General features: G+C 37.4%; 7 protein-coding genes and 2 long non-coding RNA genes across 26 annotated transcripts in view; 3 read left to right on the top strand and 6 right to left on the bottom strand.

Annotated features, from left to right (window-relative positions):
* Positions 1 to 2,854: 2,854 nt before the first annotated feature.
* Positions 2,855 to 27,078, bottom strand: LOC148847115 (5'-AMP-activated protein kinase-like protein). Of its 12 annotated transcripts, none has more exons than XM_088948672.1 (13): positions 26,717 to 27,078; positions 26,516 to 26,635; positions 18,867 to 19,012; positions 18,571 to 18,780; positions 16,484 to 16,676; positions 8,262 to 8,334; positions 8,109 to 8,159; positions 7,961 to 8,014; positions 6,238 to 6,357; positions 5,968 to 6,086; positions 4,325 to 4,376; positions 3,320 to 3,468; positions 2,855 to 3,146 (listed from the first exon to the last, which is right to left on the bottom strand). In XM_088948672.1, the coding sequence occupies exons 1-12, from the start codon at positions 26,899 to 26,901 to the stop codon at positions 3,370 to 3,372; spliced, it is 1,422 nt and encodes a 473-aa protein (XP_088804798.1). In that variant the 5' UTR covers positions 26,902 to 27,078; the 3' UTR covers positions 2,855 to 3,146; positions 3,320 to 3,369. The 12 variants fall into 12 exon arrangements, with proteins under 12 accessions (XP_088804798.1, XP_088804799.1, XP_088804800.1 ...); XM_088948673.1 differs by having other exon boundaries at positions 7,961 to 8,008; XM_088948674.1 differs by having other exon boundaries at positions 16,484 to 16,652.
* Positions 27,079 to 36,154: 9,076 nt separating this feature from the next.
* LOC148847114 (uncharacterized) lies at positions 36,155 to 38,074 on the bottom strand. The gene is made up of 3 exons (XM_088951896.1): positions 37,857 to 38,074; positions 37,610 to 37,739; positions 36,155 to 37,203 (listed from the first exon to the last, which is right to left on the bottom strand). Exons 1-3 carry the CDS (start codon positions 37,990 to 37,992, stop codon positions 36,435 to 36,437), a joined length of 1,035 nt encoding a protein of 344 aa, XP_088808022.1. The 5' UTR covers positions 37,993 to 38,074; the 3' UTR covers positions 36,155 to 36,434.
* Positions 38,075 to 51,137: 13,063 nt separating this feature from the next.
* Positions 51,138 to 64,202, bottom strand: SVR1 (pseudouridine synthase family protein). 5 transcript variants are annotated; one of them, XR_016101035.1, is made up of 12 exons: positions 63,558 to 64,198; positions 63,279 to 63,358; positions 62,932 to 63,032; positions 62,725 to 62,797; positions 62,445 to 62,538; positions 62,266 to 62,314; positions 61,903 to 62,053; positions 57,627 to 57,683; positions 54,753 to 54,808; positions 53,308 to 53,418; positions 53,174 to 53,223; positions 51,138 to 51,355 (listed from the first exon to the last, which is right to left on the bottom strand). XR_016101035.1 is itself a non-coding variant. In XM_088951185.1 (10 exons), exons 1-10 carry the CDS (start codon positions 64,075 to 64,077, stop codon positions 53,358 to 53,360), a joined length of 1,242 nt encoding a protein of 413 aa, XP_088807311.1. In that variant the 5' UTR covers positions 64,078 to 64,202; the 3' UTR covers positions 53,063 to 53,357. The 5 variants fall into 5 exon arrangements, 1 of the variants encoding a protein (XP_088807311.1); XR_016101034.1 differs by lacking the exon at positions 51,138 to 51,355 and adding an exon at positions 52,630 to 52,855 and having other exon boundaries at positions 63,558 to 64,199; XR_016101033.1 differs by lacking the exon at positions 51,138 to 51,355 and adding an exon at positions 52,630 to 52,855 and having other exon boundaries at positions 53,174 to 53,418; positions 63,558 to 64,199.
* Positions 64,203 to 64,774: 572 nt separating this feature from the next.
* LOC148847112 (D-tagatose-1,6-bisphosphate aldolase subunit) lies at positions 64,775 to 69,683 on the bottom strand. The gene is made up of 5 exons (XM_088951210.1): positions 69,378 to 69,683; positions 66,954 to 67,054; positions 66,369 to 66,482; positions 66,183 to 66,284; positions 64,775 to 65,133 (listed from the first exon to the last, which is right to left on the bottom strand). Exons 1-5 carry the CDS (start codon positions 69,619 to 69,621, stop codon positions 64,963 to 64,965), a joined length of 732 nt encoding a protein of 243 aa, XP_088807336.1. The 5' UTR covers positions 69,622 to 69,683; the 3' UTR covers positions 64,775 to 64,962.
* Positions 69,684 to 74,860: 5,177 nt separating this feature from the next.
* On the bottom strand, positions 74,861 to 98,635 carry LOC148847111 (lactoylglutathione lyase family protein / glyoxalase I family protein). Of its 2 annotated transcripts, none has more exons than XM_088948671.1 (9): positions 98,407 to 98,635; positions 98,024 to 98,143; positions 97,838 to 97,899; positions 96,143 to 96,203; positions 95,980 to 96,059; positions 95,780 to 95,850; positions 81,054 to 81,143; positions 76,167 to 76,288; positions 74,861 to 75,124 (listed from the first exon to the last, which is right to left on the bottom strand). In XM_088948671.1, exons 2-8 carry the CDS (start codon positions 98,114 to 98,116, stop codon positions 76,188 to 76,190), a joined length of 558 nt encoding a protein of 185 aa, XP_088804797.1. In that variant the 5' UTR covers positions 98,117 to 98,143; positions 98,407 to 98,635; the 3' UTR covers positions 74,861 to 75,124; positions 76,167 to 76,187. The 2 variants fall into 2 exon arrangements, with proteins under 2 accessions (XP_088804797.1, XP_088804796.1); XM_088948670.1 differs by having other exon boundaries at positions 98,236 to 98,445.
* Positions 98,636 to 108,569: 9,934 nt separating this feature from the next.
* Positions 108,570 to 128,358, top strand: LOC148847109 (AMP-dependent synthetase and ligase family protein). 2 transcript variants are annotated; one of them, XM_088950364.1, is made up of 6 exons: positions 108,570 to 109,901; positions 115,099 to 115,288; positions 116,226 to 116,371; positions 126,700 to 126,767; positions 126,889 to 126,991; positions 128,041 to 128,358. In XM_088950364.1, the coding sequence occupies exons 1-6, from the start codon at positions 108,891 to 108,893 to the stop codon at positions 128,152 to 128,154; spliced, it is 1,632 nt and encodes a 543-aa protein (XP_088806490.1). In that variant the 5' UTR covers positions 108,570 to 108,890; the 3' UTR covers positions 128,155 to 128,358. The 2 variants fall into 2 exon arrangements, with proteins under 2 accessions (XP_088806490.1, XP_088806492.1); XM_088950366.1 differs by having other exon boundaries at positions 108,617 to 109,901; positions 126,863 to 126,991.
* LOC148847110 (uncharacterized) lies at positions 112,602 to 114,827 on the top strand. The gene is made up of 3 exons (XR_016100228.1): positions 112,602 to 112,691; positions 112,792 to 112,842; positions 112,917 to 114,827. It is a non-coding gene; the product is annotated as an uncharacterized LOC148847110 (long non-coding RNA).
* A 3,647-nt stretch (positions 128,359 to 132,005) lies between the features above and the next one.
* LOC148847108 (uncharacterized) lies at positions 132,006 to 134,217 on the bottom strand. Its single transcript, XR_016101413.1, has 2 exons — positions 133,894 to 134,217; positions 132,006 to 132,267 (listed from the first exon to the last, which is right to left on the bottom strand). It is a non-coding gene; the product is annotated as an uncharacterized LOC148847108 (long non-coding RNA).
* A 7,816-nt stretch (positions 134,218 to 142,033) lies between these two features.
* The window catches only part of LOC148847107 (ABC transporter B family member 1-like), a 6,027-nt gene continuing 3,881 nt past the window's right edge, over positions 142,034 to 144,179 (top strand). Inside the window, exons 1-6 of the mRNA XM_088949320.1 lie at positions 142,034 to 142,712; positions 142,826 to 142,880; positions 143,007 to 143,182; positions 143,266 to 143,466; positions 143,625 to 143,884; positions 143,966 to 144,179. The exon at positions 143,966 to 144,179 is cut by the window's right edge and continues 103 nt beyond it. Coding sequence (XP_088805446.1) covers positions 142,272 to 142,712; positions 142,826 to 142,880; positions 143,007 to 143,182; positions 143,266 to 143,466; positions 143,625 to 143,884; positions 143,966 to 144,179 — 1,347 coding nt within the window. The 5' untranslated portion in view covers positions 142,034 to 142,271. The remainder of the gene's footprint in view (positions 142,713 to 142,825; positions 142,881 to 143,006; positions 143,183 to 143,265; positions 143,467 to 143,624; positions 143,885 to 143,965) is intronic.

Below are 144,179 nucleotides of genomic sequence, written 5' to 3'. Positions count from 1 at the left end.
TATTGCCTGGAATTTGTAATAGCTTGGAAGCTGCTTTACACTGTGTACAAAATCAAATCAATGGTTGTGCATTTTGGTTGGTCCATCATCATCTGGTAAAATTTCAATTGTTAGGTTACTTCCAGCTAACTGGAAATGTGCTTAATGAATTATATCTTTCATCTGCAACTGATATTTCTGAATTGCTTGGGTGTTTTGAGCAACACAACGCTTTTCGCAATTTTCGTTGTGTTATTGAACAAATCGAGCAGTACATTGGTGAATACTACAATGTTTATTTTGGAATCATCAAAGGAGGCATTTATAATTGAGCATGAAGATTTAATATCCAAGTGGCTAGATTTATCGTCCAGCTTCCAGAATAAATGTGTATCTTTCTTCAAGTTCCACTTCTGCGTATGCAGATGTTTCTAATGGTTCCTCATTTTTCTGGTTTCGTCGATCCACATCATTGAACAACTGGAGCTGGATTTGGAAAAATATCAGGTACCCTTATATTGGACACACAAGGACCTGAGTAAGACGATGAAGAATATCCTAAACCTGCAAGAGTGTTGCAATAAGCAACCATTTCTACTCAAAAGGAACTTATATTTTCTCTCTCTCTCTCCCAATAACTCTTTTAATAATATTTGTTCATTAATTATGCCATTAACTCTCTCCTTCCATAACTCATGTCACTACTTCTCTCTCATCTCAGTTACTCTATTAAATTGCATAAAATACGTTAACTTTATTTATATATCCATTTCAATTTCACTATATTTTTATATATATTAGATATATTTGCATGGAACTATAATTATTATTAAAGATCAATTATATTGAAATTGGGATATTCCATGATATATAATTGCACTAAATAATCTACTTCCATTTAAAATTATAATCCATTTATATTCCATTTGAAAAAAATAAAAATTAATTAACCATAATAAAAATATTACTGTAAGTTACTTAAATAAAATAAAAATAATTAATTTTATTGATTAAAATATTTTTACTAATATAATAAAAATAATTTAATTAATAAAAGGAATAAGATAAATTAAAAACTAAGATGGAATTATCAAACAATTATTAGTTTTATAATTAAATCCAATTTAGAACCAACTTAAGTTCTACTGAAAAATAAAAATTTATATAGTTAATTAAATTTCCTAAGGAATTTAAATTTAACAAAAAACTTAATATACTTAAATAAATTCAATTTTACTAATTTAAAGAAATAATTTTAAATATAGTTTGGTTATTTTAAAATCAATTTAAATTCAATTAAAAATAAGGAAAAAAAAACTCATTGGGTTTTCTAAAAAACTTATGAAACTCCCCACTTTTTTGACCTCAAAAAAACCCTTCACTATTGTTTTGAAGAAAAGGTGCAAATACCTTCCTTTTGTCAGCATTCCAAATAAAAAAAAATTTGAGGTAATGCATGAATTTTACTTCACATCAGCCGTTTTACCTTTGTCCAAGAAGAGTAAGGAAAATTATTCCTTGAAAGTTATCTAGTAAAATAAACTAGTGGAAGGTAAAGTTGAAACTCTAATTATGTATGATAATGCACTAACAAGGATAATAGTATTTTGATAACTTCAATGCCTTAGTTGCCGAAAAGCCAAGGGAAATGAGGTATTTGCACTTTTTTCTCAAAACTATAGGGGAGGCTTTTGTTAGGGTCAAAACACAAAGGTGGTTTATAAAATTATTATAAGAGGATATTTTTTTTTATAATTTTACCTAATGATAGTATAAAAATAATAACATACCAATAAAATTAGCATTAAGATATAAAAAAATACAAAATTATCTAGAGAATAGGAAATTGTCACTCTCATTAAAGAGGAACTTATAATGTGATTGAATAAACCAAGCAGAACCCCCAAAAATAATACTTTAATTGAACTTAGATGGATACTATTTAATTAAAAATGTCATAGAGCTTCATCTTCAACTTTTCTTATAAATAAAGTCCATGTGTCATATTATTTTCTGTAGCCGTAACTGCAATTTTCTCTCCCAAAGAGAAAAAGGGGGGAAATGAAAAAAGTGAGGAGAGAGAGAAGGAAATATATTTCTAATAAACAGTAAAGTTTTTGGAGGAGATTTTCGGTACACGTATTCCATAGTAGTAAAATAATGGGACAACCATTGGTCCGTCCGTTATCTGACCCATTGGTGCTCCTATTTCATGCCAATTGCCAAGTTCGCTGCATTGGATGTAACCCATTGGTGCTCTTATTTCATGCCAACTGCCAAGTTCGCTTTATTGGATGACGAATGATCCTAATAGTAGCTAAAAGTTTTATGCTAAACTCTGCACAATACATCAGAACTGTGTATTGGGAACATCTACCAGTGACAAGTATGGGAGATGTTCCCATAGATGTGCAATATAGGACTGATGTGATCACCCATAGCTAAAAATTTGAGGACTGATGAGGGTTGGGTTAGGATTATTGGGCCTGCGTTGAAGCCAATAATAATAACAAAGCAGAAGAGGAGGTGATTAATCAGAGTTCCAAATGGAATCTGGAATGGAGGCCAGGACGACAACTAGCTTAGTGCAAAAAACTATGAAGCCTCCATCTTTGACACTATTATTATTGCAATTAGCAAGGCATGTTGGATATGTGACGGACCATTCAGAACCAAATGGTGCAATCTCGTTTCGAGTTTCTTTTTACAAATGTTCAGGAAAGGATCAAAGGACTAGGCGACTAGCCTTCTAAATAATCTTATTAAAAATTGGCATTGCTATATAGTCGGGGCTAGTAGTTGGTGCACATGAACGAAGAGGGAGATTCGTGCTTAAACGGGAGGCCGGGAGAGGCGCGGGGGAAATAAGAGAAAATTGGAAGAAACGCAAAGCCTAACTGGACATTTTATAATTTATTGCATAGTGAGGTGAGCTCTGAGCTGCCCAAAAAAATAAAAAAAAAAACTTTATTATTATTATTATTATTATTTTCTACACAGAGACACAGAGTAGACTCTAATTCTTCATACATACATCGTGTGATCCTGCATTGCTCATGATGCTTTCCGGTAAAAACCCTGTATGGAGATTCCTTGTTCTTGCATTGCAAGCTTGACCTTTGTTTGTCATCAGACAGTGGAATTTCGATATTCATCTTTCTTTAAGCCTGTTTTGCAGAAAATAATGAAAATGATACGGAAGAGAGATGAGAACAAAAGATTAAGAACAGATGGTGCAGTGCAGATTTATCTAGCAAAAGGATTATAATAGTAAATTCCCCATTGGATTAAAAGTCTGTGCATATTACACACAATTAGCAGTTTTAGCAACAGGAATTACCTCTTCTGCTGCTAGAAAAATCCAGCCAAGTGTACTCTGCCATATCCATTTCACCTGTCAACTCTGAGGATGTTATTTTGTATGTGTCCTCTAGTAACCGATTCTCTCTTGGGGTCAATCCTCCAATGCCCATCAACGATAAATTTTATCTGCTAGTGACTAAAATTCAGTGGTCATGCATAGAGGGGCTTAACCCTGGTCTATATGCACATTTTTCATTAAAAAAAAAAATGAAACCTCCCATCGGGTCTACCCATTACTCGCCTTTTTCGCAGTTTGGGGTCAAGTTATTCCACCCTTCAGATAGCATGCCCGTCAGTTTTTATGACTAAAAGTATTAACTTGACATTCTAAACTTATTACAAGTCTATTCTACGCTTTACTAGCACCCTTTTTTTATCAGCAACAGGAAAATAACTAGCACCTTCTTGTATGTTTTATATATACAAGGCAAAACTGATGCTTTATTTTATTGTTAAGGACATTTTGGTAAAATTACTATTCTGTTTTAACTCTTTCCTCCAACAAGCCCCTTGATGACGAGTGGTAACAAGTATTTTGACAGAAACCCTAAGAAAGGTATACAACTGTACATAATTACCCTAAAAATTTTGCCACAACAGTAATATGCTGATATTACTGCTGAAGGTGGGATTTGATCCCAAGTCTCCGCTACAACCAGCCGGAGCCTTACCAGCAAGCTAAGGCACCTTCAGCGACTTTTTTGAATTTTGAGGTGGCAGAAATACACCTTAATAATAAGACAGGAAGTGGTTCATCAAATATGAAGTGGTACAAATAACTATGCCAAGATGTAAGTATTATAAAACTCTCCTCAATAAAGAAAAAGAAAAAAAGATAATTACAAAATAAACAGAAAAGAAAACTATAGACAGCAAATTTCCTACAACTCGTTTACTCAAAGTATGTGATTTAGTAATTATTTTCACTCAGATATGAATTTAATCAATTACCAAAGCATATCGGCTATGTAAATGTTCATACCTCATAAAGCCCAGGATAAATCCATAACACAGTTGACCATAGTCTGGTATTCCTGAAAGTGTTGTGTTATCAGAGGGAATCCACAATTTTTGAATAGTGGAAAAAGGGAAAAAAAAAAGCTGTTGAAACTATTTTCTTTTTGAGGCAAGGAGCAAAGGACTTAGGAGGAACAATCAGTTCATTTCATTCAAGGCATGAAAAGAGGTTTTAGGAGGAACATCATCATCTAAGCCTTGTCCCAAGTCCCAACTATATGGGTTGGCTACAGGAATCCGGTTTCTCCATTCCTTTCTGTTTAGTGTCATACCCATTTGTAAATTATAAGCACTTAGAAGTATTTATTCTTTGCAGCATTTATTCTCCATTCCTGTTTCTCCATTCAGCTTGTATTCTTCATACGTCATGGGAAGAGATAAGTGAAGGATGATGCTCAACTCAATTCAACAAAGCATCCCAACTTTCAAACCATATGGTAACAATTACATTAATCTGTTTTACCATTATGGGTGAAGTATGACGTAAGGCTTTGTTTTATGAGCAAGGATGATATAAGGCATGTAACTGCAGCTTTTCTCCTAGTGTTCTATGGAAGTGTAGCTGAGAGATGAAAAGCATTGGCCCGATGATGATAAGTCTTCATAGGTAAATTTTGACTTCAGAAACCTAAAACGAAATTTCTGGACCCAAATACCATCCCATTACCAGGGAGACTCCTGATGTTAACCAGAAGGCTTATTGCCTCAACTATTTGCTGCAATTAGAGAGCAAAAAATCCCAATGACATGGTGACTCTACAAGGGCTAAACTACTAAAGTTTTGTAGGAGTCAGGGGAAACCCTAAGCTACACATGTTATGGTGGAAGGGGACCCAATTGTAGCGGAGAGCTACTTCAAAGACAATACACTTTATTGGAGATCTAAATGCATAATGAAGGAGATCAAATCTTCAACTGGATTCAAAGACCAGCCAACAATATGGCTGATGCATGGCAAGATCGGGGGAGTACAAATCAATGATTTTATGGATTGCCTCCTAGGGGGAGATAATTGTAATACAAATGGGGTTTGGTAGCAAGGGCTAGCCTATCCAAAAAGAAAATCTTAAAAAAACAAAAAGAAAAATCACAGGATTTGAGATAAAAGATCTTTTGATGCCTAGAAGTGCAGATGAAAACAATTGTTTTTTAACAAACCCATTTGCAGAAGGTTTGGAAGGCACCAAAGTCTATTAAATTTTGGTTGCAGGGGTTACAGTTTCAATTTTCTGTGACTGTCACAAGTTCCTTTTTGTGTACTACTGTAGGGCTTCATCTCTCAAGACCATTATAAACATTAAGCTCTATAATAGGCTTTTCTGATAAAGGATGCAAAACAGCTAATACCCAATATCAAGGGCTGGACAATTGGACCTCAAACCAACCCAGCAATGAAAATGGTTTCAAGGACAAGTTATTTTTGATATCAAGACATGCCTCAACAATGATTGATTTTCTTTGAGTCACCACTGAAACAGGCTTTAGCACAAGGTATGAGAGGTCTAATTTTCTAACTGATAGAAAAAAACTAAGCATGATAGTTCAATTACAGATATTACAGAGGAAATTTTGGTCAAGAACAAAGATAAAAGATTAACTTTTGAATACCTTGATCCTGTGGGGTTTCTGGTAAGAGGATGTGGTTCCATTTTAATTTGATGATGCCACCCGTTGAAGCTACCTGCTACCTCAACATTTTCCCCACTCACCAAATACTCAATTTGAACCTAGTGCAAGTCAAAGAAGAACTTAAATCTCACGAAATGCTTTGCATGTGCAGGCACACATGTTTATAATTCTGTGCATATGCATATACATCTATGTGTGTGTGTGTGTGTCAGTGTGCATATACAGAGAAGAGAAGAGGAGAGTAGGTACCTCCTTCAGTCCAGACAGGCTTTCTTCAGCAGCTTGTAATTCTGCATCTTTTTCAGAAATAAGTTTTTGAGCTTTGTTGATCTCCGATTCTGCCTCGGTTTGCAAAATGGACAAAGCATGCTGAAATCCAGGAATGAGAAAGAAATCAAAGGCAAATGGCAAGTTGTTTTCTATGCGCTACACACACCATACATCAGCCTCCACTTCTCCTACATCATCTCAGTCCAATATGTGGTGATTTTTCTTCTCTAAAACTTGCATCCCTACCTTTAGTTCAACCTTCTTCCCCTAGAATCTACAACTTTTGGATTTTCTTGACAATGACAACAATGACAAAATCAAGAAAGAATAAATCTGAAGCTTCCAATTGAACTAATTTTGTAAATAAGACCACCAAGCCAACTTCTTATCATTTTTGCCACTAAAAAATAATTTAAATCAAAATGTATATTCATTTGAAATTATAGAATCACTTGCTAAAGAAATTATTTTTACAACCATTCCTAATGATGCTTTATTTGGAAAATCTCTTTTGGTTCAATTTAATAAAATTTATTTAGATGCTTGTCAATATTTCCAAATCATCCAAGTGAAAAATAAGAACAAATACAGGAAAATAATGAAAAAAAAAACAAAAAAAAAACTTTATTTTCCTTTATCCAAAGGGATAATGAAATCGGGATAAGTTGTATGAAAAGAATATCATGTATCACCAAACATTTTGGTCTACATACACTGATGTAACTGATTTCTTTAGTAATGATTAAATTTGCAATCCAGCATGCTCATGGAAACAAGTTACGGTTGCTATCAAATGCTGTCAAAATCTTACAATTCATGATTTGAGTCATGAATCCCAAGGGTTTCGACTTGAATCTTATGTCTGAATCCTTTTCTGCAAAAAATCTAATGATTTTTGTTTGAATCTTAAAATTTAGCTCATAAATCTTATGATTTATATGATTTATGCGATTGGCTATGATTCAAATAAAGTCAATTAAGAATTAGTTCTCTACTTTGTCATTCCTTTTTTGCTTATACTTAGTTTTGTCATGGGAGACTTGTTTTAAATCCCTTATTAGAAAATGATTTATTTACATTATTTAGAACCAAACATTAAGTTTATTTTCCATAATATGTGGCTTCTGTTTTACAAGAGATAAATTCGTATATATACTTAGGTACATATATTGTAGATACAGATCAGAAAAAGGGTAAAATCAATTTCCTATATATATTTAGCTTTTTAGTATATCTATATTTAATTTTGACTAGTTTGTAAAGAAATAGAAATAATATTATTTGCGATACAATTTACAATTCGATTGATTCGAATTCAACTTTCTCTATGATTTACGATACGATTACAATTTAAAAAAAAAACACTGCCAATTAAAGAGTGGAAGGATAAATGATTCTACATCCTCATTAAGAACTACAAATACTTTTTGAAAATATCCATATATCTAAATTTCGAGAAAGAGAATTTAAACAAGAAACGATATGCCTCATGAGTGCATTGTGCATGGTGAACCCTCCTTTGCTGTTGACACAACACCTTACACAATCCCTTGATGGATACTAAATGCACGCTGATGTTGATATGGGAAAACAAAGGCAGCATATATTGGAGAGAGTAGGTTAGCATGTTTTAAAGTGTGGATTTATGGAGACAAAAGTAATCCTATAATAAAACGTTCCGCAATAACAATAGCTCAGATACCTTTTCCTTCTCAATTTGCTCTCTCAATTGAGATAATTCCAACTCCTTCTGGTGCTAAGAACATAAAATTATAAAACCAGAAGTTTAGCATGTTTAGTACAAATGGCATGTCTGCACATAGGGTCAGTAATACTTGAATATTTCATACCAGTAATACTTTTAGACGGTTGATTTCAACTTGGTTCTCCATTTCACTGGCCTATAGTTCAGAATAACACAATGTTTAGATGCATGAATGTCAAAGTTAACAGCCATCAGCAACATGCTTGCTATTCTATCTATTTATAGTAATAGTTATAACCTCAAAGTCCTCAGCATCCATATCCTCATTAAAAGCAGCAACTTGTACTCCTTGAGCTTGTGAAAAGTCATTCCTACAACCAAAATCATGTATTCTTAGGTAAAATGATAAATCCAACCCAATATGCATAATTCAATAACACAACACATGTCAAGAAGCAAACTAAAACATATATGGAGTACAAAACAAATGAGACGATAAAAAGGAGAAAAAGAAAAAGAAGTGTAAATTTTTTTTTTGAGGGGCTACACAACTGGGGGAGGGGGGGGGGGGGTAGCTCATCCCCCATATACTTAACCCCCCAACTCTGGTGGCAGCACGGTTTGATCTCGAGTCTCCACTACCTTGATTATGAACAATTTAATATGTGGATGTATCATGCATAGCATTTAATACTAGTATTTTATGTTCGAGAAAAGCAGAAAATGACAAACCAATTGTTTCTTCATAGTAACATTTTTGTTGTGGTTGATGAGCCCAAAAAAAAAAAAAGAATAAAGAGAAAAAATTATGTAAATATGCTTTGGTTTGTTTTTGTAGTAGGATCCCAAATAGTTGTCTTGGGTAGCTTGGGTGCACCACTAATGGTTTTGGCCCCTTGGGTGTTTTTATAACTAAAGTTATCTTTTTGGGGGAGTTGTTTGAAATTATTTTTGTTCTTAAGGGACTGTTTGTGAAAGGTGAACATTCTAGGGGTGGCACGGCCCGATTTACACCTCTATCACTATTATACAGGCTGCATGGGAAATAAGGTATTTACGTCATTAGGACTTCAAGCCAAAAAGAAATAAAGAGCTATCGCAATGTTTTCTCTGGCTTTATCCTTTTGATTCTAAGATTGAATATTGAGCCATTTTATGGCTCTTATCTTTATAGTAAAAAAAAAAAAAATCATTGAGGAAAAATGGGAGGCATAGAAAAGTTTGCAGATGACCTAATGATCTTTTGTGAATAAGGTTTTAGCAAAAAGGTAGCAAACCTAAAGGAGCTAATCAAAGGATTTGAAAGTATTTCTAATTTGAGAATAAATTTGGAAAAGAGCTGCATAGCGGGTATAAATTTGGAGGTAGGGAAGGTCGAAGCTATTGCGGAGTGTCTTGAGTGTTCCACCTCTGCTTGGCCTATGTCATACTTAGGGCTTCCTTTAGGGGCAAATCCTAGGGAGAGTAGATTTTGGACCCCAGTGATAGAAAAGTTTGAGAAGAGATTAGCCTCATGGAAGAGGAATTATGTCTCTTTAGGAGGGAGAATTACCCTAACAAGAGCTACCTTAGCTAACTTACCTACCTATTTTTTGCTTGTTTTTAGGATACCAGTTAGGGAAGCTAGGAAACTGGAGAAGTTGATGAGAGATTTCTTATGGGAGCCGGGACAAGAAAAAAAGGATCGCTTGGTTAATTGGGAAACTGTGTGCAGAAGTAAAGAAGAGGGGGGTTTGGGACTTGGGAGGGTAAATAGAAAAAATCAAGCTCTGTTAGGGAAATGGTGGTGGGAAGCATTCATGGGAGGTCAGAGAATGGATAGGATGCTGGTGTATCAAGGCAAGCTAACCTAGCAACACCTTGGAAGGCCATTCACAACACCCTTCCTCAATTCCTCAATTTTATCAGGTATGAAGTTTGTTCTGGCAACACTGTTCATTTTTGGGAGGATATTTGAGTAGGAGACACACCTTTAAAGGATCTGTTCCCTTCGCTATTTTTTGTTTCTTTGTACAAAAAAGAGGTGGTCTCAAAATTTGTCTCACCTTTGGGAACACCCTTAGATCCTACTTGGGATTTTGGGTTTCGTAGAGGACTTAGGGATGATGAAATTGAATCTCTTTCTATCTTGCTTGGTTGTCTTAATCAGGTTTGTTTGGATCCCTCCAAGCCAGATAAGAGGGTATGGACTCCTAGACCTAATGGAACCTTCACTTGTGCTTCTTTCTTCAAGTCCATCTCTCAACTTTCTACTCACCAACCCTTTTTGTCAAAAGAAATTTGGTGCAGGCCAGTTCCCCAAAAAATTATGGCGTTTTGTTAGGAAGCATTCCATCGGAAAGTGAACACTCTAGATAACCTACAAAAGAGAAGACCTTTCCTTTGTATTTCTCCTAATTGGTGTATCCTCTGTAGAGCTCACAGTGAGGATTGTTACCACCTATTAATATCTTGTCCCTTTTCTACAGACCTTTGGGCTTGGCTACTTTCGTTGTTTGGGAGTAGTTGGAGTCTACCAGCAGAAGTTCACATGCTCTTCAACCATTCTACCTTTTATTGGCCTACAAAAATAGGGAGAATTATGTGGAGATGTGCTCGTGCTGCCTTGGTTTGGACTCTTTGGGAAGAAAGGAATGTTAGAATTTTTCAAGAAAAAGGAAAGGAGCAGTCAGGAATTGAAAGACTGTGTGCTAAATAGGGCAATACCTTGGCCGAAGACCTTGGAAATCTTTCATCAATTCTCCTTTAATGACCTTTGGAGAAATTGGTCAGCAGTAGCGAGGTGTTCATCCCTAAAGGACAAATCAATTACAAGCTGGTCTCCTCCATCCGAAGGCTCACTGAAGTTGAATTTTGATGGAAGTAGCATGGGTAATCCAGGATTATCCGGAATGGGGGTGCTTTGAGAAATGAGAAGGGGGAGATTTTGTTGCTCTACTCAGGTCCCTTGGGAATTCGAGACTCCATTAGGGCAAAACTTTTAGTTGCTGTACAAAGGGTGCAATTTGCAAACCAGCTGGGGGTACAACACCTAACAATCGAGGGGGATCCCAAAGTGGTGGTGGGTTGGTTGAAAAATCCCGAAGAGGCTATGTGGCGTTACAAGAATGAAATGAAGAAATTTAGTTGGTTAACAAGGAATATGTTGGTCACTGTTCAGTGGGTGGGGAGATCAGCAAATACTTTGTCAGATGTGTTAGTTAAGCAAGGGGTAAATAGGGAAGAATTGTTTTGGGCTCAGTTGTGATTCTTGCTTTTCTTTCCTAGTTTATTTGTAATATTCAAGAAGGGGCTACAGCTCGCGCCTCTCCTTGGGATGTTGTATGAACTCACTCTAAATCTGCTTCTGAATTAATAAATTTATTATCATTCATCAAAAAAAAAAAATGGGAGCAATAGTATGGCTCTTGGTTGACTTGCAATATCTAGGGTTTTATTGAGAAAGAAAACAAGAGAAGAGAAAAAAGAAAGGGAGTTATGAATGCAATATCATTCACTCTCTCAAACTTGAGATTTTATACTTTTGGGAGAAATTGTGGGTGCCCAAATACAAAAGAGCAAAAATGACAAAAATACCCTTGCCTCCAAACAATCTCAACACTCCACCTCAAGTTGAGCATATATGTCAATTGTGCCCAACTTGTCTAGGCTCTTGGAAAACTTTGGATGACAAAGGCCTTTAGTGAGATAATCAACGAGTTGGTCTTCCAACCTTAAAAAGGGAAGACAAATATCTACACTAGCTATCATTTCTTTGACAAAATGTCTATCCGCTTTGATATGTTTTTGTACAGTCATGTTGCACAGGATTGTGGTTAATGTTTATGGCTACTTGATTGTCGCAATAGAGTCTCATTAGAATATCAGCTTGGATGCCCATCTCGGTCAATAAGGTCTTCAACCAGAGTAGTTTTGGCACTCCATGGTCTATTGCCCTGTATTCTACCTCAGCACTAAATTGAGTGACAACTGATTATTTCTTACTTCTCCATGAAACCACATTTCCTCCAACCAAGGCATAGTAACTGGACGTAAATCTTCTATCATCAACAGACCTTGCCCAATCTGCATTTCCACAGGCCTCAACCTTTAGATGGCCTTCAAATAGGTTAGAATTCTATTAACAAATTGCAAGTGGAAGGTTCTAAGCTCATGCAAATATTGGCTGACCACCCTAATTACATACAATATATCATGTCTAGTCAAACAAAGAGAATGCGACCAACCACTCTCTAAACTCTCTAAAAGACCCCTCTATCTGGAAGAACATCTCCTTCAGTAGTACTCAACTTGTGATTGGGACCAATTGGGGTTTCTATAGGCTTGCATCCCAATTTCCCAACTTCATGAAGCAAATCAAGAACATAACTTTCTTTGAGAGAGGAAGATTCCCTTCTTGGATCTTGCAACTTCAATTCTAAGAAGGTACTTGAGATCACCGAGATCCTTAATCTCAAACTCCAAAGCAAAAAGGACTTTAACTGAGAGATACTTGAGATCCCATCCCTAGTTACAATAATGTCATCAACATATACTATCAACATAGTCAACTGACCATCAAACTTCCTTACGAACAAGGTATGATCAACATGAGACTAAGAGTCCAATATTCAAAACAACATTTCTAAATCTGTCAAACCAGGCTCTCTAGGGGATTACATGGAGTATGATTACATGAGCTCTAGTGAATAGTGCCCCATTCTTCAACAAACACACTAAGGTGGTTTTCAAAGTATTCCTTTGCATTGTCAAATCTAATTATCTTAATTCTTCTCTCAAACTAGGTTTTTCACCGTATTCATGAAATTTTGAACAATCATAGGAACTTCATCACGATGTTTCATCAAGTAGAGCCATGTATATCGAGTGTAGTGATCAATGAAGAGAATGAAGTATCTATACCCACCCATGCAAGGAATGGTATATGGGCTCTAAACATTAGTATGAATCAAATGGAAAGAAACATTACTTTTTCTATTACTCGCAAAATATGTAGCTCTACATTGTTTGGATAAATGACAAACTTCACATTGAGGATTCAAGTTGGACATTGAACTGAACAAATTTGGAAACAGAAGTTTTACAAACTTAAAGGACATATGACCAAGACGAGAATGCCATAGCTGCAAAAGACTCAATTTCTCATTAGAATAAGACTCATCCTGGCTTAACAATCCATATTCTAAAGCTTCATCAAAAAGGTAGACTCCATCGACTTCACGACCACTTCCAATCATCTTCCCCGTGCTCAAATCTTGAAAAACACAATGGGTAGGAAAAAAAGGTTGCAAAACAATTATGGTACTTGGTAAGAGAACTGGCAAATAATAAGTTTTGATGCAACTTAGGAACATGAAGAATAAATCCAAGGGAAAGGTTAGGGATAAGTTTGACTTATCCTTGACCCGAGATAGGGACTTGAGATCCATCTGCAACAATAACCTTGCCCTTCCCAGGGGTTAACTTATATGAAGTAAAATGTGAAGGCATACCAGTCATATGGGCACCAGCCCTATAGTCAACAATCAATGGGCTAGAGGAGGTGGAACAAGCAAGTGCAGTACTTGTGTTAGCATATGCACATGATGGATTACTAGAACCAGATGAGGAGGATGCCCCATTCCTTACCAAGTGTAATAGAAGACTCCAAAGTTTATCCATCACGTCAAAGGAGTCATGAGAGGGAATTGTCACATCAGAAGATTGACCCTTGTTACCAATTGTGACCAAACGAGCATTGTCTTTCTTTCCAATTTTAAACTTATCCGGTTTCAAGTGAGGATTGAGTTTCCAACATCTTTCCTTAGTATGTCTTGGCTTCTTACAATATCTATACATGACATCATCGAAGTGTTCAACCACTGATGGTTGTATCATGGCTACTCTTCTATTTTCTTTCCCTTGCACAAGAGAGTAAGCAGTAGCTAGAGAGACAATACCTACACTCAGAATATGTTACCTAGTGAAATCAAACTCTAGATTCAAGCCAACCAAAAAGTCCAAGACCCTATTTTCCTCAATGTACTTCCTATATTGCTCAACATCTATATGATCCTTCCACTCAAAAGTTTTCAAATGGTCCATTTCTTCCCAAAGAGATTGTAGAGAGGAAAAATACATTGCTACTGGTCTCTCCCCCTGACACATATACTACAAGCTTCCCTCCTAAGCAATATAATTTAAGAGTATTGTTAACCTGTGAGTAAATGGCGACAACCCTATCCTGTGAGGTTGCATTGAACAGACCAACCAAGACATTAATAGTGAGTTATCTTGTTCCCACTTTACAAGTTGAGGGTCTTCAATTTTTGTCTTCATATCCTTGCATGTAACAAATTCCAACTTACCTCTCCTTGTTATCATACAGCTAGAAACATCAATGTTTCTAGGAAACACACTGAAACCCATTTGTACATCCTTTGGTGATTCCATACCTCACAACTTTTTTAACAACTAAGGAACACCTGAACACCCAACCAGAATACAAACAAACCCAAAAGAAAGGGTCAAACTTGGTTGAAGGCTAGAAAAGGGACCAAAAAGTTGGCTAGCAATAAAATAGAGGGAGAAGAAAACTCCCAAAAATTTTTTTAGGGTTCAAAAAATACAAGATCACTTCTAGAGGTGTAAATCGGGTCGTGCTGCCTGCGGCCCAGCACGGTGGTCCACAGGCCTGCCAGGCCCGACACGATCATGTGGGCCATGTTGGGCCTGGGGTTTTAGGTCCATGGACCGGACCGGGCCGGCCGGCACAACACAACTGAGCGGGCTAGGCCGCCTGTGGCCCGCGGGCCGGCACAGCCCAATCTACATCCTGGCCCGTGACACATCTTGGCACGACCCATATATATTATTTATATATTTTATATAATATTATATAAATTATAATTATATAATAATATATAGTATACAATATATTAAAAAAATAAATAGTTTTTTTTTATTTTATTATACTAATTTATTTAATTATTGTATATTGTATACACAAAATTCATATAAAATTAAAATTTCAAGTTTTTTGTCAATTTTTTTAAATAAATAGCTTTGGCCCGATGCACAACCTAACTTGGCCCACGGCAAGCACGTGCTGGTAGGGCCTGGGCCGTGGGCCATGTCGGCCCGACCCCAAAATTTTTCACCGAGGAGGGCAGAATGGCCAACACTTTGTGCGGGGGCCGCCTACAGGCCGTGCCGTGCCAGCCCGACACGGCCCACTTTACACCTCTAATCACTTCCCATCATTCCCAAAATATAAAACGAACTAGAAGAACCAAGTTTTGCATTATATAAACCCATCAAACAAGAGAAGCAAGCCTCTAAATCAAAATTGAAATTTTTGTGATTTTCCACTTGAAAAATCCACAATAAATCATAGACACATCAAACAACAATGAGAGATATACCAAAAATCATCTAAAACCAGGGTGAACCAAACCATATAATTTTTAGAGATTGTTGCCGCCACTTGTACAGACTGGTGACATCATCCGACGGTGGTCTGTCGACATCTTACCTTCCAAGCAAAAACTAGTAGAGAAAGACTCTCCCAAGACCTTTCAGTGGCTCTGATACCAACTTGCAATATCTAGGGTTTTATTAAGAAAGAAAACAAGAAAAAGAAGAGAAGAGAAGAGAGAAAGGGAGTTACGAATGGAGAAAAGAATTATTGTTCGCTCTCTCAAACTTGAGATTTTATATTTTTAGAGAAATTACAAGTAAGCCCTCATATGGGTGTCCAAATACAAAAGAGCAGAAATGACAAAAATACCCTTGCCCCAAACAATCTCAACAGGTTGTACAAGAGTGATACTTGTCCATGAAGTAATCATCTTTGGAAAGTCAATACAGTCATACTTCATCTTGCTTGACAAAAAAAAATAAGTATGAGAAAATAAGAAGAATTGAGTGGAGCCAAGCATAAGTGAACCAAGTTTGTACTTTGTAGGATCAGCATCATAAGAGCAGGATGGTGAATACACAAGCAAGAAAAACAAGAACTACTTAAGAAGGAATGGAATCAAAATTATCCTTGAAATTTGATATATAGCCAAAAATAAATTTTATTTCCATGAATTTCTGCTACTTTTCTTTACAATTATAACCAAGATGACAATAGCTAATGTCTCAATCTAAAGACTTCTAAAAATCCCAAAACCATCAGCTACATATAGAAAGGCTTTGATAACACATAAAAACTAAGATACATTTATTTTTCCCAATACAATTTTCAAACAAATCCTTGAAGAAATAATCACTATAAATTTAATAAAACGAAAAGAAACCTTAAAAACTAAGACAAATTTAATTTAAAGGCTTAGAGAACCAAAACCATACCATATTTTGGCCATAATAGGAATGTTTAAAGATCTCTAAAGTTTGTGATTCTAGAAGGTAAAGAATCAATAGAGCTCCAAAATAACTAATGCGAGTAAGAATCTAAGACAATGGTTTCAATCAAAGCAAGCGATTTACCAAGGGAAGAATCATGATTAGCTCATGGTTTTTCACCAAAATACCAACCTGTGGTAGTGGTTCTCTGTTGCAGGTAGAACAACATGTCTGGATGCCAAGGCACTTCCATTTAATAATGAAGTGACACGAGTTCTAGTAGTGTTGTATTTTGAACTTTCCCCACTAGGTTCCCTTGATTCAGCTTCTATGTTATTTTCCAGGTTATTGAATCTTCTTCCTTCATTGATATCAAGCTCATCAACTTCAAAAACAAGGAAAATAATACATCCCAACATAGTCAATTCAAAACATCCAAAAAAATAGAAAATAGATGTAATTTCCTAGATGTAAATAAATACCAAATAAAAACTAACTAGATAGAATTTCTTAAAATTTCTAAATCAAGCACTTCCTTCTAGAAAGGGTAAGTTGTTGTTTATGAATAATATAATAAATCAAATGTAGAGAAGCACAGACATTGGCAATAGCCAAGACTAAATTATGCCTATAACTATCAAACAATGTTTTAACAACATCAAAGCCAGGCTATCCATATTTTTTTAATAAATCCCAATGTAATAAAATGTTGTTTCTTTTTTGTTATAGTGTATAAACATATACGAGAAAATATCTAAAAGCATAATACCCATACAAATAAATATGAATTATATATGGACATATAATTGTATACTGAATATTTTCTTCTGGAAAAGGAAAATGTTGCTTATTATGACTAATATCTAAACTACTGTAAAAAGTGTGAATGGACCTTGAGTGTTTCTGGACTTTTCTGGTGAACAAAATCCCCATATTCGTTAATTTTCCCCCATTTACTGCGAGGGAAAAATCATAAAAAGACCTTTGGTTTAATCATGCATTTAATATGCATATTAATTATTAGTAATAATTAATATGAAAAAGTGCCATTAATGTTTCTTGTTGTTTGTGACCGAACTATCTCTATTTAGTATCTTGTCCTATTTTTTTGATAGATTATCTTGTCTTATTGTATAGCAAGGGAAAAAATTTAATTGTTTTATGTTACATTGAAGGAAGCTAACCTGTCTTTCTTAATGATCCCCAGTGGTTTAATTATAATTTTGACTCAAAAAGACTAAATTTTCAGTGGCCTTTAAAAATTCTATCTACAATTATTTAAGTGGTATTATACCACTGAAATTCAAGGTTAGAGGAAAATATTGCTAGGTCCACCCATTAAGTAGTTGAGAATGATTAGATATGAGCCTTCTGAATAGCTCAGATTTTGTCTTTTAGAAAAGCCACGGTACAAATGCACTTAGGTTAATCTATTTTTCAATGAAAAAATTGCCTTACCCGATGTTGGTCCCAGCCATCTGTGGCCTCGGGAGGGGTTGACTAGATACAGCCCTAACCTTTTTTGCATTTTTTTTTTGCACTAAGTGGCCGCTCTCAGACTTGAACCTGTTTTCTCACGCTTGGCAAATTACACCAAGTAATGGCCCCTTTAAACTAGAATTCATAGTATCTGAAGTTAGTTAAATATATGTTCTAAATTGATTGGTTCCTTCATAGAGGTACTTTTATAACTTAAAATTCTGAAAGTCATGGTGACACCTCTTTATCATGTCCATATGAATATTTACATTCTCTAAATTCTATAAATAAATAATGGTTAACAGACAGATTATTTTTTACTGTCATATGATTTTTTTTTCAGTAAGTAATAGAATTTTATTAATTAATAAAGATCAATAAGGAATTACACAGATATTGCTTCCCTCAAGGAGGCACGAGATGCTGCCACAAGATAACACAAACAGTTACAATTTAGCCCAAAAAAGCTGATTCCTATGCACCCCTTGCTTAGCTAGGCAATCTTCCATCCCATTGAAAGCTGACAGAGATGTTTATGGTTAGCAATTTAGATATCCTCAAGGATCCCCTAGAAGATCAGGCTTCTGTCTCTGATTCTATCAACCACCCAATTACTAATTTGGAGCCGGTTTCAATTAATAACTGAATCATGTATCATTGCATTTTTGCATCATATGCACTAATTTTACAAAGATTCTTTTTCCATCAGTAGCACATTACATAAAACCTGCATACGAAATGAAAGGGCAACAGTAACACATAATGAACTAAATTGAAATCATTGTCCACTACAAACCTACCTTCTATAATATCCAACTCCCCATTTTGGATGAACTTTGCCGCTTTTTCCTGTAATGATAAACTTGTTGAAGATCCTGCGGACATGCAACTTCCTACCCCAGAATTGAGAATTTGAATACCATTTGCGCTAGAAAATTCGTTTTCAATAATGGAACTATCATTTGGTAATGACACTTCTTCAGAAAACCCAATCACATTTTCATCTTGGCCTGTTAAATATGTAGGAAACTATAAGAGATGTCAAGTTCATTGTAAAATAAGACCAAATGTAAGCAATTCCAAGAAAAATGCAAACCTTTTGACTCATTTTTGTAACTGTCAGTTCCATCTTCATTTTCAGCTGAGCTTGCCTCTAGGTTGGTTTCTTCTTTTGTTGAGTTACTCAAAAGATCTGTAATTAGCTTATATCCTCTCCGTCTAACAATTTTTGCAAGGTCTTCCCTGTTTGAATTTTAGAAGAGAAGACCTGAATCAATCCTTGAAGAAGTTAATACAAAATAAATTATTATATGGTAAGTGGTTTATCCATCATGAAGAAGAGAGAAATCAATCCACAAATTTTGTTCATTTTTTGGTGGGTAATTTTTATTTTTTTTACAGTAAATCACTTAATTTAAAAATAAAACAAAAAAGAGACAAAAATACAAGGAAAAGAAGAAAATCAACACTCCCCACCCAAGCCCTTGGACCCACTTTATGAGTGTAGATTATATGCATCAAGGAGAACATGTTAATTCACAGTAGTTAATAAGGGCATTAATTCATCTGTTAGTGCACAGTAATTTGCAATGTTCAGAGAACCGGACCGGGCATGGAACCAGAGAAGGGAGAAGTTCATGGGCCAGAGGTTCAACTGGGGATCGAACCATGATGGCATGGCATATATATATAAATACATATTTATTACAGGTCATATAAAAATTATATAATATATTTTACAATTTTTAATATACTTAAATATGGTGTATGGGTGGTAAGTTAATTTTTAAAACAAATAATTAGGGTTCAAGTCTCTTGATTTACATTTTCTTTAAAATACATGCGTAATAAAGTAATATGTACAACAAAGAGTCATTAATTAAAACAAGGAAAGTCTAAAGGGCTATTAATTGAAGTAATTACACTTGGAAAATATTAAATAAGAAAATAGTTGTTTTCTGATTCAATTCAGTAGAAAAGTGAAGAGAGAAAGGTCGTGAATAGAAGAAAGAGAAGAGGAGAAGAGAAGAAGAAAGGGTTCGGCAGAATTAATTCTCTAGCCGCCCACTAAATTTTATTTATATTGTGATCTTTACAATGACTATATTTACCTTAATACCCTTACTTAAAAAAATAAAAGAAAACAAACAAGGCCCAACTGGCCCAACAACCATAACTGAAAAATAAATAGATTAACAGGTAACAGCAAATATAAAGTGTTGGGCTGGAACCCCACACACACTACTAGCCTATCAGCTATCTCTACAATTACCACAAGGGTGTAGCAATGGGTGAAGTCTTTGAAGCTATTTGAAGATGTTTCCACAACAGCTTTGCTGAAAAACTAGAAGGAAGTGGCCTGGTCAGCTCCCAACAAGAGTGTTCTTCATCCATTATGGACTGTTCCAGCTCCGGGTTCATAAAGCTAAATTCTGATGGCAGTAGTGAAGGAAACCCAAGCCCTTCAGGCATTGAAGGGGTGTTTAGGAATGAGGTGGGTGAGATTATTGCTATGTTCTCAGGTCCAATTGGGGAAGGAGACTCTCTCCGAGCTGAAGTCCTAGCTGTTTTGGAAGGTGTCAAAAAGGCTAAGGAGCTCAACTTAAGGAGGTTAGCCATTGAGGTAGACTCGATATTGGTAATAGACTGATTGCAAAAAGAGGAGAGCAGCATGTGGAGTTACCTAAATGAAAAAGGAATCTTCAAATGGTTGATCCGAGACACAACAGTGAGGTGCGCTAATTCCTTTGCAGATGCACTAGCCAAACAAGGGGTGGGAAGGAATCAATTGTGCTGGGCTTACATGTAATGTTTAATTTTCAGGGGAGTTAAGAGAGCTTATCTCCCCTGTCTTTGTACCATAACTCTTTTTTCATTATGAATTGATTTTGTTACTGATAAAAAAAAGTCATTAAATAAAACAAATTAAGAGTGGACTAATGGTAATTAAGCAATATGTGAAAATAAGAGGTCAAGGGTTCAAATATTGTCAAACACATTTTAAAATTTCAATTAGTTAAAGACCCGGGCAATTTCATGAAACTAGGACCGGTCAGCCAGTTTTCATCGATTTTTCAGCAAAAGTGGTTATTGGGGTAAGACCAAACCGGCCAAGGTCCCAAGTCATGGTTCAACTGGTCCAACCGGTCCAGTTCAGTTTTCTATATGCTTGTAATTTATGATTGTTCTTTTATACTTGATAAGAGTAAATTAGTGCACAGTTAAATAACAGATGGAAAACATGTCATAATTTTAAAAAGAAAATAATTCTAAATTTACAGGACCCATTATCAATCTCACAAAGTTTATTTAATTACCTCTTAATGCACAACTTGGGCCAATTGTGAAACCCACCCAACAGTTTCCATCAAATCAATCTCCTTCCAAAGGGATTTTAGCATTAAGAAATATACAGCTAAGGGCTTCTCCCAATATCTTAGATTATTCACATCATTCTTTAGTTTGTAGGCCCTAGCAACATTCAATTTCTAGGAATAGGCCTCTGTAACACTATCGCACACCTCCTTTGTAATATCCTACAGGTAGTGTTGACTGATATAAGGTTGCATGGATTTTTTTTTATCAATAACAGAATTTCATTAAAATGAAAATAGAGCAATTATAATATCCTTCCTTCCGCAGCCACTCCACTACCAGCTTGGAATCGCCTTCTATGATCATCTTTCTAAAAAATAAACCAAAAGAAAAGAAAAGAAGATGGAAGAAGAAAGAGTTCAGAAGAAGAAAAAGAGAAGAGAAGAAAAGGAGATTGGACCCCTCTTCAATCCCCTAATTACTTTTATTAATCTACTAATTGTAAAAACCAGTACAATGATAAGAGTGTCCTCAATAAGGCGGCTACTAAATAAACAAAAAAAAAAAAGAAAAAAGAAAACTAGTTCAATAAACTAAGGCCCACTAATTGAAAACATAGCATACTAATAACTGCACCCATAAAATAAAAGGACTAAGGCCCATTCAGCCCATCAACTCTACAGGAAACAAGACTCTCAAAGAAGAAAAAGACAAATGGCCCAAACAATGATGCCAAAGTAAAATCTAGGCTTTATTAAAAGGACTCTCAAATTCACTCACAAAACTTGCATTACTTGACTCCAAAGCAACAACGCATCCAAGATGTAGAGACCACCAACCACACATCCCTTACCAATCGTTCTCCCATAAATCAAATCCTAGAAAACACATAAATCAGGAAAAGAAAAGGTTAACTACAATTTAAGGGTTTGGTGATACAACTAATGGATAAAGGATTGGTAGGAAATTTGGGAACATAATAGACTGAATGCGGGTGAACCCCATTTTGTAAGGACACAGTACCTTGGCCAGCAATAGTAGTGTGAGAACCATCTGCTAGCTTTACTTTGTCTCTACCAGAAAGTAAATGGTATGCTGAAAACAAATTTAGCTTACCAGTCAAGTGGTTGGTTACCCAAAATCAATGACCAAGGGTTGGAGGATGAAGTAGACACATGGTATGCAGAGGCCTAGTTACCTAATGTGGACACATGTGAGGTAAAAGGAGTCATAGAGGTCTCTTCAAGATGACAGAGAGCCCTCCCATGAGTTCCCATCAGCGCCCCACAGCACATACCAACTGTGTATGAGAGATGTTCCCAATGCACGCTGAGATGTGCATGTGGATCACTGATGTGATCTCCCCTACCATACTCTTCCGATTAATCATGTAAGATATTCAATATTCCCTTCTTAGATCTAGAACCTATGGAGATATACTCTCCTGAGATGAACCACCAGAAACTGCATTAGCTGAATAAGAATTCTTCTCAGACTATTGTGGTTGCTTCTTCTGGAGGGATTAAAAGTTCTTCAGCTTGCCAACAAGGTCTCAACATGTCTCTTTGGTATGTTGGGGTCTACCACAATGAGAATATCTTAACTTATCTTTGTCAAATTCTTCAATCTTCAGCCCTACACCACCTTTTTTATTTCCATCACTTCCCTTGGTTAAGAGATCAATTTGTTGCTCCCCTTATATAGGAGCCATGGCTATCCTCCTACTCTGCTCGGACTAAACCAGAGAGTACACTTCTTCAAGTGATAGGAGCTCCTTACTCACTAAAATTTGAACATGAATGGGCTCATGATTAGGGTTAAGACCAGCCAAGAAGGCAAACACTCGATGTTGATTCACAAGTCTTTTATACTCTTTTGCATCTAAGTCATTCTTCTAGTCAACAGTTTGATAATAATCAAGCTCCTTCCACATCAAGGCAAGAAAAGAATAGTAGGATGATAGACTTTTCTTCCCCTATTTACAAGTGGACGACTCAACCTGAAGCTGATATATACGAGCATACTGTCTCTGGTCAGAAAAAGTATCCTTAGCTTGATCCCAAGTGTCCTTTGTTGTATCAGCCCACATAAAGTTCTTCCTCAATCTAGGGTGAACAGAGGTCACAAGCCAATACATAATCAAATAATTGTCTTGATCCCACTTATCACAGCTGAACCAGCCTCCTTGGGTTCAGGAACATCACCAGACAAATATCCTAGCTTTCCTCTTGATCCCACATATAATTTAATACTTTTCGACCACTCCAAATAATTCAGTCCATCAAGGACAGTAATAGCCACAGGGAAACCCCAACTTTCAGCACCTGGACTGACCAAATTCTGACTTCCAGTGACTTCTGATATGGCTGAATCATCAATAGAAACAAAGGTTTGTTTTGTCTGCTAACTGCACACTTCTATCATCTGGAAGACAAAAAAGGTGAAACCAGCAGTAGAAACAACTTCAAACACCACTAATCCAAAAAAGGAAAGAAAAAAAAAAAAAAACACCTCCAGCCAATTCTCACAGCTTATATACTTCCAAAAAAAATCAATTTTCAAGGGGAAAAATGGGCACCTCAAGCATCAAATACACCACTACACAGATTGCCTAGGTTGAAACTTGCTGTGAGATCCATAAAACAAGACACACCACACAGCAGAATGAATCTCAGACCACAAAACCAGCAAAAACTGAGAGCTACCTCTCAACAAACTCAAAGCCTCATCACAGGATAAGAGAGCACCCAAACAATCACCCTTTAAGTCCTACGATCAAAAAGAAAAAAACAAAGAATAGCAAAACACTCCTTTCCCGATCAGATCCTTTTCAGATTTGGAAAGTTTCAGTCTTTTCCAGAGAGAATAAAGAAGAAGAGGAAGAAAGACCCACTCCAGCCTCAAACTTCTGTCCAACCTGCTTTGATACCATCTAGAATGGACGAGAAAGTAGAGGAGAGAAATAACAGAGAAAAAAGAGGAGAATATTTGCCAAAAAGCATCAATGGTGGTGCCCTCACTGGCTTGTGTATTAAGGTGTTTAAAATAAGAGGGAATATTACAAGAGTACCCCTGATTACAACTTAACAGAGAAAAGACACTATTAACAGTCCTAACAACAGTGTCCATTGTAGATGACAATCATCTTGTCTCCCTGATGTGATTTTGTAAGGGACCAAAGCCTATCATTACCATCAACTATCCATCCAGTAACAACCTGAGAATATCTAAGGGAATGATGTGAGCATAACGGATTTTTTTATAGAAGGAGCAGGCCCCTGATAATTAGTCAGAGAGTAATGGTTTCTATCCTTATAAACACCAGTACTCTGTGTCTCTTCATCTGGTTTTACCAAAAAACACGATATGCTCAAACCACATTCAATATCCATATTATTACCCACAAAATATGCATCATTAACTCTTAATAAGTTAAGCCATCAAAGCCCAACTGAACCTGAAGGTGAAGTTTGGTCAGTTAGCAATCTAGGCCAAATACCATGACACATACACTGATAGTACAAAATCTATCTTTTCATCATTTTCTTCCTATGCAATGAATCCATATTGATTGTGGACGAGTTAGAATTTTAGTTTTCAAACAATAGTAATCATGTGTTGCCAATAATGTAATCAAGGAAGCTTGGTGATGTCTGTGCATTTTGGCTTCCCCAGGCTAGGCATACATGATTTCAGTATATTCAGATGCTAACACAATATTGTGTATCCATGTGGGGAGGGCTATGATTTCAGTATATTTTGTGTATCCATGCGAACACAATGCCAGATACTGCATGGATACTTCAAAATATACTCTGGCAATGAGACTTTTAAAATATGTATTATGTAAAGTGGTATTTTTAACAAATTATGCTATAAAAATATTTATAAAATAAAGGCCATTACCCAATGTTGGTCCCAGCTATCTGGGGTCTTGGGAGGGGAGAACTGGATATGGTCCTAACCTTCAACAATTTTTTTTTTTTTTTTTTTTTTTGCATAAAGTGGCCGCTCTCAGACTCAAACCCATGTTCTCATGCTTGGAAACCAGATACGATTGGGTATCTGGATGAGATATGTAAATATATCACTAGGCAATCTTCTTTGTCATTGGCATCAACTGACTGGTGCTGCACAATCAACTTGGATGTATCAACTGCCTTGGGAATACCTAGGTTGAAGTTGTCTAGAATTGCCTAGTCATTGCCTTAATTACTACAATACCAATACAATATTTGTTGCATGTGTTATCTAACCGAAAAGATATTGGTTCAAAAGTCCTATATCTTTTACTTTTATTTTATTTTTCATTTTCTCATATATGTAAAAAGATGATATTGATATCTAAATTATGAGGTAATATTCCCTGAACAAAGTTAACAGATTAGTAATATAACATTTTCATTACATTATCCTATCATCCTTGTTGTAGTTCCATATGATGTTATTTAAAAACAAAAAAAGGCAATTACCCAATGTTGGTCCCAGCTATCTGGGGTCTTGGGAAGGTTATATTGGGTAGGGTCCTAACCTTGTTTTTTTTTGGCACAAAATGGCTGCCCTCAGACTCAAGCATGCCAGCCCAAGATTTTATCATTACACCAAGTAATGGTCCCTCCATATGATGTTATTATATAGATAAAAATTGAGGTAAATGCATTTATTGTGTGAAATCATGGAAATATAGTTTTCTATTGAATAAAATTCTTTGCCATTAACCAAATACAATCCACTCTAAACCCATTGACAACATGATGAGATTCAGTTCCCTTTCAGAGTCTCTGTTGTAACAATTACCGGTGTAAAAACCTAGTATTTCCAATAAAAAAAAGGTGGAAGGATCACTTTAAGAATGTTATTTGTGTATGTTTTGTGCTTCAGAAGTTAGTAGAACCTTAAGATATGCTATAAAAAATGACAATAACCTTCATTTGCATGAAGGGCCGTAGCTTATCATTGTCAGGTGGTTCAAGATTTTTCATCGGTACCAATCATCTTGTGGATTGCTATTATGGTTCATCACTTATTTAAGGAAAACCATTTACTTCTTTCCATATATTCCCTCTCTGTAGATAGAAAACATTATTTATATTCAAATTTTTTAAGAAGAAAGAAATGGCAGATGGAATCCCATCCCAATAATTGCTATATTGACGCAACCATCACCACCACTGCAGTCATGCTATCGCAGCTTATTAGGTTACGCATTGTTTTAGCAGGATTCGATCAACATTGAACGCAAAAAACTTTGTTAAACATCGTTCAGATTAAAGCTTCTGAACATCCAAATTCGCAATAACTGCAGGTGCACATAATTACTCGTACAATTTCCGACATAAATCATCTCTACAACCAAGAAATGAAATTCCGGAAAAGAGAGGAAAACTTAAAAGAAAACCATAGAAGCAAATACAGAGTAATCAGGCAGACCTTCCATGCTGAGAAAGCTCCTTCAACGACGGCACATGGCCCTCCGGAAGTCCAGCAGCTGATACGAACTCCCGGAGTTCATTACAGAGATCCACGTTGCTCTTCACTTTCTTTCCAACCCTGCATTACCGAATAACTCGCATGCAGTAGAGAAATTAACAAAAAAGATAAACAATTAAAGAGAGAATCAATAAACAAAACCTGGGTTTCTTGCTGGAAGAAGCAGATATCGTTATCAGAACTCTGCGGGGTGGGTTGCAATGGGTTCCCCATCTGAGCTGCCGCTGACGCTGTTCTTGGCCTATCACGAAGGATGATCGATGAAATGTGCAGAGCTTATGCGAAGTGCATGGGAAGAAGCTTGAGAGATGACAAAGAAATGCCATTAGAGCAGTGAGAAAGATTTTGCAGCATTGAGAGCTGAAATTCTTGAAGATTCTTGGTTCGTAATTTGGGGATTCAGTGAATGAGTTTGTAGACAGAATGGTGGGAAATGCGGAACCGTGGATAGGCAGTTGGTCTTTTGTTCTGTGTGTTATTGGGTAGGCATGATTGATGCTGTCTGCTGCAGAGAGTGACATAGGACCTAAAAGTTCGCTTTCGAGGACTTACGGAGATGCGTAGTGGAATCTCAGCCACACATTTGGCGCAGATGGGTCCACTTCTTCTGCCATTTACCCTGCAGACTGCACCGGGCCACCAGTAAAAAATGCACCATCGACCATCGTCTGTGGGCTGTGGCAAATCACGCCGACTCCGGTTTTGGATCGACTCGGATAGACCGGGAGTGATCGGGGTATGGACCGCGAGTCCGGATTGACCGGAGAGTGGAGTGGAGGACAAAATCATCCACACCGGTTTGGGTAACCTGGAACGACTGGACGAGTGAACACACCAGGGTTCTTGACCCATAACCATCAGCTGGTTCCATCATTCCATGTGGGCCCTATATGTACGCAATACAGGCGAGATTGGGTTTCGAACTTTCGACGTTTCGTCCTTACAGATTTGGTCTTGAGACCACCCGGTTCGAAAGACCGCATCCGCATGGTTCAAATGTTGTTAATTCCATTTATGGACCAACAGATTGGGACCAAATGGATTGGAGACAAATCCATAGAGGCATAGACATGGGCTGGGGAAACCTATCTCGACTCTCGAGTGAATACACCATTGCTCCGTACACATGGGGCCACAATGCATACTATACTCCCATGTACTAGGTTTTATACTTTAGTTTGCATGATTTTGTCTTTAATTAATCCGTACTCATGTTATTCAATAAAAATAAAAGAGCATATTCTTAAAACTGTATTTTTGTTTTAAAAAACAAAAATAATTTGATTTTGTTTCAAAACATAATGTATATTTTTTAAACAATCAAAATTAGGGGTTGATACTAATCGAGTTTTTCATGAATTATTTTAAGGTTAACTTGTGAAAAGATCAATTTGTCTTAATTTAAACCAAGTTTCGAGTTAAATTCAAGCCCAAACAATATGTTCAATTGCTTCATGCTCAAGCCCATTGAAATTTGGCTCATGAAGGTAGTAAGCATAATAAGAAATAATTATTTATATGTGCATATTTGTTCGAGCTCAAGCCAATTCAAGCTCAAATATATGAGCTTTTGAGTTGACCTGAATTCAAGCTCATATTTCTAGTTTGAATTGAACTCAAACCTCATATTTTTCTATTGAGTCAAGCTTGAATAGACACAAATATTGGGTTCAGGGATGACTAAAATTCACCCCTAATCAAAATGATGGTGTTTTCTAGAACAAAAAACAAACTTTGTGGTATAAAATTTATGATGGGACGTATTAATTATAGGTTTGGAAGAAAAAAAAAATACATACATAATCAATAACATTTTTTTCGTTATTTTTGTTTTAAGAATCAATTTATCTTGAAAGGAGTTGGTGGTTTTGTTTTGATAAATCATAATCAAGAATACCCCCCCCCCCCCCAAATATATATATATATATATATATATATATATTCTGCTCCATTCAAAAGCTCATATGTTTGAGCAGCTCAACTCAAAATACGATGGTGAGCCAAACCTACTCAAGTTCATATTTGAACATAAACTCAGTACTTGTCCTACTTGTTTAATATTTAAAACCCACAAAAAACACAGCAAAATTGTCTGGTCACATCAAACTAAGAATAATAATTTGCTTATTTACCATTTAAAATCACAAAAATAAATAAATAAATTGTTCAACTAAAAAACTTGTAAGTTATGGTTCAAAACATGTATTTCAATTCAAATTCAATACAAAAATCACAAACTAGTTGAAGGTTTAAGTTCAATAGTTTGATACACTAATCAGCCAGTAGCTCATACCTCAATACACAAACTGCGAGTTTCATACTATTCGCGCCAATATATTAGATTTGAACTTGGGTTAAGTCTAGATTTAGACCGAGTTAAATCAACCTTGAATGCCTCCTTTTGGGTGGAATCAACTCAAGAATGTCAGGCCATATTTGATCATAGGTCCTGGAGCCTTGACTCTTTGTTCTAAGGGCCGTTTGGCAAGTATTTTTTAAAGATCTTTTGGAAGTTCTGACGATCAAAAGACGTAGTGAGTTTTTGCATTAAGATAGTTTGAAGACCATTTGGTTAAGACGTGTATTTTGGTGCAAAAAGAAATTGAAAAAATAAATCAAAACATTCTATTTAGAGTTTCTTGAAAATAACCTAAAACGAGCTTTACACATTTTTTCGACGCAATGTCTTTTGGCGGTTAGATCTCTTATGAACCAAATGGAAAAAGACCACAATGCGGTCTGCTAGATTTCTAAATAGCCGACAGACCATACGGAAAGATGCACCAAACGGGGCCCTAATTTCTAGACCTTTATTTCTGGATACACTTGGCCCAACGTCAAGCAGTCCAAGTTAAACTGTGTCAGGCCAAATCATCAACTGTTTGGATTAGATCCAGGGTCCATTTGGGAGAATTGGAGCTTTGACTGAGCTACTTCCATATATATTGATGATTGCTAGTTATTTATTTAGCAAAATCTTAATATGTGGTGACTTCCATATAAATAAATCAAAACATTCTATTTAGAGTTTCTTGAAAATAACCTAAAACGAGCTTTACACATTTTTTCGACGCAATGTCTTTTGGCGGTTAGATCTCTTATGAACCAAATGGAAAAAGACCACAATGCGGTCTTCTAGATTTCTAAATAGCCGACAGACCATACGGAAAGATGCACCAAACGGGGCCCTAATTTCTAGACCTTTATTTCTGGATACACTTGGCCCAACGTCAAGCAGTCCAGGTTAAACTGTGTCAGGCCAAATCATCAACTGTTTGGATTAGATCCAGGGTCCATTTGGGAGAATTGGAGCTTTGACTGAGCTACTTCCATATATATTGATGAATGCTAGTTATTTATTTAGCAAAATCTTAATATGTGGTGACTTCATTTTGAAATATATGAAATCTCCAATCTCTTGGGATTTCATTTTACCAAGTCTGTTGCATATATATTCAACAAACATGGGGTGGGGTTTGCCAAGGAGTAGGAGGCCAAGCTGCCCCAAGAAGAAGCAAAGCTAGCTAGGCCCAACTTGGCCATGGCTTCAGCTGAACCTTTCAACAAGTGGGTAGTTTTCAGGCTTAATTTCGAGGCCCATTTATTTCATAGTCCCAATCAATCCAAGTTCTCCATTTTTCTTTTTCGTTTTGCACGAAATGTTACTTGGATTTATTTCTTATGTCAATCTATGAAATTATGCTATATTTTACTCCATGGGCCTCTGGTTCAACTGTAACAATATGAAATCCCAGTACTCAAAACTTTAAAAGAAAGAATATTTATCAGTTCCTTCTTCTTGACAGCCTCTACTGCTTCTCGGTTCACCTGAACCCGATCCGAGCCATTAATATCCCTACCTATTTGCTTATGCTATACAGTAATTAAATTGAAAGAAAAAAATAAAATCTTTCAAGTGATTTTATAGAAAAGTAAGGTGGTTATTTTATTGCTTTTCTTGCCTAGGCAGATTTGCTTGGGGGAATTTGGATTCACGGGTCGAAAGTCAACCTTCGGATCCAAACCATTAGATACCATATGGGTAATGAATGAAGGGACTGGTGTATGCTACAGAATCCATGAATCATTATTTTAAAGAGGTATCCAATTGGCTAAAAACAAAGAAAACCAAGCATGGTTTTGTAATTTATATTGAGATTATTGATTTATATGGAATACAAGAGGTGGTGGACCTTGTTTTGTCGAGTTCCCACCGACTTTGGTGCCGACCAGGTCCAATGGTTTCCCAGCTTATCAATTATGTATAAATATACTTTTACTTTTTGCTATTTTCACTGTACTGGGTTGCACAGACACAGAACACAGCTGCTGGCCGGAGAGCTTTGAAATTTGAATTGCTTCTTAATTAGAGCCATTCTACACATAATATCGGCTTTCCAGTCGCTTCCTTTAACTGGTTTTTGGGATCCCTCCAGATCCAATATATAATTTGGATCAAAAGAAAGTAAGTCAGCCCTCCATTGTTTATTTAAAAAATGATCGCAATAGCGCTGATTACTATGTCGATTGCCGACTTCTCATTCTGTAGCACCACCTGCGCATAGTTTCAAAGCAATGTCCTCTTCTTCGGCTGCTGTTCATCTTGGTAACCGGACTAACTCAGCCCCCTCCCTCGAAAAGTTAAGACCTTTGTGTTAATTGTAAAACCTTCCTATATTATGGTATATAAAATTAATCTCCGCTGGATACAATGTTAGCTAGATTCAGATGGTTTTAGCTCGAGGATAGCGATGTCAATACTCAATAGGTCGGGTCTGTAATAATAAATCCTGAACCGACTCAGGAACTATATAGATCAACATCTGACCCAATAAGACTGGATTATAATCGACCCAGGAACTATATAGGCTCAGTTTGGAAAGAGAATGCAAAACCTTATTTTGTATTATCTTATATATATTTGCACTGTACATATTTTCAATTGTTTTGAGGCTTTTTAAATTGCAATTGAACTTTTGAATATCCAAATGCAAGCTGCAAAAGTAAACACTTGTATCCACATCTTAAGTTGACTTTAGGCCTAGTTAACTTCAAAGCAATATTCGACCAATGGTTGTTCCTGATCTATAAAGATGAACACAGAACAAATTTTGGGCTAAAGACCCAAGCTTTTGGGTACTTTGTTTAGCAAATGTAATACTTACTAAATATTTCAATCAAAAGCCAGCTTGAGGCAAGTACTTGTGTCTGTAATTCAGCATTAATTCTTAAGAGCTTTTTTTGCCTTCCTCATTTCACAGTTTTGTATTTGATAATTTTGACCTACCAAATGACTTTATTACTCCAACTTTCTATTAGTGTGTGTTTGGTTTGAAAGAAAATAAGAAACATTTTCCTAGTAATCAAACAAGGCCTTAATGGATAATTCTAATTTAGAAGATGGGTTTTCAACAAATAGTTTACAATGTTAAAAATAAATTATGAGGTTGTCCAAATGCAAGTTGGAGGGCTTCACTAGTAATCAGAAGGAGAATGGGAATTAGTTGTTTCTATTTGAGTATAAATTCCATTGCCACCTCATCAATCGTATTTTGGCCCCATTTGGTTTGCAGGATTAGGGGTCTGGAATATGGAATTGGAATCCCATTCTTATTCCTGTTGGAATGGCATTCCCCCATTTGAGGGAATGGTCATTCCCTGCCTCTCCCTTGGGAATGAAATCTCATTCCTGCTGATCCTAATTCTCATTCTGATTCTTGTATGAATCAAACAGACTATGAGAATGGACCATTCCAATTAAGATTTTGAAGGATTTTGATTCCAATTCTAATTCTGACTGCAAATCAAATGGAACCCCATTATTATATATTTTGTGAAAATTTATATATTAATCAGAGTCAAGGATAAAAAATATCAATACTATATGTCATATTCATATTGATTGATGATCATGAAGACGCATGGACACATCGATATAGAGGGACTTGGGGTTTTTCTAAATTTTGGGATGATAGAAGGCTTCCCTCTTATACTGTTAAAATGAAAAAAAAAAAAAAAAAAAAAAAAGCATTTATATTGGTCTGTATCAGGGGACACCGATATACCCTATTTGTATCCATATATAATATGTGAAGCAAAAGAGTGATGTTTCATCAGAATGTGAAGAAGTAAAAGATGGTAAATTCAAGATACGTTACAAATTAATTATAGCATTGAATGTGCTACTATTTACTTCAAAAGCAAAATACCAACCCAAATTTATTGTGAGAAGAAATTACCATACTCATAAAAATAAAACAGTGGCGTTTATATTATTTACAGGTTAAGCACTTCACGTGGGCAAGTGGATGGCCACATAAATATTTTATTTTAAAAATTTTATGCATTAATTCATAGTTAATTGCTATAAAAGGTGTAGCAAAAAAGGAGGGTTTTAAAGGTGAAAAAACTTTTCACATAATAACATTTAATGCTTTTTTTTCACTCCACTTTCAGGTCAAACTTGTAGCACAGGTTTATTAAAAACAATCAATAATTATTATATTAGTAAATAAGGTGATATTTAATGCAACCAATAAGCTTAAACTGCTTTTTTTTTCTCATCTCTTCAGTTATGTTTTGCTTCTGCATTCATTAGATTATGACTTTTAATTTACTCAAAATTTTCAAGAAAACAGGTAGCCATGGATGTGAAGGTTTTAATGGAGTCTAGGGCTCTAAATATACAATAATTTACTCCCATGTGTGGAATTAGATATATATACCCATTAGTAGAGTTTTGATTTTTGAGAGGTCATGATCTTTTATTTTTATTGGGTAGGGACTAGGGAGAAATGCTTCTTTTTTTTTAATATCCTTCACCACTCATTGGGAAGATTCGTACCCTTAGTCATAATTTAGGTTGCATTTGACATTTCTTATTTTAAATATTTATTTCTTTTTTATAATTAAAAACTCAGTATTCATAAGGGTGTTTAAACCACAAAAAAGAGATAAGTCCTTAAAATAAAGAATGCCAAATGTAGCCTTAGTGCTCATAAACATATAAATTAATTCTATCTATATGCCTCATGAGGAATATTGTGTCAGTACAATAAACTTTACCTTATACTAAATATATGCCTCAGCCCTCATGTGCTAATGCTGGTACCATAGTTTTAAAAAAACAACTCATGGTTCCTGCAGTTTTTACTCGTACCATTCAATTCATGTGTCTTAAATGAAGATTCAAAATATCGCAATATATTAATGTATATAGTATGATGGCTCAATTATCAATTTTTGAGAAGCATTGACATATTCAATATTTAGAGTTGATTTATTAGGTTTAAATTAGGCTTCCATTATGATATCGTAAAAACATTATATTAGAAAAAATTGTGACCAATCAGATGGTATTTATCAAAATTCTTAGGTGGATTTTGATTGGCTAAAGTTTTTCTAGTACAATATCTTTACTAAAACACCCGATATCCAATATGAGAAATTCGGGAACGATTGTAGTTTTATCCCACTACCTTAGTGTTATTTTATCGTTTAATTTTTTATTTTTGGGGAAAGCATGTAGACAATTTAATAGGGTACGATCTCCTCATAGTTCCCTAAATAAGCATTCTAATTGCTTGGCCCTTCTTTGAGTAAATGCAATATAATTGATTGTAAATCATGGTTTGTTAATATAATTTCAGAGGAAGTTCATTTATGCCCATCTCGTTTTTCATAAATGAGAGGTAGTAGGTGGAAAGGCAAACCTAGCTCGTTTTTCTTCTGTAGTAATAAAGGTTTTGCCAGACTCAGATCGGATGGATCTGCATGGTTCGACCATTCGAGCCAGTGACCAAAAAGCTCCAAATTAAATATTTTCTTGGATGCCATTGCCATGCATTCTTATAAATGTATACTTGGTGACATCCTAAATATATGTCCTCGTAGAGATGTCATAGTTTTCAGTATTTTATTGTTTATGAACTGAAAGAGCCTTAAAGACAATCTGGAACCATTTGCTATCTTTTCTCTAATTTTCTTTTGAGCAAGCTGAGCAGTCAAACCAGTGAACAGACCATTTGACCCAAAAACCTAAGCAAACAAGTGAAAGAAAACTGTCTGTGGCATTTTATATATAAAACGCTACACCAATAAATACTATGCAATATTCAAGGATGTCCACTATTCATTCTGTGAAGCAAATTAACCTCTTAAATGAGTACCAGTCCCAGATTATTACATTAAAAAAATGATCCCAATGCATCTCATAAATTGCAATGACAAAGCCAGATTTTAATTACAAAATTTGTATTAGTAAGCTAAGTAAGTTAATACTACTGGTTCAAACTTCATTTCATGTGATGTTCCATCCAAATTTGAACCATCAAATAGGGTTCAACGCATCAAATACCCAAACTAATGATGACACCAGAAACATGATTGCCCATTATGGGTTCTGGAAGATAAGATTTACACGCAATGGTCTAATGCAAAATTTCCAAACCCAGTATTCAAGGTCCAGTAATTGGATGTTCATCAACATCTATAAATTAATAAGTTTTTATTTTCTACTCTCTACCCATTTGGGCCTCTTACTTTTGTAGCAACTTATCTAATTAAAGAAAACACAGAAACAAATTATGCCTCTGTCTCTCTCTCTCTCTCCATCCAAACCTCCAAAGCTGCACCTGCTGATGATCTCTTCTTTATATTTTGAGTCTTTTGACAATCTGCATCAAACCCAGAGAAGCAGCCAAGAGAAATAGCCAATTATTTCAGGTCACAGTAGGTGCTCTACCTTTTGACCTTATTATTACTCTTCTCACTAGAAAAGACATTCCTAGAAACAACTCTCCCCTTCACTTTACAGTTTACACAGCTTTTTGTTTAATTATTTCAAGGTTTGTTTTATATCTTATTTTATAATTAAAATAGCTGGCAAACCCAAATTAATAATTTAATATTAGTGTTAATCCATAGTATCGTCATAGGAGATGGAGATAAAATTGATGACGACTGACGAGGTCAATGGATAGGGGATAGTGGATGCATCTGCTGATATTGTTTTTTCTAATCCTAGAAAGAGTTGTCTCCACAACCCAACAAAACCCATCAACCAATCATCTTCTAAAGGGCATCAAATCCTGTGATCATACATTTTTGGAGTCTTAGACTGCTTCCCAAGAAGGATTCTCTTTGTGACTGCATTAAAAGATGACCCCATTCACCCATTTTTTTAATTTGTATGTTCCCTTAGTGGGATTAGTTTACTCATTACTTAATTTTCAAACCAATCTCCACCCTTGATCTTTCATCCCCAAACAAGTCCAAATCAAGGGCTGCTAGCCTGCTATTGTGGGGACCATGCATTGGTAGCATATCAACCGTTAAAATTAATCAAAAGATCAAAGCAATGTTATATCTCTGCGTTCCTTCTGCATGTTACAATCTGAGTTTTAAAATCAAGACAAAAAATTGCTTGTCTGGGAAGACTGAGATCGTGATTAACAAACAATCAAGTCATTGTTTAGGATTAAATTCCCACGAAATCCAAAATCCCCACAATGGCTAGACCCCAAATTAATTAAAATTTAAAAAGAAAAATAAGATAAAATAATATAAGAAAGTGGAATAAACAATAGAAACAGTTCATGCTTGGGTTTTTGATTCTTGAATGATGATGATGATTTCTCTAGTTTCCATGACATTTATTTCTGAATGGTGTGAAGTAAAGCTGTACGAAGACATACATCATTTCCCAAAAAGAAATGCACAAAGGCAACTTTACCATGTACTGTCAAAAGTATTTCATCTCTCAAACATAATCCTTCCTCACAAACACGAGTCTGAATGTCTGATCTGAATCTGCATCCACCTTACCCCTCAAATCTTCTGATTTTACTTACAGTCACTGTCAATAGTACATCACACTCCCTTGTGTCTTGTTTTCATCAAACCACAAGTTACTACACCCATTACTGCTAACTAGTTGCTTAATCTCCTCGAGACCACAATCTAATGGAGGTTCTACCAGCATCTGATCATTCGACTTCTGGCTCGGGGTCCATCCATCAAGCCCACATCCACCGTAGACGTTACCTCCGATCATGAATTTCTGGTTGTCGAAAACATCAGTGTAGGAAAAGCTCTCCAAACCCATTTGTTCACCATTGCCAACACCGCCACCGCCGCTGCCACCGTATTCATACTCCATCTCTTTGCCGTAACTGATCTGATTACAACTCCCGTCCGAGGAGCTGCAACTGGGTTCACCTCCGAACATGAGGAGACCCTCTTTCACTTGATAATTGTGCATGGGGCTCATGAAACCGTCTTGGGCTTGAAGAAGAGTACTAGTTGTTGCTGTTGCCGTTGATGTGGTTGTGTAGGTATTGCAGTTACTCAAAAGATTTGATGGGATTGAAATGGGTTCAAGGCCTACGATAGATTCACTTGGGTTGTAATAAGAACGACTCCCTTGATACGATGACGATGACGATGACAGAGATTGTGAGGGTGATGATACTGCCATTGGAAGATGAGTTGGAAGGGATGGTTGATGATGAGGAGCCTTTCTCTGAGAAGGAGCCATTCCCATGATTTTCTTCTTCAACTTTGTGTTCCAGTAGTTTTTGATATCGTTATCAGTCCTCCCTGGCAACCGAGAAGCTATTATCGACCACCTGCACTTGGTTGAAATGAGCTCTCCATTAGAAGAAGAAATATCTGAGATTCCCATTAAAATCTCTACCAGAGTATTCATTAAAGATCTAAACTTGTCGTGCATGCAAAAGAGCTGTATACGAATAGCGGATTTTCTGAACCATATATATGTATGATTTTTTTTACTTTTTTTTTCCCGAAAAAAACCATTTAATGCTTCTTTGTTCTTTTCCTCATCTTTTCCCTTCTGTGAAATATATAAATGAATCTCGTTTAACCTTCACATAGGAAGAGAAGGGGAACAGAAAACGGATGATCAGATTAATTTTTGGTAATCGAATTATTAGAAGTGAAAAATGAAAAAAAAAAAAAAACTCTAGCAGAAATGCATTTATATACTGAAACATGAAAATATATTTATGCTACCTGCTTCCAATGCTTGCATAGAGACTCCAGATTATTCTATCTTCCTCATCAGAAAATTCTCCATGTTTTATATTGGGCCTTAAATAGTTCAGCCATCTAAGCCTGCAACTCTTCCCGCACCTCTTCAGGCCTGACAGACAGAAAGAAACCATTCGAGATTACAAACATGGAAGACAGAGAGAGAGAGAGAGGGAGGGAGCAAATCAAAACCTTTTTATTTTATCAAGAGGCTCCTTTTCATACTAACCAGCTTTTTGTGGGAGAGAAATCCAATTCCCACCAGTCCCATATTTCTCTATGAACTCCTTGAGCTTGGCATCTTCCTCAGGTGACCATGGTCCCTTCTTCACGTTTGCCTTGTCGCAGCAAGGAGCCCTCCCCATTTCTCCCCTGAAGCTTTTCTTCTCTGATGGATTTGTCTCTCCTTTCAGACCCTTTTGAGGAATAAATCTAAAATCTTCCTCCCCGAATGGTGCCGGTGGTTGAGTGCCTTTTATATATATATATTTATTTATCGAGAGATGCAAGAAGTCAAAAAGGATTGGCTTTTCAATGATTTTAAATATATATGTCTCGCTGATGGCTAATAGAACTTTCTCATCATACTTCATAATTCATATTCATAAATAACCCGTCCCCATATACATTGGAATGGAACCTTACATATCCAGACCCTTACTGGGTCTTTTGATCCCTAGTTCCCTTCTCTTCTCTGACTCTCTCCCTCTCTTTTAAAGAATTCAAAGACTTGTTTGGTGGTGAGACTGCAACAATCCTTTTATGAGGCCAAGTCATAGGCAGACCATTGTTGTTTAACTCCCATTCCCACGTATACAGCAAGAAACTCTCTCTCACTCTCTACATAGTCAAAGCTCCATTTTAGTTTAATGGGTCTGTCCTTACGGGCCCACCCACTTCTTTAATAGATGCTGATTTAGGCCAGGCCAATAGGGAATAGTCATGGGTCCAAAAACCGGGTCGGGTCAAGATGATACGCACGCCTAAAAAAGCAAAGTAAACCAATCATGTTGCCGAACACCCATTGAACCATTGTGCCTAAGACTGGGGTGATCAGATACATCGACTGTCTGATCCCACCCACGGACGCCTACTTCCGGGGCTGTCCATAACGTCAGAGCTACACTGTCAAATCAATCATCAGTTTAACACATATGAACAGTAGGGAACCATTATACCCTACACGGTTGTTGCACATTGGATCATTTTATTTATGTTTCTATAGTGGGCCCTTTTCGTAGAAAGATGGTATATCAGAAGAGGAAAGGCCCAAAAGGACAAATTGTAAAGGACCTCTGCTCTGGGAGATCTTGTTTGCCAAATCATTCAGAGCCCATGGTCCTATCCATCCAACAAGTTGACTTTCATCTGTGTATCTTTTCTTTTTGGGTCATCTCATTCTTTTAATGTATATATGTTGCTCTGCATTTTCATGTACAGAGCTCAAGTATTTCAATCTTTTATTGGGCATTAGAGAAACTCCTCAATTTGTATCAAGATAAGAACAAAATAGATAATGCATTAATGCTTTGCAGTTTTACCAATGTCTCTGATTTTTGTTTTACATGGTCAAAAATCAAAATGTAGTGGGTACTGCCCAATTCAGCTTCAGCCCGATACAACCATCGGACCAGTCCAACTTTCGTGAAACATTGGGTTGAAGTAACTGCTGATTAACTAGGTAGAATAGACACTGTTTTATTGATGCATCACAGGCCCAAGAATATTCGAAAGTTGTCATCTAAGGGTAAGGGGCAAAGCAATGGTTGTGTGGGTCAAGCCACTGGCCAGCCTCACGCCGTCGACTCCGGCCCATCTTTCATCTGGCCATACATGTAGCTAGCTGATAGGATCCATGGCTTAGAAAAAGAAAGAAAGGCAATCACCAGCAGTCAGCTTGGAGCCTTGGACGACCCATAAAGCCACAGGAGTGTAGGAAAACTAGTCTAATCGTACTAGCTAGGGTTGACAGTACAGAACAGACATACCCCACACTCTCTGACTGATTTAAAAGGTGTTGATGCAAGTAAAATCCAACCACCCTAAATGATCACTATACATCCATACCAACCCATTCAAGGGGTGGCCCACCAATGAATAAAAGGTGGGCCATGCAATTGTATGGAAATGTAGCATAGCCCATTTACAGTTTTACTTACACGCATCCTGATCCTTGCTTTTATATATATTCATCATATGTAGTAAAAACGTCATATGATCATGTCACATTATTTTCGGTAGTCTTGTTAAGGTCTAAAAGGAAGCTGCCCCACACAGTCACAATTTGGTATATTAAAAATGTCCAAAAATAAATTGAGGCTTTGATTAGTTGATTGATACACTAATGATTTGTATTTTGTTCCGATTAATATATGTAACCGAAGCTTCTAGGGAGTAAAACTGGGTCCCATCTATTTTAATCTTGATCTACTCGTCGGTTTCCTAGTTCTATATATATTGGAAATTTGCGGCGTCTAACACAATTCAACCATGTCGTTTTAATACGTGTTACATTATTCCTAAAGGTGGCATAAATTCATGGTGTTCCATTCCATTTTCCAATGTATCTCAACTCAAGTACGCTAGCTATGTTTGTAATTGTAACATGCCAAATGGAACCAAACAAAGATAAGAAAAGCTTAGATGTTCACAGTATCAGAACCCTCCATTGAATGGGTCTGAGTCTCATTTAGAAGGTCAACTGGGTTCAAAACCGACTTTTTGTTTTTTTGTTTTTTTTTTTTTTTTCAAAATGAAGAGATCTTCGTTAACTGGTCGTAAAAAATAGAAATAATTACATGAGAAGATCGTCTAGAGTGGAGTTGCTGTTTTTAACGTTTTTTTGTTCATACACATATATACATTTAAAAGGTAGACAAGCTTTTCATCAGATGTTGCTTTATTTGTTGTTGTTTTATTGGGGGACCTCATCCTTTAGAGCTTTATTGTGGGTCCAAAACATGACAACTTATAAGAGCTTTATTATAGACCTCAACGTACAATATCCAACATAGTGATTCCTTTTATTTTTCAAATGAGCTGTGTTGTGTTTACTAGGCTTATATGATGATGACACACATATATACAAAGGAAGAAGACTTGGTATACATGACTTGATTAATGGGACCCAAACGGTAATGCCACACATCCGTCATATATAAAATGCATGTGGTCTATATAACCAACCACTCAATCTGTGATCACACATTTATGGCCGGCACCAATATCGGAAAAGTACAGACAGATTCAATGTAAATTAATGAATTCTAGTGCAGACCTATAAACATTCAAAATATCAAAAAATTTTATTTTATATATCAATGCCCATTCTTAAATTGGTAACAATTTCCAACTCGCACTTACTTCAACTCTTCAACTATACTTTGGGCCCTATTACGGACAGATTCCAACTCTCACTTACTTCAATTTTTTATTTTATATATCAAGAAACCAATGTTCTTTTTTCAGATTTATGTGGGGATTAGAAAAGTTTGTTTTCTTGGTGGGTAAATAACTTTTCCCCTAATAACACTTGAATATGACAAAAATGCCCATTTTAATAATAAATTATTATGGCTAAAATGGCTATTGCCTTATTTACCTTGGAAATAAAAGAACATGGGTAAATGCACTTACCCGGATAACTCTTTTCAATGAAACGCTTACCTGGATAAATAACTTACCAAAAAGCGAATGTGGCCATTGTGTATCATGTTTATGTTATTTACTGGGAGAAAAAAAATTATCATAAAAAATAATATGTAAAGACTGTAATTAACAGGGTGATTGTGAATTTGTGATCATGGAGGTTAATTTGAGTCTCCATAGGTCTAGGATGAGAAGAAATGACTGTAAAATTAAGCTCTTCAAGTTCCATTTGTTTGCAGCACAAATCTGAAATGGATACAAATTTTGCATTTGGTTCAGCTTTGCATCTATTTGTTAGTCATTATGATTTGCAGTCCTACATAATGCAAAGTTTATATCTTTTCTCTCTTCTGCACTCATTGGCAATACAAATTCGGCATTATAAAAACTGATGCAAATTTTGCACCACCTTCTTCCCACCTCAGTTCTCCCTCCTATATATAAACTGGGGACCACATCATCTTGCTTCATATTCACTGCAAAACGGGAAAAAAAAAAAAAACACCCTCCTATCTCTATTCACTTTCATAAAAAGATAGGCCCATATAATTTAAATTTGTATTTTACTTCTTACAAACAAATAAGACAAAATCAAATTTGAACCAAAATAAAGCATAATTTATATTCAGCCTATTTGCACTTCCATGCATTTACACCGGTGCAAACAAAATTCGCCCTGTGACACCAAACTAAGCCTCAGGGCATGATTTCTAAACCTATGCCATCCTACTTCTAATCTAAAAATATATATTTCTGGGACTACTTGTGAACATAATTAAGTGAATCATGTCCTTTTTATTATTGACTATAGTATGCTTATTTTTATATTAGGTTGTATTTTAATAGGCATCTCACAAAAAAACTGGTATCAAAGCATCCTAATAGCCAAGCAGGGTTGGGGCCCAGAGAAAATCTGAGTTATACAATGCATGGTTAGATAATTGAGATGTCAGTCATACAAATATTCAGAATAAATCTGGCTTCAGTTTTGGAATCTGATTTTCAGAAGTATGCCAACAGTTGTATGCTGTTGATGGTCCTGACTTGTCATACTAGGGTTTTTCCATGTGGCAATTAATTGAGGAGAGAAAAGAACAACTTGAAAAGAAGAGAAAAATCAGTGTTTAAAAGAGAGAGGAATATTCTGGGCTTAAGCTTTACAAATTATCTTATCAAGTATAAAAAAGCAAAGCATGGATGCTTTGTAAAGATTCCCAGATTCAAATTTATATACAATTCTTAAAAAAGAAGTCTGTTACCTGTCAACACATGCATTCTCATTCACACATTATATTATTCTCACATTACAATGGATTCTTCCTACTAAAGTTGAAACCCTTTTCATCAACTTTTCCTACTACCATAAAGCCTTTAATTACAACAAGACAAAAAGTGTTAAACCATGGTCCACGTGTCACCCCAACAACCCATTTCAGACCTCTTAATTTGGGTTTAATTAGGTTCAGGGGATTAAACCTGAAACCCAATTCTTCAATTTGCTTTTGGGAAAGGATAACTTAGAAAAAGCGAGTATATATTGAACTTTGTTATATGATGATTGAGTGAGTTGGGCTCTCAATCACTGCTTTGTTTCTTCTTCTCTTCTGGGCTTAGAGAATCTTCATCTTCAACCAAAAATTAATCGTTTGAGGCTCACAAAAAAGACAAATGTCAATAGTCACTTGTATGGACTCTGCATGGCGAGGAAGAGAGGTTGTTTTTTTTTTTTTTTTCTCAATAGTTGGCAAACCAACCGAAAGAGAATTGAAAGGCTGTATTGTATTGATGATGATTATTAAAAAAAAAAAAGATAATTAAGCTAGAGTGGCACTAATAAACTATGACCCAATTCCAAATTACAAATGCTCTGGACCTCTTCATGTGTAGTGTAGAGTCGGTATCGTACATGAAATCATCAATCCATGCACATCAATCTCTATAATATACCTACATCCAAGTTTGATGAATTGACATTACTCTAAGATCTTGCACCAATCGGAAGATACGGGTCATTGAATATTGGTCGGTTTAGACATGAAGAAAACTCTACGTTATTGAATTTAATGCCTTACAATATGGGTATCAGAAGCGACCCGGTTAGAAGCCGGGTCGGTCCAATCCGATGAACCATTTTAAACTTCTTTATTTTTTTTTTCTATAGGGATTGACCTGTGAAGTTTGCTTGGAAATCAAGAAAGATAGCAATATATATTGGTAGAAAAAAGAAATTACAGAGAGTCCATGGATGCTTGTTGTAAGGAAGATGTTGATGTGTGTTGGTCCCAACTCCCAAATTTGAGTTGGGCCCTAGTGGGCTCTACTATTTGTGTCGTTTTGTTGAGGAGGATGGATTCCAAAGATGCAAATACTTTGTGCTGTTATTCTTATTTTCTCTTTCAATACAGCTGGTAGGGGTGTTTTCATCTCATTTAAAAATTAAAACAGGGAAGGAAAAAAGAAACAAGGATGTGATGGTTCAATCTGGCCTTATTCGATCCTTAATTTTTTTTTCTTTTTTAAATGTCAAAGCAAACCGTTAAGGACTTTCGGATCAAGCATTCGGGTGAGAAAGTTAGAGTTGGATGCCCGGTTGACCCGAACGAGTGATAGGGAGAATCCATCCGGTCATGATCGATCGGTGTTACAGGTGAACCGTGAACGACTTCGAAATCCCAACATGTAAATGGACAAGTGGTGAGTGGCGTGGCACGGTGGCAGTATTGTTATTTCTACAAAGGGAGAGGGTGATCCTTCAAGGTTTAATTGAAGTCAGTAGGAACTACACTGTACTTTGGCTCGCAGTGATAATTTGGTCTCCAACTTTTAAAATATGATAATTTAGTATTTAAATTTTCAAAACGTGATAATTCAGTAACTAAATTTAAAAAATATGACAATTCAGTATCTATTATTAATCAGTTCATTAATCAGTCATTAAGTAATATTTGAAAAGTTAAAAATGTATTAATAAAGTCATTTAATTCTCTTTATCAATTATATTGACAAAAAACTGAACAATCTCAAATTATAGATTCTTTTAAACAGTCATTAACTTTTTTAAATATAAGAAGTTAGGATTTGGGGCTGTTCCATTTTTTATCAATATTTGAATGATTGATAAAGAGAATTAGATAACATTGGAAGAATATTTTTGATTTTTCAAATATCACTTAATGATTAATTAATGATAGGTACTAAATTGTTATATTTTAAAATTTTGAATACTAAATTATCACATTTTTTAAATTTGGGGAACAATTTATAACTCGAGCCAAAATAAAGATACAGATCGGGAATTTTCTCTTAGGATTAGTAGAATTGTTGACGATATGAACTTTAGTCAAGTAAACCAAACTGATAATAACTGAGATTCGAGCGAGAGAGAGGGGTGAGACCGGCTGATGGGTGATGGCGGCACATGTGGCGTGCCGGTTTATGAGTGGTGGGGAGTGTCAAGTGTGTGATTTGGAATCCGAGCCGACTGAAAGGGTAGAAACGTGGCAGAAGTGGGGGAGTCGCCCAGTCGCCCAAAATCAATCTCTGTGAATGATTTGTGGGTCCCATCTTTGTTTTTTAAGGTGTTTAGTTCTCAACGTTAGGTGGGTGCGAGAGTGAGAGTGTGGCTTACCGTTGGATTTTGTGGTGGTTTCTGGGTTCCCATCAGTCATCTCAATGTACGGTCTCTCATCGTGTTGGCATAATGGCAAGCCTCCTCTTCTTCTATTTCTACGTGATGAAAGGGGCCCACGTATGCGTCAATCATGGCCTTCTAAATGGGTGGATCGGCGTCCCGGGCCGTCCCCTTTTGACTCGGACAACCCTAATCCTTATCTCAACTATATGGAGTCGGTCAAAATCAAATCTAGATTTTTTTTTTTTTTTTTTTTGTATTGACGAGAATTTGGAACCGACAAGCTCATATTGATTGAGTTTCTGTATCTTCTATGGAAAATATATACAAAAAAAGTGAAGTTAAAGTAAGGAAAAAGGAACAGAGGCTGAGAGGCTCAGAACCCAGAGAAAGAAATCTAAATTCTGCGTTGTACGTTGAGAACTTCTTTGTCGGAGCAGCTTTTCTTACCAATCCTTTTTTGTCTTTTTTTCCTTTGTTTTTTTTTAATAGGGAACATGACTCATTTGGTGGTGAAGTAAAACTCTGCAATTATTATTCCTGCTTAGCAGACTCATCTTCCCAAGTCATACTAGTATTCGGTTTTATTTTCCAGGTCTCAAATTCAAGCGACGATGATGATGAGTTGATATCGAAGTCATTTAAGAATTGCAGCTTTGATGTTTATTGTTTTAAGTGTGTCTAGAATCTGAGTATGCAGAAATTATTTAAAAAAAAAAAAAAAACAGAACTAGTCTTTAATAAGACTTCTTCCAAGAATATGACTCTTTAGATGAAATTTTGTTTTTTTTTCCTCCTTTTTTTATAGCTCAGATGGCTCTTCATTGGAGAGACAGAGAGAGCAATACTGAAGTAGATGGTGCCGGGGTTCTCTTGAATCCCAAGCTAGCTAACGTAACTTGTTGAGCTCAGAGGCATAAAAGTTTGATGTAACCGTTTTCGGTCACGTACCAATGTTTTGTGAAATAAAATTTGTTGGCAAAGTATCTCGTTATTCGACCCAGTGGTGGCATGCCTTAGTGACGAGCTACTTGGGGGCGAACTGCCTGGTGGCGAACTCCCTGGTGGCGAACTGCCTTGGCGTCAAACTGTCTGGGGGCGAACTGCCTGGAGGCGAGCTGCCTTGGAGGCTAACTCCCTGGTGGTGAACTGCCTTGGTGGCGAACTGCCTGGGGGCGAACTCCCTACTAGGCAGTCGATGCCTTAGAGAATGTTGGAGCTCCCTGGCGCAATCTGACTGCCCTTAGCATGAGGTGGTCTTCTTTCCTTTGTAGGCTGCGGGAGATGAGGGACCTGCGAGAACTTCATCTTTTCCTCCTCTTTGTAGGTGGCGAGAGCTGAGAGACCTGCGAGAACTCCATCTTTTCCTCCTCTTTGTAGGTGGCGGGAGCTAAGGGACCTCCGAGAACTCCATCTTTTCCTCCTCCTTGTAGGTGGCGGGAGTTGAGGGACCTCCGAGAACTCCATCTCTTCCTCCTCCTTGTAGGTGGGGGGAGTTGAGGGACTTCCGAGAACTGCATCTTTTCCTCCTCTTCGTAGGCGGCGGGAGTTGAGGGACCTCCGAGAACTCCATCTCATCCTCCTCCTTGTAGGTGGGGGGAGCTGAGGGACTTCCGAGAACTGTATCTTTTCCTCCTCTTTGTAGGCGGCGGGAGCTGAAGGACCTGCGAGAACTGAATCAGAGGTCCCGGGGGTACTTTCCCGGTGGGGGCTCTCCGATGCATAAGTTAGCACACTTATTGTAGAGAGCTTTGAAGATAATATGAGAGAGCTAGAGAGCAGGGTTACTTCCCTTTCTTTTCCATCCCTCTTCCCCTTTGGGGGGTGAGGTCTTTATATACCGGAGTCTTCGCAGGTTAGGTGGGTGAAAAGCCTCCAAACGGTAAGACTCGTCACATCCGGTCGGTCAGAACCGGGGTACGGTGGTGAACTCCTCAAGGTTGTCAGGCTGGCGCTTGTGTCAGGCGGCCAGGTCGGCGCCTGGACCGGGTTGTCAGAGGGGTGCCTGCGTCAGTCGGTGGGTCAGTGTTTAGGCCAGGTCATCAGGTCGGCGCCTGTGTCAGTCGGCGGGACAGTGCCTAGATCAAGTCGTCAAGCTGGTGCCTGTGTCAGTCGGCGGGTCAGTGTCTAGATCAAGTCGTCAAGCTGGCGCCTTGGCCGGATCATGCGCTAGGCTGGTCTAGGTCGGCCAGGTCGCGCAGGCCGTGCACAGTTCGCACAGGCCGTGCGCAATTCGCGCAGGCTGCACGCGCCGTGCAGTTCGTGCGTGCCGCGCAGGCGCGCGTTAGGCCGCGCGCAGGTCGCGCTAGGCCGGCCAGACAGGTGCACGAGTGGGTCACCAACTTCGTAAGTTTGTTGGCTGGGTGTTTTCCTAATTGTCACGAGGTGCCACATGTCACAATTTTACTGGAGGGCCAAATCTGCCCTCATCAAAGTTCATTTTGTCAATACATTCAGACTACATCAATATTCCAAGGTCCAAACAACACGGAAAAGTCTTGGATTTAAAAATAGGTTAGACTATTTACTAGGTCTGGATTAATATCATCACAATGAGGTGGTTACAATGTCCAAGTTCACACAAAAACAATTTATAAAAAAAAAAAAGAAAAACATATGATCGTATATAATTTTTAGTTTGGTTTTTAATAATTAATGACAACCCCATCTTAAGTCAATGAAGATACCTAATCTAATCGACCCAGATTATGCAATTCAGTGCTGTTGAATAAATAGTAATTTTTTGCATGATATAATATATAAAATGTATATTATAATTTGATATTTATGAGCTAACTAACTAAACTTTTATTATTAATTGTTTTAGTTCAATCGGTTTGCATTGTCATCTATGACTATGAGATTAAAAGTAAAAGGGAAAATCGTTGGCATATGGTCGTGCTCATCACTTCTGTAATCAACCCATGCATGTATGTGTCAATCATGGCCTTCTCTTGGGTGGACCAGATGATTAGATGTATATTGAGCTCTAGAATTTTGTTTAGGTTTCCCTTGTTCTAGAAGGAAATGAAGAAAATGGAAAGAATTTTTTTTTTCTATTTCTATTTCTTAACAAAGTTTGTTGGCACACTGAATTACACTTAAGAAGGTACCAACTGGTTGGTTGGTAGGATCTTGTCTGGTTGTTGTAGAGACTGGGATTGAACCCTACCTGCATTAAGGTTGGAAAGGTTTTGGGCGTGGGGATGGGCTTACCTCCTGTTGTGTAGTCCCATGGAGTAAAACTTGATATTACAAGATGCTGGCGGGCAAATTGGTGAGGTCTCCGGTTGATTAATTCTACCAGAGAAACTTGAGAGGGAATGCCTGGGTTTGAATTCAAATCTACGCCCCACAGCATATCCCAATCGTGTATTAAGAACATCTCCCACTGACAAATTTGGGAGATGTTTCTAATGCACGCTGAGATGTGCATGTGAGGCGCCTTCTTGAGCAGCAGAGAGAAAAAATTGCACGTTTGTTGCCCATTTTCTCATATTTTCTCTGGTTTCTACCAACAAAAGACAGACGTCAGTTAAGTGATGGCAAATAGGAAATGGTGTCCATAATGTATGTGGGTTTGATTCATTAACGTGCATTTTCTTGGAGAAAATAGAAGGAAAATGCTTTGGCGTACCAAAAGAAAAAAAAATTAGGTTCAGTTTTGATTCCTTCAAAGATAAAACAACAGAGTGGGTGAAATCTGTCATATTAAATATAGCTCCTGGTCATGGGCCATGGAAGGTGAAGACAGGATTCAATCCTAATAACAATCTCCACAAACTTTGCCACCATTTTTAAATTCGAAGTAGGTTTTGACCTCAACGGATTTACATAGCACGTTCCAATTTGGATTTCTTCTGGAAATTCCTTAGGTTAAGACATGAAATTTCAATATTTCTGTCATATAATTCAGCTGGGACTCAAAACTAAGTCAAAATGCTGGTTTATGCATAGGGATGAATATCATATTATTGGTGTGGCTAGAAAGTCTAAGATACCATTTTTCTTCCACCATAACAAACTATAGTTAATGACGATAACCATCCATTGTTGAATTGATGAGCAAGGCTCATATATAGTGTGAATACCCTAAATATGCGGGTTTTGTGTACTGAGAGTTCTGAACTATGTAACTCTTGTTTATTTCTACTTATGATTTACTTTTTTGTTTAGACAGATTAATAACGGATGGGGTATGGGCTCTGTCAACGATTGAGACTTTTTAGAAAGTTAAAATTCTTAATAAAGCATGCATCAATGACCTTGACAATTGATACATATGTATATTTTGAATCTTATTCAAAGAGTATACATTTTATCAAAATGATTATAAATATGTAGGCCCTTTAATGATGTTGTAGGGAGGTAATCCCCCTTGGGTCAATCCTCCTACTGTTTATTCTATACCATAAAAAAGGACCTCCAGATAGGGAAGACACAAAGACCACCCTGCCCTCCCCAAGGGAATGGTCTTAGTTTTGGGGCTGCATTTAGTCATCTAGATCAAGTCAGAAAAGAAAGGATAATAAGGCTGCATTTGGTTGGTGAGAAAAAGTCAGAAAGGAAGAAAATGAAAGGGATAACTTATGAGACTTCTTTTGGTCATTTGGTTGTCAAGAAATTGTCAGAAATTAATTCAAATGTTTTTTAACTATTATATATGGGGCCCCAACAACGACTTCCAACTGAACATACTGAAAACAGACTGTTGAAAGTCCCACCAATTTGTTGCCATAAATTCGTAGGATGATTTTTCCCTTTTTAAAAAAAAAAAAAAAAGCGTGGGTCATGCACTCATGCTTTCTTTGATTTGACCCAAAATAAAACAATGCTTTTTGATAGAACAATTGGCAGGATAGAATTCATAGCCGACTCCAGATACTTAGGATTCTTTAATGGGGCTAACTTGAATTGAGCTACTTTCTTTGGTTTTTTCTGTGATTTTCTCTATAATCAATACTAGTTAATGACCATCCTATTACATATTTTGTTTAGAGCCCACTATTCACATGGTGAATTTTGGTTGGGATTTTTATTTGATATAGGAAGGGACCTTGCTCATTTGCTTGGTGTAATGGTAAAATTTCGGGCCGATAAGCATGAGACCGCATGTTTGAATCAGATCATGGTCTCTTTCTGCAGAAAAGAAAAGGGGTTAAAACTGTATCTAGTCTATCCTCCCAAGACCTAGATAGCTGGGACCAGCATTGGTAATGGCCTTTATTTTTATCTTAGGAGATTAGATCAGGTTTAGGTTAGTTAACCATCCATTTCATCTAAAAAATGAGACTCATGTCAATATAAGATATTGAAAGCATTGCGTAAAGGTTTTATTTACCCCTTTTTTTTTCGGCTAGCTACTTGTTTGAAGTTGAGAGAAGACTGCCAAATCTCATAAATTTTGGTGGAAGTAAGAGTTTTAGGGGGTGTTTGGAACCGTGGTCATTTTTCAGAAAAACGGTTCCATGTCGGATCCACATAGGCGTTTCAATAAATGTCCATGTATCTCATTGTTTGGTTCAGGCGATTATTAAAAAATTAGGCATGCCTTGAAAACCGGGACCCCACCAATTCAACAAATGCCAAATTTGGCGTTTGATGCATCGATGAACCGTTTCCCCCAATGGTTGACTGATGTGTATCCTATGTGGTGCTTACTTGTTAGCACATGCATGAAAAACGGTGATGAAAATCATCTTACCAAACAGCATAGTGTTGCTCACTGCCTATGTGGCAAAAGCGTTTTTTTTTCTTTTTTGTAAAAAACGGGTCTTGGAAGCATGGGGATTTTTTCTTGAAAACCGGTCCCAAAAAGCGCTCACACTTCCAAACACTATGTTAATGGGACTCCTACATTTTTCCAAGACCAATCAAGAAAGAGAAAGGAAATATAAATTGATTATATTATTTCAACCAAAAATGTATCATACCTGAAAAACTCCTAAGGCTCATTTTGGAAAGAGCAAATGCATATATGTACAATATTAATAAATATGTACAAAATAATACAAATTAAATACAAAGTTTACACTGTGCATACTTGTATTTGTACTCCATCTAAACTGAGCCTAATGCTGTGTTTGGAAACAATGTAAATAAGGGTGAATGCAAATATGTAGAATGTAAAACGGTTCATATAAATTGTAAAATTGGGTTAGTTTTGTATTGACAAATTTACCTTCTTATCAAATAGATTTTTAGCTGTAATAGATGCGAACATGAATTCCAATAAAGCATATGCTTTTTATCAAAAGCCCACTTAAGTGCAAATTTACATCTTTTTTATTAATGTACTTTTACATCTTATTATCAATGTAAATATGCATTGGTCTGTCATCTGTCAATACATAAATGTAATGTTGCCAAACACAGGCAAAAGTGAACCAAAGAACAAATTTACCCTGAACTGGGATTTACACTCCATTTGCATCGTTTCCAAACGCAGCCTAAAGATGGAATTAATTAGAAGGAAAATTAATCATGTCCCAGAATGCAAAACAAGCGGCCAAAGGATGCTAATCATATTTTTATATCCCATCAAATGGCAAGCCAAGTGAATTGGGTCTCTTGCTACCCTACCAAGATGACCTAATACTGCACCTCATACATGTTGGGTCCCAATCTCATGGTGAAATCTATGATGTGTTGGAATGTGTTTTGTTGGCAAGACCACAAGAGATCTAGAGTTTGGTCGTCCTTCATGGAGTTCAAATCAGCCCCCCACAACGTCCCACAGCACATCCCTGCCATGTATTGGGAACATCTCCCAATGATAATATCAGGAATAATGATGTCATCATCGGGAGATGTTCCCAATACACGGCAGGGATGTGATGTGGGATGTTGGGGGGGGGGGGGTTGATTCGGTCTCCATAAAGATGGGGCGGATTCAAGGAAAACCCGAAACTCTGGGGGTTAAGGATGATATGTCCACCCCAACCCAACTATTTTATATAACAAAATATATATAAAATTGTTAATATATACTAATGCATATTATATTATATTATATAAAATAGTTCTAGGTATATTTCAAAAAATAAAAAAAATAAATTTATAAATATACAAGTAAGAATGATCAGGGCGAGGCGGAACAAAGTCAGAGATCCCCGTTCCCCACATGGACGGGGATGGGGTTGAGATTTTTAACCCCGCTGGGATTCAGGGCGGAAAGAGGGCGGATAATTTCAATTCAGGGTCGGGTACGGGGCATGTAAACCCAGTCCGAAATATGAAACAAACCAGTTAATTAATTCTAAACTAGTGGATAGAATCTGATTAACACAAAAAAGATAAGTATATGATTACCATTGGGAAAAATTAGCTATGGTATTTATGGAAAATAGGAATGAAAAAATATTCAATAACAAAATGCATAAGCCCCTGGAGAAAATAAAGAAAGCCCAATAAAATATATTATGGAAAATAGATTATATTGAAGCCCAATAAAATATTATGGGACAAATAAAATAAAAAGGAAGAAAAATCATATGGGTCAAATGGACCCCACCCGGCCTGATTGGTGTCTTCGAAGTTCGATCATGGTTGTGGAGATGTGTGGCAGCTTGGAAGCTCACAAAATGGAAGAAGAACTAGGTTATCCTCACTGTCATAATTGAAGTTGAAGGTGATTCCAATAAAACTATTGAAGTGCTTAACGGGTCGAGCTAAAGTGCAATGGAGATGTCACGTCATAAGGGAGTGTGTGAAGATTGGAGAAGATGTGAACGTCAGAATAAATTATCAACATGGGAAGGCAATCAAACTGTGGATTGGCTTGACAACTAAGGTCACCAAGATCAGTTTACACAAATATTATTTGTTTGAAATCATGGGGGTTAACTATATTCTCCACATAGATTGGAAAATGATAATGAGGTTCTTATTCAAATCATCGAAGGAGCAGTCCCTTGTTTTGTCACTCCAATCTGTAAGGCAAGTTTATCCTAGAAAAACAAACAAATAAATCAAGACATCATCATCGTCATCATCTAAGTCTTATTGGGTTGTCTATATGAATCCTGTTTTGAGATTCTGTTCTGTTTAGTGTCATATCCATGGTTCTTTTTTCTAATAAAAATGTTACTTGGCAATATTTTTTCGCATTTTTGTCCCAATTGTTGTACAAAAGAATATCTTGTCATCTTCAGATATTTAGCAACCAAAAAAACGATAGCTTATCCACTCCCCCCCCTCTAAAAACAAAGGGATGGGGTCCCCCATCTCAAATAACAAAATACAAATACTATAAACAGGAAACTTACACACGTGGGGCAGCCGAACACATCATTCAATGAATCCATCTAATGATCATCTGCAATATAATAAGAAGACAATAACATGATGTGGATACAGATGTTCCTTTAACAAAATGATGTGAAGATATGCAGTGACCAACCCGTATTTGCAGTGTACTAAAGTCCATCTCTATCATCGTATAGCTCCTGTCTAACTCGTCCCACCCAAAGACTTGAGGTCTCCTTGTTTTAACTCAACATACTTGCCAAGCCTGAAGTTTTCATGACAATCTTAGAGCAATAAGCAAGGGAACTATAGGAAATACATAGCATGCACAAAGATCAAGGAAACAGATGAATTCATGCATAAGTTTCAGCCTATAGCAATTTGGTTCAGAAGTCAATCAGATAATTTAGGTAAATGGATCCTGATCAGCCCCGTGATTGAGGCAATTGGCATAAAATGAAAACAGCCAACTAGCAAATTGATGCTATTATCCCTTCCTCAAATATCACAGGATATAGTGCACTCAAGTGTGGTTACATTGTATGTAGTGGTCCTATTTTACGTCTTATATGTCTCAAAATGCACTCATTTGCACCTTTGTAAGCAATTCCAGCTTCCCGCAATTTGACATGTCAGAAATCAGTCTATCATCATGTCAATGATGGCATTGATGGTACCTTTAACTCACTCAAGCATATCTTAGTCTGCCATACACTTTATTTTTACCATTCTTCTAAATATGCATTTACATGATTTCCATTTATGAGTATATAAATAAATTTCTGTAATTGTGTACATTAACATTTCTACCAAAAAAAAAGTAATTGTGTACAAACAAAATTAATTAATATCACAGGTATGAGCTTTAAGGCACAGATTTGTCTATAACTATGGTACCAAAGAAGTCCCATGGTAAGGTTACACAAATTCATGTTCAATAAGTTTATATAAAACTAAACAGAATGCAAGCAAGAGAAGCCAAATCCCCTAAAGAAAACTAGGGCCACACCTCAAAGTTGACAAAACTCTATAAAATTGCAAGGGAAAAGAAAGCCCCATTTTGCAGTGTGATTCCTCCTCCTGACTACATACAAGTTTGATCAAGTCATCAAGATGAATCTTCTTCTGATTCATCAAAATCCCAACTAATTCCAATAAACCCATCAAATTTCACAGTTGCTCTACATTTCTGCACATTTTTCCTGTCTATATAAAACTCTAAAATTGCAGAGGGATCAATTCCTTTCTAAACCCACATTGAGGTACTTCATAGATGTAACAAAATGATACTAAAATTAGATTATGTATGCAATAGAATAATGGTATGTATGTGTAGAGATTCTTGGAGCGAGAAAAGAACATAATTTTTTATGGAATTATGTTCATTCAAATAGTTGTGCTCCAAAGTAGTATAGTGTCATTTCAAATCCTTAAGTAGGTTTTATAAGTCTCATAAAAAACTGAAAACCTAGCAGTCTTTTCAATATATTATAATCGCGTGCTCCAAGTAAAACTTGTCACGAAGGCAAGGAGGAATTTTCAACATTGTGACAAAATCTCCTTCAAAATCCAAAATAAAGAGTTCAGTGGTGAAATTACCCCAGATCTGATGGAAGCTTGAAACCACCTATTCGTACCCGCTTAAGAGAATGAAGCTGAAAGATTAAGAAAAGGAATCAACTAATATGAAAAATGCAATGTTGAATGTGGGAAAAGAAAAAGTGGCACATGATGAATGATACCAGCACCACAAAACTCTTTCTCATAATCTCATGCAAAGGTTTATTGGTTTTGTCAATACACAAATTTGCTCATTCTTAAACAAAAAGCAGAAAGCATGTTCTTTATTGTTCAGTGCTTTTCTTGTTTCCTTTTTTTTTTTTTTGAGAAAAAGATAATCAGATATCATTAAATAAGACAAGGAGTACATGAGCAGATGTACTAAATAAAGGAAAGAGAACTTAAATAGCAGAAACTCAAAATTACAAGGGGGGAAGCCTGTTGCTGTATAAATTTTCTAGGTTTGCTCCAATTTTAGCTAATCCATCTGCAATATGATTCATCTCCCTCGGTATCCACATCAGATTAACATTTAAATTTTCCAAGGAGTCTCTTGCCTCTGACAGATAATGACTCAACCTCCACGGACCCCCCCTCCTTGTTTACAAAACTAAAAACAGAAATATGTACTTGAATTGGTTTCAAAAACATGTTTTCCTATGGGGGCTCAACATTATGTTTTGAAAAGCATACAATACTCAAAAAGATTCTGATATTGGCTATGATGGTTCAACATTTGCTCATCTTTCATGTTTTTATTTTTATTTATACTTTGGACTCAAATCAATCTAAAGGTGGGTTGGTATGATGCAGAGAAGCGTTAAAGTAGAACTTATAAAAGAGTTTATTTTGTTGTGTGTGCCACAAACCAAATAATAGCCCATAACAGTCTCATGGAAGTGAAAATAAGTCTTTTGTTTTTTCAAAGCCTTTTTTATTGTTTCAGAAACAATGTTATTTTTCTGAATCAAACTTAAATTATTTTCACTTTGTTTTCAAAATCAAACATCCAAGAATGCACCTATGTTGCTGACAAAAAATAAAAGAATGCATCTATGTTTCTTTTGCAGATATGGCATATTTTAGAAACAAGAAAAACAAAAAAAATCATGTTGAGGAACACCACTTAATAAAAAGAAAAGTTTCGTAATAATGGAAATCCATTATAATTGTTTTTAAACCTTAGGTGGCGTTTGATAAATCTTAAATCTGAAACCTGAAAAGTTAAAAAGATATTAAAAGTGTCTGAAATCTGAAAAGAGACATAGACGCTTTTTGACTTTTTAGAGGCTCTGAACAGAGAAGGTTGTTTGTGTTGGATCAAACCTTCAGCATCTGAAATTCCTTAATTTTAGTATTTTACCAATTTACCCATAGAAAAGACTATTTGGTAATTTTGAGTTCAATTTGTACTATTTAATCAAATATAACTTATTAAATTCAAAATAATATTGAAAAATATGAACAAATTATGATAAATTATAAAAAATTTATTAAAATAATAATAAAACTGAAATTACATATAAATTTATAAGTTAAAAATAAATTATTAAAAGTTAAAATAATAATGAAAATGGTAATAAAGTCCATTAAGCAATGAAAAAATTTAATAATTATCAAATTACTAAATTAAACTATCAAATTATTTAATAATTAATACAAATTAAAATAATTAATAATTAATACAAATAAAATTTTAAAATCGAATGCTGCTGCTGAGACAGGGCCACTGTTGAGAGAGAGAGAGAGAGGAAGAGGGAAATTGAACGCTGCTGCAACTCAGTTGTAGCAGCGGTGGCAGAAAGACGGGAGAGAGAGAGAGAGAGGGGGAGGGAGAGGGAAATCGAATGCTGCTGCTGAGACAGGGCCACTTCAACTGAGTTGCAGCGGCGGTGGCGGGAAGACAGGGAGGGAGGGAGGGGGAGAGAGAGAGAGAGAGAGAGAGAGCAGAACAGACAAAAAGATCAAGATGTCAAGGAAATAGTTCAAAACGGGAAGGTGAATATTAATAAACTGGTGGAGAGGGAGGTGGATGTGGAAAAGTCTCTCGGGCTAGTTTTTTGAGGAGGGGAAGGTTTTGCAAAGATAGCATTGAGAAGTTCGAAAAAAAAAAGAAAAGAGAAGAGAAAAGGAAGAGGGAAGAATATCTAGAAAAAAATAAAGGGGTGGGACGAGGAAGGAGGAGAAGAGGAGGGGTTGGACAAGATTGAGTGAATTTGGGGGAGGGGGAAGACAAGGAAAAGAGGAGGAAGTTGAGGATTCTCAGTTGGAATGTTAGGGAAATGAAGGATGGAAGAGGGAGATAGTGAGGATTATGTTTCGAAGTATGGAAGAGAGAGAGAGAGGGAAATTGAACGCCGCTGCTAGGACAGGACCACTGCTGAACAGCGGCGGTGGCAGGAAGACAGGGAGAGAGAGAGAGAGAGAGAGAGAGAGAGAGAGAATGGCAGAGGGAGAAGCTTGCGTCGCTGGGTAGCCATCAAGCGGGGGAGAATGAGGGGCATAACGAGAATGGGCATTTTTGTCTTTTAATAGTCTGAAAAACGTTTGAGCGCATTAAGTCATTGGCCCATTTCTTACAAATTCAGATCTGAAAATGCATTTCAGATCCTTTTTTCAGACTCAACCCAAACATAGGTGGCGTCTGAAAAGCAACATTTTCAGACTTCAAAGGTCTCAAAAGTGTTATCAAATGCCACCTTAGTAGTGTGGTAGATCAGAAACAACTAAACCTTTTCATATAGAGAAAAAAAAGATTTAGTTTTAGGCACAACTACTAGTCACTGTCTGAATAAACATCATTATTAATTGAAAAATAAATAAATACTCAATATGAAACCCAGACATAACGATAAAACAGAAACAGGAATTCTTAGGCAGGAAGAAGGATAATATCACAAAAGGAAAGCTGACCGTCAGTCCAGCATTTTTGACAAGTTCCCGAACTTCATGATTTCTCCCTTCATGAACCTGTTAAAATTCAATTAAAGTTCAATTCTGACTTACAAAAGTGATAACAGACAAAAGAGGAGAAAAAAAATATCAACTACCAAGGTGTGAATGGAAAAATAATATGCAAAACATGGTCATAAATGTTTTACCCTTGATTGACAAAAAATCCAGTGTCATGAGGACAAGAAACCAAAAATGATGCTTAGAACTGACGGATATTATAGAATATGTCAACAGCTTTAGATCAAAGTATTAGGCAAATCAATTGATGAGGTAGTTGGTATAACCAAGAATAATGATACAATTATGGCCAATTAACTATCCGATGGAAGGAGAGAGTGCAAACTTTTGAACTGGCTCAAGGTGCCATTAATCTTTTCACATTAATAATAATAATAATAATAATAATAATAATAATAATAGTAGTAGTAGTAGTAATAGTAGTAGTAGTAGTCGTAGTGGTAGTAGTAGTAATAGTATAGTAGCAGTAATAATAATAATAATTTTACAGGATGAGAACATGTATTCACATTCCATTCAGAAGTAGACTGGGTGGAGGAAATAGCTTTCTACCCCCAGGATACTCCATTACCTACAGTTTATTTATGGCTAAACAGAATGGAGGTGAAAGAAAGGTCATAGTCTCATCAGGTAAATGCTCCTTTCCTGGAAGGGACCCTAGAAAGATCTTTCAGAAGCTAGGGGCTAAGACATTGGTATCCATGACGTTTTGATCAGTAACAAGATCTAGAAAACATTATTACTTAGAAATTTAGAATAAAGAGAACAAAAGTACAAAACAGTAGAGGAAAGAAGAAAAGACAGATATCCCTAGGTTGTCCCACACAACCTCCCAATACACCTTTTGTACCAAAAACAGCACTCTTTACTTGGGTAATACTGAACCCCAATACAATTGGCCCCTTGTCCAGTGGAGTGATTGGCGCAATGGTTGGGTTGCTCCATTGGGACCTGGGTGACCAGGGTTCAAATCTTGGAAACAGCCTTTCCAGAATATTACAATTGAGCCCAAAACATTTGATTTTTCCAAACCCCTTGTCTTTCCAAAGAATCAGCCATACTGTTGGCCATTTTCTGGACCCATTGAATTCTTACATCCATACCCTGAATTAGCCACTTAATTTTCTTTAATTTATTTTTATACGTCCATAAGATATTCCCTTTTTTGCAGCCAGTTAATCGCCAGTTGAGAGTCCTCTTCTATAATCAGATCATCCACCTCCATCTCCTTTGCTTTGATTACCCCTTCTATAACTGCCATCACTTCTGCCCTCAATGAGTCCCCAATGTCAATTGGACCTGAGTAAATTGCCACACCTTACCTAACTCATTCCTGAATAAACCTCCCATCCATGAAGGGTCTGGCTTCCCCCTACTACCACCATGAAAGATCAATTTTATGTACCCCTCAGATGGTGGAGTATAATACATGCTAACCCCCTACTTCCACCCACTTCCTTCCTATAGAAGTCATCCACCGAGAATCTGAAAAAAGCTCTAGAGACTTCAGCCAATGGACAGCTCTATGTTGTTGCATTCCTTATTTCTCCACATGACTCTACCTCTCTTCTTTGGGCAGACGAAGGTAAAAAAGGAGCAAAGAAGTTTGACATATTAGGAGCATAGTTGTCAAGGCAACGCCTAGGCGAAAAGGCACCCTTGGAGGCTCGCCAAGCAATTTTGCATACTGTGTAATAAAATACTTTTATATTGTTATTTTTTTTAGATTATAATTATAAAATAGACATTATTAAAGAAAAATATTCATTTTTTGTGTTTATAAACTAATTTCTTTTTTTTTTATTTTCTTATTTGTTAGGGTTTAATCAACACAAGCATTGCTAACTGCTGTATTGAACCCTCAATGACTTCAAAATATGAACCAATAAGTAAGGGAAGAACTTAAAATTTTGTCTAATCAACACATTTCTTTTCTTCTTTTCCTATAACAAAAATAGTGGTTCAGCCCTATGTTTTTTGAACTTTCTTTCCTTTCTTCTTTTTCTTCTCATAAATATGTTGCTTTTCTAGACTTAAACATGAAGTTTATAATTTTCTTATGAAAATTATGGATAGTTATTAAATAAAGTTGGTTATGGAACCTAGGGAACTACCCTGGGATATGTGATTTTTACATAAAAAAATCCATCACCAGGTGACTAGGTGACAAGGTGCCCCCCTGTCACCTAGCCTCGCATTGGCGCCTTGAAAACTATGATTAGAAGGTGCCCACCTGCAACCAAACAAAGCAAGAAAGCAATCCAGATACCAGTAGCCAAAGGGCAGGAGATTAGCAGGTGAAAGCAGGATTCACCATTTGCCTTACAAAGAACACAACAGAGATAACCAAGATTGAGATCTCCTTTTTGTAATTAATCATAGGTGGACTGAGATATATCCCCCCTGGCCACTATCTAGCTTCTTGAATCCGATGGTTATAGACTATAGCACTGAAAACCCACCATTCTGGATCCATCCCACCATCATGTGATCTTCTTCAGCATCAACTCTCATGTAGATTAAAAAATTGGTATCTAGGGAGAAAATTTCATTTCATTGGCTTATATGCCAATTTTCTAGACGATTCATTGGCTAATTTTTGTGTGCATAAGATTGCTTTGGACTTCTGAGGATCCAATGACCATTAGAATCTTTTGTAGTTGTGCATGCTATGTTGTTTCACATAAGGTAGGGCTTCCATATTTTGCATTATGCTTTCTATATTTCCTTATTTTAATTTAAAAAACGCGTCTATCATTCTATCCATCTATGAAGGACCATGCATTTGGCTACATAGACACACACACACACAGAATGTGTGTAAATGGAGAGTAGGAAACACATCTGTAGTTTGCAAATGACACAATCTTGTTTTGTGAAGGTGGAGACATAAATTGGATCAGGAATTTAAAATTGGCAATACAACTCTTTGAGCAGAAGTCTAACCTCAAGGTGAACTTGGATAAGAGCAGTATGGTGGATGTGAATTTGAAGGAGAGGGAGCTAAGTGAGTATGCAGGTGTGTTAGGTTGTGCAACCTCGGATTGGCCTATGATTTACTTAAGCCTCTCCTTAGGGGATAATCCTAAGAAGGAAAGCTTTTGGAACCAGGTATTGGAGAGATTTGAAAAAAATGTTTGTTTCTTGGAGGAAAAACTATCTTTCCTTAGGGGGGAGTCACTTTGATTAGGTTTACCCTAGCTAACATGCCTGTTTACTTCTTGTCAGTGTTTAAGATCCCCACAAAGGTTTCTAACATTTTGGAAAAATTAATGAGGAATTTCTTGTGGGAGCCAGGAGAGGAAAAGAGGGACCATAGGGAGAGTTGGGAGGTGGTAACTAGATGTAAAAAGCTAGGAGGTTTTGGGATTGGAAATGTCAAGAAAAGGAACATGGCATTGTTGGGGAAATGGTTATGGAGGTTTCCATTGGAAAGAGACAAATTGTGGACAAAGATTGTGGCTAGCATATGGTTGGGAACCTGGAATTTTGGCAAGGGCTACAACTGCCTCTCCGAGGAAATCCATTCATGATTTGCTTCCAGTTTTCTCTCCCCTTGGATCAGGTATGGTCTTAACTCCGGTAACTGAATGAGTTTCCTTTTTTTTTTTTAGAGAGAAAAAGGTGAAGTATTGTATTAATCAAAATAGCAAAAGACTACAACCCCCTACACAACAAGGTATTGTGTTGGGCTTATGTCCTTTCTATACATTTCCTATCTTATATGCATAGGCATTCTAAGGACTGAATGATAGATTATGTGAAGAATGGCTCAAGATGTTTCAACAAAAGATTACTTTATTCCTTTGAGGCTCAAGATTTTTGTACTCCCTATGTCACCATTTTTTCTTAATATGGCATGTCAAACTTGGATTTGATCCAAAAATCCAAAAGATCCAATTGGGTTCAACTTTGACCAGACACTCCTTAAAACCATCAGTTTTTTAAACAAATTTGGATGAAGCATTTGTGTAATCGAATCAAATTCAAATGAAGGTAGATCCAATTCAACTACAGCCCTAACAAGAAAACCAACTCAATTTCAAAGAAAAAAGTGGTCACCAAATTGAATGTCATAAATGAATCAAGAGGATGAAATCAAATATGAAAAATGAATCTAGTAATCATAATTGAGGGGAGGTGACAATGACTGATCTAGATACCCAATCAAATAAAATGTCCGATCTACATATTCCTAAAGGTGATAATAGAATACCACAATACGAAGACGGGGCCTTGGAATGTCTGGCTGTTGTGGCAATAGCTCAACAGAATCTGGAGTGCAATGGATGCCTTCAATCATTGCGCCCTCACTGATGGCTATTAAGTGTCGCTTGTTCACAGTTCCAACTATGGTAGCAATATATCTACAAAGGAAAATAAATTTTCACTAAAAAGCTAAGCCCTTTTTAAAGAAATCAAATTGAAAATTTCCATCTAGCATAGATCAAAATAAAGATGTGCAGTAAGGATTAATAAAAAATCATGTGAGAAGGATAAACATTTGCTCTTCCATTTTTAGAATCTCAAGCATGAAAGATTTGATGAAACAAGCCAGAAAATCAGAGATGAAACTTACTCTTTTGTTAATTTAGATGAAGGATGTGAAAGTCTTTGAGCAAAATCTCCTGATAAATGATAGTTTTACAATTGGCATCAGAAGCCTGCATTTTATTTCTGATCTAAAATCTATGAAAACCATGATAGCAGCCAATTTGTTGTTGGCATCTCCATTTAAAACATAGTAATGAAACTTACCATCATTTGTTACAATAATCAATCCAGTTGTGGCAACATCAAGACGACCAACAGTAAATAGTCTTGGTTTTGGTAATCCTGGATTTCTCTTATCCTGAGAATGCAACATGCTATATTAAAACCTTGGTAGCACAACAAATATTTTTCAGAAAAAAAGGACTATGATTAAAGGCAGAAAAGAGTGTCCTTGATACTCTTGAAAATAATTACTTGTGATCTTTTGAGGAACAAGAAAGCAAAAAAGAATAATAGCAGGTCTACAAATATAGCTAAGGCATACCCAACTCTTCAGATAATCATCAAACAAGGACATAACTGATTTAGACTCTTTCTCCCCACATGAGCATATGTACCTGCAACAATTTAATACAATTAACTAGTCCATTTACACAAAATATAATAAGCTCAAAACAAAAATAAACCCTTGGATGGCAAAGTTAAGTATCAAAGAGAAACCCAACATCTCACTTGTAGAATGAAAACCAACCCTTTTGGCTTGTTCAGGGCAAAATACACCTTGGGAGGCAGCTTCTTAGACAGTCGATTGCCATTAACATAGATAACATCCCTTGCTGGGTCAACTCGAGTCTACACAGCACCACCAGCAAATTTCCAATTGCAATATAAGAAGTCCGATTTCCCATGTTACCCAAAATACTATTTACTGGAAGCAATTCTAACTACGCTATACACGTGAAAACCATCAGCATGCATGAATGCCTTCTCAATTCTCACAACCATTATAAAGATTAAAAAAAAAAAAACATTATAAAGATTATAGAGTCCGACTGATATAACAGTAAAAGAGAAACAGATAAATAAAGAATGGAATACCTGAGGAGTATTACATACAGAACCATTAACAGTCACTCGACCTGCAAAGATAAGTTCTTCGCTGCTTCGCCTTGATGCCACTTAAAGACAATAACCACAGAATCCAACAATCAAAAAACAAGTTACAAGGAAGAAGCACTTCAAAACATTTTGTAGGTCCAATTCCACACTGTCCAGTCGGTATTTTGGCAATTGATGAAAAAAAAAATTGAAATACCAATTGTCAAGCGTCAATTACCATAAAGAAAATATTCCAATCGCCAATTTTAGAATTTTTACCTCCGGCGGCAGCAAGAACCTTACTGAGTCGCTGAGGGGGATCTCTGAAGTTTTGGTTGTAAAACCTACGAGAGGCCTTTGAATACTTCAGCTCTGGCGTCAAAGCAAGCGCTTTCGCGGACTTCTTTTTCTTCTTGGTTGCCGTCGACGTGGTCTTGGTGTTGGCCATGGCGTGAAGAAACCGAGCTGGAGGGGTCATTTGGAGCTTGATATTGCCATTCTCGTCTCGAACAATCCATGGAATTAAGAACGAAGTGTCTGGAGCTTGTTGGAGATCCGGCTCTTGTCTCGGTAACTCGTCTTCTGAGAAAGGTTTGGGTTTTAGGGTTTCTTTGGAACCAGAGCCGAAGGAGATATTAAACTCCGTGGAGGAAGAGGAAATTGAAGATCTTGTAAGAGGGATTCTTCTGAAATTTCTGCAACAGAGACTGGGCTTGGCGAGGAAGGAGGAAGATATCTGAATCGAAGAAAATGCAGCGGATGCTGCAGCCACGGCTGTTGCTGCCGCCGCCGACGCCATTGGAGCGTTCTTCAGCGATGCTGCTTCCTTTACTCCACTGGTCCACTACAAGAAGTGAAGTGATAGAAACGAAGGCGTGCAGTATGCAGAATTGCAGATTAGATATTACATCATTTACCAGTCTTCTACCTTTTGCAACACTTCAACAGTTCAACTTATTGTAGAACCCGACCCGGTGGGTGGCCGAAGCCCGAATTCATCAACACAATCCTATATTCGGAACATTCGGATTTCGGACTAACCAAACCACTAACATTGGTAACCGACTAACCGAGAGGTGTAGCCCGAAAATTCCCATGATATATATATGATATTTTTTTTTGGTACAAATATATATTTGTCTATCTACACACCCTTGGGCAGTAGTTGGGCCTTGGCACGGAGTCGAATTCACATATGCTCCTCACAGAGCGCTCCCAGCCGCAGATTGGGAGATGTTCCCAATACACGGTGGGATATTGCCGTGAGGTTGGTGTAAGGAGCAAAACCCTATTTGTTGGAACGGCCGTATCTGAAAGTGCAAATCGAAGATTCCATGAAAACCACCAAATCACCCACAGAAGTGCGAGGCAGGGAATCATTTGGGACTTGGGAGTAAAAAGGGGGTTTAATCACATTTTCATGAGCAAAACAGTCAAATTAATAAATGAACCAAATGGTTAATAAGATATGCACATTGCCTTGTCAAAGAAAAATATGGACATGAACGATAAGTCTATATATATAGTAACTACTACTACTACACGGCACCATTCCAGTGCCAGTTTGGTTAAGCACCGATGTGGAATACCATATACAATTTCCGTTATCATACAATAACAAGTCAACAAATTATGTACAGAATACACATTTGATGGAAGGAGGTTGGGGAAGACATGGATTATTTTACAAGAAGTCCCACTGCCAATATATCTTCTCAACGATCCCTCCACCACTCCGGACAGCAAGGTGCAGTGTCTCTGATGCAGGAGGAACTCCCCACAGAAGTGGCACAGCAACTGTCATGGTTAGCTTTTCATGCAGGCCTCCCTTGCTTGCCTTCTCTGCCGCTACAACCTGACAAAGGATTTATATAAATCAATTCTGAGAAGTGAACTTCCATTTAGGATTAGTTATCAACAAACAATAATGGCCTAATTGGGTGTTCAGAACTTAACTGGAATGAAATTATTTCCTTTTGGTTTTCCATTGTATTCAGTATTGAAATGTAGCAATTTACCATTGTCACCCGTTCACTCGGAATTTAGGTATCTTTTTTTTTCATTTTTCCTAACAATTGGAAATGAAACCATCTTAGAAGATTTCATTGTAGGTTCAAAGGCCATGAAACACTGATTTCATGTCACATGGCATACAATCGTTATGGTGGGAGAATCAGATTTCACTGCCGAATCAAGGATTATGGTACATTGGATTCTAATATCTCAACACCATAAAAAGAGAATGCAATCTTCTTGGAGGAAAATATGATGGTCTCACTCATATCACAAAATGGATTTGCCAGTAATTTCCGAGAAATATTTCTGGACCAAAATACTTGTTTCACAGGTGCTTTATTGATGTGTGCGGCAATTATTAGAATGTTATGGAGCAAACAAATTTTATTACATGATATCAATATAATCTAATCAATACCAAATTCTTGGATTGACAAACCTTGAAGACCTCCAAGCTCTTACTGTGCTATCTAGTTAACCATCAAATCAAATGCCATTACCAAACGTTGGTCCCGGTTATCTGGGGTCTTGGGAGGGTTAGACTGGATACGGTCCTAATCATTGTCATTTTTTACACAAAGTGACCACTCTCAGACTTGAACCTGCGTTCTCACGCTTGCTAGCCTGAGATTTTACCATCACACCAAGTAATGGCCCCTATCTAGTTAACCGTGAAACGCTTGTCAAAATTGTCATCAGATGCCTCAGTATTTTCTTCTTGATGTCTAACTACAGATCCAAGCAAGCATTCCACTTTATTGTACAGTTCTAATTAATAATCAAATTAATTTTGGGTAAACCGTGCTTATTAATTACTAAATAAATACAGATTTAAGCTAACATGAAAAGTTAAAGTAGTTCCAGAGCTCATTGGCAGAAAGATCATACCTCCCCACCATGCTCCAAAACAGTGTCTTCAACAACATCACTTAGCATCTCAATTGAACGGCAAAACCCAAAGATACAGAGTCTTCTGCCCATATCAAGTCCCTGAAATAGAAGAATAAGATACAAATAAAAATAAATAAATAAAAGATCTCATAACAGATAATTAGAAATAAACTTATTACATACATTTGTTGCCGCAATATCAAAAAGTGCACCAAGACATAGCCCTTGATTTGGATCCATGTAATCACTCTCTTGAAACCGCTGAAATCTTTGAGAAGCCTTTGATCTCCCTTGTTTCTTATGCACAATAAAGATGCAGGTATCTTTGAGAAGAAATTTAGGGAAACTGAAATAATAACAAAGGAAGATGCAAAACAGAGGAGGACCGAAATAGCCAAAAAAAAAAAGGTAAGAACTGAAACTGAGAAATGAGATAGGATATGACTTTAAATTAAAAAAAAAAATGATATTTCAGGAGAGCTCTGGAAGGCAAAATATGATACTATCATGTGCATAGGGAACTTGAATGTACATCAACCGTTGATGAAGCAAATAGGGGGAAGAAACTTATGATCCATTGAAACAGGAAAATCTTGCTAACAAGTAATGAAATAGAAATTAATGGCAATATGTATCATAGATGCTTTGAGTCCAGTTACATTTTGCAAGCGCCATCCCATTTGCCAAAGCCTTAAAACTTTTTCTTATAGAAAAAGGAAGAAATGATGCTCACTAGTATCTCAAAAGTGGAAGTAAAGATGAACATACATCTGAAGAAGAGATACGGCGAGGAACCATGGAACCCCCTATTTGAATCAATCCATCAGCGGTAAAAAGTGTAATTCTGTCCTCAGGCACCCACTCAATAGCTGTAGACCCCAGCACAATTGCCACCAGTTATACAGATTAGCAAAAAAAAAAAAAGTTATCAAAAATAGAAATAGAAGGCATTGGTAATATCTAGAAGACCATCTTTTCATGTTATTAGAATACCCACCCAGACAAATTTCAGATTATGTACCTGGACACCAGAAAATGGCTGTATAGAGTCCAGGGCTCAATTTTAAGCGTAGATGGTATACCCATTATAGCAGAGAAATACATTTAGGGTAGTGCTGCAACTTGGGTTGGGCCACCTTGAGCCCAACCTGAAAATATAGGGTTGGGTTGAAGATTGGGTTAAAGGTTGGAAAATGTGAACCTGATATAAGGTTGAGTTGGATTACTTGGGCAGGGTTTGACCATAATACCAGAAACACACAATACTGGGAAAACTTGTAACCAATGAACCGGTATCAAAGAAAATGGTAATCAATCAGGTGGTACTTATCAAAATTCACAGGGGGTTTTGATTGCTCAAAGCCCTTCCACTACCATGTCTTTCTGGCAGCATGGGTTTTCCCACTTGGTCAACCCAACCAATGAACCCAATGTATTCCGGTTGTGTTATGACTTCCCAAGGATAATTTTGCTCATCCAGTTTAGTAGCACAATTACTGATTCTCCTAAATATCTTTGCCCATCAGGAAAATCATCATCGTCATCATCCACACCTTATCCCGACTATATGGGGTTGGCTACATGAATCCTGTTTCACCAACCCATTCTATTTAAATCCATATCCACTGTTAAATAATTAGTGCTTAAATCATTTCGTACTACTTCCAACCATGTCCTTTTTGGTCTACCCTTAGCCCTTCTAGCCCCTTCAACTTGTAGCAAATCACTTCTTCCAACCGGTGCTGTTGATGGTCTTCTATGCACATGAGCAAACCATCATAGTTTACTTTCTCTCATCTTATCACCTATTGGGGCTACTCCTAAGTTCTTATAGATGACTTCATTCCTGATCCTATCCTTTTTGTTTTACTAAATATTTATTAGTAAAACAGTTGGCCTTTTATGGTGTATAACTGTGATTTAACATATAAATTTTCAACAATTTCAGCAAACAAGAAAAGAATGTGAAGACCTCCACGTACATGGACATTGAGGGGCTTAACTAGTCTCTAAATATAGTTTAGTGCAATAGATGAATTCAGGTATTTAGAATCAATACAACATTAAGTTTGTTTCATTTCAATATTCTTTAACTTTAAGGTCAGGTTATAACATTCAAATATTTTTTTCCCAAGAACCGTTAATGAAATGAAATAACCAAAATGATCATAAAAACTGGTTTAACCAAGATAAAGTATGGATGCATTCTTGGAATTTGTACGAAGATTATAAATGGAATCTAGGATGAAATAATGAAAAAGCAATATTTTAGTCAACTAAAATACTACATAAACAGAAGGGAAAAAACAATAGCCTTCTGCTTAAGAACCCAAATGCATCCGTGCAGGGCATGGTGATTGTAATCCAGGTTTCATTGGTTAAATTCAAAAAGGAAAAAACAATACGCCGTATCCGAATATTTCACAATGCTATTTTCTTAACTGCTATGTTTCTGTTAAAAAAAATCTGCTTTCCCTAGCTTCTTTTGTTTCAATCGTTCGAGAACTTCTTTTCTTCTCTTTCATAACAGAACAGAAGAAATTGAATAACTCAATAACATCAATGAAATGGCAACAAACAAGAGAAGAGCATCGCATAGGGCATTTACGCATTAAGTAATAAATACCAAATTCTAATGTCTCGGAAAAACAAGAAACTGCAACAAAGCAAAAGGAAACTGCTAACTTCTAAAAGAATTCCTACAAATCATGACAAAAATTGAAATTGAATGCGGATATTCTGAGGGCGGTGCATTTAGATTAAAAAAAAAGAAAAAAAAAAGAAAAATCGGTAAAGGAACTCCCCACTGCGCATAATCATATTTAAAAATAAAAATAAAAAAAAAGTCTCCGACCCTCATCTTGAATCATAATAAGGACACTCAAAACTTCTCTCTTTCCTTGCTTACACTTCTGCGATCAATGTCTCATAATTTCCTCTTATTCCCAAAGCACGGCTCAGCAACATCTAAAATAAAGGATATGCTCAACGATAAAAAAAGGCAATATAGAGAAATAAAACACATAAGGCTTATATCCGGCTTCAATAATAAAATCAAAACCATTAAGACTTCAAATTTTATCATTCGCCGCTCGAATTCAAGCGATAGAGTCAAAAAGAAATCAAAATCACGAAAACGAAATGGGAAGGACCGAAGGAGAAAGAGAAAAAGCGATGCAACCGACGACTCACCGCCATTTCCATCGCGATTTGGAGAGTCCCAGGGGTATAAACCGAAGGAATCGTCACCCAGGAAATCGCCGGCATTGAGATCTTTGGCACCGACTCGGACTAGACGAGAAGATTGCCGATGAACCAAGGAGAATTTGGCGAAAGAAAAAAAAGACAAGTTCACGGGCGCGGGTGTTTCTCTGGAGCCAGAGAAGATCGAAAAAGAAGGGAAGGTGGAAAAACAAAGAGCAGAGGACTCCGCCATGAGACAAGTAGAGGTTTCAGGAAGCAGGAAGGAAAGGAGGAAAACTCAGAAAAGTAAAAAAACAGAAATCCCGCGCCACATGTTAGGTTTAGACTCCAACGTGGAAGCCGGACCCACAAAATTAATTTTTAGCAATTATTCCAAGAAAACGGTATCTTAACCACTAGATTGGAATCTCGGGTCCATCGATGCTTGGGTAATGTATCCATAGCTTTATGTAGATTCTGATCAGATGACCACAACCAAGTTCTATTTTTTATTAAAAAAAAGAGCGGCCCAGGATTGAAGATTTGAAGCAACCGAACAAAACTGCCACTCAAAACAAACGCAGTTGTGGTCCAGCGTCCCTAACCAGTCGTGGTCAACGATCTGATAACCACAAACTCAACCTTGGGGCTTGGGCGGACTGTTGGGACCTGGCTCGTTGGTCGTCGCGGCAGGCCGTTGGATAACAGCTAAAGTGGCTAATCTATCTAACATGTAACATCCACTAAAACACAAAGTAAATAAGCAATTCAGTTCAGCTGTTCTGTTATCAAATGGCTCTTAATGCAATGCATCTTTAGAAAATTTCGACCATCTAACGCAAAGATAATCGATAAGGCTCGATTTGGAAGGAGTACAAATGCAAATTTGTAACGTGCAAAACCGTGCATTTGCATTATTTTGTATGTATTTGCAATTTGTACTCCTTCCAAACTGAGCCTAATTAAATACAACATAAATCTTGTTCCTATTTTAAAAGAAAAAATAAATGAAAAAAACTTTTATTTTCTATACAAAAACGCATTCATACCAAATACCCACAAAACCAATCTGAAATGTAAATTACAATTACACCTTTTTTGAATAAAATCTAATGCTCAGTTTGGAAGGAGTAAAAATACAAATATATACTGTGCAAATACATACAAAATAAATAAAATACAAGGTTTTGCACACTACATATTTGTAATTGTACTCCTTTCAAACCAAGTCTAATGGTTTGTTAGTTTCTTGGATTTTGACATAAAGGAAAGTTGATTAATGGGATTTTGGTTTCTATTGACCAAGAAACCCATGTTCTTTTTCTATATTTATGTGAGATCTACTGAAATTTTATTTTCCTGAATCACTTACTCTTAGGTGGATAAGTAACTTTGCCACCTTAGGGGAAAGTTGTTTTACACTCGGATGAGACAAAATTATCCCTTTTAATAATGTTTTTTAAAGCTAAAATAGTCATTGTCTTATTTAGATGGGAAATAAAATTATGTTTGGTTACGAGGGTGTTTATTGGAAAAACACCACCATTAAGCATTGGCAATTATTGTGCACAGAACCATTGTTTGGTTTCAGTGTTTAACAAAAAACATTAAAAAACATAAACGCTATGATTTATTTGCATATAACATTGGGAAAACCTCAAATTCTGGTTTCTCCTAATGCCCCAACATTTATTGAAACAGAATGCTTACCTAGAGCATTGTAAGCTAAGGTGGAAGATAGTTTTATGGGGTACTTAAAACACTCATAAAACAATCAACCAAACAACAAAAACAATGAACACTTACATTTTTTCAATTAAATATTTATTTAAGAAACACCCCATCTATAAACACCAATGCAATCAAACACATTTAAAAAAAAATTGAATAGCTGCACTTACCTAATAAATAGAAAATGATAAATAACTTTATCCAAGGTTTAAAATATCGTATCAGCTCGGCCAATACAATCTGAAATGGTTTCCCTTGTTCAATTAATCTATATTTAATATCAAATCTCTCTCATTAATGTCTTTTATTACTTATCTATTTAAGCATAACTTCTTCATTAATTAGTTAATTACTCTTATATTTAAGGTAAATTTAAATTTAAATTTTAGTGCTCCCTCTCATTAATTTTGTTTTGTTAGTGTAAAAACTACAAATATTAACAATAGCAAGACTTGAACCTTGGTCACCAAATTTTAATACACATAATTTCACCACTAAACAAATCCAATTTGTTTGGTGTAATTACATGCATTTTTAGTTTTAAGTCAATTGTTTTTCCTTTCTTAGTGGTGCTTATTAATAAATGCTGAAATTAATTATTAATTTTTATATATTAATAAATATTAAGATAATTATATCGGTTATTTGAAAATTGATGTATATACATTCACATTTTAGTTTTTTTTTTCACATTTTAGTTATTCCATCATTTTTCAACGGCTACTAATTATGTATCAATATGTCACATTTTATATAAAAGTTAAATTATGGTTTTTTTTACAATTAAATGATTTATTTACAATCATATAAAACTTGTAAGCATTGTTAATAATATATCTTTTATGATTTTTTTAAATTTCTTAACATATTTATGCGTATCTTGATTTTTCGTTTGTATCCATGCATATCCAAAACATATCCCGATACATCTCTTAAAATTATCTTTCCGATACACCTTGCGTTTTTTATACTTTAAACCTTGACTTTATCATTGTATAATTTCTAGTAATTAGTAACATTGTAAGAGAATGCTATAATAGCTTGAAAGAATGTTGAAGGCCTTTGATGCAAAATTGCACATGAGAGACTTGGTACCCATTGGTGAGCCTCGGTCCCTAAGTTGAGCGAAATTACCCACAATGCACAAAGTACACTCTCGTGAAGCCACAACAAATTATTACTTGGGCTATGTTTGGTTTGAAGGAAAAGATAGGGAAAGGAAGGGAAATGTAGGGAAACCTTTACAAACCCTGTATGGGTTCCATACCTTTCCCTACATTTTCCTTCAAACCAAACACAACCTTACCTTTTATGAGTTCGACTATGGACTGTGATACCAAAAAATATATGATGTTAAAAATAGGTCTTTAAGATCTCCTAATCTGGCTACTGGTGTGGGCTTATACCTGGTTGGATGGGACTTTCTAAATGAGTTGATTCCCAAAGCTTGATGTGGAAGCTATGGGAAAAAAGAGTTGCCTTAAATTAAAGCTCTTGATTTGCCTGCCCCTATTATCCTCATTCGCTCGTGAAGGTGGGTCTTGATCGTCATAGATCATAAACTTGTAGACACGGGCTACATGTTCCTTGTGCAATATCTAGCACATGTCCTTGAATCATCCTAGGGATTTGAACCTTAGTCACCTTAGGAATATTTTAAAATCTCTCATTTGGTTCTCAATAGGGATTCCTCCCCTAGAGAAGGAATTCAAGCATTTTGATCTTCTCAGCCTTTGCCTCTTAGACCACTCTTAGGGCTTGTTCATTTGCTCTGAAGTCTAACATTTGAAAGTGCTATAATTACATTAAGAGGTATATTGGTACTAGTGAACTTTTCTTTCATTTGAATTCTAAATGCAAAGAATATTGTTCTGAATTTTGAAAATTATCAAATATTCATTCTGACCCCACGTATGAGAGTTTTGTTTGTCTTTTTGGAGGTATTATTGGAAAACAAAAAGTTGTATGATTACACTTCAAGAAATAAGAGATAAGAGAAAACAAATAATCATTTTTCTCTTAAAGTTAAAAGATTCCTCTTAAGAGATAAGAGTTAAGAGGAAACGAACATGCCCTTACCACCACCTTCCATTTACCATTGTATTTCCATCCATATATTTAAGGCAGTGCAATTATCACCATACCCTTAATATATAGCTTCTAATTTCTTTGGAGTAATATATGATATTAGTACTATTAGTAATTAGAGGTGCAACTTGGGCGGGCCTAGCTAGGGGTGTCAATTGGATTGGATTTGGTCCAATCCAGTCCAACCCAATGTGAGTCCATTACAAATGGACCTAGTCCAATCCAGTCCAATGAATATTTTGGACCAGTCCAGAGACTGTCCAATCTGTTCAAATTCCTATTAATTTAGATTGGTTTCAACTCAAACCTAGTCCATTGACACCTATGTTCTTATCTTCTATCAATGTACCAAATATTGGTTCAATCCAATATAAATTCATTATGGATGGACCTGGTCCAATCCAATGTCATATTGGTCCATCCAATCCGTCCAAATTCAATATATCTTATTGATCTGTCCAATCCATTCAAATGGATTTTGATTTGGATGAAATCCAACCCAAAACCGGTCCATTGACACCCCTAGGCCCAGCCTAAGACCGAACCGGCCCAACCCAGAATTTTACAAGAACTGGACTTAGATTTTCAATCCTTGGGCTGGGCTCAAGCCCAAGAAGTCGAGTTTTTTTATTTTTTAGGCCAAGCTCAAGCCTAACCCTTAGGTAGCCCAAACCGACCCGAGCCCGACCCAATTATATACATTTATACATATACATATATATATATATATATATATATATATATATATATTTGTATATATAACACTTGTATAAATATTTTGCATACAGATTTACATACATACATAAATATATGTATATATATTTACATAAATACATTTATATATCTATACTTTTAGAATGGGTTTATTGACCAACCCGAGCCCAACCCGATTGCATCAAATTACAAGGCGGACTAGGCTCGGGTTGAAAAATCGGGCTTGACCTCAAGCTCAGGCCGGGCTCGGGCCTTAAGCCCAAACTTTAGGGCCGGGCCTGGGTTGACCATAAACCCAGCCCAACCCGCCCGACTTGCACCCCTATTAGTAATAGACTATATAATAAAATAGAAACTGTATATAATTAAAGCATGTCAAAAATAGCACCTAAACGTTCATCCTTTTCCCAAAATTTCAAGTTTCTAACATCTTGGAAGTTAACGTGACTTGACCGAACTCTGATGTCTGAATTGGGCCGACCAATTTTAGACCCTCCTGATCCTGGTTAACCATGACTCTACCCGGTGATTACCCAGGTTGAGACATGGTTTTCAAACCATGGTTCAATTCATAAGAGTACGATTAGCATTCTTCACCTGCATATTATTAATTTCTTTCCTTTTCTAGAAAACGCAAAAAAAAAAGAAAGAAATTATCAATATCCTATGAGAAACCCATGAATGCAAGGCTCCATATGTTCCTCCGTTATCCAACTGCTATTAGTCTGTTTGGTACTACAGTCAAATGATCTTCGAAGCTAGGCCTGCTTGGTTGTGTTTGTGCCTATCTCTGGCCTGTCTGGCCCGACGAGCACTTCTATAAAACATTAGTGCGAGCAAGCTGTTTGGACAAATTTTTACAGCAAACAGCAGGAGTGGACAATGGCACAAGGTACCTAGTGATCAACCGGAAACCAGACCATAGATCTCTGGCTTTGGTTGCATAAATAATCGCCGAATTTTGAACATGTGGCTCTTTATATTTTGTCCCTTTGCAACCCCAAGGGGTTCTGTAACAATATGGGTTGATCTAGACAGAAACCGAAAGAAAATTTGCACAAAACGGCTATAGCAGTTTCATCACAATCCTGATAAAAGGACCACAATTCTACAGCAAATGAGAAAAAGTGAGGGGTGAGGAGAAAGAAAACGAAAGAACTTCATCCATGAAAGCAACAGACAGTGACATCCAGCAGATGGTAAAGAACTCCACTCCTCATTTCCTGCAGTGATGAGACCAGCATATTTCAATTCTGAGAAGACCTTTTTTGTAAGATAAAAATTAAGAAAAGTTGCTAAGAAAAAAAGAGGATTCGATTCTGAGATACAGTTATGGCCTTCAAGTACCTTTTAGCTTTCCCACAGCCTAGGTCAAAGTTAAGACCATGGTTTTAGATTGTGCAAGGTCAGTCTTGCATTGGTTCATCACTCCCAATTCCCAAAAAATTTCAACACCCACTGAACAGTCTGAATAAATGACTACAGGGGTGTTCATCAATATGTGTGATTTTGTTTTTCAATTTCAAAAGAAAGACGACTACTGTCTTCATCAGAAAAATAGCATTATCTTTTCTGATGTTTGCAGTTTTTTTTTTTCATGTTTTGAAAAAATAAAATCATACATATTGGTGAAAACTAGCCAAATCATCCTGCTTAAGATGCCTCTGACAATCCACGGGAAACACTACCTTTGGGTCAATCCAGCATGTAGTCACCATGTACATACCAGACATGTTGAACACCTAGGAGCTTGTCAAGGGAAAAATTTGTATCTTGGCTGTGCGTTTGGTTGCAGTGCAAATTTCATTGCATTGATGCAAAACTATGGTAATGCAAATGCTTTGGGTGCAAATTCTGATTTTGTTTCAAATTTTACCTTATTTTGTTTTATTACAGTATGAACGAAGCAAAAAAAAGACCTAATAAGTAAAACCCAAAACAAAATTAAACCAGAGACAGCATTTGCATTCTTCTCATTTGCACTCCTATGCATTTATATAGTGCAAATAAAATTGCACTGCAACCAAAGGCAGCATTATAAGCTACCATATTAAAATACCAATGTGATTATGTGACGCTATGCCATCTAAGTTTTTTTTTCTGATAAATTTATGCCATCTGGGTTTTACTACACAAGCTTTTAGTACTAGCTTTTAATCCACAAGATTGGACCTCATTCTGAACTTGTAACTGATATTTTCAGGTTTAACATAAAAGAGGAACCAAATTCCAAGAAAAAAAAGGAAAGAAGCTATGAATGTCTACCTTGGTAATCATGGTATTTTCTCAAGCAGCAGTAGAAGTTACAGTCCCAATGGTTTTGAGGTCAAAGATTTCAATCCAATAGCCATCAGGATCCTTGATGAATGCAATTCCTTTCATCTTTCCTGCAACCACCTCAGCAATTTTAGGTCATGCAAATCCATCTGAAGAGCAAGTAATAGCAATGTGTGGCACACACAGGGGAGAGAGAAACAGAGAGAGAGAGAGAGAGTACAAAAGAATTCATTGTACCTGTGAAGCAGGTACAAAGAAAGAGGATGAATCACATTAACACAGCTTCCAAGGACCTAACTTTTGCATTCTATGCAGTGTTGCATAAAACCCAGGGAAGGGGGATCCAAAGTAACCATGCAGGATAGATGGATGAGCCAATCAAAAGAAACAATACCATGATATCGTTTCTCTTCGTATTCCATAAGAAAATTTAACAAGGAGAATTGCAAAACATTGAGAACAGCAAATGTTGTTCAGATTTAGCTACAAGAACTGACTTAGGGATTTAACATATCTTCAGAAGTCTGAAAACAAAAATGAAATTAAGGTAAAAGAAGGAATTTGAGAACACTCTCTTTATACATGAACAAAAAGAAGCTAAAATGAAACTTAAGGAAATTATGGCAAAAGAACATAATAAGGAATAGGAAGAGCATTCAGAAATCAGGATGAAAAACTTCAACTGATTTACTTGGACCTTATAGGAGCTGAGCTCCTATCACTCCAAGGAATGCAGTTCAGATTCTCACCCAAATACTCATTTAGTTTTAGGGATACTACCAAGGGGTGATAGAGTGGATGCACATTTTTCTTTGGAGGCAGGGGTCCATGGATTAAAGTCATTTTGAATAGAGGCAAAGTGCTTAGCCTCTTGAAGATTCTTTGGGAAGAGATGGAGCAAATAGGGCTTGAATTGGCTTCATTATATCAGGATGCCTTCTCTTTGAAGGGCACTAGTGAGCTATGTTACATGGACATGGAAAAGACAAAGCTTGGGCAGGGTGTTTGACACAGAATTTACAATAAAAATTGAAGTGTCCAACACAAACATGGAAATGGACATGGTACCCATTTTTTAAGCATCCATACAATACAAATAGACAGTTACAAAAGTTTCTGGTTGGCTGTTGTACTTATTACTCTTTTCTCCTAGCAGTAAAGATACTATATCGCCCCATGGCCAGTCAATAGAGCAGCCCCACATTTCGCCCACCAATACATTCTAAAACCTACAACTTCCCCATAGCAGAAAGGCCACTATTTTTTTATTCCCTATCAACCCCTTTCATAGTAATGCATCTGCCACGGATATGGAGATCCACGAACTCACCTGAAAATAGAGTTCAGCCTTGACACCACCCATCTAGCCTCTCTAATATGATGTCATAGGATCAAACATCCATCTGCTTCCTTCATTAAACCAATTGCCACTTGGGAGTGCCCTTCCATTTCCAATAACCAGCATCTCAGCCATCACTAATATCCTCCATTCCTATAGGCACAAGGCAAACCAAAAATAGTATACCATTCACGGTTTTCAATAGCACCTCCTACTCCAATCCAGATGGCCCTGGATTGCCTAGAGTGCAACCATCAATTTTTTTTTCAAACAGGGATGATATGGCAGTTGGCATAGCTGAACTGACCTTACACCAAATGCAGTAGATGACACAATAGTTCCCCAATAGAAGTTTTTAAATATGTCGCTCATAAACAAAATGGAAAAAAAAAAGAAAAATTATGAAAAAAGGAGGTATTGCATGTAGGACGTCCTTCTCAAACTACTGAATCATCATATGGACCCAAGTCTATGTATATCAGATTCCCTAATCCCAAATCAGACCTTTGTCATAATTCATGAACTCTTAAACAATGTGTAGGTATATGTTGCTCACCATGACCGCAATGACAATGAAGGCACTAAACCAATACTGCAAAGACACCCGCGATGAATTCACAACTCCTCACGAACTTGCGATGAGCTCAAAGCCGTCACAGATTTGCAATGAGCTCAAAGCCATCGCAGACCTGCGATGAGCTCAAAGCCACCACAGACGTGCAATGAGCTCAACGCTACAGCATACAAACGACAGATTCAAGGTTACCACAGACTTGCGATGAGCTCAAAGCCATTGCAGGTTGGCGACGAATGAAAGAATAACGGTTAGCCAAAAAACGCTCGCGGCAGAACATCTAACAGGATTAAGTTGGACATGTTAAGACCGGTCTTGACATCATCCGCGCCATGTCAGCCCAAGAGACCCGCAAAAAGAAGTAGCACATATGTATTATGAGAATCCTCAGACAAAAGGAAACTTCATTCTGGAGAGATCTCGTAAGGCGCGTCGCAAACCCCTAGCAGTGTCCCCCTGACAACTGACAATGAATCAAAGACTCCCTTTCCAAATGGGAATCAAACTCTTCTGGCTCCTTCCTTTAGGGACCTCGGGATCTCTCCCTATAAAAGGAGGCGTGAATCATAACGAACACACGACTCTGTCGATAGAAACCCTTAGCCTACCCTTGTTCCCATCCTTCCTTCGTCCTCCAAGGAGACCACCACTCCTAGCCTTACCACAGCACTCACACAGTGAATATTAGAGAACTGCACAACACAACATGAAACCAATCATCCTTATTTGTAATATGTTGGTGCCATTCAAGATTTGTGCACCATTGCTGCAGGATTAAGTTTCTTACATCATCTCTCCTTTCTACATTAGGGTCAAGGGTTGTACGCTTTCTCTTATCCCGAAAGTTGTACTTTGTTTTCTTTCTACATAATTTTGAGTTTAAGAGATGATTGACAAATTCAGAACCTGAAAGGTTTACTGCTTCACTTGATCTTCTTGGCAGCATATTCCTTGACCGTAATGATAATCATGGTAGATAGAACTTGATCCATCAAATATATTGATTCTTTCTACTGTGTTCTTTCTTCAAAGCCTTAACATCTACTAATCCTCAAGTTGTGTTTCCAATTAAAGTTATTTGACTGAGTTCAACTCCATTGAAAATACAGGCTTTTTGCTAGGAAGCTTTGCATTTGAAAATTAAAGCCTATGAGATCATCCAAAGCAGGAGACCACTTTTGCATTGTTACCCGTTGCTGTCATCTCTAGAAGAATAATTATGAAACCACCTTTCACTTTCTAATCTCCTGAAAGTTTGTTTCTAGTATTTGGAAGTATTTTCTCAGTCTATTTGGTGCAAGGAGGGAGCAGCCACCAGGGGTGAAACACAATTTTCTCCCCAAACACTTGGAGGGCAAAGAACATGTGGATAAGTAAAAGAGTTGCTACTCTATGAACCATTTGGGAGGAGAGGGATACTTGAATTTTTCAATAACAAAAAGATAATGCACAGGAGCTTTAATCAATCGTATCCTTTAAGATTAGCTTATTAGATAAAAACAAGAAAAGAATTTGTTCCTTCTTCTATAGACGACATCACCAGAGTTGGCAAGTAGTGGCTTTCTCTCATCCTTCAAGAAGAGGACAACCCAAATGGACTATCTATCACCGAGGAGATGAATTAAATTTTGCTGGCTGCTACCTTGGCAATCCAGGAAATTCAGGAACTAGGAGTGCTAAAAAGGATCAACATAGAGAAGTCATCATCGTGTATTCAGACCCAGCAAGTTTAGGTAACTCAATTAGGTCAAAATTCTTTTCAGTACTTGAAGCCCTTAAGATCCGTTCATTATTAAACGTGTCAAGGCTGGAAGTGGAGAGTGACTTAAAGGTTGTGATCTGATGGATGAATGGAGTGGGAGGGATACCTTGGTGTTTCATGCATGCTGTCACAGGGAAGGTTTATGGATAGAAACATGAATATCTTGTTTAGGTGGACAAAAAGACCAGCAAAGGTTCTGGCTGATACCGTAGAAAAAGGAAAGTGACAAGCAGATATTCCTGATTGTACTAATTGTTTTGGAGGAAGAAAAGGGACTTCTGTGGGGGGATGGGGAGTTTACAGATTTTCCTCCTTGATTCTCTACTGTATACTGCTATTACTATTGCTATTAATACTTTTTTTATGATATGTTAAAGATAAAAAAGAAGGTTCTTTCAACATGTTTATCTTTTTCTTGATGGAAGTCTTATACCATATCCTTACCAAACATTTAAATACATACAACAAGGACATGAAGAAGGCATTTGGACAGAATTTACACTAAAACTAAAGTGTATGACATGGATACCACATACATTTTAATATGTCCAAGTGGCATACATCCTAACTCGGTCAACTGATTTCATATAATATCAAAAGCACCTTACTTCATCACATGCTTGGCTATATGGCTTTAAAGTAGTTAATGGACATTGTTCTAATACTATGAAAAGAAGAAACAAATTTATATTTTTTTGGTAGTAAGTGAAGAAACCAATTTATGTTACATCACATAAATAGGGAAAGATATATGATATAGTATCTAACTAGTAAAATATGGTATGGAATAAGATGCATAACAAGAAAATTATAATGCCATTATACGTACCATATAATATGGAAAGAAACAAATTGAAGGACTCTTCAAAACATTTTATATCATAATATCGGTATTAGATTTGTAGGGATAACCAATACTTAAAAATCCTTAGAAGAGACATACACAAAAAGGCATCTGGAGTATGGACATACTGATGCATAATTGCATATACAATTATTATATGATTGTATTTCTTATATTAACATATTATTTTTGTGAGCATTCTTGAATCGATATTTTTTGTTCGCCAAGCCAGGCTCTTGGACACACATGGACTTTTAGTTCCCATATCCATATTTGAGTAACACTGATAAGAAGTTAATTTCAGATCATGATGTACAATCATTCTTAATTTTCTTCCATTCTTAAAAAGGAATTACCATCATCAGGTTTTTTCACAAACTCAACTCCTAGACGTTCAAATCTCTCACATGCCTTGTATGTGTCATCAACAGTAATGCCTATATGACCTGAAACAAAAAATGACATTTTATCAAACTCCACTAAAACGAATACTATTAAGTTAGTTACTTATGAGGTACAATAACTTAAGAACAGAAGATTAAGAACAATAGCCTACAAATAGAACGTTCACAATTCAAATATACAAGTTGAAAATCAGAAGTGTGAAGTGTCATTCAACTAGTAACCACCTTGGAATTATAACTCAGAAGTCAACAAAAAGATATCGGCAACCATCTAATAAATCACATTCAATACAGGTTCTATGTTCCTTCACTTATGTTAAAATTCCAAAGAAAGTTATAAACTTCCAATTATGATGACTTTCTGAGAAATACAGGTTCTATGTTCCTTCACTTTTGACAAATAAAAGACAAATAAACCATGCAAAAACAATTTTCATGCCTTGGGCCATCAAGTCATAGAGGATTTTGTCATTTTAATAGACGAAGACAAAACAAATGTTTTTTGATAATTAAAGATATCTATACTACTATTAAATGTATGAACGAGCTTGTGAAGCTTTCTTTTCTACTAAAATACCCCTACTATTGAATTTGGCCCTCTCTAATTGTGAGGACAAAAAATGTGATTTTGATTTTAATTACTACTTTACACCTCATTCAATTTCCTCTCATTAACTCTTATATTTAAGGTATTAACTCCCATTCTCTCTCATTAAATCCTATGTTTAAGATATTTTTTCTCACCAATAGATTCTACTAACTAGATCCATATCAAATATAAAACCCATATTTTTTAAAACCAACCCAAAAACAAAACCATTCTTTTGTCCAGGTGGCGGGTAAGCAATTCAACCATCTGGGTCAAATGGGTCGGCCCATGATTTCAAAGTTAAATAATAAAATTTTTAAAATAGAAATAAATACAAACAATTATAAAAAATAAAAAACTGAAGAAAATTTTGTGCACAACACTAATATCTTATGTTAATCATATTAAAGAAAAATAGGTGTGATAAACAAGAATTGTTTTTATTGATGATAGAAACGAAATGCAAAATCTAAACCAACCCAAAAATGAAATTGTTTTCCTGTTTGTTGGCAGGTCAACAGTTAAACCTTTAGGGTCAAATGTGTCAACCCTTGATGTCGTATTTAAATGATAAAATATACATATATATAACACAATAAAATTATGAAAAAACACATTTTGTAGAAAAGATTTGAGTACACCTCTAATATAATATATTCATCATATTAAACAAAAATAGTTTTGATAAATAAGAATTATTTTTATAAACATAGAAAATAGTTTTTCAAGGCGCCAAGGCGAGACTTGGTGACAAGGAGACGCCTTGTTGCCAAAGTCACCTACGCAATGGATTTTTTTAAATAAAAACCATATATCCTAGGGTAATTCCCTAGGTTCCATAGCAACTAGCAATCGTATTCCTTAATAACTTGCAGAAAGGCTTGTGCTAAACAAAGAGAAAATTAAACAAAAAACATGGACACCACCTTCTTCATGTAAGTGAAAGTTCGATACTCAGCACAAGACAACAAAGAAACAAAGACTATTAACCCAAATAAACATTTTTAACTAATATTATCTTATTTAGTATCTATCAAATAAACACACACACACACGCGCGCGCGCGGGTTCGAATTAGTTTTGGATAGACAAGAACCAAAATAAACCCAACCATTAATAGAGATAAAATCATAGAACCGGAACTGTTATAATTGGTTCAATCAGTTTGGATCCATTAGGTAAACCTAGACCTGTTCATGGGCCAGGTCGGACTTTGTATATGTATCAACAGAATGCATCAGGCCCGAGCCCCAACCCAAGCCCGACCCTCATATAAAGTCCGAAGCTTGGAACCGAGCCCGAGCTCGACTAGAAAGCTTTTTCTTTTTTTATTCAATAAAAAGTGTTATTTATATTAAAAACCTTCGAAACTCAAAAATAATAAACATCTCACTATTACTTAAAAAAAAAGAGAACAAAGAAAAAATATTATATATATTTATTAAATAAAATATATTTTTATTATTTAATATATAGTACCAAGTCAAGCTCAGGCTCGAGTCAGGCCTTTTTGAGAAAGCCCGAACATGCCCCGAAAAAAAGTCGGGCCCGGTGCTTTAAGACTGAGCCCGAGCCCATGGGCCTAAAATTATGACCAAGCACAACTTAATAACAGGCCAGGCTGGGCCAACCTGTTGGGCTACCTGGCCCATGAACAGGTCTAGGTAGACCCAACCCATTGATAACCCTAATCTAGTTACCTTTTTACTAGTAATTGTAGTTTGTTAGTAAATTATTCCTTCCTAACTAAATAAATAATTTAAAAATAAAATAAAAAAGCGGAGAAGTACAGACAGGCCCAATGCAGATTTCTGATTTCCACTGCAGAGCTATAAACATTCAAAATGTCAAAAACCCACACTCTATACACCAATGTCAACCTGTGAATTGGCATCAATTCCGAGCTAGCATCCGCCCCAACTATACTTTGGGCCTAAAAATTCTGACCCTAGGTTGAACTGTCATTCTCCCAATCAAAAAGTAATAAATAAAAATAAATAATATATTTTAATTTTATTAAATAAATAAATGTTTAGATAATATTTTATTAAATTGAATAAAATAAATAAAGAAAAAGTTTATTGTACTATCGAAGGAATATCGTTTTCCTATGAAGGTTGACTTTGCTCTTCAACTTGGACATTTGCATTAAAAAATGTTTAAATTATTGGGCTTTTTACAAAAAATCATATACATTTAGAAATATATTACAAAACAGTGGTAACAACAATTTTTTTGGGACCAAATTACCCTTTCTAAAATTTTGCACACCAACCCAAATTTCAATGGCACTATTCATCGTCCCCGTCCTTGGAACGCCACAACAAGGACTGTAGAGCAATCTCTCTCTCTCTCTCTCTCTCTCTCTCTCTCTCTCTCCATGGACTACCATTTTGAATTACTCTGTTGGAATCGCCGGATTAGGATCCAATGGTTGTATCTTCCTCGGCGTCAACCTTGAGTTCCCTGGCCTCCCCCTCCACCACTCCGTCCATGTCGAGCAATTCATGACCATCAACACCACCGCCAACGGTGAGACCCAACTCCATTACATGGCTGAATCCTCCGCGCCCTGCGGTCATTGCCACCAACTCATGCAAGAGATGTGCAATGCCCCTTGTATTAAGATTTTGATCACATCCACCGATAACCCAAGTGACAACTGAGACTCAGAAGCTGCATTTCGGCCATTATCTGAATTCCTACCCCAGCGTTTCAGTCCGGAGGAACTCCTCAACAAGAACTTGCTATTGCTTTGCTTTTAGAGCCTCATCATAATGGCTTGACTTTCAACGAAGACACCCACCACGGCACCGTCAACACCAACGATGATGGCCAACAAGTTAAAGTGGGCAGTACTTGAGTCCGGCTTCTATCTGGGCAAGAGTATGCATGCACAATTCGCACAGGAACATGCCACACGTCCTTGAAGCATGTGCGTGCTTGAAACATGCGAGGTGGTCAAACGTTATTAGCTCTGCATTTCTTCCATTCTACTTCCTGCTCCTCTCTCTTGCCACACGCCCACACTGACCCAAACCCTTTTCAATCTCTCTCCCTCTCCAACCGGCGGAAACCAACAGTTATCACCGGTGACTGTTAACTATATTTAGCTTCTTAAATTTGCAAAGCTTGGATTATATTTAAAGAAAAAAAAAGACAAAGTAACATAGTAGCAAATAGAAAAGGTCTCTGGCTAAATGAAGTCCTACTCAAACTCAAGAGAACAAATTCAATAACTAGAACAAAAATAAATCCAAATCAAATGTCCAATAAGAAACTACCAATTTTCAGAATTCACAATACATGAATGTGATTCTTCCTCTCATTTATCTTATTTCCAAAAACAATTGCATAGAGACCATTAAAGAGATCCACCAACAACTGGAAGCTAGCATAGAAACCCGACACCTTGCCCAACAACATCTCATTGCTTCTATCCAAACCCTTGTTCCCAACCACGTAAGTTCCCTCGACCTCTCCCTCAAGGTTGTCTCCGCCTTCAATGGCCGCCAATATACTCCATCCCCACTCCCTAATCCTTTCACCCCCCCCCCCGCTAAGCCCCTCCCTAAAACCCTTCTGGGCAACCGCCAACCTCGTCATCGATCCATCGAGCCCAAACTCCCTACGGTCTTGAGGAATCATCAGAACCATAAGGTGTCGCTCCGATAGCGAGAAGGGGATGTCAATCAACGGCAATGGGAGCCCATTGTCCATTGTTCGATGGCACTGCAATGGGCTCTCCAGAACTTGCTCCGCTGTGGTGAAAAAACATAGAGTTCTCCGATTGAGAGGGCTCTCTCCTTCAGACGGTGTTGGTGGCGTATGTGGCGATCGGCACGGTGGAGGCGGGTACGAATGCGGGGGCGTTGGTGGAGAAGAAAGCCACTCCAAGGTGGAGGTTTCAAAGAGGGTAAAGAAGTCATTCCGAAGAAGGACACATGTTGGACAAAAGGGAGTTACCGTACACCCCCCAGATGCTTTAAGTATATATAGATTATCCATAATTTTCATAAGAAAAGCATAAGCTTCATGATAAAGTATAGAAAATCAACCCTTTTTTTAAAAAAAGATAAGGTAAAATTTTATTCAAAAGCCAAAAGTGGCAGATTACAACCTTGGTCCCTAAGACAGAGCCGAAAAACTCACTTTAACACCTACAATACATCATAACTCAAGAAATATCCTAGATCTCAACTGAGAACAAAGGACAAAAGCCTGAATGTCCTTCGCCACCGCCACCCTGAAAACTATCTTTCCAAATGCAAAGGCAATCAAGCAATCTATGCTAGCGGCCTTATTTTAAAAGATCTTTTGTTTCTTTCCGTCCAGTCTATGCAACAGACGACTACAAGCATGACACTCCAAATGCACTTTGCCAATTTTGAACCACCCTTCAGCTCCCAACTCCGTATCATGTCAAGAACTGAATCAGGCATGCACCATTGCAGCCCTACCCCAATAAAAAGTGATTCCATATTGCAGCTGTAATCGAATAGTGAATGAATAGGTGTCTGCCATCCTCCTCCATATCTCCATAAAGAACACACAGCTGGTCCTGAATCTGAACACCCCTTCTAACCAGGGAGTCTTCGTAAGGCATCTGTCGAGAGACGCAGCCCAAATCAAAGCATTCACTTTAGAAGAGATGTAAATCAGTCCTCTAAATCCGATGTAAGAGAGAAAAGGGGAAGAAAAGAAGAGAACAGCAGTGCAAGAGAAGGAAGATGGAGAAAAGAGGAGGAAGAAGAAGAGTTTGAATATCTCTTCCCTCCCTTCTCTAATCCTTTTACTAAACTTCAATCTGGACATAATTACAAGTATACCCTTAAGTGGGCAGCTAGCTAGGCAGTAACAAAAGAGAACTAGCAAAAGAAATAGTAGGCTCATTAAGATGGGCCCATTAGCTTACAAATAAATAAAACATACTACAAGAAATGATACTAGGGCCCATTCAGCCCAGTCTCTTTACACTCCCCCTCAAGCTGAGCATAGATGTCAATCATGCCCAGCTTGCTTATATAGTGTGTCAGCTTCCCTCTCTGAACTCCCTTGGTCAAAATATCAGCCAGCTGCTCTTCGGAGGTGATGAATGGCAAACAAACTTCTCCTAAGGAAACTCTTTCCCATATAAAATGTCTATCAACCTCAATGTGCTTGGTTCTATCATGTTGAACAGGATTATGTGCAATATTGATAGATGTTTGGTTGTCACAGTAAAGCATCATTGGCTTCTCATAGTCAACTCTCAATTCTTCTAAAAGGGATCGTAGCCACAATAATTCTGACACACCATGTGCCATAGCCCTCAAGCTGAGCATAGATGTCAATCATGCCCAGCTTGCTTATATAGTGTGTCAGCTTCCCTCTCTGAACTCCCTTGGTCAAAATATCAGCCAGCTGCTCTTCGGAGGTGATGAATGGCAAACAAACTTCTCCTAAGGAAACTCTTTCCCATATAAAATGTCTATCAACCTCAATGTGCTTGGTTCTATCATGTTGAACAGGATTATGTGCAATATTGATAGATGTTTGGTTGTCACAGTAAAGCATCATTGGCTTCTCATAGTCAACTCTCAATTCTTCTAAAAGGGATCGTAGCCACAATAATTCTGACACACCATGTGCCATAGCCCTATATTCAGCTTCAGCAGAGGATCTGGCAACTATAGACTATTTCTTACTCCTCCATGAAACAATATTCCCTACCACTAAAGCACAATAACCTGAGGTGGATCTCCTATCATCAATACATCTTGCCCAATCAACATCAGTGTATGCTTCCAGCTTCATGTGTCCATGTTTGGCAAATATAATACTTTTCCCTAGAGTACCTTTCAAGTAACACAGAACTCTTTCTACAGCAACTAAATGAGTATCTCTAGAAGAATGCACAAATTGACTAATAACACTCATTGCATAGGAAATGTCCGGCCAAGTCATGCAAAGATATAACAACTTCCCAAGCAATCTCTGAAACACACTTATCAAATAAAAGTTCACCATCTGTAGCAGAAAGCTTGTGATTGGGATCAATGGGAGCGGAGGCCGGTTTAACACCAAGTTTGCCAGTCTTATCAAGTTTGCCACAATATCATCAACATAGACTATCAAAAAGGTCACCAAAGAGCCACTTAGTTTCAAGAACAAGGTATGATCCGATTGAGTTTGTGTGTAACCAAATGAGACAAGAGCAGCCCTAAACCTCTCAAATTGAGACTGTAAAGAGATTTCTGCAGTTTACGCCTTCCCCTGCATTTCATTTCTATACACCCCCAGAGGCGAAGACATATGGACCTCTTCATGTAGATCACCATTCAAGAAGGCATTTTTAACATCAAACTGGTGGAGAGGCCAATCAAAAGTAACAGCTAAAGATAACAAAACCCGGACAGAGGTCATCTTAGCCACAGGAGCAAATGTCTCAAGATAGTCAATAACATACATCTGAGTGTAGCCTTTAGCAACCAACCTGGCCTTAAACCTCTCAACAGAGCCATCAGAGTGATATTTAATGGCAAATACCCATTTACAACCCACTAGTTCCTTCCCTTCAGGCAAGTCAACAATATCCCAGGTATGATTCTTATGCAAAGCATCCAGTTCAGCCATCATAGCATCCCTCCATTCAGGTTTAGATAAGGCTTCTGGTACAGACCTAGGTATCACATGGGAAGAAACAAAAGCAAGAAAATAGTAGTAGATAGGAGATAGAAGGCTATAAAATAGGTGTTTGGAGATACAATGGGTTGTACACTTCCGCTTGCCCTTGCGGAGAACAATAGGAAGATCAAGGTCTGGGAAAGATGTAGATAGGTCAGAGGAAGGTTGACCTGTTACCTCAATAATGATGGGAGGAGCAAGAGGCTCTTTTGTAGGAGTGGAAACAACTTGCCCCTGTCTGAATCTGTGCCTTGGTACCACCTTTGAAGAATAGGATGAGGAGGAATTACAAGAGGATGAGGTGGAGGAGGAGGAACAGGAATATTGGAGGTAGGCCCAGTGGGAGAAGTGGACACCTCATGAGATGACTCAAAAGGAACAGGAAGAGGAATTGTTGGAGACATAGCAAAGGGTTCCTTAGATTTCTCCCCCTCGGGAGGAATACTAAAGAAATGAGTAAACTCAACAAATGTTACACCATGAGATACAAAACAAGTGCCATTAACTGAATCAAAACAGCAATATCCCTTCTGTGTGGGGGCATATCCCAGAAAAACACATTTACGAGCCTTAGGTTCAAATTTGTGCCTTTGATGGCTATGAACATGCACATAGCAAGTGCACCCAAAAACACGGAGAGGAAGAGAGAAGAGATCCTCATCCGGAAAGAGAAGGCTAAAGGGGGTTTTGAAGCCAAGAACCCAGGAAGGCATACGGTTAATAAAAAATATAGCAGTAAGGACAGCATCTCCCTAAAACTTTATAGAAACATGGGATGCAAAAAGGAGGGATCTAGCAACTTCAACCACATGTCGGTTCTTCCTTTCTGCCACTCCATTCTGTTGTGGAGTGTAGGAACAAGAACTTTGATGAATAACCCCAAAAGTTTTAAGATAGGCTAAGAGGGTTTTCTCAAAATACTCCTTAGCATTATTAGAACGGAATATTTTGATCCGAGTGTTACACTGGGTAAGAATGAATTCATGAAATTTTGCACAATAGTTGGTACTTCATCCCTGGATTTCATGAGATAGATCCAAGTGTAACGAGAGTAATCATCAATAAAAAGGATAAAGTATCTTTAACCCCCCATAATAGGCAAATGATATGGCCCCCACACATCAGAGTGAACAATATGGAAAGGAGAAATAGATCTTTTATTGCTTACAGAATAAGATTGTCTACAATGCTTGGCCAGTTCACACGACTCACAATGAAGACTTGATAAAGACACTCTCTTAAACATATCTGGAAATAAATGACTCAAAGTAGAAAAAGACAAATGACCAAACCGAAAGTGACATAACATGACTTTGTCAACAGAATCTAACAAAACTGACTCCAAGGCAACTCCATGAGGTGGTCCAAGAGCACAATCAGGTGTGTCCAGCAAGTATATTCCATCTGCCTCATGGCCACTCCCAATCATCCTCTGATACTATAGGTCCTGAAAAACACAATGAGTGGGAAATAAGGTTATGCTACAATTCATGGATTTAGTCATGCTACTAACAAATAAAAGATTTGTATTAAGTTTAAGGACATGAAGGACAAAGGATAAATAAAGGGTGTCAAAGGTTTTTATATCCCCTTTGCCAAAAATGGGAGCAAGGGACCCATCAGCAAGGGATATTTTCTCTTTACCAGAGAGAATGTGGTATGAACAGAAAAGGTTACACAAGCTGGTCATATGGTCTGATGCACCAGAATCAATGATCCAAGGGATTTTATGATTACTTGAAACTGAAGCATGGTTTGCAAAAGCAAGAATACCTGTGTGAGCAAATGTTGATGATGATGATGTGTTGCCTGAAGAGTGAGATGTAGAAACAATAGCCTCCAAGTGACTTAACAGCCTACCATACTTCTCAAAATCTGCCTTCATTGCTGCCAAATGTTCAATGGTGGACTTCTCTTCACTCTCCTTACTTCCTCCTTCCAATATTGTGGCAACATTAGTTTTCGGCTTTCCTGTCTGACTGCCCTTCTTAAAATTATTGTTATTCTTAAACCGGTCAAGAAGAAGATCAGGATGAAGATTCCAGCAAGTGTCTTTTGTATGCATTGGTTTCTTGCAATATTCACATACCTACTCCTTCTCACTTTGACCCCTATGCTTTATTCCCGCATGTGCAAAGTGTTTAGTAAGTGGACTCTGTAACTGAACCTGCCACCTACTCTCCTCACTACTCACCATAGCATATGCCTGGGCAAGAGTAACATCATCTTTGGCCAGAACATCCTGCCTAATGATGTCAAACTCAGGGTTGAGTCCAGTAAGAAATTCAAACAACTTGTTTCTTTCCACCAACTTCCTAAACATTTTTTAATCATTCTTAGTCTCCCATGCAACTGTCTCCATAACATCAATTTCCTGCCATAAGAATTTCAGTATAGAATAGTAGATTGCCACACTCTTCTCCCCCTGTCTTAGGTTCTTCACATCAATTTTCAGCTTGTAGACTGTAGCCACATTCAACTTCTGTGAATAAGTTTCAGTAACATTGCCCCAAATCTCCTTGGCAGAGGACATCCAGAGATAGTACTACTTATATGAGGCTGCATAGAGTTGACTAACCATCCTATGATAATATAGTTCGCCTGCATCCATTTCTTATATTCAGGGTCTGTCTCTTCAGGTTTCACTTTACTGCCTATGAGGTACCCTAATTTTCCTCTACCACAAACATAAATCCTTATAAATTGTGCCCAAGCAAAATAATTTGTCCCATCTAGCTTGATTGTGGTCACAACAGTCAAAACGGAACCTATCGAGCCAAGCCCAGAAACCGGCACATGCTTGAACTCACTTCCATATTGCTCCATTAATCAAATGAAAATCAAAAAACTAGAAATTTGGACCTTATAAACTTACTTGAAGTCAAACCAGTACCCAGATGCTTGAAAACTAGGGTTTCACTACGTTCGGTTGTTGGGGAGAAAGAGAGAAGATGCAGCCGCTCCTACCAGAGCTTCCCAATCTCTTCCAAACCTGAACCACCCTCTTTTAGAAGTCAAAAGACACCTCCCAAGCACAGAGCACCACACCCAAAGCTTCACTTTTACTTGTAACTTCGAAAATCTCTAATCGGATAGGGTTTTGGGCAGAAACAATACAGCAGCACTTCTTGGCAATATCCGGCCAGATTTACACTCTCCAAACCCTCTACCAACTAGGCCAAAGATCCTCTAAACTATAGAGAACCTATCTCTCCATACACTCTTAATCGAAGGGTGTATGGGAAAAGAGAAAGAAGAAAAGAAGGAAGAAAGAAACCTGCTTTGATACCAATTTGTAAATCAATCCTCTAAATCTGATGTAAACTTGGGAAAAATTAGAGAGAAAAAAGGAAGAAAAGAAGAGAATAGCAGTGCAAGAGAAGGAAGATGGAGAAAAAAGGAGGAAGAAGAAGAAGAGTTCGAATCTCTTCCCTCCCTTCTCTAATCCTTTTACTAAACTTCAATCTGAACATAATTACAAATATACCCTTAAGTGGGCAGCCAGCTAGGCAGTAACATAAAGAGAACTAGCAAAAGAAATAGCAGGCCCATTAGCGAACAAATAAAAAAAACATACTACAAGAAAAGATACTAGGGCCCATTCAGCCCGGTCTCTTTACAAGAAGGCACAGAAGGGTTCCAAATTTTCACCACTGGAATTTTAGGATGCACAGCTTCATTTAGAAGCTCTGCAAAAGAGCTAACCGAGCAACTACCATCCACACTAAACTTCCAGATCCAAGAGTCCTCAGACGACAAGTCAATGGACTTCCTGTGAAGCAACCCCAAGAGATCTGCAACTTTCCCAATTTCCCAGTCCTGAAATGACCTTCTAAAAGAAGGGCTCCAAATAATAGTGCCCCCACTCACTTGAAATCGACTAGCCACCGATCCATTTTGATTTTCCGCAATCTGAAACAGCTGAGGGAATACTTCAGCCAGGGGTGTACTTTCACACCAAGTATCCCCCCAGAAACGCAACCTATTCCCATTCCCCACTTTTGGAGTTAGATCACTACTCATCCAAGGTAGAACTTCCATGACTTTTTTCCACAGTGAGCAACCTAAAGACTTCAATTGATTAGTGGTTACCCAGTTCCCACTGTCAGTCTCATATTTTGCTGAAATTAATTTCCTCCACCATCTGTCTTTTTCTTTCTCAAATCTCCAAATCCATTTTCCCAAGAGAGCTTTATTAAACAACTTAAGCTTCCTGATCCCCAGCCCCCCTTTCTCCTTAGGGCAACATACCTGGTCCCAATTAACCAAATGACATTTTTTTTCCTCCTCCTAGCCCCTCCAAAGAAAATCTCTTTGGATTTTCTCAATTCTTTGGGAAACTTTGACTGGATTTGGGAAAAGAGATAGAAAGTAGGCCGAAAGATTAGAAAGCGAGCTTTTTAGTAACGTGCTTCTGCCCCCCAGCAACAGGTACTTGGATTAACAAGACATAAACTTCCTCTCCACTCTTTCAACCACCAGATCCCACACCACCGTAGAGGTGCATTTAGCTCCAAGAGGAAAGCCAAGATAGGAGATAGGCAAGTATCCAATCTGACCAGGTAAATTCTCCGTGAGCTCTTCGAGATTCTCCACTTTACTCACCGGAATCAATCTACTTTTGGTCCAATTTACTCCCAATCCCAAAACCACTTCAAACCAACTAAGCACCCCCAAGAGAATCTTCAGCTGATCAACATCTGCATCAATGAAACATAGAGTATCATCAGCAAACTGTAGCATCTAAACACTTTCCCCACCCGGAGAGACCTCAAAACCCTTCCATAGACCTTCAACCCCCACCTTCTGCACAAATAGAGTTAGAACTTCCATTATGCATATAAACAGAAGAGGGGAGAGGGAATCCCCTTGTCTTAATCCTCTTGAACTTTTAAAGAATCCCATGGAGTGCCCATTAAGCAAAACTGAGAACTTTGGAGAGGAAATACATACCTTAAATCCAATTTCTCCACTTTTGTCCGAACTTCATTTTCTCTAGCACCAAATCCAAACACTTCCAGTTTACATGATCATATATGTCTTTTCCAAATCCAGCTTACAAATCAGCCCTGGTTTACCTTCTCTTATTCTTGAGTCAATCAACTCATTTGCCATCAACACACTATCCAACAGCTGCCTACCCAGTACGAATGCAAATTGATTCTCCTCAATAATCACACTAAGAACCTTCTTCAATCTTTCTGCAAGGACTTTGGATAGAATTTTATAAAAACTGTTTAGGAGACTAATTGGCCTGAAATCTTTTGGTTTGTTGCACCTTCCACCTTAGGAATAAGGGAGATGAAAGTGCTGTTCAGACTTCTAACCAATGATCCATTTTGGTGATAGTCATGAACACCTTCAATAGATCCCCTTTCACCCCCTCCCAGAACCGTTTATAGAAAATATTTGTCAAGCCATCTGGCCCTAGGGATTTTTCAGTCCCCATATTTTTAATTACCTGCCATATCTCATTTTCTGTGAAGGGCGCTTCTAACTCCCTCTGCTGATCCACTGATAGACTTTTGAAAGTGAGCTCTTCTGGAAAGGGCCTTCTTGCTCAATTTTCTTTAAACAACTCCGAGAAAAATCTCGTGACAATGTTCTTCATTTCTGTCCAGTTTTCACCCACTTGCTCTCCCCGTTCAAGTTTCTCAATTTGATTTACTCTTTTCCTTGCTTTTACCATTTTGTGAAAAAAAACTGGAGTTTTTATCTCCCACTTTAAGCCATTTAACTTTGGCTCTTTGCCTCCACTTTAATTCCTCCTTGTAGGCTAATGAATCTAGAGTCACTTTGGCTAGCAGTCTCTTCCTTCTATCTTCCTCTCTAAGGGGACCCACTTCTTCAGCTGAATCCAGTTCTTTAATTACCTCTAGGCACTTTCTTTTTTCCTTGATGATTCACTTTCCAAGATTTCAGCACCTCTTTGATCCCTTTAATCTTATTTTCCAAGATGTAAGAGCTGGTACCCTCCACCTTAAAATCCGCCCATTTTGATATAAGCAAAGGAACCAACTCCTTTTCTTCAAACCAAGCATTTTCCATCTTGAAAGATAGATTACTTCTCACCTGATTCTCCACCTTTCCACATAGTAACTGAATTGGAGAGTGATCCGATAAAGGTCTAGGATGAGCAACTTGTTTAATTTGCCAGAATGCCTCTTCCCAACTTGAGGAGATTAAAAATCTGTCAAGTTTAACCAGAATCAGGGATTCTTGGTTATTTGTCCAGGTGTTTTGAGCCCCCATCAATGGCAGATCTAAAAGCCCGGCCTGATTAACAAAATCAGCAAATTTTCTTCTGTCCCTCAAGCTCCCATTACCATTGTTTTTTCCCTCAGATATATTGAAATCTCCTCCAACCACCCAAGGCAGGTTTGAGCTATCTCTAGCTACTAACAGCTCCTCCCACAACTTCTCCTTCTCCCCACTATCCGTCGGACCATATACATTAGTGAACATACCTTGAATCCCCCCCCCCTTCCAACACAACTGAGACTGTAAATTCATCAACATGAGAAGAAATTAACTTGCATTTAGATCTGTCCCACAAGGTCAACAAACCTCCTGCACTGCCCCTAGCTGCCTTGCTAACCCACCGCACCTGACCTTGACTCCAAATGCTTCTTGCCAAACCTGCATCCATTACTTCCAACTTTGTTTCTTGGAAGAATACCACCTCTGGTTTCAACTTATTCAGTAAATTACAAACCACCATTCTCCAACACCCAGAGCCTAAGCCCCGAACATTCCAAGACAAAATAGACAGATCCATTAAACACTCACGACCCTAAAACCCTCTCCCCTTCCTCCCTCCCCTTCTATTTTTTCCCCCTCCCCTCGCTGCTCACTCCCCCTTTCCTGATGAATCATTCAACCCCCACGCCAATCTCAACATCTCCCTGTTCTGCTTCAACATATTCATGAGAAGAAAGGAAGAAAAAAAAAAAGAAAATTTAGAAAATATAGGGGATGAACCCCTATTGTTGTTAAAGGAAAATGAAGAAAAGAAAAGGTGGAAGAAGAAGAAGAAGGCAAAAATGATAAACTCATTACACATCATAAATGATACACTCCCACCCATTACAAAAATTGGAAAAACACAGCCTCTAAGAGTCTTCAATGATTGGCACCAAAGAGATGAACTCTTTCAATGCCTCTGATTAGATCTGTCTACCCCTTTTCTTTCCTTCAAAAATTCTAGATTTCGTTTCTCTTAAATGGCCCAACAAATAATGAATGGGGAAAGGTTCCACAAAGGCATTCCCCTTTTTGCTAAAACCCCGACATGGGCAGGACTAAATCAAGTGCATGGTCAGATAAATAAATATAAAGCACATAGTGAGCAGCTTATTTATAAATCCTAAAATACTGAAAGCTTCATCAATCCAGAGAGTATAGTGTAGGGTCAACTGCATACCAAAACCACGAGGTTCAGAATTCCCATTGTGGTAACCTTTGAAGTCAGGATCACTTTCTGTTCCCCAATTACTGTTTGAAATATTGATGTGTTAAAGGATACGAGTGAAAAACAAGAAACAAGAGAATGAACGATTGTCAAAGAAAAAAAAGGTCAAGAAGAAAGAAAAATAATGGTCATTGCAAGTATCTGATACTTACTGTGTAAGTTCAATTGTAGCCTTTTGGCCAAAGGTCCAAACTGTCCGATCAGTTGGATTTACTGGAGCTTCTGCTGGATTCTACACCAGAAAATTAAGTAAATAATAATAAATGATTGTCTGTAACAAGATGAAAAATACTACTGATAAAAAATAGATCTTACCTCATACCCCATAAAGTACAAGCTGAACTTCATTTCTGGAAAATCCAACCTCTTAAGCAACCTGCAGTATCAAAAAAATAAATAAATAAAGAGAGAAAGTACACATAAGGAGGAAGTAATTATCAGATTTCATTTTAATAAGTTAATGCCATAAAAAAAATGTTAACCCATACAGTAAAAGTAAGTTTAATTAAATCCAACCTTCTAAGAGTGAAATTCTAATGAAGAACCAAACAAGTAATTGGTTTTTCAAGCTTCAGTAATATTCTAGAACAAAAACAATAGGGGTTTTTCAAGCCACAGTGATATACAATATACAAATTCATTTGGGTCAGCTCTTCCAGCGTCATTAATGTTGTTGGGCAATATTGTTTATGGCTGTATTAAATTTTGCTTTCCCTCACTTGAAGCTTGTTGGTTTAGTCTTGCCTCTGTTTAGTTGCTGGAGGGTTGGACTTTCTGTGTATCATTATCTTTATAAATTCTTTTTGTGTGGCATCATTATATAATAAAATAAATTCCCAGTTAAGTTAATATGAAAAGAATATACATTTCAACTTTGAAATTTCAATATTAAAAGATGGACACCTCAACAGGGGGTAAATAGGGACCATTAGTTGGAGTTCTCCAACTATGTACCAAAATATCAAAAGATGGATACCTCAACAGGCTCAGTTACCTATGCTTTCACATGCTGGAGTCAAATTTTATATAGTTGCCTATTGTAAAGGACATGATTGGAGTACTAGTTCTCACTGGAAAAAAAAAAAGATTGGAGTACTAGTAGTGCATCCAATGTCATAGGTTCAATTATTTTCTTTGTTACAGGTCATGGGCAACAAGATCCTCATTTCTACCTAAAACAGCTTTTTCTTCCTGTTTTTCTTCCCTCTCTCTGGACAACATCCACACAACTCTTATTTTTATGGCCAACATGTTAATTCTCTAAATTCTAAAACCAGAAGAGCAAGTGAGCAATGCCACTCTTCACTTCAAATCACCAAGGTTGTATGGAAGAGTCCAGATCCGCTAGAAACTAAATGTGTAATAGGCTAGTACACCAAACCAGAAGTAAACATGTAAGTTGTCTGTATGTTCAGATCACTGACTTGGCTTAATTGTGCAATGTTACATATCTTATTCCTAGCATATTCGGGCTCCATATGGAATGGCAATGGCTCCCTTCTTTAAAAGCTCAGGCAATATCTTGAGTTGTTTATTAATAACCTTTTCTTATGAGCAGCATAGAAAAGATTTATCAATGAATACGGAAAAAAAAAAATGAGACTACAAGAACCAAGAAATAGCATGGGAAGCAACCCCACTAAATGAAATAAAGCTACAGACTTTCAGAAGCCTAGGCCTCTTATTAGCAATGGAATCTCCTAAAGCATTCACCAAATCGTTGGACTCAAGAGAATGAGGTGTTCACATATCAGGTGATAAATTGGAACCAATAAGCTAATATCTAGGGGATATCGCCTTCTTTAGAAAGCCAAGTAACCAAAGCATGTAGGTATGCATAACTTCTCTAATCTCACTTGTTCAACTACACTACCACATGAACACTATGTATCTAGATATGAATGCACAGCATGCAACGGAATAGCAACATAAGAAAAACTTCACAATCCAGAGCCAGATGCATTGAACAATCATTATCGGACACAAGAAATTTTCTGGAGAGCAACTTACGACATTCCCAGAACGCGAGAATAGAAATCGAGGCTAACTTTAGGGTCTTTAATTCGAAACATCTACAGAAAAATTGGATCGTCAGTTCCCAGTGAAGATATGGATCTTAGAACTAAGTCAAGAAAAAGAATTAGCCACCAAAAACCAGTTTTAGAATGGAAAGGAAGTCCATAGCTTTAGACATACAGTTTGTTGCATGAAGTATCCGTTAGTGGCTTCATCTGGACTTGTATGGAGACCTTGATTGTTTGAAGGAGATTCCTTCGGCTCTGACGCCATCGAAAACAATCGAAATCGATTCAAATCCTGCAGGACCCATTTTAAGAAAAATGGAGATAAGAAGAATGACGAATTAAACTAAAAATTCTTGACTATACTTGAGAAGAACAAAAATGAACCTTTCTTTTGCTAGTAAGAAAAACAGGGATTGAAAATGAGGGGACATGAGAGTGGAATCTAAAGAAAGAATGACGGGAGATTGAAAAGAAGATCGAAGAGCAAGCCATGGCCTCTCGTTTGCCACAATTGTTGAGAGAGAGAGAAAGAGAGAGAGACAGAGAGGTACTCGCCTGTGTCCCTTCGATTTTGAGATGATTCTTCGTAGCATGATAGCATCAATGGTTCCTCTCGTGGGATAAATTGGATAATCGGAAGGGGAGCATTTTGGGCCCGGGATTCCGTGGACATAGGTGAGGGTGATCATTCCGAGCCGGCAAATTTCCGGGCTTGAACCTAGGTTTGATGCTCGTGCCGTATTGGGCCCGGATCCATATCAGAACTGGTAGGAATTTGAAGAACGGGCCTAGGTCCAATTAGGGCTGTTCATAAGAAGACCCAAACCGATCCAACCCGAGTCAGCCGGGTTTTTTTCAGCACCGGTCGGTTTCGGGTTGTAAAAAATCATAAATTGATTTAGTTCTTGGTTAGTAGTTACAACCTAATTAGTTCCTACTTAACTAAGTTGTCTCTATCCTAGTTACAACTTAACTTAATTTCTAGCATTTTAGTTATGAATGACATTAATGACAAGTATTATAAGACAACTAGGCAAGGATTTTTTTGGAAAAATTTTAAAGAAAATAATCAAAATATCCTAGTTTTTATGGTCTTTTACACCAGATAGGCAACCAATTACAATTAGAATTAGGTGTCATTTTTTACTTAGATTAGAATGTTTATTGAAATATACAAATTTCATTATTCTTTTTCTAATACTATTTGATTTTCTATTTTCTTAATAACTTCTATTCTAACTTGGTCCACCCCCCTTAGCCCCTCAACTCAAACACAACCTCTAATGCAATATGGCTCTCAAGAATCAAAATTTTGAAATTTTAATTTATTACCATGGTTGAACTTAAAGCCGAAACCGACCCAACCCGACTCAAATCGACCAGGTCAGTTTTACTTAACACTGGGTCGATTTCGGTTTCAATTTCAAATAACCCAACTAGGTCGGGTCAGTTGGAAAAATCTCAATAAACTGACCCAATCCTACCCATGAATAGCCCTAGATCCAATACTTTAAACCCATATATAGAATTAAATACAACATATTATATAAATAGATTAAGTGTATTATACTCAAAGCTTTTAGGCACAGACCCATGTAGGGTCAAACATTCAATTGATTAGGCCAAAACTTAAAAATGAGCATAATCAAATGACTATAAGCAAATTAACATCAATTGCTCTATGTCCCGGAAATCTTGCCCTAGTTTCACATAGTCTTCCTCTGTGATCTCAATCTAGTACTCTGATTATTTTTATTCCATTAACTCATACTAAGGCATCACTATAATTGATCTTGATTTCTAGATGTAATTCAGTTTTGCCTTACAAATTTTAGTATCATTTATTTATTAGGCACCCGTTTGGGAGGGATGAAGTTTCTGGGGATGGGCCTTACTTGGATTTCCTATGAAAAATCTGGAGAGCCCACATCGGTTGCCAATCAATCGTTTAAGGGTGGCCTGCTTCAGTATCTTTGAACAGTTCTTCTGAAATGTTTCAAAACAGCCGAACCAGCTTAATTGAATCATCAGCTCAGCCATCGCAAACATGCACTTAATTTGTTCATACCACCTTCTTGGTTTGGGAATTTTCTTTGGAACACCATTCTACTTTTGTGTTTCCAAAAGGTAACCTTTTCTTTATCCATGATTTAATTGATAAAATTTCCCATTATCGGGTGAAGGCATATTTCCTCAGTTTTAGCACCTGAAGAGATGGCAAGTTTGGTCACCATCATCCCCAGCAATTGTTGGTAGAGCTGGCAATTGGGTTGGGTGGGTCGGGTTCGGGTTCGGGTTAAGGTTGACCCATGGGATGAATTCGGGTCATCCTAAAAAATAAGTGAAATTTAAAAAATAAAGGAAAACTACATAAAAATTGCCAAAATTAAAAGAACTAACCTTAAAATTCCAAATATAAATAAAAAAAACTTGAACATTTAACAATTGAAAGAGTAAACAATAAATAGAAAAAAAATTAAAGAGTGGAAACTTCAAACGATGCATAAATAGTCCCAATTAGACTTGACAATAGGGTCAACAGGTTGACCCATGACCCAACCCAACCCAGTTTTTTTCGGGTCGGTCGGGGCGGGTCATCCTCGCATTCAGGTAGCTAAATATGAGACCCTGGCCCTATTTTTCTGGTTGGGTTGGGTTGGGTTCGTAGGTTGGGTCAACTTTTTGCCAGGTCTAGTTGTTGGGAGTTTGGTTTAAAATTGACATGATGATACACTCAAGGTTCAAAACTTCAAGGGGTATTTCGGGATTTCAATTAGTTTAGGGGGTGGATGGACCTTAAACCGACCCCTTTGAACCGGATTAAAAACTAAAAAAATAAAGAAAAGCTATCGATACTGCCCAATACGCCTCTACCGGCGTATCATGCGTATTTGAACCTTAGATACACCCAATAGAAATGACACAAGTTGAATGGTACAAACCTCTAGTTTCATTCTATCTACACTTATGGCAATACATGTTCAATTTTGAAATATTTGATTTTTTGCCACCTTTTTGGTCAATCAAAATTTTGTTCTCACAAAATTCGTCCTCATACCCTTTTGACCTTTTCTCGCAACATTCGGAAGCGTGTATTGGAAATATCCCCACACTTGTATGTTTTTATTCATGAGAAAATATTCCCAATGCATGACCAAGGGCTGTGAGGAAAGTAAGAGGGATGAAATCCAAAGCACAAGTAGTTTGAGGGAGATGCTCAGCAGGTAATCTCCTTTGGCTTTCGCTGCCTATCAATTGCAGGCCTGATTGCACACTCTTGCACCCTTCTGTATCAAATTCCTTCGATCAAACCATCATTTGCCCGTAACAAAATTGTTCATTGTGCTGTAGCTAATGCTTGTACTATGACTTGGTTTTCTACTTTGGTTGTGTTTGGAAACAATGCAAATGGAGTATAAATTTCGGTTCAGGGTAAATTTGCATTCTGGTTCACTTTTTCTTGCATTTAGTAACATTACATTTATGCATTGACAAATGACATAAAACACGTTTTTCAATATATATTTACATTGATAATAAGATGTAAAAGTACATCAACAAAAATAAGTAAATTTGCATTCAAGTGGGCTTTTGATAAAAAAAAATGCATATGCTTTATTGGAATTTGTGTTTGCATCTATTATAACCAAAAGTTTGTTTGGTAAGAAGATAAATTTGTCAATGCAAAACTAACCCAACTTTACAATTTATGTGGACCATTTTATTTGCATTCACACTTATTTGTATTGTTTCCAAATGCAACATTTGGAATTCCTCATACACGAGGCTTGTTGGTCTTACCAGTTACCCCAGAGAATACTTGAGTTTGGTCCCATACCTCCATGGATGCTTACTATTCTACTAAACATTGAACTACTAAGTCATGGTATATTTTCTGCTACAATTTGAACCAACCCTCCTCACTCTATGGCCTTGTTTGTTTTGTGGATTTTGGAAAGGGGGAAAGTCGACCAATGGGATTTTGATTCTCATTGACCAATTCTTCCATGTTCTTTTTCAAATTTTAGGTGGGACCCACAGTAAATGACTTATCCCCTGGGTATCACTTACCCGAGAGAGTGCTACCCTTCTCCCACTTTGGAAAATTAAATGCTCAAAATATAATATGTCAAAAATGCCATTAAAAAAATATAATTCAAAAAGTATGGACCTGGACCCAAGAGTAATAAAGACAAAACATAGAAAAATAAGCCACTTACGTGGGAAAGTGTGTGAGGCAAAAGAACATGTGGAAGTAAAAATGTCTCATATACCTAGTAAATTTAACAAAAAAGAACACGGGTAAGTATATTTATCCAAGTAAATGGCCTCTTTCTAAACAAATGAGGCCTATATTTTAGGCTAGGGGTGTTAGCAGGTCGAGTTAAGTTATAAACCTACACTGATCCAATTGATTTGATTTTAGAATGGGTTCAAGTTGTGATGGGCTCGTCTTGAATTTGACCCGTTAACATTGCAGAATTGAAGATTTTACATATCTAAAATTAGTTGAGTATAGGGGTATTAATTAGGAGTGCAAGTTGGGCAAGTTAGATTAGATTCAAGGCAATTCCAATCTAACCCTAAGTTCTGAACTCTAAACCCTAACCCAATCCAATTTGGTAAATCTTGATTAGGATTGGTTTTGGATTGAGTTGGGCCAAATATTTGGTTATGTGAACTTGGCCTGATAGAAAAACATTAGGCTTGATATACAATATAAACTTCATATATTGAAGTTCACTGTGAGCCAAATTTTATATAAAAAAATTAAGAAATGTATACGTATAAAATATTAAAAGTATGTATATAAATCATATGTATATAAAATTATTTTTATTATATGTATAAACAATTAAAAATATTATATATACAATATAAACTCAATTAGGCTTACAAACTTCACACGTTGAGCTTTATTGAGCTCACGCTCAAATCAAAGTTCAGTTTAGACCAAGCGCCAAGCTTTTAACAAGCTGAGCTCAAATTTGGGGTGCAACTTGGGTAGGCTCAACTTGAGCCAAATCTGTATCCCCTTTTCATTTAGATGGATGAAATTGGTTAGAATTACTTTGGATTGGGTTCAGGTTGAGCCAAAGCTGATTCATTGACTTCCCCAATTAAGACATTTTGTCACTTCAAATAATGTGCCATTGCACCTATTCACTCTATGGGTAGGGGTGCAACTTTGGTGGGCTCAGGTTAGGTTAGTGTAAGTTAGTATTTTATAGGGAGAATGATGGTTCAGCCTAGGATGAGAATTTATAAGCCCAAAGTAGTGTTAGAGTAGGTGTCAGCTCAGAATTGATGCCAATTCATGGGCTGGCGTTGGTGTATAAAGTATGGGTTATTAACATTTTGAATATTTATAATTTTACAGTGGAAATCAGAAATATGCATTAGGCCTATCTATACTTTTCCGTATTTTATACTTACATTAGATTCAGGTTTTCAGACTGTCCCATTCAAAATTTGACAAAATCCCAACCCGAGCCACTAAACATTTAATCCCAAATCTCTTGCATAACAAGCAGAATGCTTTATCATAAATGAATAAGTTAAAGTATAAATACAAAAAACAGACACTTACGTTTTTTTTGAAAATAAATATATCACGATAATCAAATGGTATCATAAAATGTTACATCAAATATGAAATAAATTACATAAATTGCTTACTGTGAAGAAAGACTCAATTGGCAAAGTCGTAAAGACCCTAGACACCTATTGATAAAATGGCTAGTGGAGCATAAAGATGTAGGGGTGCTGGGTATGATTTTGTTTTCAAAATAAAAGCAACCATCCCTTAGTTCTGCTTTTGTAAGTACATGTTTTCAAAATAAAAACAACTATCCCTTAATTCTGCTTTTGTAAGTACAAACAGCATGATCTTTTAAGATCCAAGCTTTCTCGCAAAATAGGGCATCCATGTGGTTACGGGTGTTAATGGACCTGTTTTGGGTTGGATCCTGTCCAAATCAAAATCAATTTAGATGGATTGGATGGACCAATAATACATATTGAATTAGACCAATTCAGATTTAATGGTCCAAAGTATTTATTGGATTGGATTGGACTTGATCCATCCATTATAGATTCATATTAGGTTGAGCCAGATTAAATAAATATCCAGTCTGGTGATAAAAGATAAAAATACATGTGTCAACGGACTAGGTTTGAATTAGAATTAATCTAAATTAAAACCAATTTAAACATATTGGATGGTTTTTAACCAGTCTAATTTGGTCCAAAATATTCATTGGATTGATTGGACCTGATCCATATGTAATGGTCTTGGATTGGACCAAATCGGATCCAAATAACACCCCTACATGTGGTTTGAGACAAGGTCTAACATAATGAACAAAATTTGTAGATCAAGCAGCCAAAGAAACAAACTTATCAACGACTTTTCCTCTAATATGTTGTTGAAAATTCCAATTCATCATCGTTATCAACTAAGTCCTGTTCCGTGATTCCGATCTGTGTAATGTTTGTTGAAAGTTCACAGAGAAAAATGGGACCTCCATGTGAACAAATCAACAAAGTCTATCGTAAAGGACAAAATTTAAAAACCAGACAAAACTTAAAAGACAGAATATGAGCCCAACATCCTTTCGTTGAATCTATTCATCCTTCATATAAACCGCTTTAGGTGCCGTTTGACGACAGTTGAAGCGGCTTAACTGAATGATGCTTTATTTCGCCTTTTAATAAGTCATTATAAAGGTTGAGCCCAAGAATAAAAAAAGCAAATTAACAGGATCCAATCAATATTGAGGGAGCAACCAGACAGAGCATTATGCACAAGCAATTCGTAGCTTAATTTGCTTCTCAATAAGCATATCGAAATTCGAAAGGTGATGCTAAAGTTTAATAGGGGGAGGAGACTGAGACATTCTTCAATGATAATCTCCAATCTCTATGAGGACTTCACTGATCTTTTGAGGCAGTCAATTATATACTTTGAGTCACCTTCCCTAATGAGGAATCGTTGAAATTTGTAGAATATTAATTGCTTTTCAAACAGTCTAAGCTTCAACAAAATTGATTGGTGTGATACCAATGCAGTAAGCGTTGAGGTCCAGAACCCAATCCAAACGATGCCCACAATACAATCTATAGAGCACCAACCATCAGCTCTAGATAAGCATGAAAAGCAAACTTTTATTTATTTTTTTCTTTTTTTTATAGTATAAACAAAATAGACTAAAATGCATCAGTTTGGAAAGACAATGATTTCTTGTAAGAACAGTATTATTTTTTACATCATTACATGTGTGGCATTGAGGTTGACTTCTAATTTTTCAGCCGATGTGACTATCCATGGTTTTCAAAACCATATGGGAAGGTCGTACGGGAAAAAATCGAGAAGTGACTAGTTCCGTTTTTTATTAAAATTGGATTTTTTCAAAAAATCATTGATTTGGTCAGTAAACCACTTATCCGGGTGATTAAACCATTCGAATCATTTAATGATTTTGACTATTTTTTAAATTTTTAATTTTTTTTGTCATAACGGATCAATTATTTGATTCAAATGATCTGACCATTCGACTTGAGAACCGAATCCCTAACCGATTCAGTTTTAAAAACCTTGCATCTATCTACCTCACTTTCCCCACCCATCACCATCTTTTATCTAGTTTTCTCCGCTTATGGGAGTTGGAGTTCACATTTACTCCGTTCACGCTTGTGAGCCCCCCATCCAATTGAATGCGGGGAGATAGTAATGGAATTAATATTAGAAAATGGGAATTCTCGATAGATACCTTGTAATTTAGGCCAAATGTCAATTTAATACCCGAACTTTAAAATGCGACAATCTAATATTTGAACTTTCATTTTGCCACGATCTGTGTTAATTCACCGTTAATTGTGATGGGAAAAGAAACAAATGCCCCTTATGTTTCATTTAATTTTTTACTGTTCATCGTCTCTTTCGTTTCCCCACCATAGAAAAGAACACCAAAGAAAAAAAACCAGTGTTCATAGAGTTAGAACTAAACAAAACAAAAGTTCACCACCACTATTCTAGTCCAAACCATGATTTGATCTTTGTTCTGCGATTCTTCCGATTGAAGCTTTTTTCTTTGAAAAACTATGAATGAATAAAAATGAACATAATGCTCACCAATGAGAATTATAACCCTTTTATGCACACCGTAAATAAGCACGTTATATATATCAAACTTAATTAAAGAAAAATCCTCACGATTCACCAACTAGTTGCAGAAAAACTGCAAACGGCCCCGTGGGTGGTATGATATCGGGAGGCATCGACGGTGGTGGGTCGATACTCGGAGGCCTAGGCGGTTTTTGATTCGACGGTTGAGGTGGCACTACATCCGGCGGCTTTGGTATCGGAATGTTAGGAATGCTCGGAGACGGAATTGGGGGTCCTGGAAATTCCGGCCTAGGATTAGGCCTTGGTGGTATCTAAGATGGAGGAGCAGGAGGAGGATTGGGGATCCCTACTTCAGGTGGCGGCGCGGTTTCGATATCCGGAGCTGTACAAGTTACAGGCACCTCCGGTGGGAAAGAGGACGGCTCCGAAGTTGGCCTTGACGGTAGCTCCGGAAGGCTTGCCACAGGTGGATCAGATGAACCGAGGGCAGCTAACACATGATGAAGTGAAAGGCGGACGTGGATTGGGTTGGTTTGATGCAAGTGGCTTACACCGTATCTTAAGGAAACTACTTTACAAGAATATGTGAGAGAGGAGATGGAGTTGTGGGGTTTCATTGCAATTGATGAATTCGACACGTAGAGAGAGAAAGAATATGATGAACAGTGTATTTTCTAAGGATAATTTTGATATTTTAAAATTCTTAAATCGCATATGAGTTCAATTGTTGTAAAATGAAAATTCGGCATTAGATTATGGCATTTTAAAGTTCGGCTACTGAATTGGCACTTGGCCTAAAGTACAGGATACCTATGAGGAATTTTCCCATTGAAAAATTATCACATGATTTTGATTTCTCACAAAGACTAATCATAGGCTCTTTTGGGGGGCAAGGGGGTGTTTGGTAATATGTTTGATTTTGTTTTATTATCAACCGTTTCAAGAGCTGCTGATCTTTCTTTCTAATTCATTGTCATTTACCAATTACCATTGTTACTAAAATCATAAGGCTTAATGTGCAGATGAAGTGTAAAATACATGAGTATAAATTGGCTGTGTGTAAATTCTGGTTTATTTTAGCCTTACATTTGGCTTTTCTTTTTTATTTGTTTGTGGTGAATAAAATAGGAAGTGAAATGAAGTAATCCCCCCTTTAATATGAAAGATAATGGAGGTAGGAAGAGGGTTATTTGTTTGGGAGTGATACATGAAAAGAATGATGCAGTCTTCACTTTATAGTAAAGAGAATCAAGGTAGGTGGATGGTGGTCTTCATTTTGCATTGGATTTTGAGATGCAAAATATGCACTGCCAATAAATACAAATGAGTACAAATTTTGTATTAGGTGGGAGTATAAATCACATAGACTCCATTTGGAAAGAGTGCAGATACAAGGTTTAGAAATGCTGTATACAAGGTTTTGTACTCTACATATAAACTGAGCCATAGCTACAAATAAATAAATACGAAACTGAATCCGGTGTAAAACTTGTATCTGGTTCAAATTTGCATCGCAAACAAGCAGACCTTGCAAGGAAAAATAATTGTCACTCTACAGGATCCCTAATCGTCCTTCTTTCCTATAACCATCAATCATCAACTTTCTCTTGGAAGAGAGGGGTCATTGATTGTCATTCTTCTTAAGCTCTAAGGTTTTTGATTGTAGAGAAGACTTTTCCACTGAGTATTATAACTACTAAAACTGAATTTTGATGAATACCACTTGATTGTCATTTTTATGACACCGGTTGATTGGAATTAAAATTTTCAGGTATCATAGTCAATCCAATTGGATTTGATTTAAATGTATATATTCATATATATACTTATATTTTATATATTAGTAGAGTTGGTTTGAATGTTATGTCTTTACTATTTTTACAAAATTTCATCTCAATATATTTTATTCATGATATAAAATACTAGTCAATTTTTAGTTTATTTTATTAACAATATATGATAATTTGATCATTTTTAGTTTATTTTATTAATGCTATTAAATATTAATTATACAATTACAAGTCAAAATACAAATCTGAATACTAACAATTCAAATTTTGATCTACCTTATATGTGATTAGATCCGATCTATTTACAGTTATTTTTCTATTCCATTTAAATGGGTTTGGGGTAGGGGTTTTACATTTTCAAGGGTCATTTACAGAGATACCTTCTATAATTTCATGTAAATAGTAAGACCTACAATATAGTTTGTGAACTAATAAGACACCTCTTATACTTTTTAACTGCCTTATTAATGCATCATCTTCTGTTAGGAATGCTTGTATATCTGTTTGGGAATGGTTTTTTGTTTTGAAAATACTCAGAAAGTAATAAAAAACATAAAAATAAGAAGTCAAAGAAAAAATAAAATGAAGATAACATAAACAAAAATAAAAATAAAATAGACAATAATAAAAAAAAGCAGTTCACATTGGAGAGCATCCCCTAAATTAAACTTTTATTTTGAAAATTGATATGAGCACATTTCATCTTGATCAGTTGAACAAATTCTTAGTGAAAACACAAATAAACCTCTTCTTCATAGTGGTAAAAATTAAAACATGGGGTGTTTCTTTATTTAGGCTCCAAGCATGGGGCGTTTCTATATTTCCAGGCTTGCTGTAGTGTAAATCCAAATTAGATGCAAATAAGCCAAATATGCACCTTTTTTAAGCCCAAATCTCTATCCATATTTCAGAACAGTCATGGTCTACCTCACAAAATGCGATTCCACGCCTGAATTTCATTTTGTTTCTCGCTGCAACACGTGAAATTGAATTTGACTCAACACAATTGGGTTGTTGTATTGACTACGTTGGCTAATGATCACACTTCTCGCTTGCAGTCAGTATTATATCATCTGATCTGAAGTATACCATTTCCATACTACCTCGTTCCTGCAACTTCAATGGAGAAATCTGGATATGGAAGGGATGGGGTCTATCGATCCCTGCGACCTCCTGTGGTTTTTCCTAAGGACCCAAACCTTTCTATGGTTACTTTTCTATTCAGGAACTCTTCTTCTTACTCTGACAAACTTGCTCTCGTGGACGCCGATTCCGGCGATGCCTTGAACTTCAGCCAGTTGAAATCCACGATTGCTAAGGTTGCTCATGGTTTGGTTCGCTTGGGCATAAAGAAAGGCGATGTTGTTCTCATATTAGCCCCTAATTCGGTTCAATTCCCCATTTGTTTCTTGGGGGTTGTTGCTATTGGAGCTATTGCTACCACTGTGAATCCTCTTTACACCACCGCAGAGATCGCCAAGCAGGTGAACGACTCTGGCCCGAAGCTCGTAATCACTGTTCCTCCATTATGGGACAAGGTGAAGGATTTCGGGTTACCAGCTGTCTTTTTGGGGCCTCCGAGTGCTTCATCGATAGCCTCCCGTGCCAGAACTACTTCCTTCTTCGACCTGGTTAACATGGCGGGAGGGTCAGTATCTGATTTTCCTGTAGCTTCTGTTAAACAGAGCGATACTGCAGCTCTTCTGTATTCATCTGGTACGACAGGTACGAGTAAGGGTGTGATTCTGACTCATCGGAATTTCATCTCGGCCGCTATCATGGCAACTGCCGACCAGGACGTCGACAGAGAGACGCACAATGTTTTCCTCTGTTTTCTTCCTTTGTTTCACATATTCGGGCTTTCAATTATTACGTATGCGCAGTTGCAGAGGGGCAATATGGTTGTTACTATGGGGAAGTTCGATATTGAGATGGTTCTGAAATCGATTGAGAAGTACAGAGTGAATTATTTGTTTGTTGTGCCACCAGTCATGATTGCTCTTGCGAAGCAGAGTGTGGTCAAGAAATACAACGTGTCTTCTTTGAGGAAGCTTGGTTCGGGTGCTGCGCCTCTGGGGAAGGAGATAATGGAGGAATGTGCAAAGAATTTTCCTCAGGCTGAGGTCGTTCAGGTACTTCAGCTAGAAACATTTTCCCTTTTCTCTGTAAGAAGTGGTGAAATATAATAGCAGATCTACAAAAATATTAGTGTTACAGAGGTAACCCTTTTTAATGAGGATTGCTTCGATTTTCTCATGTCTTTACTTGAGTGTTGTATGTCTACTAAGAAGTCATAAGTTCAAGTCTCGTAGAAAGTATATCTGCTGTTATTTTTTTATAACAGCTTAAGTTGCTGACTTAACGCTTTGTCTTTTAGTAGATAAATGATTAGATAATGAAATATCCAAAAGCATATATATATATATATATATATATATATATATATATTGGAAAAAGGTAAAGTAAATTATTCATCACATAAAAAGATTAGTACATCAAAACCCAGACCACTAAGAATACCTGGGCACAAATCAAATTACAAACTCATCCATGACTGAGAACAAAACAAACGAGACATATTCTGATGTTTGAACTCCTCAGTCACCAACACCCAAGAGATTAACTTGCCCACAGCTCTCTGCACTACTTCATCCGAGCTTTTAAATTTACCACAAAAAATTCTGTTGTTTCTTTCAGTCCAAATGGACCATAACACAGCTGCTGGAATGGTACTCTAAACAAGCTTTCCTTTCTTGCTGAGGCCCTCAATTCTCCAACTGTTCTGCAGCTCCTTCACTGGTCTTGGCATAACCCAACTAATCTCCAAAGCCTTTAGGAAATGCCCCCAGACCATAGAAGAAACTGGGCTGTGGATACACAAGTGCTCTGTAGTTTCTGCAAGAGATCCACACAAACCACAAGAAAGATCCAGAATCTGAATGCCACGTCTCTCCAGATTAACTTTGGTCAGACATTTATCAAGAGCCATTGTCCAAATCAGAAAATTAATCTTGGAGGGGTTAGTTGGATTCCAAATCTGACTGGCAGGGAAATCCACCTGACCTGACCTGTACAGCTTAAGAACCAGGGATTTAACAGAGAAGCAACCGTCTGCATTCTATTTCCATCTCCATTCATCCTCCAGACTCAAATCTATCATTTGACTTTGAAGCAGCCCCAACAGCGCTACATACTCTTCCACCTCCCAATCAAACAAACTTCTCCTACAAGGAGGAGTCCAAATAATGGAACCACCAGAAACATTAAAATTCTTAGCTACTTAAGAATCTTGATTCACAGAGATTTGGAAAATGAGGGGGAAAGCATCTGCCAAGGAGCCCTTTAAACACCGGGATCCTTCCAAAACTTAACTCTATCCCCTTTACCCACCTTAAAATCTGATCCCATCCAAGAGGATAGGAAGATTCCTCAATATGCCTGCCTAGAGAGATCTGCCCCCACTTGGATGAGGATTCTTAGATCTCCAATCACCTCACTCCACCCCATACTTTCCCACAATAAGGTTTCTCCACCATGCATTCCTATCAGTAGCAAATCTCCATAGCCATTTACTGAGAAGGGCAGAATTAAATTTCTTTAGATTTCTTATTCCCAGCCCATCAACTTCCATACGAGACACACTTGCTCCCACTTTACAATGTGAACCTTCTTTTAATTTTCCCATCCCCTCCATAAGAAGTTCCTTTGGATTTGCTCCAGCCTATTTGCTATTTTGCTTGGGATGGGGAAAAGAGAGAGGAAATAAGTAGAGAGGTTAAAAGGGTACTCTTAATCAATGTTACTCTACCCCCAAATGACAGATATTTTGCCTTCCAAGAAGCCAATTTTTTCTCCATTCTCTCAATAATTGAAACCCAGGTCGAGGAGGAAGAGTATTTAGCCCCGAGAGGCAAGCCCAAATACTTTACTGGGAGAAGATCAATTTGACAAGCCATCACTTCTGCACATTTTTCTAAATTTGAGACATGGCCCACTGGGATGATCTGACTTTTACTCAGGTTAGCTTTGAGACCAGACACCACTTCAAACCAGCTCAGAATCCTAAGCACCGATTCCAACTGAATCAGAGATGCATCAACAAAACATAGGGTATCATCTGCAAATTGGAGGATATTGACTTTTTCCTTTCCAGGGAAATTGCAAATCCATCCCAATAACCAGAATTTGTAGCTTTCTTGCTAAAAAGAGCGAGAATTTCCATGACAAAAATGAACAACAAAGGGGAAAGAGGATCTCCCTGGCTCAAGCATCTAGAGCTGCCAAAAAACCCCGTAGATTGGCCATTAATTAGGATTGAAAATTTAGGAGTCTTAATACAAACTCCGATATAATTTCTCCATTGCTGCCCAAAATTCATTCTTTCCAACACAAGATCCAAGCAATTCCAGTTGACATAGTCATATGCTTTCTCAATATCAAGTTTACAAATCACACCTGGGGTTCCCTCTCTTCTTCTGGAATCTATCAACTTATCAGCAATGAGAATTGAGTCTACCATCTGCCTCCCTGGAAGAAATGCACTTTGGTTATTAGAAATTACACTACCTAACACCCCTTTCATTCTTTCTGCCAGAGCTTTAGCCAGGATTTTATAGAAACTGTGTAGGAGGCTGATTGGCCTGAAATCCTTAATGTTCACAGCCCTTTCAATCTTTGGAATGAGAGTAATAATGTGTCATTCAAGCTTATTTGCAGAGAGGCATTTGAATGAAAAGCCTGGAACACATTCAACAAGTCTTTTTTCACAAAATCTCAGCATTTCAGGTAGGAAAGGTTTGTAAGACCATCCGGCCCAGGCGATTTATCTCCTTCTAACTTCTTAATTGCTGCTCTAATTTCCTCCTCTGTGAAGGGTCTCTCAAGCCAAAGTTTTTATCTTCATTCAGCTGCTTGAAGGGAAGGTCAGTAGGTCCAATTTTCCCTATAGAGATTTTTATAAAAGGTGGTTGCTACTGACTTAATCTCTTTACATGATTTCCCACTCCTATCTTCCCACACCAGCTTGCTGATTGAGGAAGCTCTAACTTGGGCGTTTGCCATTTTGTGAAACAAGTGCGTGTTTTTGTCACCCTCCTTTAACCAAGTGGTTTTAGCTTTTTGTCTCCACTTAATTTCTTCCTTTACAGCCAACTCATCAAAATTGCTTTTTGCTTGGGATATTTTCGGCCTCAACCCTTCAGATAAGTGACCCACCTCTTAAGCTCTGTCAATCTCTTCAATGGTACTTAGTAAAGCTTTCTTTTCAGTACCCGAATTTAATCTATTCTCCAAATTCCAAAATTTTAATTTTCCTTTGATAGCTCCCAGTTTTTTTGCCAAGATAAAAGAGCTTGAACCCTCCACCTGAAGATCATTCCACACAGATTTTATCAAAGGAATAAGTTTGTCCTCCTCAAACCAGGCATTTTCAAATTTAAAAAGAGTTCTAATTCTCTTACGATGACCACTGATTAGTTGAATAGGACAGTGATCAGAAACAGGTCTAGGGAGGGTAACCTGCCTAAAATCAGGGAAAGATAACATCCCAATTTGAAGATACCAAAAATCTATCAAGCCTCACAAGGGTGGGATTTTCTTGATTATTGGTCCAGGTGAATCTGTTGCCCTGAATAGGGATATCCATAAGTTCCATATTATTAATAAAATCAGCAAACAACCTCATCGACCCTGTTCCTCCACCCCTTGTATTTTTCTCTTCCACCGATAGAGTTACATTAAAATCACCATCAATGACTCAAGGATGGGTCAGAGAGCCTCTCATATCTGATAATTCCTCCCAGAAAATCGCCCTGAGATTTGAAACTGTTGGCCCATGTAGAGAACACTGATGTGGGCCCCACAGCTACGGTCCCACTGTGTTCGTAGGGTAGAAGATGTTCTAGTCTGCCTAGGGTTAGCTATTGGTCATTTAGTTGTTTCAGTTGTTATTTATTTCAGTCTTATTTTTGGCTCTATTGTTATGTAAAGACTAAGGGCAGATCTGTCCTTTCCATGTAATGGGCATAACCTATAAATAGTAATTAAAGTGGTGGTGGCAGAACATTAAGTTTCTGCTCCTCCTTTCAACTCTTGTGTTCTACTGCTTCTCCTCCCTCTTCCTCTTCTTTCCTCTTACCTTTCTTCTTATTTTCGATCCTGAAATCCATTAGGGTTCAAGACTGATAACAGTCCTGAACTTCTACTGCCCATAAACATTTGTGACTTGGATAACATTGCCATCATGAAGCTTCAGAACTAAAGAATTGAGAAATTTCCAATTCTACTAGAAATTAGGCTACAAAAAGAGGGATACCAAAGACTCAGAAGGATTCCAAATATTCGAAAGTATAGTAATTTGTCCAACTTCAGCTTCAGACATTAAGGAGCCTAGAACCCCCTTGAAAACTTATCCACTAAAAGACAAAGCAATAAGCTTTTCAGTTCAGACATTTCAGCTGTTATTAAATGGTCCCCAAGTCATTTTATTCATGATCTGCAATGCCAAGGTTATTTCTAGTTAACTTTTAATGCATATTATTTTGGTTTTTTTTTAGTTCAGTTTATTAATGGTGTATATTATCCACATCCAATCTTGATCTAAATCCATTGGACAAGGTTTGATTTGAATCCGTGTATTAACAGATCAAATTTGAATGTGGGTGGTGTACCTGATCCATAAAAATGCATGAACAATATCTCACAGTTTGGCCATTACCTTACCACAGAAAGAATAAAACACTATTATGATTTACAAGTGTTACAATAATACAACAAGAACACGAGGTCTGTCCACACCTTAAGTAAAGCCAAGCAAGTTATTTCCAATTTTGACTTGTCTTCTTTTGTTGCTTGAGAAGTATAACAAGTATACATCTTAGTTTTGATTGAAAATTTAGTCTATTGGTAAATTAGCATAATACAAGAAGGAAGAAAGAATTTCATAAGCATAAATAATGAAGCATTCCAGAATTTCTACCTTCTCTGTTAATGGAGGAACTTGAGTTTTCAATATCTTTTTTTATGATCCTTTCCTAGAAAAACAGAAAAGAAAATCCTAGTTTTTTATAGGGCTGATTGTTGCTATTTTTTTTCTTCTTAAAGAAGTTGAATTTTAGTATCATATTCTGGTAAAAATCAAATCATAATATTAGAAATGGATAATTTAATTACTGTTGTGGGAATCAAAGTGTTGGATTTTGATGGGTTTCCTTTGGTTCCTATATAAGTTGCCTTGTATGGTTTCTGCAAAGATGTTTGCTAGCGAAGTCTGGTTTCTGGAAATAGCTTAAATCTTGATTTGGATAATTGTACTCCTTGCATCCTTGGCAGGGCTATGGTTTGACAGAGACTTGTGGAATAGTCTCACTAGATAATCCAAGGGGTGGAGCTCGCCATACTGGTTCAACTGGAACCCTTGTTCCGGGGATTGAAGCACAAATAGTTAGTGTAGACACATTGAAGCTTCTTCCTCCTAATCAATTAGGGGAAATATGGGTTCGAGGAACTAATATGATGCAAGGTGTAGCTTTAGTCTCTTTTTCAGTTTTTAATCTTAAGCTATATATTTTGCACTTCTGGATATATGTTATCTTTTCTCTGCTAGTTTTTATTGTGTTTCTCATGATGTGGATATTGTATCTTGAATCCTATAAAGAGTAAAATATCAGCTTGAACAATGAACCACGACCAGATTTTTTTTTTTTTAATTTAATTCCTCATGTTCTTCTCTATCTATGCTCTTAAAACCTGCTTATTCAAATTTCTAGCTTATATTCTCCCAAGTATGGCATCTCATAACTCATCAATGACATCACTTTGATGAAAACACTAAAAAATTATGTTTTTGATTCTTGCCTTGTAATGAAAGTGGATAGGCAATGCCTAGGCGTTTTTGCTTGGCAAGGTGAGTCAATAGGTGGAAACTAGGCATCTCCTTGGCAACAAAAATAAATAGATGCATACATATTTTATAATGCATGCATATATACATAAGTAATATGGAGTTTCATGTTAATAATAAACTATTACACCACAAGTTAAATCATAGATAATGAAATAACAACTTACACTTGGTTTCAGAAATTATGACAATATTTTTAAGTAATATGGAGTTCCAGCTCTGTATACATCTGTGTTAACCAAAAGTGGATTGCAGACTAAATTCAATAAATAATGGGGCATAATTGTCATTTACGCATAGTAAGATGAATATATACATACTGCATGCCTAGCTGGTAATTTAGGTCATTTCCCTTCAAAACACCTAGGTGATTGCCTAGTTGATGCTTTAACTACACCCTAATCTCTTGAAATCTGTTAAATTAGAATAACATGCATCCTATGATTTTAATCATTGTCATTTACCTTTTGTTGTTGCTTAACTCTTTCCACCATGTGTTGTGTCTAAAACTAATTGCTATTACAGGTTATTTTAACAATCTTAAAAATGTCTACAGGTTATTTTAACAATCCACAGGCTACCAAGTCCACTATAGATAAACAAGGTTGGGTACATACAGGAGATCTTGGGTATTTTGATGATGAAGGACGATTATTTGTTGTTGACCGAATAAAAGAGCTCATCAAGTACAAAGGCTTTCAGGTAATATAGTATCTTGCAGGTGCTGTTACTTATGTTGGCTAATGTTTTGAGAGTTGGATCCAACCATCTGGTTGAACTGGTTTCTACTGAAACTGGTTGTATTTCCAAGTCATTGAAAACCATGAAAAACTGAATTTTTTCAGGTTACCACAGTTGAACTGTGAAGATTGGGAAACGAGGCCTTTCCACTTTGATGCTTGGCCTGATTTTAAATACATTAATGTTAGCATCCTTGTATTGCTCCTTCCCATGCTTACTAACTTCAAATTGCCCTTCATAGATGTAACTTGAATATGTATGGCTTGTTTTAAACATATAAATATGTGCATTGACCTACTGTTAGAACTTCACTTTCATGCAATATATGCACGTGAGGTGTGTAACATGCTATTTGAACATGTCATTCTGCATTGAAAACTGATTTATCTAATGGGAAAGAACAGTAGGGGTTCTATGTCATTCTGCAATATAGTTCTTTTGTACTCATGGTTATAAATCAGGGTTATACATGTAATTTACACATTGATTATAAAAGTTAAAGTAAGAAGCATGCTTTTTCTTTGTCACACAAATTATTCTTCACCTTCTACAAGTAATGAAAAGTTAGGGGGTCATAAAGCCCCGCATACAAATGAATATTTTTTTGGAATAGGTAAAATATTGTATTGATATTGTGTAGCATAAAGACATCTGGGAAGAAAAACCATGCACACAAAGGATCTATACAATGGGAATTTACAAATGATCTGCTATGCTGTCCCACTGAATTGTTGAAAAGGCCATTGCCTAATGTTTGGCCCCAGCCCTCAGGGAGGGGTGAAGTGGATAAAGAGCTAACCTTGGCATTTTTTTTCTTGGCACAAAGTGGCCAATCTCAAACTTGAATCCGCATTCTCATACTTGTCACCTGAAGTTTTACCATTTCACCAAGAATGGCCTATCATATTGAATTATTGTTAGCAAATAAACATTAAAATTCAAACAAAAAAAAGTGGAACAAGAGACTGTACAGTGATTTTACATGGTTAATGAGAAGAAGTGTAAAAATATACATGAAAAGGCTTTTACCATTCAAATGAAGAGCTTTTTTTTTTTTTTTTTGGTAGTGAAGAAACAAGATTTAATAGGGAGCTCTGACCTATTGATTTACTGAAGAAAATGCACAAAATTTAAGCAACTAAAATTAAAAAATACCCCTATTAATTTACTGAAGTGTAACCAATGTGGTCAACTGTCTGATTAAATGAATCATGAGGTTTTATACACGGATACGATCTGATTAGTTTCCTTAACTAAGCTTCCTCAAGATCTATATAGGGTAGCTACAAGGAACCTATTCCTGGGTGCACTCAATCCGGGGACATATCTTTGATCAAATTATAAATTCTATAGTCTTTCTGGCTACTTCAGCTCACATCATGCACATGATGAACCATCTTTTTATGAAACCAACATTGCCACATCCCAGCAAGCTATTGACCTGTGCCAGAGGTAGAGGCTGGGAGGCAGAAACATTGAGATCTTTCTAACCTTCACTAGGTTGTTATATGCAAAATGTAGGGCATAAACCCCATGTCATTTGCACAAATTGTCTAATAAAGTTGAAAGAAAGAAACTAAAAACTGGATATGTTTGGCCTGGCATATACAACATCAGAGCCCCTTAATGAAGGATATGACTTCTTGCCAATGGTTTTCAATAATGAGGTAAAAAATGTTTGCAAGCAACGGATGCAAATGACATGGGATTTATGCATTGTATTGACCCCCTTAATCCATCTTAGACGCTCTCCTAGATGCCAAGACAAGCAATCTCAATGATTTGTCTAGCCCAAATGCCAAGATATTTGGATCCTTGGTTGGTTTAACAGAATTAGCCCAAATGCCAATATATTGGAAGTCAAAATGGAGAAAACTAAGTAGAGGTGGCTCATCACTTGCCTGCAGTGTTGCATAAACAAAAGTTGGAATCTGATGCATGTCAAAGAGTCTGACTTGGAAAGACAAGAAAACATGGACTCATAACATGTTTGTAGAAAGTATAACTATTAAAATAGTTCTTATTTTTGAATTCTAAGCATGGTATGCTTACAAAAAATGGGTCTAAAACGTTGCCTTTGTTACTAAGTAACATTTATGTAGAGAACACTGATGTGGGCCCCACAGCAGTGGTCCCCACTGTTAGACAGTCTTGTATGCCCTTAGCTTCAATCGGATTTGATGTACTTTTGTTATTTAGTGGAAATAAATTAAAGTGCATGTTTGATTCATGTTGTTTGGTATAATTCTGTGTAAGACCCTAAAACTGGACACTTATAGAAACTTGTGTTAGTTTTAAATGTTCACAACCATTGGATAAGTCTGGGGAGATTTATCCTGCCAAGGCTGATACTGGTGTGTCACCAAGTGTTGGGATGGCTTGTTTCGGCCATCAGGGTAAGACCCAAGGCACATGCAGTATGGGATTGCTTGAACTCTTGAACCGGACTAGATTTCCAGTATTGCCCTAGACCTTGGAGACAGATAGGCAAAACTGGAAAGTTACACCTGACCCCTAGACTCGATTATGACACATCACTAGGTGTCGGATCGGGTTGTCTTTGATGTGTCAATCAGTGAGATCCTTAGTGGGGGTCAAAACCTGGACATGTTGGGGCAGTCTGAGAATTCATCTGAGTGAGTGGTCATAGTGACAGGATCAGCCCCTTTGTCGGACAATGGTAATGATCGGGAATGCACTCTCTCTGATGGAAACCAAACTGCCGGTAGTTGATTTTAATCGTTGGAATTTTGTTTTGCAAAATAAGATATATATATATGTATATGTACGGTTTCAAAAGATTTGCAAAAGGTTTTAATTCCCGGGATCCATCTGAGTAGAAAGTGCGGCATTGTTCCTTGCAGCCGAGAGAGATGTCTTCTCTTGTCGGGCAGTGCTTGATTATTAAGGGCTGAGAGGTTAAGTGTAAGACCATTTAGGATAATACCTGATGGGCTAATCTTGCACCTGCCCACAGTCCCTAGGTTTTTATAAGATGGCTTGGCCCAGGGACCACTTAATGTAAGTGTTGGGCCCATAGGGTCCATGTGATGGGTTCAAGGGGGTCACTGAGTCTTTCAGTGAATTCGGCTGGGCCTTGTAATAAAGGCTGGGCCGAACCCATGTGGCTGGTGTGTAGATCAATGCTTGGGTCCCATGCCATACAAAAAAGCCCAACTGGGCAGCAGGTTGGAAACTAGTTAAACACTGAACACTTAATGGGCCAAAAGCCCATTTCGAACTGGGCTGATATGATCACCAGTTCATAGGGTGAATTTGAGATTAGTGTTAGTAAAAGGATTGGGTCTTTGACCTTATCCACTCTAAGAGACCAAATTCAAATTAGATTTGAATCTGGTAACCTCCTGATAAAATCAGGAGTTAACTAACTTAATCTGCAGATAGGATTAAGATTAACCTCTATCCAAATACTGATTTGGATTGGGATAACTCCCAAAATATTGGGAGGTTTCTTAATCAAGAAGAAAGAGGAGAAAACCCTAGTAGAAATATCAGATTTCGAACTAGGGGGTTTGAGTAAGCAAGAAACACATCCTGCAATCTGAGGTTTGATCTCTCACAGACTCTAGAGAGAAGAGACAATTCTGCCCTCTTCGTCCCTGGAATTCTCCTCCTTCAGCCGCCGCCACTATCTGTTGGAAGATTGGATCTTTGTAGCAACAGGAAGTCAAGAAAGCAGTTCTTGACAATAGTCTTGCAAGAAAGACACTAGGATTCGGTGTTCAAGGTTTCCAGAGGGTTCTTGTGAAGAATCCAGTGTGTAGGACGCACCCTGCTGGTTCCGTTCCATCCACAGTTGTGTCATCTTCAGCAGGAGCGAATCTTGGCTACTTCTTTGGGCGTGAACACCAACTTTGGGAGATATTATTTATCTGGATCAGGTATAATCCTTCCTGTTTCCTTTTGGTTCAGATCTGGTTTGTTTATGATTCAAGTAAGATCCTTGAATAATGTATTCTAAATTTAGGGAATATGATTCCCAGTTGGAAGAAGGTAGGAAATTTTTTTGAAATTCGCCCCCCCATTCCACACCTTTCTTGGCGTCCATTAGATGGATCCTACCATTCTTTCACCCACTGTGTTCGTAGGACAACATGTGTAATTATTTGTTTTAGTCATAGTAGTGTTAGTTGGGGTTAGTTTGTTATTTCAGTTTTTATTTACTTTATTTGTCATGTAAGTACTAAGGGCAGATCTGTCATTTTCTCTATGTACTGAACATAACCTATAAATACTAAGAGAGTGGCGGCGGTAGATGTGTTAGAATCTGTCCCTCCTTTCAAACCCTTGTGTTCTCCTGTTTCTCTTCTCTTCCTTATCCTTCCTCTCACTTTTCTTCTGCTTTTCTTAACCTAAAATCTTTTAGGGTTCAAGACTGATTGCAGTCTTGATCTTCTACTTGGTATCAGAGCCTATCTAGGGCTTATCATGTGTGTCTAGTCCAGCCGACCACATGAGGATCAGTTAGGGCTGGAAGCTTATGAATATTTGTCGGCTGATTCTTGGAGATTACCAGGAGAGTTTCACAGCTGTTGAGGACTTGCCGTGGCTCGCAGAGAGTTGGTAATCAAGAAGAAGCAGCGAAGGCTAGGGTTCAGGTAACCCTGGAAGGCAATGAACAACATTCTTTGAGTAAGCTTTATTTAGTTTCCAGAGACTGCTATCAGTCGAGATAGGTTGGACCTATCTAGAAGGAGAGGTCGAACTGCTTTAAGGTTTTTCTCTCTAATCTAGGGTTTGACTGTTGGGCTGAACCCTATTTATCTTCTATCAGAGGTGATCAGTTTTAGGGTTTCATATTGACCCTACAGGTCCTAATTATACGGACTGCTTGGAAAGTGCGGTTGAGCACTTATTTCAGACCTACGATTGAAACCTTAATTCTGCTCCAGCATCTCAGATTGCTCTCTAAGCTGGTTTCAGACCTATTTTTGGCTTCGAGCTCTTCTAGGGGATAAAAAAACTTGACAGACTGCTTGGTACTGTGATTGCCGATTGATTTCAGATCAGATTTGTATTGGTTTCATGCATATACTGTGATTGCCGATTGGTTTCAGATCAGGCCTGCACTAGTTCATGCATATACCATGATTACAGATTGGTTTCAGATCAGACCTGCATTGATTTCATACTGTTTTCTGGTTGTGATCGACTGTCCAAGTGCTATTTTCTGATGTAGTGGCTCTAACAGTTTGTAGCTACTGATTCTTGACCAAAGATGGAGTTTAAAAATCAGGGAGAAAGTAGTTTTGGGAACAACAGTTATGGTAGTGTATCTGAAACCGGGTTTCAGATTATAACTGTGATATTTGATGGGTCAAATTACTTGGAATGGGCTCAATCAGCCGTGATGGCTATTGGAGGAAGGGTCAAATTCAAGAGAACTATTTGGTTATGGCATGGCTGTGTAATTCTATGTAGCCACATATCAGCCGAAATTACTTGTGGGCAAAGACAACCAAGGAGATATGGGATGTTGTGAAAGAAACCTATTCCCAACCCCTTAATGTTGCTAGAGCCTATGAAGTGAAGTGTGAGGGGAACAATCTTAAACAAGGAGAGAAGCCAGTTTCTGTCTACTTCTCTACCTTGAAATCCTTGTGGCATGAGATTGACCATCTAGAGACCCTTGAGTGGGAGAGTCCCAAAGATGCACAGACTCATAGAAAGCAAGTCGAGACAAATAGGGTGTTTGAGTTTTTGGCTGGCTTGAATTCAGAATATGACATTGTGCGGCAACAGATACTGACCAGAGATAGTGTGGCCCTCTCTCAAGCATACTCCCTGGTGCATAGTGAAGAGACCAGGAGGAAAGTCATGATGCAGCCTCAGCCCCCTTCCCTAGCCCTGACAGCTGTTAAACCTAAGCCAGGGGGTGATCCAGAAAGGGATCGGAAGAATGAAGATAAACGGGACCTGGTATGTGAACATTGCAAGAAACCCAAGCACACAAAAGATACTTGTTGGAAGCTACATCCTCATTTGGTCCCAGCAAAACTAAGAAATAAGAAAGGTAATGCTCATGTGGCTGTGAACACTGATTCAACATCCTCATCAAGCACATCCCTAGAGACCTTAGTCGTGGTTCGGGCTGCCCTCATACAATTGGAAAAGGAAGTTGGGAGTTCAGCTCGGCCATCTCAGTCACCATCAGCTCCTGCCACATCTGCGTTTGCACATTCAGGTACTCGAGCCTCAGCTTACCATGCTCCAGCTCCAGGTAATACTGACCATTGTTGGGTAATAGATTCAGGTGCATCTGACCATATGACCAGCTTGCCATCATTGTTCACTTCTTATCACTTGTCCTCTGGCCGAGATAGAGTATGCATTGCTGATGGCTCTCTTGTTCCCATTTCGGGCAAGGGTGACATCAAGTTATTGGATGCTATCTCTTTATCTTCTGTCTTGCATGTTCCTAATCTCGATACTAACCTGCTTTCAGTCAGTAGTATTACCAAACATATGAACTGTTCAGTAACATTTTTCCTTGACCGATGTGTTTTTCAGGATTTGGAGATGAGGAAGGTGATTGGGACTGGCCGTGAGACGAATGAGATCTATCTACTTGGAGAGAGTTCTCGTTGGGAGGAGTCAGTGGATAAGAAGTCTTTTGTTTCTCAGTCTGTGAGTCCGGTTATGCTTTGGCATAATCGATTAGGTCATTTGTCTTTCAGGTCCTTGAAGAGTCCGTTTCTGGCTTTATTTGAGTCTATTGAATTATCAAAGTTGAGGTGTGAGAGTTGTGAGTTTGCTAAACATTGTAGAACTTCTTATTCTTTGAGTAATAAAAGGAGTAATTCTTCTTTTGATATTGTGCATACTGATGTTTGGGGGCATATCACATCTCTTCTATGGGTGGGTACAAATACTTTCTACTGTTTGTTGATGACCATACCCGTTTTTCTTGGGTCTGTCTTATGCATTCTCGGGATGAGGTTCCTGCTATGACCCAAAACTTCCATAAGATGATTCTCACTCAGTTTGGGGCCAAAATCAAAGTCCTTAGATCTGATAATGCAAATGAATACTTTGCTAAGCCATTGACCTTCTACCTTCTTAGCCATGGAATTATTCACCAGAGCACTTGCCCTCATACACCGTTGCAGAACGGAGTTGCCGAAAGGAAGAATAGGCACATCTTGGAAGTGGCTAGAAGCATTATGTTTACTTCCAATGTACCCATTTGATTCTGGGGTGATGCTATCCTCACGACAGTATATCTCATTAATCGGGTTCCTTCCTCGGTTCTTGATATGAAAACCCCTTTTTCCCTTCTATACCCAGATGAGGAGTTGTTCATCGTTCCCCTTAAAACCTTTGGTTGTATCTGTTTCGCTCAGCTTCTCGAGCCTCATCATTCCAAGTTTGAACCTAAGGCTTCCAAATGCATTTTCCTTGGTTATGCACAAACTCAAAAGGGTTATTGCTGCTATGATCCAGTTTCAGGGAAAAGGTTTGTCTCCATGGATGTCACATTCTTTGAGGAGACACCCTATTATCCTAGGGTTTCTCCTTAGGGGGAGAACAGTGAGAGTGGGATTTTGAGTCTCTTTCCTCAGGGGGAGCGTAGTGGGAGTGGGGCTGTTCCTTTACCTATTCCACTGGGTGATGAAGGCTGTAGTGGTGAGGGTGGTCAGAGGGATCAGGAGTTGGGAGTCTATCACAGGCGATGCAGGCATGTTGATCCTAGTCATCGGTAGTCCCAGCCAACTCCAGTTCCTTCTGCGGCTCCACATCTAGAGCCTACTGAGACACCTTTCACTATTGCCACTTCCCCTCCTGTGGATGACCTTGATCTCCCTATTGCCGTCCGCAAAGGGAAATGGCATTGCACCACATCTACAACTCACAACATCTCACAGTTCTTATCCTATGATTGCCTATCTCCCTCTTACCGATCCTCTCACTTCCATTGCCAATGTCCCTATTCCAAGAACAATGCAAGAAGCCTTATCAGTTCCAGAATGGAAAGATGTAATGCAAGTCGAAATGGATGCCCTGTTGAAGAATAATACTTGGGCACTGATTGACCTACCCAAAGGAAAGAAACCGATTGGATGTAGATGGATATTCACTTTGAAGCATAATGCTGATGGCTCTATTGAAAGGTACAAAGCCCGACTGGTCGCAAAGGGGTTCATCCAGACTTGTGGTATAGACTACTTGGAGACCTTTGCCCCAGTAGCCAATATGACCACCATCTGAGTTCTGTTATCCCTTGCAGCAAATCATTCTTGGCCCTTGTTCCAGATGGATGTTAAAAGTGCCTTTCTAAAAGGAGACTTACAGGAAGAGGTCTACATATAGTTGCCTCCTGGATTCTATGATACAGAGACAGGTAAGAAGGTTTGCCGACTGAACAAGGCATTGTATGGTTTGAAGCAGTCACCTAGAGCCTGGTTTGATAGGTTCAGATTAGCCATTGGAAAGTTCGGTTATGTACAGGCCTAGTCAGATCATACACTGTTCATCAAGAGGGTGGAGTCCTCTCTGACACTACTTGCAGTATATGTTGATGATATTGTGGTGACAGGAAATGATAGCCATGAGATTGAGTTCCTCAAACAGCTCCTTCATCAAGAGTTTGAGGTGAAAGATCTTGGTGCACTACGGTATTTTTTGGGTATTGAGGTTGCTAGATCTAAACAGGGGATTTTTATCTCTCAGAGAAAATATGTTCTAGATCTGTTGGTGGAAACTGGAAAGTAAGGTGTTAAGCGTGCTGATACACCCATTGAACAGAATCACAAGATTAGTGCAGAGGGTGGGGAGCCTCTTGAAGACAATGTTATGTTTCAACGGTTGGTTGGAAAGCTCCTATATCTCTGCCTCACTCGGCCATATATCAGTTATGCAGTTAGTGTTGTCAGCCAGTACATGCATTCCCCTAGAACTTCTCATCTCCTTGCGGCAGAGAGAATATTAGCATACTTGAAGAGATGCCCGGGTAGAGGTATACTGCTCAAGAACAATAATCACATGAAGGTGGAGGTCTATACAGATGCCGATTGGGCTGGGAGTGTTGATGACAGGAGGTCTACCTCTGGATATTGTTCCCTTGTGGGAGGTAACCTTGTCTCTTGGAGGAGTAAGAAGCAGAGTGTTGTTTCCCGCTCTAGTGCTGAAGCGGAATACAGGTCAATGGCTAACGGAGTGGCTGAAATCTTATGGTTGAGATCACTACTTGAAGAGTTGGGTATTGACTATGAAAAGCCCTTGATGCTATATTGTGGTAATCAGGCAGCTATTAATATAGCTCACAACCCAGTGCAGCATGACAGAACTAAACATATCGAAGTTGATCGACATTTTGTGCGAGAGAGGGTCACATCACAAGAAGTGTGTCTCCCGTATATCACATCTAATATGCAGCTTGCGGATATCCTCACCAAGGCTGTACCAAGGAAGAAGTTAGAGGCAGACCTATCCAAGTTGGGAGTGATAAATATCTACTCCCAATTTGAGGGGGAGTGTAGAGAACACTGATGTGGGTCCCACAGCAGTGGTCCCCACTGTGTTCGTAGGACAGCATGTGTAATTATTTGTTTCAGTCATAGTAGTGTCAGTTGGGGTCAGTTTGTTATTTCAGTTTTTATTTACTTTATTTGTCATGTAAGTACTAAGGGCAGATCTGTTCTTTTCTCTATGTACTGAACATAACCTATAAATACTAAGAGAGTGGCGGCGGCAGATGTGTTAGAATTTGTCCCTCCTTTCAAACCCTTGTGTTTTACTGTTTCTCTTCTCTTCCTTCTCCTTCCTCTCACTTTTCTTCTGCTTTTCTTAACCTAAAATCTTTTAGGGTTCAAGACTGATTGCAGTCTTGATCTTCTACTATTTAATATGAAAAATGTCATTCATGTTGTACATTATCTGTTCAATGTTGTGCAGAAGTGAAAGTTATCATTTCCTATAAAAAAAATGTTGTGCAGAAGTGTCCCTCAAGAATCTATGGAGTGTCGTAATTTGATGTGTGTCTGATGCAAAAAAGCCATACATTTAGAAGAGTCCATGCAACACTGCCTACATTTGATCTTTGTCTGCAGATCTAGAATATGAGAGAGAATCAATAACCATAATATGCCCTTTCTCCTGCTGATTTACTGTGGCCTTTGGGAGGTTTAGATGATGTGGAGAGTGGACGCACTACTGGGTTTGAGTAGTGCTAGAAACTTGTTTCTGATTCTAATCTTATATGTATCTTCTACGTATAATAAAAATTGTGCTACAAAAAGTGTTTACTTATCTCCTTGGTCCTTTGTTAGGTTGCACCGGCAGAGCTTGAAGGACTTCTTCTTTCTCATCCTGAAATATTAGATGCTGTTGTCATCCCGTAAGTTTGGATATATTGATTTGTGCAATCTATCTCTCATTGTAATTAGCAGGATACTCTAGAAGGAATATGTATATTATTACTCATATTGTTAGTTGTGCTTATTTTATTTCATTATTAGACTTCCTGATGCTGAAGCTGGTGAGGTCCCAATTGCTTATGTTGTCTGCACTCCCAACAGTTCACTGACCGAAGAAGATGTTCAAAAATTTATTGCCAAGCAGGTAAGGAAATACTTATCTTTGACTCCTATGTTTCTGTGGATGCATTTATAGAACTGTACTTTAACCAATACGCGTTTTTTTTTTTTAGTTTTTTTGTTTTCAAATAAAGGGTTTTGTAAAAACACCTGTAAACAGGTGTATCGGGGCTCAAAGATACAATACAATATGCCCGTGTCAGGCATATCGTGTCGATACTTTGAACCTTGGCTAGGGATGAATGAATGGTTTGAATTGTTAAGTTGGTGCAATATGGAAAAACCTACGTTTCTTTGGGCAATGGCTTTTCATTAGATGAGTTCATTTCTGCTATTTGATGGCATTATATTTATATGAAAATACATAATTTTCCCCCTTCTGATAGATGTGGAGTGTTTTCCTCCATTTTTTGTTTGGTTCTATATCGGGCTTGAAGACATAATATCATTCTTCAGTTTGGAACATGACAGACCAACTAAATTATGGGTTCAAGTCCTTATCGGGGTTTGATATGCAACCTATTGATTAAATAAGCAAGGATGTTTTTACCTTTTATATAGTTCCTTTCAGATATACTCTTCTGGAAGCAGATGGAAAGTTCTGTCTAGGAAGGATTAGAACGTCATTGCTCAACTTTAGATCCATGCTCTAATTATTTGGTATTTTAGGCTGCGTTTGGTAAAGTTTTACAAATATGTCTCTCTGCTTTTCTGTTCATAGGGACTGGAAAACCAACTGTTTTGTGCTTCCTGGGAACAGGAAACAGAGGGAATGCTTCTCTGAGACATTGTTTTAATATGTAATTGCTATCATGATGGTTGCTTTAGAAAACACTAAATACATCTACTCTTCTAGTCAAGAAGAATGAGCTTTTGCTTCGCGTAACTGTTTCCCACTTTTCCCTTCTCATGTTGGATGGAAGCTTTTAACCTTTGAGGATTGTGTCTATATGCCTCCCCACTTTCTTCCGAAGTTGTGTGCAAAATGGCGCACCACAGGATGCTTATTCTGATAAACTAGGATGTAGGTATTTGTTGGCATGAATGCTTATTCAAATATTTCTTCCGCTACAGGTTGCACCCTTCAAAAGATTGAGGAGGGTAACATTCACAAATAGTGTTCCAAAATCAGCTTCAGGGAAGATTCTTCGGAGAGAGCTTATACAGAAAGTTCGGTCCAAGCTGTAAGAATAAGATGCTACCACATTTCTTTTGTTAGCTGCTCAGCTACTGCATACACATAGGTTGTTATTTTCAAGGTATATGTCTATGTATCAATAAGCTGAAATAATTGATGTGAGGACCAACTTCATAAATGATTTGGAACAGAAAAAAAAAGCATGTATGTGAATTTGCCACGGAAACAATTGAATCAACTCTTCAAGGGCTAAAGAATTGAATTGGTGTTTTCTCCGACGAACCTCTAGAGCCCTCTAAACAGCAGGCAGAGATGAAAGGGAGACGTAATTATCACAGTTTTAGGCGATTCCCAGGGGTACAGACTACAGAGTTCTTAATTAAAGAAAACTTGTGTGAAAAATTTCTTGCGCACTTCTCTTTTGGCAGTCTGAATTTAAATCGTAGCGTAGCCTATTAGTAATTCTCTATTCACTGCCTGAGCCAGAAAGACAGTTGAGGCATGTCTCGGAAGCTCTTTCTCCATATGCGCTCAAATGGCATTCCATGCTGATTTAGAGCCTGTTTGGGAGTAGGTCCTTAATCATATAAACCACCCGTCGTTTAAGAATTGGGGGTGACGGTCTGCCCCCCAACCAAGTTGTCTTTATGTAATGTAAACCACTTACAAAGTGGGAGTATACCGTCAGTTTTTAGATTTTTTTTTTTTTAAACTAAAATACCCTTACCCTTATCATCTTGAAATTTACCTCTTTATTGTGAGAAATATGTTTTTCTGCTTGTCTGTTGCAAGTAACCAGAATAACCAACTATTTTATGCTTCCTCGGAACAGGAAAACAGAGGGAATATTTCTTCTCTGAGACATTGTTTGTCTTTAATCTCAATAATTGCTTTTAAAACAAAATACATCTACTCTTCTAGTCAAGAAAGAATGAGCTGCGCTGAAACAACGAAATCAAGGACTTCGATGTATTGCTACGGCCCCACCTTGAATTAGATGAACCCAAACAAATACAATACGTCAAAGGCTTTGATTCTAGGTTTTAGCCCAAACGCTACGTAGCACAAGTGAACTCCTACAAGTTACAGTAAAATAGACTTGTATCCTTGGGCCGTTGGGCGTTGCTTTTTTAACAGCCACACACATTGATCAATGGACTGCTGGAGGCTGATGGGCTGAAGGAGGGAACCAAACCCAACTAGAAAATTTTACTTTTCTTTGGCCTAGCGCTAGCGTTAGCGTGGAACCAAACTAAAAAAAAGCTTATTTTCAGTTCAGCCTCCCACTCCCAGGCCGAAGGGCCGGTCCGTCACGGTTTGATGAGCAACAAGTCAACAACCCTCGTGCGAGGTGTTAAGCTTTTCAGTTTTCAGAGTTGAGTGGAGGATCCATGGCAGTGCAGGACGGAATATTGGAGTTCAGTGGATTTCACCGAGAAAGGGTGAAGATCTGATATACATTCCACGCTCCATTCATACAAAGGTGGGCCGTGGGGGGTGGTGTTGAGGGGATTCCAGTCTGACAAAGCAAAATCATTGCTCCTCTCCCACTCCATACTCCGGTCCTCAGTCTCTCTCAGTGTCCCTTCTTGAATCAAATCAAAATTCAAAAGAGCAATAAAGAAGGAAATTAAGGTGTTGATGATGGGAATGCCAATGACAGACAGCAGGGACTAATCTTTCAATTCTCATTTCTCTTCCTACTGTGAAGTCTTCAGAGTTCACACATGCATGGTGTTGGCCAATTAACCCAGCTTTCATGAATCGGTGCTCCTCCTTTTGTGAGCAGAGCAGACCCACTTACTCATATCAAACCTTGAGTCTCAACTCTCAAGCAGCAGCAGAAGCTTCATTCATGCTTGTTGGCCATTGAAAAGCGCCCATTCGTCGTGCCCATGGATGATTTCCTTTACTTTTAACGTGTCTATTACCTACAGTTAATTGCTTTATTCGTGCTAGCTACTTCAACAACAAATAGTGTAGAACACACGTTTGAAGTCTGTGCAGTACCAGCTTTATATAACCTCAGAACGTTTCTTCAGGGAAGGTGGATGGTGCATGATGTTAAGTATATTGGATTTAACTTTATTCTTATTGCAACGCTTGCAAATGTATCTGGTAAATTGCCCGTGAGAGTGTAATCAGTAGATGGGTCCAGCTGAACTACTAACACAATATTGTATCGCTATAAGCATTGCCTATATATGGAAGTTAGAGGTGAAATTCGCTACCCCTGATGGCGTAGCCTTGGGCTAAAGCCTGAAATCATGGCTTTTGGACAGGCCCACCTTAAGGTCACTCCATCCAATTTTAAGATGGGCCATATCAAGGGCTGTGATTCACTGGCTTTAATTATATTAGTTCAGGCTTTTGGTATGGAAGTTGGGCTGTGAATTGTGATTCATCATTCATGGCCTTTGGATGAAATGACGTCTTGCCGAGAGTGAGACTTTATTAGTCCCCCTAAGATCCATAATATTTGCTTTTGGTTGGGGCCAGATCCAGATGAGTGCTGGACTGGACCAAGCTGAGATTAATAGTGCATGAATTATATTCTAACCCGGGAGATTTGGGTGGGTGGGTGAACGTTAATTGGGGCCATGCATCCGTACGTGGCGTTGTGTTGACTGTTGACGGGTCGGATCAAAGAATTGCGTTGCCTCATAACTCATAACTCATTCTTGCTGTGCTTCTTAAAAAGCATCTCTACATTTTTTCGTGTCTCCTCGTTGAGATAGTTACACTCTTGAATCTTGATGTAGCGTGTAATCTTCTTGACATACGGAATTCATGATTTTTGTTTCTCATGCGAAAGGAAAAGTGGTGAAGTACACTGCACTCCATAGAAATCTGAAATTACATCCCTATAGTCAGATCTACTAGTAGTCCCCTCTTATAAACCGTAATCTTGTCCGTGAATTTGGTATCGATCTTTCGACGAGATTCATCTTACCTGTACATTAGTGGGATGAACAGTCGTTCTCCCAAGGAAAAGATTGAAACACAATCAACTATAACATATTAAGACATGGAGTCATGTCATGGATAAAGGGGTCTGTCTCCCTTTGCCTTTGGTCTAGTTATCTATCTCTGTGGCATTTTTGTTCCATTTGTTGAGCTCTTTTTTCTTCTTCTTCTACTTTATTATGCATGGTCTATATATGCTTTTGACTTCAGACCACATCGTGTCAACACTTTGTTGTCTCATGGCTTTGATTTTTGGATGCGTGTTCCTTAATTATTCCTATAACAACAGAAATTAAGGCTAAGATTTGAAAGGAATACAGTACAGTATAAATACGTATAAAATAATTCAAAAGCATATATATTTTTGCACTCTCCATATTTGTATTTATATTCCAGGCTCAGTTTAGAAGGAATATATAGAGTGCAAAACTTTATATTTTATATTATCTTATATACATCTATACCGTACATATTTGTATTTATACTCGTTCCAAACAGAGCTTAAATGTTCTAAAATTGCTGGATAATTGCACCGATGGCTGGGTCCAATGCAGTGATATTATTCTTGAGTGATCATCAATGTAATCATAAAACTTGCCAATTACTAGTGCCACTCTGAAAGTTAACAGCTACAGAGACGTACTGCAGAGTAGAATCACTCATATACTGGGCATAGAATATTTGTTGAAAATTTCAATTATTAAAGTCGATCAAGATAATGGTCACATCTTGCCAAAAGGGAGTAAAAGTAGAAAGCAAGGCAAGCATTAATCTGTCTGCTTGCGTGTCTGCCACTGTCACTACTGCTACGAGGAAAACATATGCTGCGACCGTGGTCGCATGCGATCCCAATGAATTGCACTTCTAATGGTCCAATGTAGTGTTTTTGAAAAAAAAAAAAAAAGCGGGTAAAATGCAAAATCCTCTCCTTAACTTTCTGACAATCATAAAAAATTCCTTATAATTTCATTTTAGTAAAAAACTTTCCACTATTTCTAAAAAATTTGACAAAAACCTCCCTTCCGTTGATGATAATGACAAAAAAGTATATAATTACGAAATTGCCCCTAAACATCATCTAATCACTTTGTAAAGTACCATATTTACCCTCAATAACCTCCCCGCTCCTCTTCTGTCTCCCCACCGTCCTTGCACAACACCGAACCGCCCGCACATGGCCGGAACCTCCACCGCCCCTACACGAATCGGACCATATCAGTAACTGTCCTTGCAGTTCTTTGATATAAGTGGGATAAACTAAAGCAAGGGAAAAGAAGCAAAAAACCCATTATTCTGGGACAATCAATAATCAAGAGCCATGTTGATTATTCAATTGTCATAATAACACAGTGGTAAAGAAACAAGTTTAGATTTCGATAAAAATTGGCTATTTTGGTCACAGAAACAGAGGACCACTTTAGCTTTCAAAAACCGAGTGAAAGGGAGAAGGGCATGTAAGCACTGGAACTCCAATAATTCCTAGCATCTGCGTGACCTTCCCCATCGTCAGCCTTAGTGATGGCTCTTCTTGAATGCGCCAAAATGCAGCGCTTAGAAATCTCTCCAGTAGATATCTAACCTGCTTTGACAGCAGCAGTTGTAAGCCAAATCTGTAAGAATTTCTCCGTTGTCATTTTCGTCAGTTTCTGTTGAATGTTCTTCCTAGAATAGATGATCTCTAGCAACAAGACCTCAAAGCTATATATATCAACCTTCGTAGTGATTGCCATACTCCTTTTTTTTTGAGAGTAAGGTAACTGAATTCATTAAGAAAAGAGAAGGGTACATAAGAAGGTGTACACATATAAAGAAAGGAAAAACAAAAACAGGGACCAAATCTGTAGGAATTATACAGGAGGAAACTTCAGAGTATAAATCTTCTAACAGAGCACCTAATTTTTCTAGTCCATCTACAAGAGCATTAAATTCCCTTGGAATCCAAATCAGGTTTGCATTAGAGGCAGTCAGTAAATTCCTTGCCTTCGTTAGAAAGTGTCCAAGTCTCCACGGTCTGGTCTCTTGTTTTCCTAACCATTTTATAGTGTTTGCTGAATCGCCTTCAATGGAGAGGTTCTGAATACCTAATCTGTTAATTATTCTGATCCTTGTAAGTGCAGCCAACACTTCTTCCTTGGTAGAATCTGCTATGCCTACAGCCAACACTTCTACCTAATTTGTTAGTCTCCTGAGCCACTTGGGTGCAACATACCTTTTGGTTTCCCTAATAACTGTATGAGTTCGACTCTAGTTATTCATCAGAAGCTTTGCCAATCCAAAGTCGGAAATCTTGGTGTAAAACAATCATCAAAAGTATATTTTCACAATTGATGATTTGGGTTCTACACTCTTCATGCAAATACAGGAGCCCTCTTGCAGCTCCAAACACAATATAGGTGTGTTGGTTCCAATTGGGCTTTGGAGTTCTGAAAAGGAAGCTTGCTAAAGCACCATTGCTCATGAACTCATACACAAGAAGTCGATGTTGTCCTCATTGCAATACCCAATCAATCAGACTATATTCTTGTGGTGGGTCTGTCCAATAACACCTACTTCTGCTCTGAACTCTTGCTCGCATTCTTGAATTACTCTTAACTCTTTACTGCAACATCGTCCCCTTTATAAACAGTTCCAAAAGAATCCCTTTCCAGCTCTTCGCTGAAATCACTTATAGCTTCTTGGAGGTCTTGCTAAGTAAAAGAGGATGGAACTTCTACAATATTTCTTTTTGGTTAAATCGATTTTGGTTTGTTGCAGTAAGCTAAGAAAACAAACAAGGTAGTTACAACTATCAGTACCAAGTTAACAAAGATAGATCAAGCTACCCGAAAACAGCGAGATGATGATGATCATTATCCTTCTCTTATCTTTCTTTACATGGAGATTGTCCACTCTTACTTTGAGGAGAGCCTTTCCATTAATGTTTCTGTTTATCCTTCCATTTGAAAGTGGTAGAGTCTTCTTCCAACAGGTTTGACCTGTGAGAACTACAACACACCAGTGAGTGTGATCGCCAACGAGAAAAATGGAGGAGTGGCAAATAGGATAACGAGAGAGAGAGAGAGAGCGGGCGGGTTGGGCAGCGATCCCAACGACTTAGTTGCTTCTCTGTCTCCGACGACAGTATAGCGGGATGTGTCGGTGAGGGTGAGGGAGCTTGGTAGGGATGAAAGAGAGAGCGGGATGTTGGAAGGAGGGTAAAATAGGTATTTGGAAAGATTTGATCATTTGTTTAACGTTTGTTATGATCATTGATGGAAGGGAGGTTTTTGTCATTTTCTTTAAAATAACAAGTAGGTTTTTGCTAAAGTAAAACTATATGAGAGATTTCTATGATTACCAGAAAGTTCAGGGGAGGTTTTTGTATTTTACCCAAAAAAAAAGTAGATTTATGGGTTACTTATTTCATTTTCGAATGCTACTGTGTACATTTGCTTGGGCGTTGCACTGTTTCATGCAACCATGGTTGCAGCGGATTTCTTCAATACACTACCAGTCTACCACCTACACATATATACATCCTTCATCTTAAACGGAGGGCTGAGATCGACGAAGACAAGCTTCGGTTCAACTCTATATAAATGTATGTCAAGAGTCACATAATCTTGTTGTTGACAAAGGCAGGGCCCGTTTGGGAAGGATGAACTGAACTTTAAGCAAAATTGGTTCAGCTGCTTTGAGACACTCTAGATAAACTATCTAAATAACTAGGCTGAGCTGAAGATATAAGCTGGTTGGATCACCACCACCACCTAATCCTTCATCTTAGTAATTGTTTGGGAGGGTTGAGCTGAAGATAAGCTAGTTGGATCACACAATTACCACCACCACCACCATCTAACCTTCATCTTAGGGCTTATTTGGGAGAGCTGAGATAAAATAAGCTTTGGTTTAACTGGATAAATAATACAAGGGTCCGTTTGGTTCTCAGTCGGAATTGGAATGATCTATTCCCATAGTCTGTTTGATTCAAATAGGAATGAGAATAAAAATTGGAATCAGTAAGAATGAGATTTTATTCCCAAGAGAGGGGCTGTGAATGACTATTCCTTCAAACGGGGAAATGCCATTACAACAAAAATGATGATAGAATTCTGATTCTTCCCAACCAAACAGTAAAAATCGTAATAGTCCATTCTGATTCCAATTCCGCACCCCTATTCCTACAAACCAGACGGAGCCTAAGTTATGTTTGTTGGCAACTTGCTTAGCTACATAAAAAATTAGAGAAGTTAATTAAAAAAAGGCTCAAGTGGGAAAATGGTTGATTAACAACCAATTTCATTCTTCCTAATTGTCACCAAATATAGCTTATAGGCTGTAGGCCCCGCATATTGATTGGAACCAATGTTTTAACGGAAAAGCACAGACATACCCATTGAAGATTTCTGAATTCTAGTATAGACCTATAAAAATTTAAAATGTCAAGCACCGAGCTTGTACCTACCCCAACTGTACTTTGTGCTTAAAAATTTTGACCTTGGACTGAACAATCATTCTCCCATGTTTTAAAACCTGATTAGGAGATTGAACCACCTTTCCCTCTGAGCGGGCAGGTTATCCCCCCCCCCCCCCCCTTTTTTTTGTAAATTAGAACCATGATTATGTCATTGATCCAACCGGACGGGTCACAATGGGTTGGAAAACATTGATTAGAATTAGCTTTTTTTGGTAAATAGATTAGAATTAGCTTCATGCATGTGAAACTTGGATGAAAGAAAGAGAAAAAGACGGGCTATACTATTTATTTTTTCTTTCATTTTTTTTTGGTAAATAAAGCAATAAGTGTATTAGAGCAAAGAACTAAGAGAAAGGAAACCAATCACTAAGGTCTAATTAATTCTTGATTGGCCACATTTTGGGTCCACCGAGGTGAATCATGGACAAACAGACCATACTTTTTTAGACCTTTTTTTGCCAACATGTAGGCTACATTGTTACAAGATCTATTAACATGTGCAAAAGAGATTGACAAGTTTTCAGTAAGGAAACTAATATCCATGCACAGGAAATTTGCGTCCAAAGCTAGATCAAAGTTTCTTGAGTTTAAAGCCCGCACTAGAGCTGAGCAATTAGATTCCACTATTAGAACTTCATCCTTAAACATACTCAAAGCTTCCAGATTATTCTGAATTGGCAATGCTTCCGCTTGGATAGGGGATGAGGCTGAGGATTTACCAAAAACTGTCACTAATACTGTTGCATCAGAGTCCCTTAGCACAGCTATGAAACCTGAGCATCCTAGACACAAAAAACTCCCATATACATTCAATTTTAAACGGCCTGGATCTGAGGCTTCCCAAAAAAGAGGGTGCAATTGACTAATGCTTCGATGTTGAAGAGAAGAATTTCACAATTTTACTTAAGAAATCATCACTCTCTCTCTCCACATCCTATATATCACAGTAAGAGTAACCCGTGGATTTGGATCAAAATTTTCAAACACCTTTAGATTTTTAAGCTTCTAGATAGAAATAAATTAAATCTTCTTTTCTATCAGCCATTCATGCAAATACCTAACAAAACAAAATTTATTTTTCTTTCGGATGAAACTTGGGTGACGACAAATAGGGCATGGATCAATTTGAAAACTATCTACTTCGAAACTGTTCCTATTTTAATTGGTTGGCCCAGCCCAACCAAGCTGGTTGGGTTGGTGGGTCGGCCCCATATGATATGGGCCACGTGGCATAGAATGACAACTGCATGGTCATTTGTTAGTGTGTACATAAAGTAATTTTTTTTTTCTAATTTATTCCACGCGAAAAATGATTTAAATGCCAGCCACTTAAACCCATTAATGTTTTTTTTTGCTTGTTTCAGAAGAGATGCCTAAACCATGTTAAGGACATTTTGGCTGAAACTGGAAACCACTACTGTTCTCCTTGAATAAAAGAAAAAGTATTTTATAGGTGTAGGCTTGTTACCGTTAAGGATATCAAAAGAATTTTGGTTTCCCACCATTCCTCCAACTAGGGAATTTTATTATATAATTTTGTCCATATATAATACTAATTAATTCAGACAAAGTAAACCCTAATAGGAGGCTAGCATTCCTTTTTCAACAAAATAAGGACATAGGAATCGAATTTTTTGGATGCTTTTAGATTTTACATCTCGAATGATCTGGATGGCAATGGATTAGGTTCCCTTCAAAGTTCAAGCCCACCCTGGAGAACCGGAGGATTTGGGATTGGGAAAATTAAAATTAGGCAAGTTCTCAGCAAGCAAATATCAACTAGAACTCGATCTTTCCATTGTCATTCAGTTGGAATTATTAAAGGAGTTAGATTGGGGGGTTGAGTAAAAAAATGATGCCAAAGTTAAGTGAGACTCTAAGGCTGCAATCGGGTTGGATTATGATGGGATCCAGCTACATTCGAGTCGAATCAGATTTAAAAAAAAAAATCAAATTCAAATCCGAATGGATTTAGGGGTCTTAGATTCAGATTCAGATCCTATTGGGTTCTCTATTTAATCCAAGATTCCAATTCCATGTTAGTATGTTTAGAATGAAAAAGAATTAAAGCCCCATTTGCTTTTTGATAAGTTATTTATTCAGGTAAATGCATTTACCGATGTTCTTTTATTTCCTAGGTAAATTAATATAATGACCGTTCTAGTCTTAAAAATTTTATTATCAAAAGGGGTATTTTTTATCCATCCAAGTGTTGACAACTTTTCCCTAGATGGGAAAGTTTATCCACCTAGGAGATAAGTATCACTTAAGTGATAACCAGGAAAATAAACTTTCCTCCTCTCAAAACCCCCAAAATGAACACCCCTTAAGGCTTTATTTGCTTTTTTTACAAATGAGAGGAATTGGCCAGTGGGAAAGTTATTTTCATTGACCAACAATTTTGTGTTCGTTTGTCGTTATTGGTGAATCTCACGGATAAGCATGTTTTTCATGGGTGCCACTTTACCCAGAGTAAGTGATTCCCATCTCTTATTTGGGCAAATTAAATGAACTTTCTCAAGTGGAGACCAATAATTGTAAAATTTTTGGATTGAAAATTCCCCTACTAAATGAACTAAGGTAAATCTTATGTAAAATAACATGTATAAACTTGCTTACCCAATTAAGTGTTACCTAGAAAACACTTAGGCCCTATTCCCTTTTTGGTAAGTTATTTACCTGAGTAAGTGCATTTACCCATGTTCTATTTCCCAGGTAAATAAGGCAATGGTCATTTTAGCCATAAAAATCTATTATTAAAATGGTCATTTTTGTTTCATTTAAGTGCATTTATCCATGTTCTATTTCCCAAGTAAATAAGGAAATGATCATTTTAGCCATAAAAATCTATTACTAAAATGGTCATTTTTGTTTCATTCAAGTCTTAGTGACTCCCCCCCCCCCTGAGAAAGTTATTTACCCACATAAGAGATGTGTATCACTTACTTAGGAAAATAAACTTTCTCTGATCCCCACATAAATCTAAAAAAAGAACATGAGTTTCTTGATCAATGGGATTTTGAATCCCATTGACCAACTTCTCCCCTCTCAAAATCCAAAAATAGAACGCCCCCTTAAGGGCAAATGAACACATTTACCTAGGTAAGTGAGATACGAACAAACTAACAGGGATTAAAAGATTGTAAATAAATAATCACTTTTTAACTTATATATATTGAATAAATTTATATGGATATGGATTAATTGATTATTAATCGATCTTTTAACTCATACATGCACAAGCCAACTATAACAGTAGATGAAGATCTAACTAAAACAAAATATTTATATTTGAATTCTTTTATCCCTTTAGGCTGCGTTTGGAAACGATGCAAATGGAGTATAAATCCCAGTTCAAGGTAAATTTGCACTTTGGTTCACTTTTGCTTGTTTTTGACAACATTATATTTATGCATTGACAAATGACATAAAACACATTTTCCAATGCATATTTAGATTGATAATAAGATGTAAAAGTATATCAATAAAAAAGAAGTCAATTTGCATTCAAGTGGGCTTTTGATAAAAAAAAGACATATGCTTTATTAGAATTTGTGTTTGCATCCATTATAACTAAAAGTATGTTTATAAGAAGGTAAATTTGTCAATGCAAAACTCACCCAACATTACAATTTATATAAACCGTTTTACACTCTACATATTTGTATTCACACTTACTTGCATCTTTCCAAATGTAATCTTAGATACCTATTAATGGTACCTCTAAAATTGTATATTTCTTTAGTTTGTATTTTCAAGAGTAGATTGTAAGTTAGTGGATTGCTATTTTATGTGCTAAAGTCTTAGAACAAACAACCAGTACAATAGCCTATCCATACTCTATAGTCTATATGAATAGTATTGAGACATGTCATTTCTTGAGATGGTATTGAGAACAATCATTTTGAATGCCATAAGGTGCTCCAGCTTGGCAATCTCTCTCTCTCTCTGAGCTGAAATTTGATGCCCTATGACCTACCTAGTTGCTATAGCCTATGTTTATACTTGGGTGGTAAATTTTTTATTTCTATATCCTGTTGGTTCTGTTATTTATTTTTTACAAGGGACCCAAACAATACATGGGTCATTGTTCTTTCTTCTTTCAAACTGTGAAATTCTAGATGGAATACTGCAACCAAACCAGGCCAGTAAAACTCTTTCATGATTTTCACATATTGCTTGTAAGAAAAGGTGTATCTAAAGAAGTGGGCTACCACCCAAGCCTTGAATCTCAATTCAAATCAAACCATCTCAAGTGGTTGTCGTAGTACATTACAATGACAACATGCCACAGTTGAATTTTCAGAGAAAAAACCTAAAGTTCAGGTTGGATTTCACTTCATCCTGTTGTCAAAAGAAATTGGATTGAGGTGATGCATTCTGTATTGTAATAAACAGGAGGAAAAAAAAAAAAAACAGAAATGGGTACATGTTCTTGTCCACTTGTAGAGAGTGGTGTTGGACATCTGGACCCCATGATACAGCCACCATTTCCTTACTATTCCTAGCAGAAGTTGAAGTTGAATTGGGACACATAAGATAACAATATTTTATACTGGTTAAGAATAATACACAATAGGAAAAAAAACACCCACAGGGTAAAGACAATGGAGTGGGATAATGAGGGTCACATGTAAGCATTTGAGTGTTTACTATTTGATTTTAGTCCCCATTAGTATCAGAAGAGAGAGAGAGAAGTTTTCTCTTTTTGACATGTTCTAGGTCACTTTCTTTTCCCCAAATTTAACAGTTTATCTACCAATCAGGAGAAGAATTATTGTTGGTTAATAGTTAAGCTTAATACTTATATAACTAAAAAGATTTTTTTGTTTTTCAGAGTTAGGAAAAACTAACTCTTGTACAGGTGTGCGTACAATTGTACCCCTCACTCGAGACAAAGAATCAATCCTGGAACTGGAAGAAAGAGAATAGAACAAGAAAAGCGAAAAGAGAGAGGGCATAGGTGTCATTTTCCAGTATCTCAACTTGCAGTGGCAATTGCGTAAATATATGACAATAGACGTTAATTAATTTGTGGAATTCCCTTGTTTTTATTGGAGAAAAACCCAACACCTCTGAGGAATTGCAGAAGAGTAGGATAAGCCCACACTGTTTAAACGGAAATGGTTATGATCTTTCTTTGAGCTCCAACGGTAGATAAAGCGGGAGTCTAGCTTCATTTGTTAACTTATTATTTTCTTTGCAATTTCATCAAGAGTTTCGATTATTCGATGGAGTAACTAACCAATTAATCTCTGCAACTCCGGAGAATTTGCAGTACAAGTTGTTGAGATCCCTGTTTTTTTACTATTGTTCTTGTTGCTTCCCTGAATTTTTAATCCGAATTGGAGCGAGGGCAAGCTGGATTTGAAGCTTTTCAAATTCCAGAGGCGTGATTAAAGTGGCCTCCACTAATTAGAGTTTCAGATCTCTAATTAATGTGAAGCTTTTCCGGGTTTCCTGTTAGAATCTGACAGTACTGTCTTCTGACTCTCTCGTCGCTCTCTTTTTAACTGCCTAAACATGGACCAGATTGTTTTCCAACTTTAATTAAAAGCTAAAACCGACAAATTCGCTGTCATTTGTGTATTAATGGCGAAACTGAAGTAGGGTAAGGATTGATGACTTTGGAACGTAGAGTGAAAAAAAAATGTGGTGGAAGTATGAATTTCTTTTGACATAATAGTGTAATTCCGACCTGAGTTTTTTATTGGGCGCCGATAGTTACCAACAAAAATCGTGGGAAATTTGTTCTGTCAGTGTTTTCTCTGACAGGGTTGATGAATTTCTTTACTACAGATCGTAGGAGAAAATAGTCTTTGGTAAAAAAATGATGGGGAAATGTGCAATTTGAGCGGAGCCGCTAAATCCAAGTGTTCATCTCTTCTAAGTAAAATACTAGCGGAATTCTATCCTTGATTTCTCGCTACATAAATTTTTCGTTTTTCTACATCTGCAACTGGTAATTTGGACAAGTGTGAAAATAGTAAAAATGTCCCAGGGAATTCATCATCTCTCAGTCGATTGCCTCCGTAAATTATCTGTCAGAAAGTTAAATAAATCGATCCATGAGAAAGTAGCTTCTTCTTATTCTATCTGGATTGGTAGAAAGAAGCCATTGAAAAGCTTAGAGAAAGAGAACATTTTTCAGGAAGTGCGGACCGTTTTGGTTCATTGTGTGTTGGTATCTTTAAGCTTTTGTTGTACGAAAGACGCGGATTTACAGGAAACGGAAAGTAGGAGACAGACCGTGAGGTGTGGTTGGGTTGAATTTTCTCGTGATCATTTACTGTTTCTACTTGCAGAGGAAGCCAATTCTTTTTTTTCTTTCTTTTTTTCCCCATAATTCCGATCTCTCTCTCTCTCTCTCTCATCTGTTTTGGTCAAAACTTCATTATCAAGTTTTCAGTTTTCACACTCGAATATTTTTTGTCGGGGAAAAGTTTCTCCGCTTCTCTTATAAAACTCCTCTCTTCTTACCATCTGTCGTTTTATCTGATTCACAGAAGAAAAACTGAATGAGACGAAAGTATCAACTGTAGAAACCCTTCTCACTCACTCGACGCGGAGATACGTGCAAATACGAAGAAGAGAGAGTAAAAACAGGGAAAAAAAAAGAAAGGGTGATAAAAAAAGTTGCAAAAGAAACAGAGCTCAAGAGAGAAAAACAGAAGAGTGAAGAGAGAGTATCGAGAGGAGAGAGAAAATAAAGAGGGGGTCTGCTTTTAAAGCAGGAATTTTGTAATGTCAAAAGATTCTGAGGAGATAAAGACGGTTGAGCAGTGGACATGGCAAAAAATGCAGGGTCTGGAGCTCGTGTCTGCTGAGACAAGTGAATTTAAAGGAGAAGTAGAACCGACGCAGATAAAACCCAAGGTAGCCCAGGAGGTAGAGACTAGAGTAGTCCAGGATAGTGAGGATAGAGGACAGAAGGGGAAAATGGAGCCTTCTGAGGGGAAGAAGGATACTGAGGAGAAGTCTGGTCGAACTCCTCCTTCGGTGGGTTTTCGAGAGCTCCTTAGATTTGCAGATGGGTTGGATTGTGTTTTAATGGCCATTGGTTCGGCTGGAGCAATCATTCATGGCTGCTCCTTGCCATTGTTTCTTCGTTTCTTTGCCGATCTTGTGAATTCTTTCGGGTCGAATGCTAACGATCAGGATAAGATGGTGCAGGAAGTTGTGAAGGTAAGGATGACCGAAGACTCAGTATTTACGAAACAAAGCGTTTTCATTGGTTTTGTGAAGAGACAAAAATGAAAACCCATTTAAATTTAAATTTTCGCTGCTTGAACTTGCAGTATGCATTCTACTTTCTTGTGGTAGGAGCAGCAATTTGGACATCTTCGTGGGCAGGTGAGCACTCTCTGTGACTGAATACGTTCTTCGTTATTATCTTATTCTGTTTTGATGCTCTTCGGCTTTAACTTCAGCTGCTGTTTTAGCTTCGGTTGTAATTGGATGGAGTCAAAATGCTTGCAGAGATATCATGTTGGATGTGGACGGGAGAGAGGCAATCGACCAAGATGAGGATCAAGTACCTTGAAGCTGCTTTGAACCAGGATGTACAGTTCTTCGATACACAGGTTCGAACTTCTGATGTCGTTTTCGCCATCAATACAGACGCCGTGCTGGTCCAAGATGCCATTAGCGAGAAGGTAAGGGAAATCCACGTTTAAATATACATTGCTTCTTCCCTTAAATTGAGCTCCGACTGAGCTGAGTTTCCTTCCTTGTGCAGTTGGGTAACTTCTTGCATTACCTTGCGACATTTGTGTCTGGATTCGTGGTAGGTTTCACTGCAGTGTGGCAGCTGGCCCTTGTCACACTTGCTATCGTTCCTATCATCGCTTTAATTGGAGCCATCCACACTACCACATTGGCCAAGCTCTCTTCAAAGAGCCAGGAAGCTCTTTCCCAAGCAGGAAATATAGCAGAACAGGTAAAGGAATACAGAAGTTTGCTCTGTTTCATGTTTTTTTTTTTTTTGAGGTTTCTCTATTTAGCATTTGAATACTGGAAGAAAACAGAGCACATCAATTAGTTACGAACTGTTGAATATTTGCATCTGGGTATTACTGATTTCAAGCGAAACCACAGACTATAGTTCAAATACGGACGGTTCTTTCCTTTGTTGGTGAATCGAGAGCATTAGAAGCTTATTCATCAGCGTTACGGGTGGCTCAGAAGCTTGGTTACAAGAGCGGATTCGCAAAAGGAATAGGACTTGGGGCCACATATTTCACCGTTTTCTGCTGTTATGCCCTTCTTCTGTGGTATGGGGGTTATCTGGTTAGACATCATTTTACCAATGGAGGACTTGCCATAGCCACCATGTTCTCGGTTATGATAGGTGGACTGTAAGTGTTCAATCAGATTTCCTCTTTAAGCACATACCATTGCATTAAGTATTGTTTTTCAAAACAGTATTTGATTGATAGGGCTCTGGGACAGTCCGCTCCGAGCATGACTGCATTCACTAAGGCAAAAGTTGCGGCTGCAAAGATCTTCCACATTATTGATCATAAACCAGGAATCGATCGGAACACAGAATCTGGTTTAGAGTTGGAATCAGTCACAGGCCAGGTGGAGCTTAAGAATGTTGATTTCTCATATCCATCCAGGCCAGATGTTTGTATCCTTTCCAATTTCTCC

The sequence above is a fragment of the Nelumbo lutea genome, chromosome 6 (assembly GCF_056320005.1).
Source record: "Nelumbo lutea isolate HS-2025 chromosome 6, American lotus-T2T, whole genome shotgun sequence".
NCBI classification, from domain to species: Eukaryota; Viridiplantae; Streptophyta; class Magnoliopsida; order Proteales; family Nelumbonaceae; genus Nelumbo; species Nelumbo lutea.
Note: the sequence above shows the minus strand (reverse complement) of the source record. Positions and strands in the feature narration are given on the sequence as shown.

Bases quoted from the DNA above. Each gene is read 5' to 3' on its own strand.
- LOC148847109 (XM_088950364.1), top strand. From the start codon at position 108,891: ATGGAGAAATCTGGATATGGAAGGGATGGGGTCTATCGATCCCTGCGA. The intron at 109,902-115,098 runs GTACTTCAGCTA...CATCCTTGGCAG, and splicing joins CTCAGGCTGAGGTCGTTCAG to GGCTATGGTTTGACAGAGAC. The intron at 126,768-126,888 runs GTAAGTTTGGAT...TTTCATTATTAG, and splicing joins TTAGATGCTGTTGTCATCCC to ACTTCCTGATGCTGAAGCTG.
- LOC148847114 (XM_088951896.1), bottom strand. From the start codon at position 37,992: ATGGGGAGGGCTCCTTGCTGCGACAAGGCAAACGTGAAGAAGGGACCA. The intron at 37,740-37,856 runs GTTAGTATGAAA...TCTGTCTGTCAG, and splicing joins TTCTCTCCCACAAAAAGCTG to GCCTGAAGAGGTGCGGGAAG. The intron at 37,204-37,609 runs GTAGCATAAATA...AACCAAGTGCAG, and splicing joins TATGCAAGCATTGGAAGCAG to GTGGTCGATAATAGCTTCTC.
- LOC148847115 (XM_088948672.1), bottom strand. From the start codon at position 26,901: ATGGCATTTCTTTGTCATCTCTCAAGCTTCTTCCCATGCACTTCGCAT. The intron at 8,015-8,108 runs GTATGAAATATT...TTATGTTCTTAG, and splicing joins ACCGTCTAAAAGTATTACTG to CACCAGAAGGAGTTGGAATT. The intron at 6,358-7,960 runs GTATCTGAGCTA...CCTGGATTTCAG, and splicing joins AGCAAATTGAGAAGGAAAAG to CATGCTTTGTCCATTTTGCA.
- LOC148847112 (XM_088951210.1), bottom strand. From the start codon at position 69,621: ATGGCGGAGTCCTCTGCTCTTTGTTTTTCCACCTTCCCTTCTTTTTCG. The intron at 66,483-66,953 runs GTATGTTCATCT...ATTGTGCATAAG, and splicing joins GCCGTATCTCTTCTTCAGAT to AAACAAGGGAGATCAAAGGC. The intron at 65,134-66,182 runs GTATGATCTTTC...ATCCTTTGTCAG, and splicing joins TTTTGGAGCATGGTGGGGAG to GTTGTAGCGGCAGAGAAGGC.
- SVR1 (XM_088951185.1), bottom strand. From the start codon at position 64,077: ATGGCGTCGGCGGCGGCAGCAACAGCCGTGGCTGCAGCATCCGCTGCA. The intron at 57,684-61,902 runs GTATTCTATTAT...GAATTTTAACAG, and splicing joins GGCCCCGTCTTCGTATTGTG to GTTCATGAAGGGAGAAATCA. The intron at 53,419-54,752 runs GTAATTTCACCA...TGAAAACTTCAG, and splicing joins AAGCTTCCATCAGATCTGGG to GCTTGGCAAGTATGTTGAGT.
- LOC148847111 (XM_088948670.1), bottom strand. From the start codon at position 98,343: ATGGCTTGCTCTTCGATCTTCTTTTCAATCTCCCGTCATTCTTTCTTT. The intron at 98,144-98,235 runs GTTCATTTTTGT...TGGGTCCTGCAG, and splicing joins TTCTTACTAGCAAAAGAAAG to GATTTGAATCGATTTCGATT. The intron at 76,289-81,053 runs GTAATTCCTTTT...AGGTGGTTGCAG, and splicing joins TGTGAAAAAACCTGATGATG to GAAAGATGAAAGGAATTGCA.